The 118,184-nt window shown below is 47.5% G+C and overlaps 3 protein-coding genes, 3 long non-coding RNA genes and 6 other non-coding genes across 13 annotated transcripts; 6 read left to right on the top strand and 6 right to left on the bottom strand.

Moving 5' to 3' along the window:
* Window positions 1–8,619: 8,619 nt before the first annotated feature.
* MPZ (myelin protein zero) lies at window positions 8,620–13,704 on the bottom strand. Its single transcript, XM_008264187.4, has 6 exons — window positions 13,463–13,704; window positions 11,074–11,240; window positions 10,593–10,806; window positions 10,247–10,382; window positions 10,008–10,068; window positions 8,620–9,877 (listed from the first exon to the last, which is right to left on the bottom strand). The coding sequence occupies exons 1-6, from the start codon at window positions 13,680–13,682 to the stop codon at window positions 9,776–9,778; spliced, it is 900 nt and encodes a 299-aa protein (XP_008262409.2). The 5' UTR covers window positions 13,683–13,704; the 3' UTR covers window positions 8,620–9,775.
* A 4,247-nt stretch (window positions 13,705–17,951) lies between these two features.
* SDHC (succinate dehydrogenase complex subunit C) lies at window positions 17,952–57,799 on the top strand. Its single transcript, XM_051858445.3, has 6 exons — window positions 17,952–17,997; window positions 25,956–26,012; window positions 27,510–27,611; window positions 39,048–39,109; window positions 53,100–53,263; window positions 56,961–57,799. Exons 1-6 carry the CDS (start codon window positions 17,978–17,980, stop codon window positions 57,063–57,065), a joined length of 510 nt encoding a protein of 169 aa, XP_051714405.1. The 5' UTR covers window positions 17,952–17,977; the 3' UTR covers window positions 57,066–57,799.
* Window positions 57,800–60,012: 2,213 nt separating this feature from the next.
* Window positions 60,013–64,961, bottom strand: CFAP126 (cilia and flagella associated protein 126). The gene is made up of 5 exons (XM_002715250.6): window positions 64,670–64,961; window positions 63,167–63,229; window positions 62,949–63,029; window positions 61,689–61,865; window positions 60,013–61,332 (listed from the first exon to the last, which is right to left on the bottom strand). The coding sequence occupies exons 1-5, from the start codon at window positions 64,847–64,849 to the stop codon at window positions 61,108–61,110; spliced, it is 726 nt and encodes a 241-aa protein (XP_002715296.4). The 5' UTR covers window positions 64,850–64,961; the 3' UTR covers window positions 60,013–61,107.
* Window positions 64,962–70,658: 5,697 nt separating this feature from the next.
* LOC138850513 (uncharacterized) lies at window positions 70,659–81,138 on the bottom strand. Of its 2 annotated transcripts, none has more exons than XR_011390336.2 (3): window positions 81,012–81,138; window positions 71,957–72,023; window positions 70,659–71,319 (listed from the first exon to the last, which is right to left on the bottom strand). It is a non-coding gene; the product is annotated as an uncharacterized LOC138850513 (long non-coding RNA). The 2 variants fall into 2 exon arrangements; XR_011390335.2 differs by having other exon boundaries at window positions 80,934–81,070.
* LOC138850514 (uncharacterized) lies at window positions 73,688–74,318 on the top strand. The gene is made up of 2 exons (XR_011390337.1): window positions 73,688–73,885; window positions 74,093–74,318. It is a non-coding gene; the product is annotated as an uncharacterized LOC138850514 (long non-coding RNA).
* An 8,085-nt stretch (window positions 81,139–89,223) lies between the features above and the next one.
* On the bottom strand, window positions 89,224–89,296 carry TRNAV-CAC (transfer RNA valine (anticodon CAC)). Its single transcript has one exon. It is a non-coding gene; the product is annotated as a tRNA-Val (tRNA).
* LOC108177600 (uncharacterized) lies at window positions 89,291–99,110 on the top strand. Its single transcript, XR_001794349.3, has 3 exons — window positions 89,291–89,437; window positions 94,112–94,177; window positions 98,528–99,110. It is a non-coding gene; the product is annotated as an uncharacterized LOC108177600 (long non-coding RNA).
* Window positions 96,534–96,605, top strand: TRNAE-UUC (transfer RNA glutamic acid (anticodon UUC)). Its single transcript has one exon. It is a non-coding gene; the product is annotated as a tRNA-Glu (tRNA).
* Window positions 97,523–97,594, bottom strand: TRNAE-UUC (transfer RNA glutamic acid (anticodon UUC)). Its single transcript has one exon. It is a non-coding gene; the product is annotated as a tRNA-Glu (tRNA).
* A 4,338-nt stretch (window positions 99,111–103,448) lies between the features above and the next one.
* TRNAN-GUU (transfer RNA asparagine (anticodon GUU)) lies at window positions 103,449–103,522 on the bottom strand. Its single transcript has one exon. It is a non-coding gene; the product is annotated as a tRNA-Asn (tRNA).
* Window positions 103,523–107,119: 3,597 nt separating this feature from the next.
* TRNAG-GCC (transfer RNA glycine (anticodon GCC)) lies at window positions 107,120–107,190 on the top strand. The gene has a single exon. It is a non-coding gene; the product is annotated as a tRNA-Gly (tRNA).
* A 3,149-nt stretch (window positions 107,191–110,339) lies between these two features.
* On the top strand, window positions 110,340–110,422 carry TRNAL-CAG (transfer RNA leucine (anticodon CAG)). The gene has a single exon. It is a non-coding gene; the product is annotated as a tRNA-Leu (tRNA).
* The last annotated feature ends 7,762 nt before the right edge of the window (window positions 110,423–118,184 follow it).

The raw sequence follows: 118,184 nt of genomic DNA, 5'->3' as shown, positions 1-118,184 counted from the left end.
TCTTCATCATATACTTCCAGTGTGGTCATGCCTGAACACTACATTTTAAAATATTTACAATTTTATTATAATTTCATCTTTATTTTACCTTTATACTATCATTGGAATATTATTTTTAGGGGCCAGTGTTGTGGCGTAGCAGGCAAAGCTGCTGCCTGCAGTGCCAGCATCCTCCCATATGGGTGTCAATTCGAGTCCTGCCTGCTCCACTTCCGATCTAACTCTATGCTATGGCCTGGGAAAGCAGTAGAAGATGGCCCAAGTCCTTGGGCCCCTGCACCTGCATGGGAAACACAAAAAAAGCTCCTGGCTCCTGGCTTCGGACCAGCCCAGCTCCAGCCATTATGGCCAGTTGAGGTGCAAACCAGTGGATGGCAGACCTTTCTTGCTGCCTCTCTGTAACTCTGCCTTTCAAATAAATAAATCCTTTAAAAAAGAATATTATGTTTTCTTTTTAAAAAACTATGGGCCGGTGCTATGGCTCACTAGGCTAATCCTCCACTTGTGGCGCCGGCACTCTGGGTTCTAGTCCCGGATGGGGCACTGGATTCTGTCCCGGTTGCTCCTCTTCCAGTCCAGCTCTCTGCTGTGGCCTGGGAGGGCAGTGGAGGATGGCCCAAGTGCTTGGGCCCCTGCACCCTCATGGGAGACCAGGAGGAAGCACCTGGCTCCTGGCTTTGGGTCGGCGCAGTGCCGGCCGTAGAGGCCATTTTGGGGGTGAACCAACGGAAGGAAGACCTTATTCTCTGTCTCTCTCTCTAACTCTGTCAAAAAAATTTATGTATTTATTTGAAAGACAGAGTTACAGCAAGGGAGAGAAAGAAAGAGAGATCTTCCATCCACTGGCTCAATCTCCAAACAGCTGCAAAGGTCAGGGCTGGGCCAGGCTGAAGTCAGGAGTGTCATCAGGCTGAAGTCAGGAGTGTCCCACATGGGCAGCAAGGGCTCAAGGACTTGGGCCATCTTCTGCTGCTTTGCCAGGTGCATTAGCAGGGAGCTGGATGGGAAGTGGAGTAGCCAGGACTTGAACTAGCACCCATATGGGATCCTGGTGTCAAAGGGGGTGACTTTATCTACTGTGCCATAACACAGACCCCCCCCCCCATACTTACTTTTTGAAATTAAGTGTAAAGGTTGTATTACACACTTTAGGATAGTAAAAATGGGCACTGGATTTGAGGGGACTGGGAGTATTACCCTTGGCTTTTGGGAAGCCATGGCTAGCACTAGCCTGAAGATTCAGGAATTCTGTGTTTCTCCTGCCTCCACTTCTATTCTTTCTAAAAAAAAGTCCTCCAAATCTCATTGCCAAGCTGTAGGTCATTACCATGTGCAGGACACTCAGGAAGGGACTGAAAGGTAGACACTGGAGGTGCTGGGAGAATCACACTTAATGCCTAGAAAGGAAAGCCTTAAAACACACACACACACACACACACACACACACAGTTGATTGATTGATTGATTGATTGATCTGAAAGGTAGAAAGACTGAGATAGAGCTGTTTCATCTCCTGCTTTGTTTCTCAAGTGTCCACCACAGTCAAGGCTGAACCATGAGCCTGGGATCCAATGCAGATCTGGAAGCTGGAGTCAGAAGTGGAGGCAGGATTCAAACCCAGACTCCCCAAAATGTGATGTGGGTATTCCAAATGGGGTCTTTTAAAAAAAATTTTTTTAATAAATTTATTTATTTGAAAGGCGGAGCAGAGAGAGAGGTCTTCCATCTGTTGGTTCACTCCCCCAGATGGCCATAACAGCCAGAGCTGTGCTGATGTGAAGCCAGGAATCAGGAGCCTCTTCTGGGTCGTCTATGCAGCTGCAGGGGCCGAAGGACTTGGGCCATCTTCTACTGCTTTCCCAGGCCATAGCAGAGAGCTGGATTGGAAGTGGAGCAGCCAAGACTTGAACTGGAGCCCATATGGGATCCTGGCACTGCAAGTTTTAACACGCTGTGCCACAGTCTGGCCCCCCAAGTGTGGGGGGGATCTTAACCACTGTGCCAAATCCCATTCCCAAAGCAAAGCCTTTGCAGTACAAAGTGGTGGCAACTGAGTGGTGACGGGGTCTGAGTCATGAAGCAGTGAAGTGCTGGACCACCGGACAGTGAGCGAGGCCCTGATTCCTGAGTGTGTGTTGGGGCGGTTTCATCCTTTCCTTGAATTGAACTGAAAGAGGAAGTAGAAGATGACCAGGAATTAGCATGGGTGGTGCTCTAAGCCGAGTGCTTTCCTCAGTGACATGGTTTATACATCTTGTATTTTAGTGCATCCTCCTGTTTCTTCTTTTAAACACACCTTACAAAAAGATATCAACTTAATAAAATACAAGGTTCTGGAGAAAAGTCATTTGTCCTAGGGCATCCAGAGGAAGCTATAGCAAGAATTGAATTGTTGAAATGGGTCTGGTTTGGTCCTAGTTTTAGATCTTGCCAAAAACATGGGTGAGTCTCTAAATCATGCCTAATTTTGTCTCTTTTTAAATAAGCAGCAGGAAGATTCAAGTGAATCAGAGTCTGTTGAACTTTAACTCTACACCTCAAGCAAGCAGTATTAAACATGTATATTATGGACACTAGAATCAACCCCTCCACTGCTTCCCACCTCCCTGTGTGTGTATGTGTATATATGTGTGCATGTATGTATGTGTATATGCATGTATGTGCATATGTGAGCATGTGTGTAGTATTATGTGTATATGTATTTGTGTGTGCATGTGTGTATGTATGTATGTGCATATGTGAGCATGTGTGTAGTATTATGTGTATATGTATTTGTGTGTGCATGTGTGTATGCACGTGTGTGTGTGCGTATGTATGTGTGTGTATTTGTGTGTATATGTGTATATGTGCATGTGTATATGCATGTATGTGCATATGTGAGCATGTGTGTAGTATTATGTGTATATGTATTTGTGTGTGCATGTGTGTATGCACGTGTGTGTGTGCGTATGTATGTGTGTGTGCATTTGTGTGTATATGTGTATGAGTATGTATGTATATGTGCATTTGTGTGTATATGTGTGGGTATATGTGTGTATTGAACATCTGCTCAGTCCCAGACTCCCTGCTTTAGTGAGGGAAGATTACGCACTTGACTTTGCCCACGACCAAGTGACTACTTCCTCAGGGAAAGGTGTTTGAATCCCCTTTGTCTCCTGAGCGGGGATAACTGGGTAGGAGGAAATTTAGTGAAAACTCCGCTGTCTCAGCGGAGCCTTGCCCATTGGGTAAGGTCCTCTCTCTCTTTATCAGCAATTTCTCACCGTCACTTTGCAAGCAGTGCATGTTCTATTGATTTCAATACACAAAACTCTGTCCTGGGGAGGACTGTGTAACACAGGTTTTGGTATGGCTTCTTCTTTCAGTCATTTTTTTTTTTTTTTAGTAGAGTGATGAGGCTTTGTTAGGGACAGGGCATCCGTCAGAACGGAAGGGACAGAGAGAGCACCCAGTCACTCGGACTGGGAAGAGTGAGGTTAGTTACCTGGTTGAATGGAGAAAATACACCTGGGCGGGCCAGGAGGGCGGCTCAGCAGAGAGCAGAGGGCTGAGCTTGCCTCAGTCATGTTTTAAATTTTGTTTTTCCAGGAGAAAAATCTACTAGTCATACAGTAAGTTGCAGAAGGATTTCAGGTCTAGAAATTTAAGTATGACTGAAAATATTCTAGATGACTCCAAAGCACTTTCCGAACAAGGAAACTTTTTTTTTTTAAGATTTATTTATTTATTTGGAAGACAGAGTTACAGAGTTAGAGACAGAGACAGAGAGATCTTCCATCCGCTGGTTCACTCCCCAAATGGTCACAACATTTGGGGCTGGGCCGATCCAAATCCAGGAAGCAGGAGCTTCCTCCGGGTCTCCCACATAGGCGCAGGGACCCAAGAACTTTGTCCATCTTCCACTGCTTTCCCAGGCACATCAGCAGAGAGCTGGATCGGAAGTGGAACAGCCAGGACTCAAACTAGCACTCTGTTACAGGATACCAGCGTCAGCAGTGGGGGTTTAACCTGCTGTAACACAACTCCAGCTCCACCAATCTGATAATATGACATTCCTTGATTCTCAATGAACAATTATATGGGATCACCCTGAGTTTACAGATTCCGAGAGGTTAAATAACACCCTTAAAAGTTCAGGGCTTTTGATTTCATAATTTGTGTTTTATTCTGTCTCCTAATGCTTCCCTGTTGGCCTCCTGAATTCAGACATTAACTGGTAGGAATGTGAGTCTTTCTGGAGACCAGTGGGGCACACCCAGTGCCCTTGAGTGAGCCCGCAGGGAAAGATCGGATGACATTGGGTCACTCAGGACCTGGGTGTTGTTTAACCACAGCAGCAATTTATCCTGAAATGGAAAACGTATTACGTCATGGTTAACTTTAAGGGTCAAGGGGACTGGAGTACCAGGGGCTTCACATTATCCTGTGAGTGTTGGTGAGGGTGTTCCTGGGTGAACCAGTAGAGGTGGGTGGACCTCACCTTGTCTGTTCAAGGTCTGATGCTTTGTTTTGTTCCCACAAGCAAGAACCTAAGGCAACTAACTAGAAAGAGAAAAGGCTTGTTTAGCTCACGGTTGTGCAGGTGCAAGTTTAAGGTTGGTGGCCCTGTTGCTTTGGCCTCTAAGGAGGGCAGTGGATGGCAATGGGAGAAGATATGTGGATGAAAGGTCACATGGAAAGCCAGGAAGCAGAGGGAGAGGCTGACCCAAATGCAGGCTTTTATAACAACCCCTGGTGAGACCCACCTTCTGCGGTCATCCTCCCAATGACCTCAGGGCCTCCCACTAGACCCGCCTCGAACCACCGGACCTGCATTAAGTACCATTAGCTTCACAACTTTGGGGTTTAAAGTCCGGCATTAGGATGCCACTTGGAGTGCCACATCCCTTGTCAGAGTGCCCAGCTCTGCTCCTGATTCTAGCTTCTTCCTAATACACACTTTGGGAGGCAGCGATGATGGTTTGAGTAGTTGGGTCACTGTAACCAGTGTGGGGGACCCAGATTGATTTTTCTGGCTTCTGGCTTCAGCTTGGCCCAGTCCTAGCTGTTGTGGGCCTTTGGGAAATGAAGCAGTAGATGGGAGATCTCTCTTCTCTCTGTCTCTCTCTCTCTCTGTTTCTTTCTCAACTGAATAAGTTAAAACAATAACAACTGAAGTCCTGCATTGGTTTGGGGGGGGTCAGAAAATCTGAATATCTGGTTTCAGGAATCAGGGGGTGGCAGTGGAAGAGGCTCTTTCATCACTACACCTAACAACACACTGATAGAACGTTTGTTTCCTAGCAACGTCAAGTTCTGCTGGTCTGGGGGACTTAGTCCCAGTAGGAGACTGCTTCCACCAGTGATCTCAACAATGGTCCTGTTAATTGGAAGCTGAGTCTGCCACCTGCCCACTTGGAGTTCTGTACACCCCTGAACCAAGACCTAAATCCATAACTAAGTTTGCTGGCTGGTGTGATCGATCCTGGAGACCAGGGGATTCTCTGGAGGTGAAACCAAGCCGCTCTTACTGAGCCTTGAACACACTTGCTAGAGCCCATCCGATCCTAGTCTCTCACGGCCCCCCAGCCTCCCCGCATTACCTTGAAGTGTCCTTGCCCTGCCTTTTGATGGCCAATCAAGCACTTACTAAAATTAACTCACTGTATTGAGGGAGCAGTGCAGCTGGCCTTACAAGGTTCTAATCATGGGACTCGTGAGGTCACTTGTTTCTCCAACAGATAACATCCCCATGTTCAGTCTTGTCTCCAGGGGTTTCTTTTCCAGGAACTCCAGGCCTGGAACAAAAAGCAACTACCACCTGCATGTAGCCCCCAAATGACTGAAGCCCTCTTTGCTATTATCAAAATTTCCTAAAGGACACGATTCAGCCAACCAGTTGAAGGAGGGTCACCAATACTGCAGAACACCCAGTATTCTGGACACAAACTGAATGTGCACCTCTCAGTCCCAACCTCAATCTATAAGAACCTTCATCCCTAATCCCTTGGGGAATATTTTAAAGATACTTAATGATGGAAGACAGTTTTGTTCTACTACATCCTCTTGAGTAGAATGAAACATGTATTTAAAATTTATTCTCAGATCAGAGCCAGCATTGTGGTGCTGGTTAAAATACTGCCTGGGATACCAGCATCCTATACTGGTGCACTGGTTCGAGTCCTGGCTGCTCAATTTGCAATCTATTTCCCTGATAATGTGCCTGGGACGGCAGTGGATGATGGCCCCTGCTACCCACAGGGGAGACTTGCATGGAGTTCTTGGCTCCTGGCTCCAGCCTGGTCCAGCCCCAGCCATTGCAGCCTATGGGGAGTGAACCAGTGCATGGAAGTTCTTTTTGTGTTTCTTCTTTTCTATCTTTGTCATTTTATATTTTTCAGGGTCAGTGTTATGGTGTGGTGGGTAAAGCCACCACCTTCAATGCTGGCATCCCATATGGGTGCTGGTTCATGTCCATATCATTAATCAGATGCTGGCTTCACAGGTTGCAGTTTAACCTGCTGGGCCACAACACTGGCCTCCCAGTATCTTAACCACCAAGCCAAACTCCTGCCCCACTTAAAAAAGGAATGCATCCTTCTTTGATATAATTATTTCTTTCCCCCTAAGTTAATATAATTAATTTTGTTAGATTTCCTGATACTGACACATTCTTTCATTCCCAGTTAATTCTTCATGTTCATAATTTACTATTTTATCAACTCACTATAAGGTTCTATTTGCTAATATTTTATTTGCACTTTTGTACATATATTCATAAATTGAGTTATAAGTTTTATTTTGAGATTTTTATTAAAAGACACTTTAAATTATTCTCAAAGTATTCATATGTCTGGAGAAAACTAATATTATTAATAATGCGCTGAGTATCATAAATGACTTATTTAATAGTAGCAGTTAGATGGCATCCAAAGTATCTCATATGATAATGCCATTTCCCTATATGTAAGTCATTATTCTAGGCCTTATGTAATGCATTAGCATATAGGAGAGAAAATATGTGCTTTTCATTTGTGGAATTGTGAGAAATGGGCACAGTCTTGGGTAAAGTCATGGAAGTATGCAATACTTGTGAAAATGCATAGTGAACAGGTCGTACAGTGCAGTTCCAGGAAACCAGGAATCCAAAAGGAATAAGGAATATTAAAACAATCTAGGGTGGGCGTTTGGCATAGGGGTTAAAACACCACTTGGGATGCCTACATCCCACAACGGAGTACCCAGTTTTGAGTGCCAGTTCTGTTCACACTTACAGCTTCCTGCTAATGTGTACCCTGGCAGGCAGCAGGTGATGGCTCAAGTGTTTGTGTCCCTGCTTCCCATGTGGAAGACCCAGACTGGGTTCCCATCTCTTGGCTTTGGCCCGGCTGGCTCTGATTGTTGCAGGCATTTGGGGAGTGAACCAGCAGATGGGAGCTTGCTCTCTGTCCCTCCCTCCCTCTCTTTCACATAAATGAAATAAAAAAACAATTGGGAAACTGAGCTGATAAAATGCAGGAAGCTGAGCATTTTTAGAGTGAAAGTGTAATGCAATGAGAAGCTGTGGGCTGTGCTAAATCTCAGAAGTGACACACATCTCATCTGAGTCTCAAACAGGGATGTTTAAGTGCAGTACCCAGCTGCAGCAATCTAACCAACACTGATCCCTTTAGTATCTTAACTACTGAGCCATCTTTAGCTTAAATGTTCCCAACTTGACTGAGTTGCTGCTAAGCTCCCTCTACTACTCCCTGAAAAGCTATCTACAACCTATTAGCTTTTATCTTAATATGAATTTGGATGACTTTTTCTTCTAAAAGAAGATAACATCCTTCAGATAAATGGAAGCACTTTGTGATTTGGCAAAGCTGGTGTTAACCACATCTTTAGCTTCTTAAGAAGAAATTATCTGAGGGAGTCTTGGGACTATTTTGCCAACAGCGCTCCCCAGGGGACAACGATACTCATACTTGTCTGTTTTTATATACTATAATTTAAGGGTTCCAGGGTATTAAGGTTGTTCCTAAACCAGCATATCAACAAATCAGCTAATGAGTTATGCTAATAGTACACCTAAAACAGTATATCAACAAAACCAAGTTGTGTGTGTATTTCTGGAGAGATGAATGAGATCCGTGTTTAGAAAGTTTACTCCTTTAGGCAAGAGCTAGAAACATCTTTAAGGAACTGACCCTAATACATTAGTTGTAAATCAATTTATAGTTTACACTGTTCCCATACACAGTATCTCAGTGGATTCCTGCAAAACCCTGGGAATGAAGCAGAGTAGGTATCATTATCTCGGTTGTTTATAAATGTATAAACAAGCTTACTGAAGTCCAGTAACCATCCTGGTCACACAGCTGGTGAGTGCTGGGATACTTTGAAAATTCTGATGTTCATGAAGAGAGATGGAGCTTCCTAACTCACGTAAAAGTAGAGGCTGACACCATGCAGACACGGTGTGAGCTCACTGGACATTTGTTGAATGTATGTTGTGCCTGGCGAGCCCATTCCTGAGTTCCTTCTACTATATATTATACAAGCCCAGACCAGCAGAGGAATTGTGGGAGCTTGGGATGGGATAAGAGGCAGGGATTATTCCCATGAGAAACAGGAAATGCAAGATGGAGGCCGTGGTTTCTGGAAATGTCAGTGTTTATTAAACATTTAAGGACATTTGGAGGTTTTGAGAAGAAATATACAGAATGTAGAAAAATCCTAAGAATCTCCTATGGTGAGGAGCGCAGCCTCTTCCTCCACTCCCTGCCCCGCCCCCATCTCCTGTTTGTGTCTCCGCCTTCTGCTGGAGTGTTTCAAGGCCATCTCTTCAGGTTCATTTTCCCTTCCTCCACCCTCTGACCTAGGAGGGTGCATCCCTCTCTTTCTGTGTCTCTGTCTCTCTCTTTCTTCCTGACCTGGAGTCCCAGAACGGTGCTCCCAAGTGGCCAGGGGGTGCCAATCCCATAGCTGAGATTTGAGAATCAGGGGCCCCTCTGGTTGGGCTGGCTCTAGGTGAAGGGCTTAATGGGGGTGGGGGAATTGCAAAAGCCACATGACGTCATTGGTCCTCAGTCATGGGGGTGAGGGCTGAACGGGCATAGATAAACAAACAAATGAAGAAAAGAATGGATTAAAAAATAAAAAAAAAACATTATCAACAATCTAAATAACCCCTGAAGGAGAGTATGGTCTGGGTGATGTGGGTGTTAGCAGGAAGAAGAGAGGGTGGAACTGGACCACCTGATGGAGGGGAGGGGACTGGAGAGGAAGGAGTTGGGGGGAGTGCAGCGGATTGGGAGGTCTGGTGGCTTAGAATTGAGGCAGGGTGATCAAGGTCCCTTTCTTCTCGGTGCCGAGGGGCAGACACCAAACACACAGCCCTTGGGGCAGGTGAGGGGTAGGATCAGCCCCTAGGCTCCCAGAAAGCCCGGGGGCGGGGAGGAGGGCGTGACGGTGGGGGAGGAACGAATTCTGGAATGAAACTTACATCTCCAAGGTAGGCGAGGACAGGCCAGGGCTGGGGAGCAAGGGAGGAAAGCACCTAGACGGGTGAGGGGAGGAGCCTAGGTCCCCCTGCTCTGGCAGGGCCTGGGGGTGGAGGTCACTTGTCCGAGTCCAGGCCCATCATGTTCTTGAGGGCGTTCTTGAGGCTGGTTCTGCTGGGGGACTTGACAGCGGGCCGGAGCTCCGAGCCCGGCTCGTCCTTCCGTAGCTCCATCTCGATGACCACCACCTGAGCGCCTTTGGAGGCCTCCGGCCCTGGCCCCCGCCCCCCCGCCCGGCCCGCTAACCGCTATTTCTTATCCTTGCGAGACTCCCCCAGCCCCTTGGACTTCTTCTCACTGGCAGCTTTGGTGCTTCTGCTGTGGTCCAGCATGGCATACAGCACGGGCGTCTGCCGGGGAAGGGCGCGCGCATCAACTCTCGCACTGCTGGGCTACACCCACCCCTCCCCGCTCACCCGCGCCTCCCGGCTCCCGCCATGCTCTCCTCCCCCGCTGGTCCTGGCCCCAGGTCCCGCTCACCTGACGCCCGCGTTTCGAAGAGTCCTTCGCAGCTTTGTGCAATTTCCCCTTCTCCATGGCACTGCAGGAGAACGGGGTGCTGTGGGTTGGGCCTCGCCAGAGCCCCTTGCACCACGGTCCCTGCTTGCTCTTTCCTTTGCACCCCCCCCCCCCGCCGCCGCCTCCCTCTCTCCCCTAGGAGTTTCTGCTCTCGTGGGAGAAAATGCGCTAGGTGGAGGACGTCAGGCTCCGCCCCTTACCTGAGCCTCCTCTGCAAGGCCGCCTGCCTGCGCAGCCAGCAGTACCGAACCAGGTAGAACAGCAGCAACACCAACAGCACCACCCCGAGGACGCCCCCGATCACGGCTCCCAGCACCACCCCGTACCTAGTTGGCACTAGCAGGGGGGAGGGCAAAGAAGCAGGACAGTGAGTGGAGACCTGTCTCTGTGGTTGCCAGCCCCACACCTATTCCCTGGGGGTGGGCTACCTTCTGCCCACCCTCCCGGAGCCTGGAGGTCATTACGCCATGCGTATTGCCTCTTCCCACGGTCTACCCATCCTCCCTGGTCCCCTCCCAGACACCCTGCCCCCGTGCCCCCTCACACCTTTTTCAAAGACATAGAGCGTGACCTGAGAGGTCTTGCCCACTATGTCGGGTGGGTTTTTGACATCACAAGTGAAAGTGCCGTTGTCACTGTAATCTAGATTGTGAATGACAATGGAGCCATCCTTCCAGCGAGGGTCCCCTACCCACTGGATGCGCTCTTTGAAGGTCCCCACCTCGTCGATGTAGGGCTGTCCCTTGGCATAGTGGAAGATCTGTGTGAGAGGACCCAAGTGAGAACAGAGCAGTCAAAGCTTAGCTCCAGCCTCAGGGTGGGGAGCCCCAGGCAGGAGAGGGGGGTACTTGAGGAGGAACGACAGCGCACACAGGCCCCCATCAGGATGACAAAGACTGCCGCCTACCTCACCAAAGTTAGGGTTATGGCTCATAGAGGATGTCCTCCTCTTTAGCCCAATTTCTCATTTCTGTTTTTGAAGCACGCTTTGAGTTAGCTGACCCCAGGATTGTCCCCAGGCACTCACCGAAATGGCATCTCGGCCCCCTTCGGGCTGGTAGCGCCAGGTGAAGGAGATGTCATCTGAGACCCACTCACTGGACCAGAAGGAGCAGTGCAGGGTCACCCGGGAGCCCACAGCACCATGGACCTCCCTGTCCGTGTAAACCACAATGGCCTGCGCTGGGGATAGCACTGCAAGCACAGAGGGGGAACCAGATGCAGCTGCGGCTCTCCTCCCCCCATGAGGCATCTAGAGAAGGGGAGAGCGCTAGGCAGCCAACGCTCAGCAGCCACGGCAAAGACAGAAACAACACGTGCTGGGGCCCCAGTCCCCTGGCCTAACTGAGTCCAGGCCTGTACATGCTACGTCTGTTAAAACTCTTCATCATGTCTGCAGCAGAGACAGAATGTTCTGGAAAACTTCCGGAAGTTGGGTTGTCTCCAAGTCTCACTTTCGCTTTGGGTTAGAATGTAGGAATTTAAATGTTTTAAAATTTTTATAAATTATACAGGTCATAGATATCACATTCTTCCTATCAACTATTGTAATGCTAGAGATAAAACTAACATCTCCCTTGATACCCTCCCTATCCAGGTCCTTTCCTGTAGTCCCCACCCAGATATAACCACTGTTACCACTCTAATGGGTGTGCTTTTCCTTCTATCAACTCAATAAACTCAAAATACATGTGTATTTATAACAAATAATTTTGTTTTGCTTTCCTTTTTTACACATATTATATATATATTCATGTATATAAATATATATTTATATTTTACACATATTATATATACACATATATATTTTAAGTTAAGAATATATGTGTATATATATGTCTGTATGTGTATAGCTGAAGGAGCCTTCTATGGTGATTCATAAGCATCAGTCTTATTTTTAACAGCTGCATAGTATTTCACAGTATAATGAATTCAAATTCTTGCAGAAAAAAAAACCATGAAAATAACTAGACAATGGCAAACTGCTTCCCTAGTGTAACCATTCTCCCAGCTTGCTCTTGACTAAGGAAGTCCCACATCCCTCTCAGGGGATGCTGAATACAGAGCACGACCTTAAGGCCAATTCTCACATGACTGCATGTGAGCCTCTGTAGATTGACTGTCCTCACCCTCCTCTTGGCCATTCTGGCCCAGTGCCACCTCCAAGACTCACCCACGCAAGCCAGGCCATTCCTGGGAGACTATGTATGTGGGCTGGCCCTTGGTGGGGGCAACTGTAGTCCCTTTTGTTCTACAGGAGGGGGAGGAGGCAACCAAGCAAACAAAGTCTCATTGTCTGGCCAATGTTGGGGACTCATGCCACCCCTACCCTTGCCCCCATAGTCCTGTCTTCCATCTCAGCATGCAGTGTCATCACTCACCTCCTGGGACTTCCACCTTGGAAGCTTCTTGGGAATCCCCAGTGTTACAAGGGAAGTTGCTCATTGTTTCTAACGTCTACTCCTCCTGCTCTATGAGTCATTCCCCTCTCAGTTCTGCGCAGTGGCTTGGGACAGAACTCTCCCTCTCCATACTTCAAGATTCCTTCCTGCTCCCGTTTCCCTCATATGCCCTTTTCCAACTTCCTATCCTTAACATTTTCTCCTGGTACTTCAGAATAGTCCAGTACAGCCCGGAAGAGTCTAGGTTTGGGGCTTAGGATGCAAGGCGCTGACAGCAGAGAATCCTGGACAGTCTGATCTCCCCACCCCATTGCAGCTTGCCTGATATTCACCCACGGCACTAAGATTCAGGCCAGTTCAGAAAAGGGAAGGAGCCACTGAAGGATCCAAGCCTCCTTTGACTTTGTCTGGATCACCCAACATCTGTCAGGGGGCAAGGAAGGGGCTGATCAACTTATGAAGGGTGTTAGCTTTAATGCTGTGAGATCCTAGAGTCTCATAAACCTCCCCTTCCATTCCATTCACCCACAAGATAGACAAGGAGCCACAGAGAGAAACTGAGGCACAAAAAACAAAGGATCAGAGCAGCTGAGACCACAAACCTTGGGCTCCCTCCTCAGCTCATTGCTTTTTCTCTTTTGGGAAACTAAGCCTGAACTCCTAGGGGCCAAATGGAGACCAGACCTGATGTTCAATCCTGTTCTGTCCCACGCTCTAACACTGCTTCCTACCAGGCTCTTGGCATGGCTTTGGGGACACACGTTTCTAAGCTGGGTGGGTCCATCCATGTCCATTCAAGGAAGTTGTCTACACCCTCCTTTACCATTTGCCTTCATAGAATAACTTTACTGCCTTCCTCCAAATAACATCCCTCCCCCATCCCCCTGCCTGAGAATAATATCTTCCTGCTCCTGCTCTCTCTTTTTCAATTGCAGTGCGGAATGCCACAAAGTGGGAGGCTGTTGAGAAACAACCTGAATCCCAGGGTTCCCAGACTGGGGCGGCTCCACTTACCCACAGAAGAGAAGAGCAGTACAGCCAGGACAGGGCTGGGGCTGGATGAGGGAGCCCCAGCAGCCATAGCTGGGGCAGGGGCTAGGGCCCAGCACAGCTGCGGGGTGGGGAGAGTGGGGGACCAGGAACTGAGCGGGGGTTTCTGGAACCCGCTTAAAATCCCCCGGGGCCCCAGTATGAGGGGGCTGTCCTGAGCCAGTAACCAATGGCAGCCTGGCATGTGCAGTTGAGAGGTGGTGGGGAGGGGGGAAGAGTGCAGGAAGCAGAAGGGGCATTGTATACTCTTGGTGGAGGGGTGGGGGACACATACCACCCCATACACAGAGGGCTTTGTGTCTACTGGCCTCCCCCTACCCCATGCTGGAATGTTGGGGGGGTGGTGAGGGAGAAGGACAGAAAAAGGGACACAGACACACTTCTCTGAGAGATAGATGGGCAGGGAACCTGAAGCCAAAAGCCATGAAAACGGATTCTTTCTTGGTCTCCTTGCCTAAGAGTGCCTTCCCCAGAGACCTAGGAGCCTGAGGTGGGTTTCCCCCAGAGAACTCTGAAAATAGGCTCTCCTATGTTAACTTGGCTACCATGAACTACGTTACAGATTCTTTTTTTTTTTTTAAGTCTTTATTTATTTATTTGAAAGGTAGAGAGACAAAGACCTTCCAACTGCTGGTTCACTCCCCCAAATGCCTGCAACGGTTGGGTTGGGCCAGGCTGAAGGTGGGAAAGGAGAACTCAACACAGGGCTCACACATGGGTGTCAGGGACCCAACTGCTTGGGCCGTCACTTGCTGCTTCCCAGGTGATTCTTTCAGCTCAAAGTTTTTCTCCACTGGAACACCCCGGGCAGAAAGCCCTTGACTTTCCCCCATCAAGAAGTCCTTCAGTGTCTCATGCTGCAGTTTAAGACCATTTCAATTCAGAGCAAGGCAACAGCTAAAGGGAGAGAATGGGAATGCAGGTAACAGGAAGAAGAGGAAGAATCAAGTGCCCCTTCCAAGTTCAAAATCTCATTTGGGGAATTAGAGGAGGATCAGAAGACAACCCCATCAGTAATCAACCATAACAAACCATGACATGTGCTTTAGTAATAAGTGAAATGTACAGGATACAAAGAAAGGAACATACTGTTCAGTATCAGGAAGATTGAGTAAAAGTATGTGAGAGATAAAAGTAAAAATAGGGGCTGCTGTTGGGATGCCAGATACCATATTGGGGTGCTGGGTTTGAGACAGGGATATCTGCATTTCCTACCCAGCTTCCTGTGAATGCATCTGACAGATAGCAGATGATGACCAAAGTACACAGGGTCCCGCCATCCACATGGGAGAGACCCAGATGGAGTTCCTGGCTCCTGGCTTTGGCCTGGCCCAGCCCTCGCTGTTGTGGGCATTTGGGGAGGGAACAGAGAATGGAAGATCTCTCGATCTCTCTCTCTCTCTCAAATAAACAAACAAAACTTGAAAATAAATCTTATTTAATAAAAGAAGTTCAGAGGAAGATGTCGTCTTGTCTAGGGGGCAATGTTAGAAACCGACCAACCTGGAAGGATGAGTGCCATTTTGAAAAAGAGAGATGGGTAGGGAGGGTAACCAGACAACAGCAAAAGCAAGAACAAAGGGATGAGGTATAAACATGTGCCATTCACTGTGATTTGGTGATCTGGGGGAATCCTATGGACAGGAAAGTTGAGGCCAGTTTGTGAAAGTCCTTAAATAAGGCTGGCGCCGCGGCTCACTAGGCTAGGCTCACTAGGCTAATCCTCCACGTTGCGGTGCCAGCACACCGGGTTCTAGTCCCGGTCGGGGCGCCAGATTCTGTCTTGGTTGCCCCTCTTCCAGGCCAGCTCTCTGCTATGGCCCGGGAGTGCAGTGGAGGATAGCCCAAGTGCTTGGGCCCTGCACCTGCATGGGAGACCAGGAGAAGCACCTGGCTCCTGCCATCGGATCAGCATGGTGCGCCGGCCACAGCATGCCGGCAGCAGCGGCCATTGGAGGGTGAACCAACGGCAAAGGAAGACCTTTTTCTCTGTCTCTCTCTCTCACTGTCCACTCTGCCTGTCAAACATAAAAATAAATAAATAAATAAATAAAGTCCTTAAATGATACACTGGGAGGGGGAACTTAATTTGATACATCATCTAAGTTTCTTGAAGGTTTTAGGGTGAATTTATGGATGCAAATGTTTCCATGACCAGAGTCAAGCTTTAAGACACATCTGGCCAGAAAAGTATTTTAGACAGAGCCCTCCTGACTGTGAATCTCCTTCGTCTCCACCTTTGCAGATTTGCCGTTTCGCCGAACCTCCTATCCCTCTCAATTGGAATTCCTTTCAATTCATCCTTCTCCGTCCTTTCTCTCACCACAAGCCTTGGCTAGAGACTGCTCTTCCTCCTCCTTTCTTTTAAGATAAGTTCTGATGATATGGATTTTGACTTAATGGATGTTGGGTCTGAATTTCAACGTGATCTGTTTCCTGTGCAGGTTAATCTGAGTGGAGAGGTCACTGCTCCACCTGTGAGACTACAGCTGGCTCATCCACGGAAAGCCACAGTCACCTGGCACCTTCTTGGCATCCCAGACCACAGATCTGATAGGTCCAGTGATTAGTATTAGATTTAGGTTATAGAGCTCTAAATATTAGGTTTGATCATAAATTCCACAGGCAAAGTCAACATCCCAGCTCCTCAGTTGTAACTAACCACTTTCTCCTTTTTTGGCTACTCTCTTTATGGAGTTGCTATTTTCTTTGTTTGGTTCTTTTTTAAAAATACATTTTACTTATTTATTTGAGTGGTAGGATTACAGAGAGAGAGAGATCGTCCATCCTTTGGTTCATTCCCCAAATGGCCGCAACTGCTGGAGCTGAGCCATTCAGAAGCCAGGAGCCAGGAGCTTCTTCTGGGTCTCTTACATGGATTCAAGGCCCCAAGCACTTGGGCCATCTTCTACTGCTTTCCCAGGCAATAAGCAGAGAGCTGGATTGGAAGAGGAGCAGCTGGGACACCAACCTGTGCCCATACGGGGTGCCGGGACCATAGGCAGAGCTTAGCCTGCTTCGCCGCAGTGCCCACCCCTGTTGTGGTTCTTTGTTGACTGATCCCGCTAGGGCTACAGCCTTCTGGAAGACAATATACATGGCTGCATCTCTGAAGCCCTTACAGCACCTTTCACAGACTCTGGCAAAAAGCTAGTGGTACACATATGTTAGGTGAAATTATTTAATGAGCTAAGTGAAAGAGGCATTCATTGGATACTAATGTAAAGTTCCAAAGGTCCAAAGGAGGATGGGTGTCTGGAAGTCCAATATCAGAAAACTGTTTTTTAAGATAACAGCTTTCTAGCGATTAAGCTGTTCAGTAAATGAAACTTGTTTTGGGGGTACAGATCACAGAATGTGTTGAAGCAGAGTCTCAAAGATCAGCAGGCGTTCATACCACAGAGAAAATCCCTGCACTGGATAAAAACTTGTCCTTGAAGCCTCTAAGGTCTTTTCCCATTTCAGAATCTACGAAAGTGCTTGCTTTGTCAAGCATTACAGAAATGCAAAATAGCATTCATTCGATACAGAAATAAGTGAGCTTGTGCTATTTAAACCCGACAGCAAAAATGCAAGAGTACTAAATATAAATAGACTCTGAATGTTAATACAGCTGAATAAGTTTTATTATAGACTAGGAATTGCTAGTCTATTGGGGGCTAGCCCCTTCACCCTTCCCCACCCTACGCCCCTCAAAGGGCTAAGAACTTTTGCACTCTGTTTTGCTTTCTAACGAGCTCTCAACTGATTCCTGCGCCTGTGTGGCTCAGAACTGTTTATATACAATGTATAAATCAAAGTGGGTTCTCCCCCTCACCCCGGGATCTTCGGGCTGTGGGTGTCGCCTACACAGCCCTGAACCAAGGAACAAGGGAGCAGCTGTCTTTGGCTAGTGGGCGTGAACTCACGCGGTAGCTCTAGCCCAGGAATTCTGCGGCCCCATGAGGCGGCTCTCGTCCCTGGGGATGAGGGGAGCTCTGTGGGGTCCTCTCGCGGCCCCTCCTCACACTCAACTTGGGTCTCAACTTGTGTACCACTGCGATTTGGTGTCGGGGAGCCTTCACACCAGACCCGAACAAAGTCCAAAGTCTCTTTTTCCCCGCGTGTCTCCGCCAGCCAGCCACGACGCTCTCAGGCGGCCGTGGGAGGGAGGAGAGTGACGCCAACACTGCCAAGTCCTCAGTGAAGAATCTGGGCAAATCCGCTGCGCTGCTGTGCGGCGCAAAATGAATACACACACACACACACACAGGTGCAACGAACACGGTCAGGTGCATGCCTGCCAAAAGCCGGGATTTTTCTGGTAGAAGTCAGCAGAGGGAGGCGGGGAAAGAGAAGAAAAAAAAAAAAAACCAGCCCGGAGCTGAGCCCTTTTAACGGGCTCCGCGAGGTCACGTGACACGCCTCCTCCCGCTCCGCCGCTGCCCTGTGCAGGCTGGGACGCGCCTGGCGTAACTTCCGTCCACGCCGGAACCCAAGATGGCTGCGCTCTTGCTGAGGTGACTTTAGTATGGGGCTGGGAGTCCGTGCCCGCGGCTCTCGGGAGACCTGAACTGGCCCCTTACGTCTTACCGACTGCTGTTTACCCAGTGCTTGGGCGGGGAAAGGACCTGTGGTTGTGGGGGACACGCGCTCTGGAGTCCCAGGGACCCCCCACTTCCCATCCCCCGCGTCCAATCCGGAGGGCTTTGGGGTCACTCGGTACCGTGGAGTTGCGCGGGTTCTCGCTCCCTTTACTTCTCCCACCTCGAATACGTCTTCCCAAAATTGCACTGGGGGCCGCACCCTGAATTGAGCCCGGAGGCCATCGGTAGCTCTAACTTAATGTCAGCGGATGAGGGCCCGACAGTTTCGAGATCTCATTGAGGGGTTGCGCCTGAAGAGAGAGTTCTTGGTGTCTGCTGCCTTTGCTTCTAACACCTGTGAGCACCCGCGGCTGCTGTCCGGGTTCCTAACGGGCCCCAGCCAGAGGGTGCAGAAGGCCGGAATTCTTCCTGGCCTGGCGGTTAGCAAATGCACCCAGAATACTGCTGGGCTTCCCAGAGTAGCCCAGGGGGCTCATTTTTAGCTCATCTTTTCACTTGGGGGTGGGGGTGGGGAGGGCCCCCGTGTTTCTCTGAAAGACTTCCTTCCCTTCTGAGCTCTCCGCTGCCTTCGGCTCAGTTTCTGCTCAGAGCCTTTCTAGTACCTACCAGCGCCTTATAAGACACTTCTGGTACAAGTCCCAGCCAAGTTCTGTGCCAGCTCTATTTTTGGAAGCTATTTGTTATGGAAAGTTAGCTTCGCTAATGTTTGGATTTCAGTTTTTGATTTCCCCAAATATCTTCTCATTGCTCTTTCCACTTCAATCACTCAATATAAGAAGAGAGGGAGTTTAATTTTTCTCTGTGACAATTATTGGAGTTGAATCAGTTTTTTTTTTTTTTTTTTAAGATTTCTGTATTTATTTGAAAGGCAGTGTTACAGAGAGGCAGAGAGAGTCTTCCATCCACCTGGTTCACTCCCCAAATGGCCCCAACGGCCAGAGCTGGGCCAGACAGAAGGCAGGAGCCAGGAGCTTCTTCCAGGTCTTCCACGTGGGTGCAGTGGGCCATCTTCTACTGCTTTCCCAGGCCATAGCAGACAGCTGGATGGGAAGTGGAGCAGCCAGGACTTGAACTGGTGCCCATATGGGATGCCTGCATTACAGGCGGTGGCTTCACCTGCTATTCCACAGTGCTGGCCCAGATCAGTTATTTTAATCCTTAATTTTCTCCCTGTCTTTTCCTCTCTGCCCCTTTTTTTCCTCCCTCCCTCCCCTCCCTCCCTCCCTCCTCCCCTCCCCTCCCTCCCCTCCCTCCCTCCCTCCTCCCCTCCCCTCCCTCCCTCCCTCCCTTCCTTCCTCAGAGAGAAAGGTCTTCCTTTCAGTGGCCGCTTCGGCCGGCGCATTGCGCTGATCTGGAGCCAGGAGCCAGGTGCTTCTGCTGGTCTCCCATGCGGGTGCAGGGCCCAAGCACTTGGGCCATCCTCCACTGCACTCCCGGCCCACAGCAGAGAGCTGGCCTGGAAGAGGGGCAATGGGGACAGCATCCGGTGTGCTGGCGCCCAGGCGGAGGATTAGCCTATTGAGCTGCGGCGCTGGCCTCTGTCTCTTTTTTTCTAACATGCCAAGGCCAGTCTTGCTAGAGCTGTACTCTGTATTTCAGATGATTTGACAGTAATTGAATGCATTTGGATTCTTTGGTATATCATATTTTGTTAGCTTTTCGGGGCTTTTGATGGGATTAATATTTGGCTTGAAATGATCATACTAGTTACAAACAGTTCATTTTAACAGTTTCTGCCTGAGTATTTAGAAGTAGAGGATCCTTACACAGTCAGCTCGCTCTGTCCATAGGTTCTGCATCCTCATAGTCAACCAACTGTGTATTAAAAAGAGAAAAAAAGAAAAGGAAAAATACCAGAAAGTTCCAAAAAAGCAAAACTTAAATTTTCCAAGAGTGCTATGCTGAATGTATGTGAATGAAGTTGTGTGTAGGCACACTGCTATAGCTTCTCACCATTTCACAGGTCCTCCGTCTCTCTTTGGCACTGATTTGAACGTTGCCTACTGTCTCTGTGTACCGTGTAGTTAGGCCTGTTGTATTGATGGTTGTGTTTGTATTGCACATGTGCACACTTGTCATTCCCTAAACAATAAAGTGTTCCAACTATTAACAGGTACATTGTATTGGGTATATAAGTCATCTAGGCATGAGTTAAAGCATATAGGAGGATATGTGTGTGTTGTATGCAGGCATTGCCATTTTATATAAAGGATTTGAGCATCTTCGGATTTTGCTATCTGCTGGGAGTCCTGAAACCAATCTCCCTTGGATACCAAAGAAAGACTGTACTAATTAAGTGTATCCAAACAATGTCATTTGGAATTGTGTAGCACTGGACTAGGATTCAGTGCCAAGAAATAGACTTCTTTTTTGTTAGTTGTAATTTGAAGCTCTCATGGGAAGGGTGCCTCTTCCTCCATTTCTCAGAAGTGCTTTTTTATGAGAAATAGGGGATTAAGAACATTATGCCCCAGAAATTCCTAATCTAATTCCCTTTCACTAAAGGGATTTGGAACTGTGTAAAATGTGCTGACTTAACCTCAAAGGAAAATACCCTCTGAGACATTTGAGGAGCTGGTTTCTAGTTCCGGAAGTATCACTAATTCCATTTATTTTCGTCGAGTCGAGGTCATTGATTCCATGATTATGATTTCAACTCATTTGTGAGTTGAAAATAGTAATATCTTGGGCCCGCTTAAGAGAAACATGGGTTAAACTTTTCAAAATTTTACTTAATTTTAAGTGACAAATCTATATTTTTATGGTCTACCATATTAAATGTATTTACACTGTGGGCTGGATGGAGCTCATTAGCATATGTGTTACTTCACACACTTAGTTTTTTTTGGTGGTGAGAACACTTGAAGTCTACCCAGTGAATTTCAAGTATACAATAAATTGTTATTAACTGTAAATTTGTTGTACAGTAGGTCTCTTGAATTTATTCTTCCTGAGATTTTGTGTCCTTTGACTAGCATCTCTCCAGCCTTTCCCACCCTTGGTTAAATGTTAGCAATGCTTGGTTAGTTAAAATTTATTAGTTACCAGCCAGGTAACAGTAACTCCCCTGGCACTCAGTCCAGGACTTGCCAAAGCCAAGAAGGAGACAGAGCTAAGCTGAAGGCAGCTGGGTGTCTTACCTGATTCTTACCTAATGTTCAGCTGTGTACAAAGTCACCAAGAGTCATTCACTGGCCAGTATTATGTTAAGTGTAATGTGTGAAGGTGCTCTTAATAATATGACTTAACTCACAATTCAGGAGACTGCTTTTAAAAATAAGCATACTCATTCACAAACCTTTTTTTTTGAGCCTCTCCCGTGTGTCAGACATTATAGATGCAATAGATAAAGTATTCCAGTCTTATGCTTGAAGAGTTCAAAGTCTGCATGGGAGGTACATAAGTAGATTAATTATTAAATAACATAATAAAGGTTAACAAAGAGAGATGAACAAGTAGTGTGGTTGCATAGCAGATGCAACAAGCAAGGCTAAAGAAGTGATTTTTGCCACCTGAGAGTTGGGTTTTGAAGGATTGCTTTATCGGGGTGTGAGGACGGTTCCAGTTAGAGAATAGCATGAGCATTGGCATGTAATCCTAGGAGGGCTTGCTTTATCTGAGCATAATGTAGTGTTCAGTTTGTCGGAAGGATAGAGGACTGAAAGGGAATATGTGAAGGTTAGGTTTGGGGAGTTGGATTGGGCCCTGTCCAGAAGTGCGTTGTTTGCCCACTGTTAGGATCTTACTCTGTAGCAATGGCAAACTGTTAAAGACTTTAGGCAGAAGAGTGATGAGATCACCTTCATTTTTCAGGATGTTACCATTGATGATACTGATTGGTAGGGAACAAATTGTTACTAGGAATGTCAGTTTAGGACTTTTTGTTAGAGTCTTCGGAGAAATAGAGAGGATGTGGACTAAAGCAGTGGACTGAGGTTTCCTAGATGTCAGTGGTAACTGCATATATATGAGGGTGCTTCAAAAAGTTTATGGAAAATTGAGTTAAAAGATAAGCTTACTTGGTGCAAAAAAATTTGAAATCCATCTTTGAGAAAGTTCATGGAAATGTATAATATGAAAAAACTACATAGATCACAAAATTTTTGCACTGAAATAAACTGACTTTAATTCCATTTTCCATGAACTTTAAATAAAGTATCCTTATTTATGGGAATGAGAAAAAAAGGAGAAATCAGGGATGACTTAGGTTATAACTTGGATGGTAATAATCATTAAAACAGAACTTATTTGTGCAAATGATTGCTTTTTATTGTGTCATTCAGGTTAAATATCTGTTTTATTGTTGATGTTACCTAGACATTTTATGAAACTTTGTGGGATTCTATTAGATTGAGGTTAGATATCATGTAACAGAAACTTATATTATGGTCACATCTTGTTTTGGACTAAAAATAGTATTCAATTTCACATAGACTTGGCTTTGAATAACTTTTTTTCCCCCAGAAGTCAGATCCATTTTCAGCAGATGAATATTTTTGTCACCACTAAGGCTTTCTTTTTTGAAAAAAATCTGATGAGAATTCTAATGACCTCAGGGAGACAAATGAAGTAATAATATTTTATCTGTACAAGTGATATACTGTAGTTTAGAGAATGTTTTCCTGTGCGTTTCTCATGATATTCTCCCACCAAGCAATTAGGCAGGTATTATCAATCTCATTTATAAGTGAAAAGCCTGAAGCTTGGTGACTCCCTCAAATTGTACACTTCTTGCAGGCCTAAGACTCTAACCTGGCTTTTTTAGTTTCCAGTGTTCTTACTGTAATACTGTTGGTGCTCCTATCTGGAGGAAAGGGTGTTTTGTTTTGTTTTTTTTTAAGATTTACTTTATTAATTTGAAAGGCAGAGTTACAGAGAGGCAGAGAGAGAAGGGGGAAGGGGGGGGGGTCTTCCATCCTTGGTGCACTCTCCAGATGACTGCAATGACTGATCTGAAGCCGGGAGCTTCTTCCAGGTCTCCCACGCAGGTGCAGGGGTCCAAGGAGTTGGGCCATCTTCTACTGCTTTCCCAGGCCATAGCAGAGAGCTGGATGGGAAGTGGAGCAGCCAGGACGCAAACCGGCACCCACATGGGATGCGCAGCACTGCAGGTCGTGGCTTTACCTGCTATACCACAGAGCTGCCCCCCCCTCCTTTAAAGATTTATGTATTTATTTGACAGGCATAGTTACAGAAAGGCAAGGAGAGACAAAGAAGTGTTCCATCTGCTGGTTCACTCCCCAAATGACTGCAACAACTGGGGCTGGGCTGGGCTGGGCTGAAGCCAGGAACCTAGAACTCCATCTGGGTCTCCCACATGGGTGTAGGAGCCCAAGCTTGGGCCATCTGCTGCTGCTTTCCCAGGTATATTAGCAGGGAGCTGGATCAGAAGCAAAGCAGCTAGGATACAAACTCATGCTCTTATGGGATGTTGGCATTACAGGTGGTGGCTTCACCTGCTGTGCCACGACACTAGCCCCAAAGAAGAGTTTTTAAAATGATAGAATGATGATTATATTTTTGGAGAGACATATATAATATATTTGGAAGAGGACAGTACTAACTAGATATTATAAGTTCTGGCTTATTAATTAAAAATAAAATACTGTCACTTTCTAGTTATAATCAACTTCATTCTTAGGTTGAAAAATAACTATTTTTATTTTCTTTTTTTAAAAGCATTTTATGGAAATCCAGTACACATACCAAGAAATACACCTAAATGTAAAGATAAATGAGTTTGGAAAATAAATTTTTTCAGAGATCCTGATTTCACATGAAAAGCAAGGCTAGTTATCTACTTTTGACATATTTCACATAAGGTTATGGAGTTGGTGCAAGTAATTTCTGTAAGGGCCTTGTTGAATGTTTACATTGGTATTTGAGAAACAATAGCTCTAGACAGAGAGCACGCCATAGATTCCCACCCACATCTGCAAACTCTTGCTGGACAGCTGACGGGCTGGGCCCAGCCTGCTGTGAGGAATGTGTGCCCTGCAACTGGAGAGTGACAATTCAATTGATTTTTGAGAGATTTGTTCCCACTTCTTTCTTTCTGGGGGAGCCCTGGGTGCACAATGCCTGTATTCACCTCTTGCCTCCAAAGCTGCAAAGAGGGAAGGGCTGAAGAAGGAATTGTTGGTTGGATTTTTCCCTTCCAGTAGCGGGCCCTTCTAGTGTGCTAGTGTAAAACATACGGCTCTTGAAGTGTTTCTGCATCTAATATCAATGCTGTGAGGGCATCATGAGCTCTTTTAGAAGATCATTGGATCACATAGCTTTCACACAGTGGGGACCTAATAAGCTTTCATAGAATCAATATGCTTTTAATTTTTAATCCCAGCATTTCACTGTCATCGCCTTCATCAGTGCTTTCGGAAAGGTTTGATACAGTGATGTGACCAAAGACTATAGTGGTTGTGTGTTTTTCATAATGCTGTGCACACTTGTTCCTTAGGTAAAATGCTTGGTGACATCTTAGTTTTTGATTTGGAAAGCAATTAAAGGGGCCAGTGTCGTAGTGTAATGGAAACTGCCTGCTTCGCCGGCATCCATCTGGGTGTTGATTTGAGACCAGGCTGCTGCACTTATGATCCAATTCCCTGCTAATGTGCCTGGAAAAGCAGTGGAAGATGGCTCGAGTGCTTGGGTCCCTGTACACACATGGGAGACCTGGAAGAAACTCCTGGCTTTGGTCTGGCCCAGCCCTGGCCATCATGGCCATTTGGGGAGTGAACCAGCAGATGGAAAAATCTCTCTCTGTCTCTCTCTCTATGTATAAATGTGCCTTTCAAATAAATAACAACAAATATGAAAGCAATTATAACACTGATGTATACATTTCAAAATTAGCAGCTTTTTAGTGGTAAACTTGTGTATCCTCTTTAAGTGCTTTTCCGTGGGTTGGGAGAAAAAAATCTTTGCCTTCTCATGCTTTCTACACTGGTGTATGAGAGGCTTTTTGGCTTGAAGTTTATTCAGGTTGTCTGGAACTTACTGGTTCCTGATATGACCTCACTTAATATTTAGGACCCTTGTTCCACAAATTCCTTGTTCTGCAACTTTTTAAATTCATTCATTTGCAACATGTGTCCATTATAGCTCAACCACTGCTGTCGCCAGTGGCTTACTCTATATTTTCTTGGTTGTTGCTTGCTTATCTTAACCTGTCTTTTAATCATTACCTCCTGGAAGAGCCAATTAAAAATGAAACCACTATATTTCTCTGTTGAATATTACCAATTCTGATTATTCTTTTCCCATGTATTATTTATGTCCAATTAAAATGGTATTCTGATTTATAGGTAATATTTCTGGTTATTCACAAGGTAGAGTTGCAGCTTTTCAACTAGAAAACAGTCTCAAGGACACTGATACTATTATCGTTTACATCTTATTTTAAATCTGTCCCTCTATCCGTATTATTCTCTAATTCAGTACAAAAACAGGGAAGTGGGGCAGGCATTGCAGTGAAGCAGGTTAAGCAGCCTCTTAGGATCAATATACTTCTAATATTTTTAAAGATTTATTTAAAAGGCTGAGTTAGATTTTCTACCTGCTGGTTCACTCCCGAAATGGCCACAATGGCCAGGAATGGGCCAGGCTGGAGCCAGGAGATTCTTCCAGGTCTGCCATGTGGGTGCAGAGGCCCAAGCACTTAGGCCATCTTGCACTGCTTTCCCAGACTCATTAACAGAAAGCTGGATCAGAAGCGGAGCAGCCGGGTATCGAACCAGCACACATCGCAGGCGATGGTTTAACCTGCTATGCTACAACCTCGACCCCACTGGATAGGCTTTTTAAAAATAGATGTTAAAGTACTGAAGTTGATTTCTCAATGTGTGTTAATTCTTGATTCTCTTACCTTGCAGACACGTTGGCCGTCATTGCCTCCGAGCTCACCTTAGTCCTCAGCTCTGTATCAGAAAGTAAGTTTCTAAGTCTGTAGAGATGATTATTTAACTTTTTTTTCCCTCAGAGAAAAGCAGTCATTGTTGAGTTAGAGTTGGGGGATATGTGTGGAAGCAGGCAGGTGTAGGCAGTTGACTGAAGGTAGTAATCATGGTCACTGTTTTCCTCAGCTCACAGCAGAAGGAAGGCTATTTCTTCTAGATTTTCCTCACTTGCAGATTTTCTACTATCTTTAACTTTATGGATTTGCTCTGACTTTATTCTGTCCTTGGTATTGAATTTTCTGTTTGGTTTTCTTCCCTTGATCCTTTTTTTCTCTTGTAAACTTTGAGCAGTTTCAGAACGTGGTCTTTAAATATATTTTTTCTTGTTAAACATTCATTGCTAGTCTGTTGACCTCAACAATTATCCCTGTAATTTTTTCCGTAACTTTTTATTTTAGAAATATTTTATACTTTCGGAAAAGTTGCCAGAAAAGTACAGTGGAGTTCTATGTAGCTTTCACCTAGATTCATCAGTTGCTAACATTTTGCTGTGTTTGCTTATCTCTCTAGATATGAAAATGTTATTTTGTAGATCAAAACTGGTCAAACATTGATAATTTAATGTGGATCAGGATAATATATTTAATTATTGTTGTTTGCATTGAGTCTTTTAAGAGTAAGTTGTGAATATCATGACCCTTTACCTCTAAATACTTATCCTAAGAACAAGGAAATATGTAATGTAATTATATAAGCCTGATTAATAAATTTTGAAAATTTAAGGTTGATGAACTCTTATTTAATAAATAGGGTTTTTTAGATTTATTTATTTATTTGAAAGTCAGAGTTACAGAGAAAGAAGGAGAGGCAGAGAGAGAGAGAGAGAGAGAGGTTGTCCATCCACTGGTTCACTCCCCAGTCAGCTGCACTGGCTGGAGCTGCGCCGATCCAAAGCCAGGAGCCAAGAGCCAGGAGCTTCTTCCTGGTATCCCACGCAGGTGCAGGGGCCCAAGGACTTGGGCCATCTTCTACTGCTTTCCCAGGATATAGCAGAGAGCTGGATTGGAAGTGGAGCAGCAGGGACTCAAACTGGCACCCATATGGAATGCTGGCACTGCACGTGGTGGCTTTACTTGCTACACCACAGCACCAGCCCCTGTAGTTGGTTTTTCTATTTTCCATTTGTCCCAAATAATGTAATTTATAGAAATACAAATCCTCTTCACCCATCCAGAATCTAACTAGATGTGCATATTGTACTTGGTTTGTTTTTCTTTAATATTTTAAATATGGACTTGTTTTTTAGCATTTATCTTTTATGACATTGACATTTTTGAAGAATTCAGGCCAGTTTTGTAGTGTTCAAGTTAGGTTTGTCTGATTGTTTCCTAATGATTAGATATACGGTGAATGGAAGAACATGTTCTTCTAATACTGTGGATTTGTCTAGCCCACTTTACCTTTTTAAAAAATTTCTTGTTGTGCAGAATATTAAACCAATGCTTTCAAAACTTTCTTGTTTTGTTTTAGTGCTGTTCCTTTGGGAACCACAGCCAAAGAGGAGATGGAGCGTTTCTGGAATAAGAACACGAGTTCAAACCGTCCTTTATCGCCCCATATCACTATCTACAGGTAAGGGCTTTGGAACGGAGACTGTAGAGGTAGTGAGTGAGGGTTCTCGAGATGGGTTCTCAGTCTCCTTGTTATTGCCCTCACTTTCACTTGGTATCACTGTTGTAGGTGAGGTGAACTCCTCAGGATAGAGGGAAATAACTTAAGGGTTATCTCAGGCCTTTTTCATGTGGAAATGACTACATTTTATCTTCAAAAGGATAATCTATCCTGTAAAATTACCATTCAGAAAATTCTGGTAAGTCAAAAGGCAATTCCTATTAATTGAAAAAAACTTTTTTGAAACTATTTCAAATTCACATAAGAATTGCAGAAATAATCCAGAGTTTCCATAAAAACTTTCCCACAGATTCCCAGCTTGTTAACATGTCTGAATGATTTAAGAATAAGTTATAGCTAGAGCCGCGGCTCACTAGGCTAATCCTCCGCCTTGCGGCGCCGGGCACACCGGGTTCTAGTCCCGGTCGGGGCGCTGGATTCTGTCCTGGTTGCCCCTCTTCTAGGCCAGCTCTCTGCTATGGCCCGGGAGTGCAGTGGAGGATGGCCCAAATACTTGGGCCCCGCACCCCATGGGAAACAAGGAGAAGTACCTGGCTCCTGCCATCGGATCAGCGTGGTGCACCAGCTGTAGCGCACCGGCCGTGGCGGCCATTGGAGGGTGAACCAACGGCAAAGGAAGACCTTTCTCTCTGTCTCTTTCACTGTCCACTCTGCCTGTCAAAAAAAAAAAAAAAAAAAAACAAAAAAAACGCCGCGGCTCAATAGGCTAATCCTCTGCCTGCGGTGCTGGCACCCTGGGTTCTAGTCCTGGTCCGGGCGCTGGATTCTGTCCTGGTTGCTCCTCTTCCAGTCCAGCTCTCTGCTGTGGCCCGGGAGTGCAGTGGAGGATGGCTCAAGTCCTTGGACCCTGCGCCCTCATGGGTGACCAGGAGAAGCACCTGGCTCCTGGCTTTGGATTGGCGCAGCACGCCAGCCTCAGTGGCCATTGTGGAGTGAACCAACGGAAAAGGAAGACCTTTCTCTCTGTCTCTCTCTCTCGCTGTCCACTCTGCCTAAGAATAAGTTACAGAGATGATGCCCCATTACTCCCATATTAGTTTCCAATTGCTGCTATACCAAAGAACCTTTGTGGTTTAAAATAGTACGCTTACTATCTTCCAGTTCCATAGTTTGAAAGTGTGATGTGGATCTCATCAAGGTAGAATTAAGATGTTGGCAGGAGCTGTATTCGCTTCTGGAGGCTCTTGGGAAAACTTGGTTTCTTTGTCTTTTCCAGTTTCTAGAGGCCACCCACATTCCTCAGCTTACAGTCTTCCTGCATCTTCAAAGCAGGCAGTGGTAGAGGCTTTCTCATTTTGTATCACTCTGACCTCTTCTACCTTCCTCTTCCACTTTCGAGAACCCTGTGGTTACATTTGGACCTACCCAAACAATTTAGGACAACGCACCTATCTCAAGGTCCTTAATTTACTCATACCTACAAAGTTCCTTGTGTGATATACAAGGTAAAATATTCACAGATTCTGGGGGTTAAGACACTGAGGCCTTTGGAGGAGGGGCAGTAACATCACTCTGCCTACCTCAGTCCACCTCGTGGCCCCTCACAGGTTATGTATATACCATGTGCAAAATTAATTCACCCCATGCCATTGGCCTTTAACCCACTACAGCCTTCAGCCCATTTCAGCATCAACTCAAAAACCTTAAAATTTCATCTAAACCTTACCATCTAAATTAAGTATGGGTGATGCTCTAGATATAATCCCTTCTGGGGCACAATTCCTGTTCATTTGTGAAACTCAAGAAACAAGTTACCTGCTCCCAGGATGCAGTGGTGGGATAGACATAGGATACCGATTATAAATGTTCCCGTTCAAAGGGTGAGAAAATGGACGGAGACAAGGAGTCTGTGGTTCCAGACAACCTGGGGGTTCGGCCAGGCAAGCTCCATTTGGTTTCAGGGCCTACGAGTGATCCTTTGAGGCTCCTGGCTCTGCTCTCTGGGCTTTAGCTCCACCTTCCGTTCTCCCTTTTTCATGAAAGGTGGTACAAGTTTTTATGGTTGAGTAGTTTTATTTCTTTTTTCGTTTGTAGCTGAGTAGTTTTGTCACCTGGTTCTTGTCTGTGGAATTTTAAGAGTATAACAACCCTCTTTCATTTCATCTTCAGTCACTTTTAGTTGGTGTTGGCAGTATTTCTATTGGTATAACATTCTGAAGAACCTTGTGGGTTTCCTGTGTGTGTTGTGGGAATTCACTCCATTAGACAAGACTGCCTTGCGGGTCTTTTCTGACGAATCCCATCTGCTGAGAAGATCTGGAGAATATTTTAGTAATGTGTTCAATCATGCTATGCAGCCTTTTATGTGACTGAATATCTGATCTTGTGGTCTTTGTGAGGTATTAACAAAAAAGTATATGGCCACGTTCTTGACTTTCTCACTCAACAGTGAAGTTTTTTTTTTTTTTTCTTCTATCTGTGAAGGCTAAGAATTCCCTAAAAATCCTGTTATCTATCTGTCTGTCTATCTATCTATCAATCTATCTTATCTGGAGGGCAGAGTGACAGAGGGAGAGAAACAGAGCCATACAGAGAGAGATTGTCCATCTGCTGGTTCAGTCTTCAAATGCCTGCAGCTGCTGGAGCTGAACCAGGACAAAGCCAGAAGTCTAGAACTGCATCCAGGTCTCCCTCATGGGTGCACCTGCTGCATCCCAGGGTGCACATCAGTAGAAAGCTGGCTTGGAAGTGGAGGGAGGACTTGGGTCCAGGCACTCCAGTACAGATACAGGAGTCCCAAGCAGCAGCTCAAGTGCTATGCTGCAACACCTGTCCACCTACCACCCCCCCCCCCTTTTTTTTTTGGGAAAGCAGAGAGAGACACAGAATATACTTTCTGTTCCTTCCTCAAATACTCCCAACAACTGGAGCTGGGCTGAACTGAAGCCAGGAACCAAGAACTCAGTCCGAGTCTCCCATGTAGGTGGTAGGGACCCAACTATTTTTTTTTTTTTTTTTTTTTTTTTTTTGACAGGCAGAGTGGACAGTGAGAGAGAGAGACAGAGAGAGAAAGGTCTTCCTTTTGCCGTTGGTTCACCCTCCAATGGCCGCCGCTGCAGCCGGCGCACCGTGCTGATCCGATGGCAGGAGCCAGGATCCAGGTGCTTTTTTCCTGGTCTCCCATGGGGTGCAGGGCCCAAGCACCTGGGCCATCCTCCACTGCACTCCCTGGCCATAGCAGAGAGCTGGCCTGGAAGAGGGGCAACCGGGACAGAATCCGGCGCCCCGACCGGGACTAGAACCCGGTGTGCCGGCGCCGCAAGGTGGAGGATTAGCCTATTGAGCCATGGCGCCGGCTAGGGACCCAACTATATGAGCCATCATCTTCTACCTCCGAGGATTGGCATTAACAGGAAGCTGGAATCAGGGCCAGAGCTGGGACTCAAGCCCAGATCAAGACTCTGATGTGGGCCACAGGCATCTTAACTGCTAGGCCAAATGCCTGTCCTCTGGTTCCTTTTTGTTTATCAGTTCTCCCATCAGTCTGTGTTTTTCCTTTCACATTTTACTTTATGCAGCAGGGAACAGTCAAGCTGCAGCTTCAGGGAGTTCTGCTTCCCACTTCACTGCAGGACGTAATTCTGCTAAGCTTTCTGCCCTGTTCAAGTGTAACAAGGATTCCTTTTCCACAGTTTTTAGTAACATGTTCTTCATTTCGAATGCTCACCAGTAGTATTTTTAACATCTATATATATATTTTTAAGATGAAGTGACTTTTTAAAAAAAGGTGTATTTATTTATTTACTTTTATTTTGAAAGAGTTACAGAGAGAGGGAGAGACAGAGAGAAAGATCTTTCATCCACTGGTTCACTCCCCAAGTGGCTGCAACAGCTGGGACTGGGCTAGGCTGAAGCCAGGAGCCCAGAACTCCCTCTGGGTCTCCCACATGGGTGGCAGGGGCCCAAGTACATGGGCCATCTTCTGTTGTTTTCCCAGGCATGTTAGCAGGGAACTGGATTGGAAGTAGAGCAGCTGGGACTTGAACCTGTGCTTTTATGGGATGCCAGGTTGTGGGCGGTAGCTTAACCCACCATGTCACAATGCCGACCCCCCCAACATCCATATTTCTACCCACACTTTGTTCTTGACAATGTAGGTATTTTCCAAGACAATATGTGCTTTCTCTTCCATACTACTCATTTCATTCTGAGTCTTCACTAGCTGAATTGTTAGCATCCACATTTATTTTTTTGAACAGCTTTCTTTTGTGGTATCACTTGTATGTCGTATAATTCACATACTTAAAAGTGTAAAATTCAGTGACTTTTGATACTTGCAGAGTTGTATAACCATTACCACAATCAACTTTAGAGTATTTTCATCACCACCAAAAGGAACCCACACTTTTAGCTGTCACCAGCAATCCCTCATCTTCCTTCTAGATAACCACACAATATATGCTCCTTTGTCACTGCCTTGTTTTACTTAGCATGACATTTTCACAGCTCATCTGTGATATCAGTGCTCCATTCCTTTATGTAGGCCAAAGAATATTCCAATTTATGGACATATCCATTTTATTTACCCATTCAGTTATTGGTGCACATTTGAGTTGTTTGTGCTTTTTAGCTACAATGAATAATGCTCCTATGACCATTCATAATTAATGTTTCATTTCTTTTGATTACATATGTAAGGGTAGAATTGCTGCATCGAGTGATAATTCTGTTTGGCATTTTGAGAACATTTGCCAGACTGTGTTCCCTTTTGGCTGCATCCTTTTACATTCCCACCAGCAGAGCATGAGGGTTCCAGTTTTTCCACATCTTTAACAACACAATGTAACATCCATTTTTTAAAAAGATTTATTTTTATTTATTTGAAAGAGTTACAAAGAGAGGTAGAGACAGAGAGAGAGGTCTTCCATCCGCTGGTTCACTCCCGAGACGGCTGCAACGGCCAGAGCTGTGCTGATCCGAAGCCAGGAGCCAGGAGCTTCTTCCGGGTCTCCCATGTGGGTGCAGGGACCCAAGGGCTTGAGCCATCTTCCACTGCTTTCCCAGGCCACAGCAGAGCTGGATAGGAAAGGAGCAGCCGGGACTAGAACCGGCACCCATATGGAATGCTGGCGCTTCAGGCCAGGGCTTTAACCCACTGTGCCACAGTGCCAGCCCCAACATCCATTTTTCTGTCAGCAGTCTTTTTAGGGCAACTTAGGCCTTTTTTTTTTTTTTTAATTGTGGTCCTAAATATTCTCCCAGCATCTTGAACTGCCCAATTTTAAATTCATTCCCACATTTTGGGGTGCTTATTACAACAGCACTTCTAGGCACCACAATCTGTTATTTTCTGTTTGCTGCCTGAAGCAAGTTACAACCAGCAACCACCTTCATAGGTTCTGTATCCGTGGATTCTATGAACAGAACTGAGGAGTAAAAATATTTGGGGGAAAAATTGTGTCTCTACTGAACGTGTACACTCTCTTTTTCTTGCTCTCTTTCTTTCTTTATCCCTCTCTCCTTCCCTCCTTTCATTCCTTCCTTGCTTCAGATTTATTTATTTGAAAGGCACCATGACAGAGAGAGAGAGAATGAGATTTTCCATCTGTTCCCATCACCCCCAAATGGCCACAACAGCAGGGCTGGGCCAAGCCAAAGCCAGGAGCCAAGAACTCCATCCTGGTCTCCCACATGGGTGGCAGGAGCCAAGTACTTGGGCCATCTTCCACTGCCTGCCAAGGTGCACTTAGCTGTAAACTAGATTGGAAGCAGAGTAGTTGGGACTTAAATCAGCCTCTAATATGGGATGCTGGCTCTGCAAGCAGCGACTAACCTGCTGTGCCACAACACCGGCCCCTGGACCTGTTTATCTTTATTCCCAAAACAATACAATGTAACACCTATTTATATAGTATTTGCATTGTATTAGATATTCTGTTTTTTAAAAAGAAAATACTTATTTATTTGAAAGGCAGAGTGACAGAGAGAGAGAGAAATATCTTTCATCCCCTAGTTCACTTCCCAAAAATCACAACAGCCAGAGCTGGGCCAGGTCCAAGTCAGGAGCCCAGAACTCAATCTGGATCTCTCATGTGGGTGGCAGGGGCCTAAACACTTGACCTATTTTGTGCTGCATCCCAGAATGCATTAGCAGGAAGCTGGATACTTGACCCCACACCCTGATATGGGATGTGGGCATCACAGGCTGGCCTTAACCCACTGTACCATAGCATCTCCTCCTGTATTAGGTATTCTTGATGATGTGCGGTATGTGGGAGGATGTGTGTAGGTTTTGTATAAACACTATGCCATTTTATATCAGGGATTTGAGCACCTGGGATTTTGGTATCTATGGCATTCTTGGAACCAATGCCGTGAGAATACCAGGAAAACCTATACTGCAAACTTGGTGGCTTAAGTTTGACACAAGCCTCCCTGAGCTAAAATTAAGGTATCAGCAGAGCTGCATTTCCGTCTGGAAGCTCTGGGAAGAATCCATTTCCTGTCATTTTCCAGCTTCTTCAGGTTGCCTGAATTCCTCGGCTCAGCGCCTCCTCCTTCCACTTGCAGAACCAGCAATGGCGGGTTGAGATTTCTGGTTACTTCCTGTTGACCCAGTTCCTGTCATTGCATGTCTTTTTGGGATCTCCTTTTCTGTCAGCTTCTTCCACTTTTGAAGACCTGTGTCATGTTGATGGGCCCATCTGGATAATCTAGGAGCCAGGAGCTTCTTCCAGGTCTCCCACAGGGGCTTAGGGGCCCAAGTATTTGGGCCATCTTCTACTGCTTTCCCAGGCCTAGCAGAGAGCTGGATCAAAAGTGGAGCAGCTGGGACTTGAACCGGTGCCCATATGGGGTGCCAGCACTGCAGACAGTGGCTTTACCCACTACACCACAGCACAGGCCCCTATAACTGTTATTATTTTGATATTCAAATTATTTGATATTTGGTCAGTGGCATTCTTCAAGAAGGATCCTGTGAAATAAGTATCTGAGAAATATTTATTCCTATAAAAAATCGCTATCTATATCTATATGGTCTCAAACACTCCCCCAACATCCGTGATATATGTAAGTACATACATAAATGTGTACCTCTCTGTTTGTCTATTTTCCTCAGAAGTGGTGTGAATAACTGATTTTGCTCGTGTCTTCTAAGGAAAAAAAATCTCAATAGGTTTGTTTTTTTTTTTTTTTTTTTTTTAAGGCTAACCCAGCAAAGTGTCTTGAGCTCTCCTACCCTGTTTTCTTGGATTCCTTCCAGGGAGGCTGGCCATTTTTTAACCACCTCCACAAATACCACAACCCTTCAATTTTTTTCCAACCCAGATTCCTGGGATAATTCTGATTGCAAAAGTGAATATTCTGCTAAAACAGAAGAAAGCTGATATGTGATCTCAGTTGTTGCTTCTTCATGATGAACATTTTCTTTTTTCCCAGAGAGTAAAGATTTGGGGGAGGATTGTAATGATGAAGGATGTCCCAAATTATTCTGACTCTGTATTTAAGGCCCTGACCTTTTTTCACAGTTTTTTTTTTTTTTTTTTTTTTTTTAAGATTTATTTATTTATTTGAAAGGCAGAGTTACAGGGCGGGGGGGAGAGAATGAGAGAGAGGAAGGGACAGAGGGACAGAGATAGATCTTCCATCCACTGGTTCACTCCCCAAATGGCTGCAACGACTGGAGCTGGGCCAGTCTGAATCCAGGAGCCAGGAGCCTCTTCTGTGTCTCCCACACGGGTGCAGGGGCCCAGACACTTCGAGCCATCCTCCATTGCTTTCCCAGGTGCATTAACAAGGAATTGGATCAGAAGTGGAGCAGCCGGACCCAAATGGGATGCTGGTGCCGCAGGCGGAGGCTTTACCTATTATGCCACAGCGCCAGCCGTGGCTTCACAAGTCTTCTAAAGAATACTAGTAGCTGGATAAACTGAATCTTTTTGCTACCTTGTTTTCTTTTCCATTTTTGAAACCCCAGACACACTTGTGGAAAGAAGAAACAGCAGGGGACATGGGGTTATTTCCAGTGATATGTCAGGGAAGATGTTTGAGATATCTGCAATCACATTTTCTATTATTAACTTTTAGAGTTTTTTGCAAGAGGCATGGAAATAAATGATTAGTGATGTTGAGCATCTTTTCATTTATTTATTGGCCATTTGTATATCTTCTTTGGAGAAATGCTTTTAATTTCTTGACAGTATTATTTGCTGTTAGATCACTTGCTGAAATTCATATATCCTATGCCTCTGGCATTCCTTTGATTAATAGTCTGTTGAAGTCAAAAAAGGAGGGGCTGGCACTGTGGCATAGTGGGTAAAGCCTCCACCTGCTAGGCCAGCATCCCATATGGGTGCCGGTTCAAGTCCTGGTTGCTCCTCTTGGTTTTTTTATTTTTATTTTGCAAGATTTATTTTATTTATTTGAAAGACAGTTACAGTGAGAGGTAGAGACAGAGTGAGATCTTCCATCCTCTGTTTCACTCCCCAAATGGCTTGCAAACGGCAGGAAATGAGCCAATTTGAAGGCAGGAGCCAGTAGCTTCTTCCAGGTCTCCATGTGAGTGTAGGGGCCCAAGGACCTGGACCATTCTCCACTGCTTTCTCAGGCACATTAGCAGGGAGCTGGATTGAAGGTGGAGCAGCTGGGACTTGAACCGGCACCTGTACAGGATGTTGGTGCTGCAGGCCATCCCCCAGTTGCTCCTTTTCTGATCCACCTCCCTGCTAATGGCCTGGAAAGCAGTGGAAGATGGCCCAAGTGCTTGGCCCCTGCACCAATGTGGAAGACTCAGAAGAAGCTCGTAACTCTTTGACTTCAGCCTGGCCCCAATGCTGACAATTATGGCTATCTAGGGAGTGAACCCGTGGATGGAAAATTTCTCTTATTTGTGTCTCCCTCTCTGTAACTCTGATTTTCAAATGAATAAATAAAAAATTAACTTAAAAAAAGGAAAGAAAGGAACTAAAATTAATACAAGTTCATGTGAATAGAATTGTTTGCTCAGAGTGTGCTTGGTACTCTTTTAGGAGTTGGCACTGTAGAGCTAATTAAGAGAATCTTTGTCAAAGGATCTCAGCATTACCTGTAAAAACTGTTTATCTTAATGGAAAAAATCCTACTGACCCCCTAGGGATCACCTTTCTTTAAGTGAGTTAACGCAGTCTTGATTTTTAGATTCTTACCTGTTGTTTGCACGGGGAGTGGGGAGGATGACTTGGCTCTGTTCTAAGATATTTGGGCCCTTACCTGGAAAACAAAGACTGGGAGCTGAATTAATACAGAGATCTAGGGGCAGGTGTTTTGGCACATTGGGGTTAAGCTCTGCTTGAGATGCCCACATCCCATATTGGAGTTCCCCGTTTGAGTCTGGTGACTCTGTTTCTGATCTAACTTCCTGCTAATGTGCCTGGGAAGCAGTGGATAGTGGCCCAAGTACTTAGGTCCCTGCTACCACATGAGAGACCCGCATGGAGTTCCTGGCTCTTGTCTTTGCCTGGCCCAGCCCCAGCTGTTGGGATCATTTGGGGAGTGAACCAGTGGATGGAAGACCCCTCCCTCCCTCCCTCCCTCCCTCCCTCTCTCCCTCTCTTCACTCCTATTTCCTCCCTCCCTCCCTTCTCCTCTCTCCCCAGCCTTCTATCACTCTTAGTACCTGCTCATTACTAAGCAAACCAAATATGATATAAACCATTTTTAAAAATTGTGGTAGCATTTGAATTCAGCCAGCTCTTTCATTCACGGGATTTAGTTCATCTGTGCCAGTAGCTGTACAAGCATTTGGAATGCTAAGTGATGTCTTAAAGTTTCCTTACTTTTTAGGGTTTCGTTTGTTTCAAGTCAATATTTGTTTTTTCTCAGTCTGATAATCATTCTCCTTGACAAACAAAACGTTGAGCAATATGTTCTGCACTCTGTCATCAAGTAACATAAATTGTTTCTCTGGGTTAGGAGGCTTGCTTTTTCTGAATACAATCTTAAAAGCCCCTTTTTGTTCAGGATATTTTCGCAAGCCTCAGCTGGGTATTAGTTTCCTGATTCTTCTCACCAAGTTATGCCATTGTTTTCTGTTTGTCTTTGGTTGCATGGCTCTTCTCCCACCTTTTGAATTTATCCTGTTAAATCTGAGTTAAACGGAGTGGTATCTTTTTCTTTTTGAGTTCTTTTTCAATCTCATTAAATTTCTCCTCCTTAAGAGTGTTGAGTATATTAAGTATGTTAAGTAAGTATGTTAAGTATATTAAGAGTGTTGAGTATTCCATGTTTAAACTGACATTCAGGATGAAAGTTAACTTTCTCCAAAGACTCCTGTTCTTTCCATTTTACCAACAAGTTCTCTCTTCAGCAGGAGAACTAACAATGTTGCTTGTCCTTCTGTGGAGATACTTTGGCAAATTGATGATTCCTGGTTTAAAGAGGGGTTGATGACAAAGTAGTTCAGAACTGCTCTGGATTAAGAAATATATACTACATCTAAAATTGGGTGTAAAAATATGGACTAGATAATTTATATGGGAATAAGTGGGATGTTCAGTTTGGATAGTTGGGGGTATATATTAAGGGAGAAATCAAGGATGACTACATATTGTATGAAACCGTGGATAAACAAAATTCACTTAGGTTTTCTTCTACTGTGGTGTTATGACTAGAGAAACACAGGGACCCAGAGATTGTGTTCCAGTGATTACTTTCCAATTGTACCAACTTTAATTGGTGTCTTTGACTAATATTGCTTCTCCTAATATTGCTTCTCCGTGTACGAGTTTGTAGAATTGTTGCCTCCTCTTAGCTCTATCTGATGCAGTCTGGTAAAACACATTGCACATTCCTTTAAGTAAAAAATCTGTTTTTTTTTTTTTTATTTTCATATTAGAAAGCGGAGTCCTTGGGGCGGGCGTTGTGGCACAATGGGTTATGCCACTGTGTGATACACCTGCATCCCATATGGGACTGATGGTTGGAGTCCTAGCTACTCTGTTTCCAGTTCAGCTTCCTGCTAATGCTCCTGCTAATGCAGTAGATAATGGCCTGGTACTTGTGCTACCCACATGGAAAACCCTAGTGGAGTTCCTAGCTCCTGGCTTTGGCCTGACCCAGCCCTGGCTGTTGTGGGCATTTGGGGAGTGAACCAGCAGATGGAAGATCTGGCTCTCTTTCTGTCAGTTTACCTTTGAAATAAATAAATAAAATCTTAAAAAGTGGAAACCGACGGCAAAAAGGAAGACCTTTCTCTATGTCTCTCTCTCTCACACTGTCCACTCTGCCTGTCAAAAAAAAAAAAAAAAAAAAAGTGGAAACCCAGGAATATGAATGCTGTTTTGTTTTTCTGAAAATAGTGCTTATTTCAGACTTAGTTTATGTTCTCTTTGCCCAGATGGACTCTACTGTGGTGTCGTCTTCTCCTTTCTAAAATTGTCTTCATGTGTTTCTTTGCAGTTGGTCTCTTCCCATGGCAATGTCCATTTGCCATCGTGGAACCGGTGTTGCCTTGAGTGCAGGTACGTATGTGTCCTTTTTTTTTTTTTTTTTTTTTAAGATTTATTTATTTATTTGAAAGGCAGAGTTACAGAGAGGCAGAGTCAGAGAGACAGAGAGAGGTCTTCATTTGCTGATTCACTCCCCAGATGGCCATAATGGCTGGAGCTGTGCCTATCCAAAGCCAGGAGCCAGGAACCTCTTCATGTCTCCCACATGGGTACAGGGGCCCAAGGACCCGGGCCATCTTCCACTGCTTTCCCAGGCCATGGCAGAGAGCTGGATCGAGAATGGAACAGCTGGGACTCAAACCGGTGCTTATATGGGATGCTGGTGCTGCAAGGCGGTGGCTTTACCCGCTCGCCACAGCAGCAGCCCCTTGTATGTGTACTTTTTTTTTCTTTTCTTTTTTAAATTTTTTTAAGAGTTACACGCAGAGAGAAGGAGAGGCAGAGAGAGAGAGAGATCTTCCATCCGCTGGTTCACTCCCCAATTGGCAACAACGGCTGGAGTTGTGCCTATCCAAAGCCAGGAGCCAGGAGCTTCCTCCAGGTCCCCGACAAGGGTGCAGGGGCCCAAGGGTTGGGCCATCTTCTACTGCTTTCCCAGGCCATAGCAGAGAGCTGGATTAGAAGTAGAGTAGCCGGGACATGAACCGATGCCCATATGGAATGCTGGCACTGCAGGCGGTGGCTTAACCTGCTATGCCATAGTGCTTCTTTGAAGAATTTTGCTGTTTCTGTGACTCTTATCACAGACCGCTTTGCAATTCAACAACTTAAATTAGAGTGAATGATGGTCCTTTTATTCATTTATTCATTCACTTCCTTAATAATTGAGTTCCCACTATGTTCAGCTTCTCTTAGCAGATTTTTATTTTAAAAAATGTATTTGAGGCCGGCGCCGCGGCTCACTAGGCTAATCCTCCGCCTAGCGGCGCCGGCACACCGGGTTCTAGTCCCGGTCGGGGCGCCGGATTCTGTCCCGGTTGCCCCTCTTCCAGGCCAGCCCTCTGCTGTGGCCAGGGAGTGCAGTGGAGGATGGCCCAGGTGCTTGGGCCCTGCACCCCATGGGAGACCAGGAAAAGCACCTGACTCCTGGCTCCTGCCATCGGATCAGCGCGGTGCGCCGGCCGCAGCGCGCCGGCCGCGGCGGCCATTGGAGGGTGAACCAACGGCAAAGGAAGACCTTTCTCTCTGTCTCTCTCTCTCACTGTCCACTCTGCCTGTCAAAAAAATAAAAAAATAAAAAAAAAAAAAAATGTATTTGAGGGGCCAGCGCTGTGGTACGGTGGGTTAATGCCATGGCCTGAAGCGCCGGCATCCCATATGAGTGCCGGTTTGAGACCCAGCTGCTCCACTTCCAATCCAGCTCTCTGCTATGGCCTGGGAAAGCAGTAGAGGATGGCCCAAGTGCTTGGGCCCCTGCACCCAGGTGGGAGACCTGGAAGAAGCTCCCGGCTCCTGGCTTCGGATCGGCGCAGCGGCCGATTAGGGAGTGAACCAGTGGTTGGAGGACCTCTCTCTCTCTGCCTCTCCTCTCTGTGTGTAACTCTGACTTTCAAATAAATAAATCTTTTTTTAAAAAAAAGACGTATTTGAAAGGCAGAGAGACAGATATGGATGTCCCATCTACCAATTCACTCCCCAAATGCCCTTAACCTTAACAGCCAGGGCTGGGCCAAGAACCAAGAACTCAACTTCTGTCTTCCACGTGGGTGGCAGGCACCCAAGTACTTGAGCTATCACCGTTGCCTCCTGGAGCATGCATTTGCAGGAAGTTGGAATCAGGGACCAGAGCTGGGACTTGAACATTCTGAGCAGCATCCCAGTTGCTACACCAAGCCCCTACCCTGTCTTAGCAGATTTTTAACTCACTTCCTAGTACTTCCTGACGTTATATTTTTTGAAAGTGTAGAGAACAGAGACAGATATATAATAAAGATGGATTGGCTGGCTGCTCACTGATGAAATGCAGTCCCAGGTCAGTCATCACCCAAATTCTTCCAGAAAGTCAGTTTCAGCACCATTCTGTCACCTAGAATTGATCAGACTCCAGTAGATTTACTAACCAGTTTCTTGAAATCTTGGTTTACACAAAAGAATGCGTATTTATTCTTTTAGATAATATGAAATAGAACTGCAGAGTGAATTGGTCTTACATAATCAGTACGTCCTTTTAGGTAGGAACATTTATTCCATGAAGTGTGGATTATAAGCAGGTTTCTGGGATTTGATGTATCTTCACAGCATATACTTGAAGACAGTAGGCTAGATTCTTTAGTTTTCTCTGGCCAGTGCTAGAGACAGGCACATATTTGCTTTTTTAGCTTTCCTCTAGCCTTTATAGCATGTATTATTCCTCACTCCACCAAAAAGGGGGGAAAAAAAAACAACTAGATCAGGTTCCTTAGATACATGCTCTCAAAGCATTCTGGTTGTAATTTGTTCATTGTCATTCTACTGGATTGTGTGTTCTGTGAGGGCTTAGATTGCATCTATCAGAATTTTTATCAAATAACTCTTTTTTTCTTCAAAAGATCATGGGAAATATGTATTATGAAAAAATTGAGCGGCCGGTGCCGCGGCTCACTAGGCTAATCCTCCGCCAGCGGCACCGGTATCCCGGGTTCTAGTCCTGGTTGGGGCGCCAGATTCTGTCCCGGTTGCTCCTCTTCCAGTCCAGTTCTCTGCTGTGGCCCAGGAGTGCAGTGGAGGATGGCCCAGGTCCTTGGACCCTGCACCCCATGGGAGACCAGGAGGAAGCACCTGGCTCCAGGCTTCTTATCAGTGCGGTGCACCAGCCGCAGCGGCCACTGGGGGGTGAACCAACTGTAAAGGAAGACCTTTCTCTCTCTCACTGTCCACTCTTCCTGTCAAAAAAAAAAAAAAAAAGAAAAGAAAAAAAGAAAAAGAAAAAACTGAGCATGGGTTTCAAAAACTTGTGCACCAAAATAAATATCTTTTAATTCTATTTTACATGAACTTTTGATGTCCCTTTGTGTTTGTTTTCTAACTGGCTTTGGCCATATTATTTTGCTCCCTTGCAACTGATTATAGGCAGCTATCTAACTAGTATTCAAGTACTGCTATTTCTGTATGTATGATTACTGGTTTAGCTGAAATCTGCTCTTTTCAGTGGGAGAAGAGATTATCAGGCATTATTAGAGAGCTGCATAGGTAAATCTGAGTTTGTTCTCTGTAAGTCTCCTTGAAATGCCTGGTGAGCTTGTGTTCTCTCTTCTAGCAAATGTAATTCAGTACATGCATGGTGCTCTCACATAGAACAGATGCAAACCAAGAGTGGTGAAATGCTTGAGGGGCCAGCATTGTGGCACAGTCACTAAAGCCACTGCCTGGGACACTGGCTTCCATATGCATGCCTGTTCGAGTCCTGGCAGCTCTACTTCCCATCCAGCTCCCTGCTAATGGCCTGGGAAAGCAGCGGAAGATGGCCCAAGTGTGTAGGCCTTTGCCACCCATATGGGAGACCTAGAAGAAGCTTTTGGCTTCACCCTGGCCCAGCCCTGGTCATTATGGCCATCTGGGGAGTGAACCAGTCAATAGAAGATTTTTCTGTCTCTGTTTCTGTCTGTCTGTCTCTTTCTTTCTCTAACTCTTTCAAATAAATCTTTAGGAAAAAAAAAAAGATTTACATATAGAGAGAAGGAGAGTCAGAGAGAGAGATCTTCCATCTGCTGGTTCACCCCCCAATTTCCTGCAATGGCCGGAGCTGCACCAATCCAAAGTCAGGAGCTTCTTCCAGGTCTCCCATGTGGGTGCAGGGGCCCAAGGACTTGGGCCATCCTCTACTGCTTTCCCAGGCCATAGCAGAGAGCTGGATTGGAAGTGGAGCAGTTGAGACTCAAACCAGCAGCCATATGGGATGCTGACAATACAGACGGTGGCTTTACCTGCTATGCTACAGCACTGGCCCCTAAATAAATTAAAAAAAAAAAAAAATGCTTGAGCTGCTAGCACGCATTCTGTTCCAAGTTGATAGTACTAGATCCTTTGCTGGCAAAGAAGAATAAGCTCATGACTTTGAACACCATATAAATCCCTGCTATCCGTACAAGCTTTTCTCCTATGAATAGTCCCCTGGTTGTCTTTGACTTTGGCCTAGGGAATAATAGAAAATATCTTGCCTGTAATCGGTATGAAATCATATACTGAGAGACACAGGCCCCACCGTTTACCTGTGTAAAACTTCAAGTCCCTCTACTTCTTTCCTTTTGATACTTCAGCCTGGGAGCAAAGCCTTATTCATGTCAGGTATCATGACCAACTTGTCAGGAGGTGGCCCATTGAACAGAGTAGAGCAGATGACAGCCCTTGAGTCCCAGCATGTGGTGTGCTCGCACTTCAGAAACTTGGTGCCAGCTAGAGTTGTCGGGTAGGAAAGGGATTTCTCTTCAATTTGCTTTGGTGAAGTAGTGGTGGTATTGGACATGGACTTTGTTTTTTTTTTTAATTATCTGATTGATTTATTTGAAACCAGTTACAGCAATAGAGAGGGAGAGAGAGAGAGATCTTTTATTTGCTGATTCACTTCCCAAATGGCCGCAATGGCCACAGCTAGGCCAAGCTGGAACCAGGAGCCAGGAGCTTTTTCCAGGTCTCCCACGTGGGTGTAGAGGCCCAAGGACTTGGGCCGTCTTTTGCTGCTGTCCCAGGTGCATTAATGGGGATCTGCATAGAAGCTGGAGTTGGGGGCTGACATTGTGGCATAATGGGTTAAGTCACCATCTGCCAATGCCAGTATCCCATGTGGGTGCTTGTTTGAGTACTGGATGTTCCACTTCTGATCCAGTTCCCTGCTAATGTGCTTGGAGGATGGCCAAGTGCTTGGGCACCTGCACACAAATGGAAGATGTGAATAAAGCTCCTGGTTCCTGTCTTTGGCCTGGCCTAGCCCTGGCCATTGCAGCCATTTGGGGAGTGAACCAATGGATAGAAGATCTCTCTTTCTGTTTCTCTCTGTTACTCTGCCTTTCAAATAAATCTTTGAGAAAAAAAATGGAGCAGGGGCAGGCATTATGGAGCAGTTGATTAAGCCACCGCCAATGATCGAAGAATTCCCCTTGGCTCCAGTTACTTCTTTTTTTCTTTTGTTATTATTTGAGAGACAGACAAAAAAGAGAGAGCTCCTATTACAAATTGAACTAGATTTGCTTCCTTAAACTCATGTGGACGTTTGAACCCCAAAGTCTTAATGTTAAACAGTTCTAATAGCTGATGGATTAGGGTGGAGACTTGATTCAGTCATGGTATCTGAAGATGGGGCCCTTGAGAAGTGATTGGATTAGGCTGCTAGGGTGGAGCCCGAGACTGAATCAAGATGGCATGATAAGGAGACGCCACACTGAGGGGTAGAGGAAGAGTGTGTTTCCTTTGTCTCTGCTACCTGGCTTATGCCATCATTCCTCTGCACCTGTTTCACCATTGCCTTCCTCTACCAGATGCCAGACTACTGGGGCCACCTGGTCTTGTACTCTGATCCTCCAACTGTTAGCCAAATTAAACCTTCCTCCTAAGTTGCTCCTCTCAGATATTTTTGTTAAAGGAACAAAAAGTAAAATACGGTTCCCATCTGCTGGTTCACTACCCATATGCCTGCTGTGGCTGGACTGGATTGGGGCTGGAACCAGGAGCCAAGGGCACAAGCCAGGTCTGCCACTTGGGAGGCAGGAACCTAATTACTTGAGCCATCACCACTGCTTCCTAGGTCTGCACTGGTGGGAAGCTGAAGTCAGGAGCTAAAGCTGGGAGTGACACCCAGACACTGATGTAGGATGTGGGTATCTAACCACTAGGCTAAATGTTTTTCGTGTCTTTCAGGGCCTCTCCTACGCTTCTGGAGACTGTGTTTGTTTGTTTAAGGGTTGCTTATTTGAAAGTCAGAATTACAGAGAGAGAGACATCTTCCATCCACTCGTTCACTCCCCATATGTCCACAATGGCCAGGTCTGCGCCAGGCTGAAGCCAGGAGCAAGGAGCTGCATCTGAGTCTCCCACATGGGCGGCAGGGGTCCAAGCACTTGGGTCAGCCTCTGCTGCTTTTCCCAGGTACATTAGCAGAGAGCTGATGGGAAGTGGAGCAGCTGGGACATAAATTGTCACCCATACGGGATACTGGTATCGCAGGTGGTGGCCTTACGCCTTACCCACAGCGCCGCCAGCCTCAAGACTGTGTTTACTGAAGTGATCATCAGTTGGGCAAGTGGCTCTTGTGTAGGGATCCTACATTTAGGGAGTTGCAGCTGAGACACTGGCAGGAATTACCTGAAACTAAACCTGTGCTGTTTGCAAACAGATACATGCACGCACATACACACACAGAGTTGAAAATCATGTAAGGATAGGAATTCCTATCTAAGATCTGTTGCCACTATTCCTATGCTATCATGGGATGATGGAATCCAGGTGTAAAGATGATTGGTGTTGCCTAGGAATCCATGTGTAGTACCTGGTTTTTAACTTACTTGCTCTGAACTGATAGAGTAAATTTCAAGATTAGGCCATTCTAGGTGTAAATTCATAATTACTTTTATTTTTGCTTGCTTAAAAAGTTTTAGGTTGATGAAGAAATTTTTAGATTGATGTTTTCTGCTTGGTTTAGTGGTATTGATAAACAGATTTGAGGCTCAAAATTACTGGAATAAGAACAGTTTATCGGACTATAGTTTTCCTTATTATGTCAGTGTATTTGTCACTACTGAATAAAAAAAGGATACTGATTCTTTCATAGACTATAAAAGTATTCATTTGCTAAATATGGCTAAAGGTGAATATTTCACAGCTGTGCTTGATAGTTAACTTGCTTTTTTGTATCTGTCACCCTTTGAATGGCCTTGGTATTCATCAGCGTGTATCCTAATTTTCCCAAACCTTCTTCAGTAATTCTGTGATAGAACATAGCTGCTTTCTATAGGATGGTAGTTATCCTTTTTTCCTTCAGATGCCAAAGGTCTCTTCTTCAAAACTAGCAAAAAGCCACGTGGGTGACTTGCGCAAATAATAACTCTTTGAAATTCAGTTTATTCCTTATAAAGTAGGCATATTAATAATGCCTATGTCAGAATTGAGTTTATACCCTGAATATTGGCTTATAGAAATAGGATGGAAAAGTATGATAAATTTAATGGCAATGGACTCTTAAGAAGATGTTTTCTGAACCAAATGGTGAGAGAAACTGCATTATTTTGCCTGAAATGAAGTCCGTTTCAGCTACTGTGATCTTGGCATTCTTGTGGCCCTCTTACCTTTTCTTTTTCACATAGCAGGAGGCAGTCTCTTGAAAAATAAATGGAAGTCATGTCACTTCCTTGTGTGGAATCTTCAGTGACTAAATTAACTTAAAGTTCAGATCTCCACCACAGCCTCTGCCTTGCCAGGTCTGGCCCTTGCCTGACTCCCTTGTGCCATTCCTCCACGTGCTCACTCTGCTCCAGCTGCCTTCCTGGGGACAAGCAAAAACTTTTCCACCCCAGAGCCATTGCAGGTTTTGTCCTGTCGGTCTGAAATGCTCTTCCCGACCCTCTGCTCTACTGTTGTGATTGGTTCCTTCCCGTCCTTTAGATCTCCATCCGACTGTCAACTCAGACTACTTTGCTTTTCACCATCTCTAAAGTAGTAGCTTCTTTGTTAATTTTTTATTTCACGGGGCTATTCCATCATAAGTATTATCACACTGGTTCTTTCTTGCATAGCTTTTATTAAACTGTTTGTAATGATTTTGCATGGTAACCTTTTATAGATCTGTCTCATTACACTGTAACCTCCTCCGGGAGCGGCCACTGCATCTTTTTATTTACCATTCGTACCCTCGAGTACTCAGGAACATGTTAGTAAATCTTTACGTACTAAATGAATACACTGTGTAAATCATTTTGCTCATAATGGTCACTTCAGGAATGTTCACTCTTTTACCTTCTAATTAATCTCTTCTTATGCATTATAAATTAGGAATAATACATACATAGCCTCTACCCTCAAGGGTAGAGAAATATGACATATTTGTAATGCACTGTGATATCTTTTTAATAAGAGGTATGGAATCCCAGAGGAGAGACCAGTAAATACCCTGGAGGAGTTGGAGAGCTTGGAAGAAGGAGAATTAGGAGAATGGGTAAAGAGGAGGTGGGGAAGGAGTCCAGCAGAGAAGCTCTCTTGTACAGCGTCACAGGGATTAGAAAACACCCGGAGAAGTTGGATAATGATCACGAGGTTTGGTTGCATTGGAATTATATGTGGAGTGGGTGCTGTGACATTGCAGTGGGCTGAGCTGCTGCTTTGGACACCTGTATGCCATATCAGAGGGCCTGGATTGAAGTCCTGGTTCTGCCCCCATTCCAGCTTCCTGCTAATACTTTGGGAGCCACGTTGGTTCACCCCGCAAATAGCTGCCACAGCCAGCGTGCTGCGCTGATCCAAAGCCAGGAGCCAGGTGCTTCCTCCTGGTCTCCCATGTGGGTGCAGGGCCCAAGCACTTGGGCCATCCTCCACTGCACTCCCGGGCCACAGCAGAGAGCTGGACTGGAAGAGGAGCAACCGGGACAGAATCCGGTGCCCCGACCGGAGGATTAGCCTATTGAGCTGTGGCGCCGGCCCGTTACTGCTTCTTAAATAGGATTTTTTATTTCAGAAATCCTGGTCATTCCAGACTGAGGCGTTGGAGAGAAAGTGAGAAAAGCACAAACTTTGGAATGAGACAGAACTAAACTCAGTCCTAACTGTGTCACTAACTGGCCATAAGATCCTGGACAAGTTACTTGTCCATCCCTCACACGCAACCTCACCCTTCGCCCCCAGCCACCAGCATCAGCTTTTTTTGTCCACAAGTGTGGGTAATAACTTTTTGCCATACATGGGGGCAACAATGAAAATTTCTAGATAAATTCTAATATAAATTCTTTCACAATGTGTATGATTTGCTGTCTATTGGAATAAACCAAAAAATTTATAGATGTGTCACTGAATAATGTACAGCCAAAACATCAGTAAGAGTTCATCAAAGTGTATATATTAGGTATGTACAGCTTTTCTGTGTTTTAGTGACATAGGAACAGATTGTAATTGAAATTAAGGCAAAAATCCAGTCAGCAGAATTATATTCTATTTCAGGGCACAAACTGGCAGCCTATGGACCATATTTGGTTAACAGATGTATTTTGTTTAGTTGTACTGTGATTAAAAGAAAAATTCGGGGTCCTTTGCCCATTTTTAAATTGAATTATTTGTTTTCTTGCTGTTGAGTTGAGTTCCTTGTGTCTTCTGCATATTAACCCCTTGTCAGATACACAGTTTGCAGATATTGTCTCCCATTTCCTGAAGCTTTTTAATGTAATCCCAATGGTTTTTGCTTTGATTGTACTTTTGAGGCCTTACCTTAAAGATCCCTGCCCAGACCAGTGTCATGAAGTGTTCTCAGAAGCTTCTAGTTTAGGGTCAGCCTGCCTGTAGTTAACAGTAACGTATTGTATATTTCCAGAAAGAATACAACTTTTTAAAAAATGCAACCTGTATACCCACCCACGCATCCTCAACAATCTGCACGAACTCCATCAGTCTGTACTGCCTTAACTTCCTTGTGCCATGCTTGATTCAAACACTGAGTGGCTTCTGCAATTTGGGTTTGACCTGCCCATTGGGAGGTGCAAAGGTTGGGGAGGGAAGTGGTGACAGTGGTGGAAAGGGGGAAAAACAAAGGCCAAGGAATGAGACGTTGAGTATTTTATTCTTTAAAGAGTCTGGGGCAGAGAAACACTGAACCTGGAAGACACAAATTACTCAGTCAATGGAGAAGTCTAATCTTGTACACGTGGGTGACTCAGATTTCTCAGGCCTTATCTTGGGCCAGGTGACATTTTGTTTAAAATTGTTTCCTCCATTTGCTCTGATTTGCTGGTTTTTTTGGTTTTTATTTTTATTTTTTTTAATTTTAATTTTTATTTTTTTTAGAACTTATTTATTTGAAAAGCAGAGTGGCCGGCGCCGCTGCTCAATAGGCTAATTCTCCGCCTGCAGCGTCGGCAGCGCCGATTCTGCAGCGTCGGGGCTCCGGATTCTGTCCCGGTTGCTCTTTTTCCAGTCCAGCTCTCTGCTGTGGCCCAGGAGTGCAATGGAGGATGGCCCAAGTGCTTGGGCCCTGCACCCCATGGGAGACCAGGAGAAGCACCTAGCTCCTGGCTTTGGATCAGCACAATGCGCTGGCTGCAGCAGCCATTGGAGGGTGAACCAACGGCAAAAAGGAAGACCTTTCTTTCTGTCTCTCTCTCTCTCACTGTCCACTCTGCCTGTCAAAAAAAAAAAAAAAAAAAAAAAAAAAAAAAAAGAAAGAAAGAAAAGAAAGGAAAAAAAAAAAGGAAAGCAGAGTAACAGAGTTGGGGGTAGAGGGGAAGAAAGAGAAAGATCTTCCATCCAGGTCTCCCATGTGGGTAGTGTGTGGGTGTTAGGGGTCCACATACTTGGGCCATCTTCCACCACTTTCCTAGGCAACATTAGCAGGGAGTTGAACTTGAAGCTGAGCAGCCAGGACTTGAACTGCTTCACCTGCTCTGCCACAACGTTGGCCTCCGATTTGCTAATTTTTATTTTCACTTTCTGGGCCTTGGGTTTTTGTTGTTGTTGTTATCAGAAGAGATATCCTACAGTGTATATTAACCTATTATAGTCTATTTTATTTTATTTTATTTTATTTCAGTCTCTTGTAATTGAGATAAGACTAAAGACCAGGTAGGCTTTGAACTGTAGAAAATGCATCAAGAATTTTTGTTACCTTTGAGATCTTGAGATATCTTTTTTTTTTTTTTTGGACAGGCAGAGTGGACAGTGAGAGAGAGACAGAGAGAGAAAGGTCTTCCTTTTGCCGCTGGTTCACCCTCCAATGGCCGCCGCTGCAGCCGGCGCACCGCGCTGATCCTGGCAGGAGCCAGGAGCCAGGTGCTTTTCCTGGTCTCCCATGGGGTGCAGGGCCCAAGCACCTGGGCCATCCTCCACTGCACTCCCTGGCCATAGCAGAGAGCTGGCCTGGAAGAGGGGCAACCGGGACAGAATCCGGCGCCCCAACCGGTACTAGAACCCGGTGTGCCGGCGCCGCAAGGTGGAGGATTAGCCTATTGAGCCACGGCGCCGGCTCTTTTTTTTTTTTTTTAAGATTTTTTTTTTAAAGGCAGAGTTACAGAGAGGCAGAAGTATAGAGAGGGAGAATCTTCTATCTGTTGGTTCACTCCCCAAATGGCTGCAATGGCTGGAGCTGAGCTGATCTGAAGCCAGGAGCCAGGAGCTTCTTCTGGGTCTCCCACGTGGGTGTAGGGGCCCAAGCACTTGGACCATCCTCTGCTGCTTTCCCAGATGCATTAGCAGGGAGCTGGATTGGAAATGGAGCAGCTGGGACTCAGCCATATATGGAATGCCGGCACTGCCAGCCCCTCTTGAGATCTTGAAAGAAGTTGGAGACCTTCTCATCTGTTAGATCACCATTTCCTTTTCTATTTAGAGTAATGCCTAGTTGGGATTATAAGATTTAAATACGCTGTTGGAAGTTCCTAGCACAGGCCGGGTGCTGACATTAACTGCACTAAGAGTTGAACAGTTAATACTGTACCTCTCAGAACACGGCTGATCATTTGTGGTTAACATTCTCATTCTCAGCCCTTCCTATTTGTTTGTGACTGTCATGTCTTTGTCGATACATTACCAAGATTGGATGACTTGGGAACACTGTGTCCAGAAGAGGAAATTCTCAGAAACACTTTATCTCAGTACATGGATATTCCTGACCCAAGAGAGGTTGTAGGGAAGCAAACGGCAGCGTACTTCTTGGTGAGAGTCAAGCGTGCCACTTGAGGTGAAGGGGCAATCAGAGGCTGTCAACGAGTCTTAATCATCACCGGGGCTCTCGTTTCGGTAACTTCGCAGGGACTTACTAAGAAGTGTCTGAAAGGGCTTTGGGTGGCTTCTGGAAGTGGCAGTAGCACTTACTGAGAGTCTGCACAGTCCAGGATATAGCATTTACTTGTGGTTGGGCCAGCAGGAGCTGTTCTTGGCAACCAAGCGCAAGTACCATTTACTTTTTTCTTAGTGATTAGATGCGACAGCTTCAGTGGCTCTGTCTTCCCAATTTAAATTGTTTCGCTTTTAGAGGAATGGCCACTCTACAGTACTAACCATTAGAAGAGCAGACTCTGATATGGCTGCCTCACCCTAGGATAGCACCATCTACTCTCCACACAACCTACCAAAGTAAAGTTTTGAAATACCTCCGTTTCCTGTGAACTTCGGGAAGGTCCTTCTATGCATGAGTGTATGCATGAGAGATGCCTATTTTGATCCTTTACTCTTTTAATGTTTGTTTTTATTTATTTTGAGAGATAGAAAATTCATCCCCTTGGGGCCGGTGCTGTGGTGCAGCGGGTTAATGCCCTGGCCCGAAGTGCCAGTACCCCTTATGGGTGTTGGTTCTAGTCCCGGCTGCCCGTCTTCCAATCCAGCTCTCTGCTATGCCCTGGGAAAGCAGTAGAAGAGGGCTCAAGTATTTGGGCCCATGCACCCATGTGAGAGACCTGGAAGAAGCTCCTGGCTCCTGGCTTCGGATCGCCGTAGTTCTGGCTGTTGTGGCCAATTGGGGAGTGAACCATTGGATAAAAAAAATTCATCCTCTTTTACTTTCCAAATGTTGCAATGTTCAGGGCTGGGCTGGGGCTGGAACCAGGAACTGGGAGTGAAATCCAGGTCTCTCACAAGGGATGCAGGGATCCAGTTACTCGAGTTGTCACTGTTGCATGCAGGGTCTGCATTGGTGGTAAACAGGAGTTAGGAATAGGGCATTGGACCCAGGCACTATGATGTGGGAGATATGTGTCTTAACCTTTAGGCTAAATGCCTGCTCCCATTTTAAAATTGGGTTATTTATCCTTTTAAAGAATTTATTTCATTTTATTTGAAAGAGAGAGAGAATTCTTCTGTCTACTCCCCAAATGCGCCAGGCCAAAGCCAGGAACCCAGAACTCCATCTGGGTCTCTGCCATCGTTTGTTGCTTCCCAGGATTCATGTTAGCAGACAGCTGGCTCAGAGCAGAGCGGTCAAGACTCCAACCAGGAACTCTGAACTGTGCCCCTGGACAAACACCTGCCCCCTAGTAATCTTTTTGTTGTTGAGTTGTAAGAGTTCTTCATATATTCCCTTATCAGACATATGACTTGCAAATATTTTCTCTTGTGCTTATGGATTGTCTTTTAACCTATTGTTTGCAGCACAAAGGTTTTTAACTTAATGAAGCCCAATTTATCTCCTTTTGTCACATTTAAGAAACCACTGCCTAATCCAAGATTGTGAAGATATTTGTTCCTGTTTTTTCATCTAAGAGTTTTATCGTTTTAGCTCTAACACTTAGGTGTCTGGTCCATTTCGATTCAGATTTTTGTGTGGTAGCGTATGAATGATTTGAAATTTTTTTTCACTCTCTACACTGGACTTTTTTTTTTTTTTTCCTTCCGTTGGTTCATCCCCCAAATGGCTGCTACGGCCAGCGCTACACCAATCCGAAGTCAGGAGCCAGGTGCTTCCTCCTGATCTCCCATGCGGGTGCAGGGCCCAAGCACTTGGGCCATCCTCCACTGCCCTTCTGGGCCACAGCAGAGAACTGGACTGGAAGAGGAGCAACCGGGACTAGAACCCTGGGTGCCAGCCTGGTTTTACTTTTTCTTACTGAGATGAGGATGTAGGTGCAGCAAGTTTGTTCCAAACTGGCCAGTGAGGTTTTCATAAGGAGGGTTGTTGAAAGCAGCAGTGTGTATTGAAACATGGCAAGTTTACATTACTCTCAGATCCCAAGTAGACTCTCACCGTAAACTTGAACACGAGTTTGAATTTTCTCTGTTTTGAAAATGTTTTCGAACTGTACGAGGCGGCAGGGGGAGGGGTAAAACTGCATCCAGCATTGCGCTGGTTGTGCCTGGGTTCGGGGTGGGGATGGGGCAGCTGTGATGGGCTGCTTGGTTTTCCCCGCAGGTGTCTCTCTTTTTGGCTTGTCGGCCCTGTTGCTCCCGGGAAACTTTGAGTCCTATTTGGAGCTTGTGAAGTCCCTGAGTCTGGGGCCTGCACTGGTCCACACGGCTAAGTTTGCCCTCGTCTTCCCTCTCATGTATCACACCTGGAATGGCGTCCGGCACTTGGTGAGTCGATTGTGGATTTTCTATTTTCTAGGGGAGGGGAGAGGGGAGGTGGGAGGCTGAGAGGATTCTTTGCTGGATCGCTGGGCTTAGTGGTGTTTTTAAAGTGAGTTGTACTGGACCTTTTTACCAGATCCTCCTGGGGAAAGCTAAGCAAGACTTCCCGGGCATTGGGTGTACAGCTGAGTGGTGGGTGTGGGCCAGGCAGGTACCTGCAGGGTCTCCGTGTGAGCTCCAGTGTTAAGGGGGTGTTATTCAAACAGACCTCTGAAACCGGATCCCAGGTCTGCATGCTTATTGGAGAAATAGTGTTACCTACTAGGTGTCAAGTATTGCTCTGGGCCTGGAGGAGACAGTCTAACATTCCTGTCAAAGAAAAACTAAAGGACAGTAGCAACAACAAAAATAAATAAATAACATTCTTGTCAACTCCGTGAAAAGTTTGGCCAGGCTCCCTTTATTACCTTTTGTTATCTTGACATCAGATTGTAATTTAGCTGTTTTTGTTTGGTTTGAGTGTTTGGTTTGAACTTTAATAGAAATTGAGTGCCAAGGATCCCCGGTTTTAATCTTGTATTTAGGGGTCTTTGGGTGGATTGAAAATGGTCCATACTGCCTCCTGCCTGACCTTGCTGTCAGCTCAGCTCTAAACTGATGTCTTTCTTCCCTTTCTGAAGGAAGTAAAGCTGAACCGAGCCTGCCACAGGCCATCAGTCCCTCTTCCAGCGTTTGAAGACCTTCTGTTTTGTGATCTCCCTACCCCTAGTCTTGTGTCCTTCCTCAGGAAGACAATTAAAATTCCACTCTTTACATTACTTCTGAACCTCAGCCAACTGTCCGCTGGGTGCTTTTGCCTTAATTGAATCTTTTATAACTTCCACACAGAGCCTTCGAGACAAGCACTTTCTGAGTTTCAGTCTGCTCCAATAGACTGTTTAATGGAATACAAGACGTGAGACTCAGTGGTCTATTAAATTAAGTTGATCTGTCAGCTGTTCCCTGGGACAGTGTTCTGTGTCTTTTAAAATGACTTCACTTGGCAGAAGGGCAGGGGGTGGAGAGGGAGGGTATTTGCCGAACAAAGCTCTCTAAAGAACATCAGCTGAGCAGCTAGCTCCTGTGTCCGGAGCCTGCTGAGGCTGGCGGTGGGGAGGGACTTGCCAGATATTTGCTTTTGTCTCAAAATCGGGGGAGGGAAGGGAAAGAGGTTTTTAAACTCCCAGCACTGGGTCAGGGCCTTGCTACCCTGCTTCCTGCCGGTGTAGGTGATCTCTCTGTTGAAAGCAGTGAGGAGCCTAAAGGCTTTCCCTAATAACTTTTCTCTAAGCCCTTAAATCTGCTTATTTTTTTTTTTCTTCTAACAAGGATTGGCTCTGAGTGTGGGTCGAGGTTTCACCTGTTTCCTGTGACAGCCCATAGTTTTTGGCCTCGATGTAAAAGCAGGAGGTTCCAGCGTTTCTAGCTTTCTAGAGAGTGTCCTCCTGACACCATCACCTCGCGATGGACCCCCCCACACACACACACACACTGTGCCTGTCCTCGCATTAGCAGAACAGCTCTTGGAGTCTGCTTGACTCCTGATCTGAGCTCCACTGAAGCTGTCTGGGGTGTGAGGCAGGGGCATCTTCTCATTTTGATTTTTTTCCCTCTACAGCTCTTCTCTAGCCTCTAGTTAGTTTTATTTAGACTGTGGGCATGGGGCGGTGGTGTGTGGCAGGTGGAACCTGAAGGTGCTACTTTGGCCCTATAGACTCTGACTTAAAATATGTACTATGTCAGTGTTCCAAGGGCACAAGCAAGTCTAGTGTGTTTTTTTGTTGTTGTTTTTTTTTTTTTTGGACAGGCAGAGTGGACACAGAGAGACAGAGAGAAAGGTCTTCCTTTGCCATTGGTTCACCCTCCAATGGCCTCTGCGGCCGGCGCACCGCGCTGATCCGATGGCAGGAGCCAGGTGCTTCTCCTGGTCTCCCATGCGGGTGCAGGGCCCAAGGACTCGGGCCATCCTCCACTGCACTCCCTGGCCACAGCAGAGAGCTGGCCTGGAAGAGGGGCAACTGGGACAGAATCCGGCACCCTGACTGGGACTAGAACCCGGTGTGCTGGCACCGCAAGGTGGAGGATTAGCCTAGTGAGCCGTGGCGCCGGCCTAAGTGTAGTGTTTCTAAAAGGGGGATTTTGACCCACTGAGTAGAAAATCAATGTAGTGAGTTGCTCCTAACAATAAAATAAATTTAAATAGAATAGGAAATATAGAATGTAACACATTAGAAGCAGTAAATTTGTCTGTTTCATAAATTTTTGCTATGTTATACTTGCATATCTACTATATTCCAACTTAAAAGATGTTTCCTTTTTTAAAAAATAATTTTTTTGAGAGAAAGTGAGTTATATAGAGAGCTCTCATCTGCTGATTTGCTCCGCAAATGCCCACAATGCCTGGGACTAAGTGGGGTTGAAGCCCTGAGCCTGGGACTCAGTCTAAGTCTTGCGCATGGGTGACAGGACAGGAACCCAATTACTTGAGCCATCACCACTACCACCATGAGTCTACATGCAGAAAGCAAGAGTCAGGAGCCAGAGCTGGGCATGCGACCCAGGCTCTTTGGTATGGGACATAGATGTCTTAGCCGGCATCTTGACTGCTAGGAAAATGCCTGCCCCTAAACGATATTTCTTAGTGGGGTCATAATCAAAACAAAATTGAGAAGTATCATTCTGGATCCCAAAGAATACTCTGTATAATACTAGTCCTGAGATATACATGATCCATCTATAAACAAGGATTGGCTTTATTTAAGAAATTATCACATAGCATCTCATAACTGTGTACAATTTTTATGTCAAAAAATTTTAAATGAAAAAGCTATGCATATGATATTCCCTATTTATAGATGTACAGTGTACTTTAATAAGTTATGTAAGTGGTCTTGCAGTTAAATGTTTACCAAATTTATTTGCCACAAAACTTCTCTCATCACATAATGCCTTTCAGCACTGTGCAGAACCAGTTTTCCAAAGAATGCACTTTGGGTCACATTGATCTGGATATGTTGTCATAAGAAAATTTTTTTTTTTTTTTTTTTTTTTTTTTTTTTTTACAGGCAGAGTGGACAGAGAGAGAGAGAGACAGAGAGAAAGGTCTTCCTTTTGCCATTGGTTCACCCCCCAGTGGCCGCTGCAGCTGGTGCACTATGGCCGGCGCATCGCGCTGATCCAAAGCCAGGAGCTTCTCCTGGTCTCACATGCGGGTGCAGGGCCCAAGGACTTGGGCCATCGTCCACTGCACTCCTGGGCCACAACAGAGAGCTGGCCTAGAAGAGGGGCAACTGGGACAGAATCCGGTGCCCCCATCGGGACTAGAACCTGGTGTGCTGGTGCTGCAGGCGGAGGATTGGCCTATTGAGCCGCGCAGCCGGCCAAGAAAAAGTTTTTATCTATTCGGTGCATAGTGTCTGGCACTCTGAAGAATAGTCCCGGTACCACCCACCGCCACACAGAGGGGCTTGATCTGTCTTTGGGAGAAGTGGGTGGAGGGACATACCATAGGTTCTGAGGAGAGTCAAGGTGGAGCCTAAGGCTAGGAATGCTTTTCCCTAGAGTCTTGCTGAGAGGAGGTACCCGTTTTAGTCGGCAGGTTTACTTTCTGACAGAGAGCTGTGGGACCTGAGTCCTGATTACCGACTTCTTTCTTTTTCTGCAGATGTGGGACCTGGGAAAAGGCCTGAAGATTCCCCAGCTATACCAATCCGGAGTGGCCGTCTTGGTTCTTACTGTGTTGTCCTCTGTTGGGCTGGCCGCTATGTGAAGAGCTGAAGTTTCTAGCATGATCTTCCTACAAATTATTACACTGATTTATATTCATGTTTGCATTCTCCTCTCCAGCCAGGGCAGATCTCTCCTGACTTGCCAGATCCCCCTGTGCTTGCAGATCTCCTGGGAACCCTGTAGCGGTAGAGTAGCTTATGGAATCATAGCAGTGGGAAAGGATCCAGTTTCCCCATTTCTAAAGATGGAGTAGCTGCAAAACCTTGCTTTTCCTGCCCACAGCTTGCAGCCTACTCTGAGCCTAAGAGCCCTTATTCTCTCTCTGTGTTGGGCTTCGATATGTGCTGAGGGTCAGCTTTTGGCTCCTTCTTCCTGAGACAGTGGAAACAATGCCAGCTCTGTGGCCTCTGCTCTGCGGACTGGGGTTGAGGTTTTGGGTGCCACTGCCTGTGGGTTGCTGGCTTAAAGGACAATTCTGTTCATTAGTCAGAGCCCAGGGCCTTTTGCACCCACACAGCGTGACTGAAAGAAGAGATGGGAGGTGGAGGGGAATTAGCCCGTCCCAGCTAGAGGGCGATAAAATGTGTGAGTTGGCTCTTGGGAAGAAGATATATATCTTGATGCAAGAGGAAGACCCAGAAAACTACTGTTGAATATATTAAAGATTATTTCTTTTTCTTGTATTTCCAGAAAACCAAAACTCTTAATACCATGTTTTCAAACCCAAGTTCATGTACCATCTTTTTCTCTAGCTGAATTAAAACACTCATTTTATTTTGGACTCTCCTTGAAATCCAGAGAAACCAAGTGAATGGCTGTTGAGGAGCCAGTTTCCTCCGCTTCCCTCGGGTCTCAGGCATTTACACCCCCCAGTCTGATCTTTCCCAGGAGGGAAGCCGTTTGTCCTACAGCTGACCACTGGAAAAGTTTTCAGGGGATGAATTGCTTGTCCAACTAGCCAGAGACTTAAATATCACAGAGAAGTCTCAGAAAAAGAAGGAGAAAAGAAAGGAGTTCAGCGTGGAGAGTCCCACTGAGGACTGGTTATAAGCTTCATGGGACAGTTCCAAAAATGACCCAGTGAGGGACACCCCAACCAGTGGCGATAACAGCTAAGGCAGTGTCATGTGGGGAGAAAGGAAAGTAGAGATTAAAGGGTGTGGTGAGGGAGGGCATTATTAAACCCAATGAAAATTTAAAATCTAATGGGAAAACCTGCTGCTTTTACAGTCCATCCAGGCCAGGCCTTTGGGTCTCTGAATCCCTTGGCAGGAGTGCCGGTTGATAGTCTTTGGAAACTCTGGAGTAAGAAGAGATCCACTTTGTCACTCTGAGTTGTTGGCCAACTAGTTAAAGCCATGGGTTGAAATGAAAAGGTTCCACTTGACTAGGAAGACCTTACTAAGCTGAGACGAGGGACCTGCTGCCTGGACAGTCTTCCTCCAGCCCTCAAATAGTCTGGCCTTGGGTACGACCCCTTCTCCCTTCTTGCTACACTGGCCCTGAGAGGTCCTGGTAGCCTTCCTCCAGTTTACACCAGCTGCCCTTGTCCTTGAGTGAGGGACAAGGGTTCCTGAGGGTACACTTCGACATTGGGAGTGGGAAAGGTCTGGCAAGGGCAGTGCCAGGAAGATGTAGAATGGGGTCAACGATGCACAGACGTTGGGGGCTGAGCAAGGGAGAGGGAACTTCTTGACTTTTCTGGTGATTGACAGATGAAGGAGTATGGCACAGCATCGTGTGTTACTCTCTTAATTTCTTCTTACCATCCTCTCTTTCTTCTTTGTCTTCTACTTTTTTCCCCCCAAAAAAGCTTTATTTATTTGCAAGGCAGAGTAATAGGGAGGGAGGGAAAGAGAGAGAGAGAGAGAGAAACATCTTCCATCCCTTGGTTCACTCCTCAAATGGCTTCAGTAGCCAAGGCTGGCCCAGTTAAAGCCAGGAGCCCAAAGCTCCATCTGGGTCTCCCATGTGGGTGGCAGAGGCCCAAGTTCTTAAGCCATCTTCCTCTGCCTTCCCAGGCACATTAGCAGGGAGCTGGATCAGAAGCAGAGTTGGGGGGACTCCAAATGGCACTCTGAAATGGGATACTGGCACTGTAGGCGGCAGTTTAACTCACTGCCACGGCACTGTCCCCTTAGTCACTTCTCGATCATCAGTTTTCAAACTTTATAGGGGTACTTCAAAAGCTTATTGAAAAATAGAATAAAAGATGTTTATTTTTTGTATAAAACTTGTTTGAAATCTATATAAGAAGTCTTGTTAGTGAAAAACACATGAAGAAAAAAACTATGCATGGGGCAGGCATTCAGTACAGCAGTTAAGATGCTACTGGGGGTGGGGCAGTGGCAGTGGCACCATGGCGCAGTGGGTAAAGTCACAGCCTGCAGCACCAGCATCCCATAATGGCACCAGTTCGAATCCCAGCTGCTCCACTTCTAATCCAGCTCCCTGCTAATGTGCCTGGGAAAGCAGCAGCAGATGGCCCAAGTACCTGGACCCAAGCACTCATGTAGGAGACCCAGAGGAAGCTCCTGGCTCCCGGCACAGCCCTGGCCACTGCAGCCATTTGAGGACCGAACCAGCAGATGAAAGATTCTCTCTCTCCCTCTGTAACTCTGCCTTTCAAATAAATAAAATAAAGATGCTGCTTGGGACACCTGCACCTGCCTCCCATTTTCCCATCAGCTCTGCTTCTGACCCCGCTTCCCGCGGATGTGCATCCTAGGAGGCAGCAAGTGAAGACTCAACTACCTGCCACCCCTGGGCGACCCAGAGCAGTTCCAGACTTCTGGCTTCCACTGGCCCTGCCCCAATACTGACCCCATTGCTCGCCTTTAAATTGCTTTTTTCCATAAACTTTCTGAGGTGCTCTTTGTAATGTACTTTTTTTTTTTTTTTTTTCTGGACAGGCAGAGTTAGACAGTGAGAGAGAAAGGTCTTCCTTTTCCATCGGTTCAGCCCCTGAATGGCCGCAAGGCCAGCGAGCTGCGCCAATCCAAAGCCCCAGGTGCTTCCTCCTAGTCTCCCATGTGGGTGCAGGGCCCAAGGACCTGGGCCATCCTCCACTGCCTTCCCAGGCCACAGCAGAGCTGGACTGGAAGAGGAGCAACCTGGACAGAACCGGTGCCCCAACTGGGACTAGAACCCCGGGGTGCCGGCGCCACAGGCAGAGGATTAGCCTAGTGAGCTGTGGTGCCGGCCCTGTAATGTACTTTTATTTATATATAAAGTCAAACAAGAACAGCGTCTTCTACTTTGGCTTTCGTGGCTTTTCTTTCCCATCTTTGGGAAGCATACATGCACATACAATACTAAATACTGCTAGTTTTAAAACCATCACACTGGGGCCGGTGCTGTAGTGTAGCAGGTAAAGCCGCTGCCTGCATGCTGGCATCCTATATGGGCACCAGTTTGAGTCCCAGCTGTTCTACTTCCAATCCAGCTCTCTGCTATGGCCTGGGAAAGCAGTAGAGGATGGCCCAAGTCCTTGGGCCCCTGTACCACATGGGAAGACCTGGAGGAAGCTCCTGGCTTCGGATCGGTGCAGCTCCGTCCATTGTGGCCAACTGGGGAGTGAATCATCGGATGGAAGACCTCTCTCTCTCTCTGCCTCTCCTTCCCTCTCTGTGTAACTCTGACTTTCAAATAAATAAATAAATCTTAAAAAAAAAAAAAAAACAAAAAAACTCACATGTGCATGTTCCAAATGAAAACTGCAGGGGTAGAGGTGAGGGCCTGGCTCTGTGACAGTCTGCCTTTTTGCTCATTCAGATTTGTTTTCGTCATTTTGGGGTATAACTGAAATGTCCACGCTGCCCCCCTGCGTGTTCTTTTCCCTACTCCGTTCCCCTCCTTTCCTTCTTAAGGGTTACGAGGCAGACATAACCAGCACAGAAAGCATGGATCGGTAAAGGATTCAGCAAACGTTTATTTTCCAAATTTGCCTCTCTTTCCCCATGATTTCTCTGTTCCACATTTGTGCCTGGAAGTCTGACTTCCCTCGGTCTCCAGACAGCTTATTCAGTGTGGCCCCTTGGTCTCTGGAAGTTCCAAGCTTGCATTTCCGGATCTCGGCGAGATCAGTGTTCTAGCAGACATGGGCTTCCAGGTGGGCTCTTGGGTGAGCTGGCCTGGCTTTGGGGCCCTGGTGTGTGACCTGCGGAGGGGTGTGAGCTTTGGGGTTGATCCGGGGACCTGAGGTTGCCAGCTGGAGAGCTGGGAATCACAGTTGCACTTGGCGCTTGCTGTACAGTCTTTGGGACACACTTCTTCCTGCGTTTCTTCTCACTGTCTGGATCATGGGGCTGGCAGGGGCAGAGTGAAAGAGAATCAGGTTCCTGGCCAGGCCCAGGTTATTTCCAGTCTACCCCAGAATTCTCTGACTCCCTTTCTCTCCCATACATGGACAGAAAATCAGGTTTCCAGTGAGAGTAGTTAAATCTGATTCCCCTAAACTCCTCTTGGGATTAGGTTATTTTCTACTAGAAGGGGAAGATGTCCTTAGTTCACTGGTTCAGGCCTCAGAGGGCGGAGACTCGGCTGGGTAAGAACTGGCTAGAGGTTCCCTCTGCTGGGGTAGTGGTGGTGTAGCAATAGACAGTTTTTTGAGGTTGTAAAGAAATGCAGCCAACGGGGCTTGGGGTTAAATGGGAAGAGGTACCTTGCCAAAGATTTCAGGACGCAGCCCATTAGATGCCTTGAGTAAATCGGGGTTTTTCTGTATCCATGTGGTGAGTGAGGCGGCGGCGGCCGCTGTCCGGGAGGTCAGGGTCACCCGAGCAGGGGGTATCTTCAGAGGCATTTGCCAGGTGCCCAGGAAGGAACCCCAGGGATTTGCCTAAAAGGAAAAGGGATTCTCAAACAGGGATTCCCACTCCCAATAGCTGACCTATTGGCAGAACCCGTGTTTGCCCTACTTCGGTTGTTTACCTTTGGGAATGTGTGATAATGACAGTGGACTGAAAGCGCAGTCTCCCCGTTCATCCTCCCCTCCCCTGTTTAGGTTACCTCTTGTTCTGCCCCTCCCCTCTGTCAAATCCTACATTGTAGGACCCCAGGTTAAGCCGTTGCCTGCAGCGCCAGTATCCCACATTGGAGCACTGCTTCCAGTCCTGGACACTCTGCTTCTGATCCCGCTCCCTGCTGACAGCCTGGGGAAGCAGCAGATGAGGGCCTAAGTGCTTGGGCCCTTAGCACCCATATGGGAGACCCAAATGGAGTTCGGGGCTCCTGGCTTTGGCCTAGCCTCGTCCATTGCAGCCATTTAGGGGAGTGAACCAGCAGGTGGAAGGTCTCTCTCTAAGATTTATTTATTTCAAAGGCAGAGCTACAGAGTGGCAGTGGTGGAGAGAGGTCTCCCATCTCTAGATGGCTGTACTGGCCAGAGCTATGCCAATACGAAACCAAGAACCAGGAGCTTCTTCCAGTCTCCCATGTGGGTGCAAGAGCCCAAGGACTTGGGCCATCTTCTACTGCTTTCCCAGGCCACAGCAGAGAGCTGGATCGGAAGTGGAACAGCCAGGACTCAAACTGGCACTCATATAGGATGCCAGGACTGCAGCTTTACCTGCTATGCCACAGTGCTGGCCCCGGAAGTTCTCTTTTTCTCTGTGTCCACTCTCTATGTTGCTCTTTTGAATAAATTTTAAAAACTAATTCTGTATTCTTAGGCGAAACGAGGCAAGAGCGCACCCACAGTAAGCACCAGTACCCAAGGACTTACATACGGATCATTCGTCAGTGTAAGCGTTTCTGAGTGCTGAACACAACTCCATCTGTTTTGGGAGCTGGCTAGACATTTGGGGGCATTCACAGTAAAACAAGAAGGAGACTGAACTTCCGTTTTCCAGAGAGTGGCGCAGTCTCCCAGTCCCGTGTCTCAGTTTACCTCTCTTGGTGGGGATGCCCACGGGTATCTCACCTTGGAACGGGGCACTGAGGGCAACAGATGACCACGATCGTTGGCGATGATCTGGGTGTAGCCTTCATGGGAAGAGATTCTCTGAGATGGAGGGGGGAGGGAGAAGTGCTCATGAGTGAGAGGACGTCTAAGGGGTGGGGAGAGGAGGGTGTAGAAGTTTAGAGAAAGCTAGCAGGAGTTGGGTGATGAACAGAACTAGAAACCACATATGGAGATACCTCTTTTGTTGGCTTGGCAGGAGACCAGTTCTGCAGATACTTGGGTGAGAAAGCTTTTTCGTACTGTGGAGAGAAAGGTGAGGATCCCTGTGAGGCTCGGAGGCCCCGTACCCCGGAAATGAGGACTCGCATAATTCTTTAGATTTGAAAACCCAACACCTGAACGATCACATAGGTCCTAACTCACTGTAACGAGGGTGGCACTTAATGGACTGCGTGTGTGCGGTCCGACGGGAGCCAGTCACCACACAGAGCTCTTGAGCTCCTGGAGTGTAACCAGTCCACACCAATGTGCTTGGCACTGGACTGGGTGGGCGTTTGGCACAGCAGTTAGGACCCCATTGTGACTTCTGCATCCCACATCAGAGTGCCTGGGTCAAGTCCCAGCTTCTCCACTTGCCATCCAGCTTTCTGGCACCCTGTGAGGCAGTGGATGATGGTTCAAGCACATGAAAGACCTACATTGAGTTCCGGGCTCTTGGCTTTGGCCTGGCCCAACCCTGGCTGTTGTGGGTGTTTGGGGAATGAACCAGAGGTGGAAGATCTCTCTCTCTCTGCCTTTCAAATAAAATTAAAATAAATAATTTTAAATGCACTGGATTTTGAAGATAGTACAAAAAAAGAATGTAAAACATCTGATTATAATTTAAAATGCTAAGACCCTTCTCTCTCTCTCTCTCACTCTGTCAAATAAAAAATTTTTTTTTAAACTTTAAATGCTAATTAAATGTTGAAATTATAATTTGAGTTTCTTGGGTTAACATTAACAATTTTTTTACATAACAACTAGAAAATTTTAAGTTACAGTTGTAGCTCATACTGTTTTTATTGGGACTGGTAAATTGTGACTCGGGGCTAAATTCATATTGATGCCCATTTTTAAATGGCCTGAGAGCTTAGGATGGTTTTCATAGCTGAGCACCTGCAATTGATTTGACGAAAGGGAACACTAACTTGAAATTCCAATTAAGCAAAATGTTTTACCCCCAAAAAGAATTCAATTGTTTTCGTTGTATCACAATTATCATCCTCAATAATGCATTATTTTGAACGTGGTCAAAAATTTTACGGAAAAATGTTTTCTCTCACTATTTAAGTACCTATGTGGTATCTGTGTCTTCACCACTCGGCCCACAAAGCCTAAAACAGGAAGGTACTTCAAAAAGTTTTGTGGATTAAAGGAATTAAAAGAGAAGTTTATTTTGGTACAAAACATTTTAAAATCCATACACAGGTTGTTCATCACACACAGTTTCCATGAACTTTTTGAAGACCCCACCTATTTACTCTGGCCAGTTACAGAGAAATGGTGCTGACTTTTGGTTTACACCCTGTTCCTTTAATCCAAAGACATCCATTGCTATCTCTACGTCCTCCTGACTCTCAGGAGGTGAAAGATTATCTCAGCTCCTCAAAGATCAGAACCCTATGGTGGGGGTCGATTCAAAGGTAGAGATTGAAAGACAAAATTACAAGTTAAAGAAGTAGAAAAAAAGAATTTACCTGGTTAGCACTGTAGTTAGTGGCCATGATCCTGCTGTGTTTACACTGGTTGCCTGGCAACTGCAGAAGCCAGGCTGTCTGGGTGGACCTCCCAGGCTGCCCATTGTTCACTGCCTTGGCCCATGAGACACACACACACACACACACACACACATACCCCGCTTTTTGGTCCATTTTCATTTTAGAGGTGTGAAAGCCCTAGTAAATATGAAAAACGGAGTAGCAGCTCTTTTTTTCTAGCATAATTACTCCTGCTCAAGAACTTTCAGGTTGTCTCTAACTGGCATTTTTAACCAATTTATTCAAAAGGCAGCACTTAGAGGTGGGGAGAGACAGAGCGAGAGAGAGAGAGCTTCCATCTGCTGGTTCATCCCTGATGGATGCAACCAGCAGGGCTGGGCCAGTCAGAAGCCAGGAGCCAGGGGTTTCTTCTTTGTCTCCCACGTGGGTGCAGGGGCCCAAGCACTGGGGCCATCTTCCACTGCTTTCTCTGGTGATTAGCAGGGAGCTGGATCGGAAGAGGAACAGATAGGACTAAACCAGCGTCTACATGGGCTGCGGGCAGAGCAGGTAGCAGCTTGACTTGCTACCTCTTTGCCTTTCCTTTTCAATTTTTACTTATTTGACAGGCAGAGTTACCGGCAAAGAGGGAGTGACTGAGAGAGAGATCCAAATTTGCATTTCTTTTTTTTTTTAAAGTTTTATTTATATTTTATTTGAAAGTCAGAGTTACACAGAGAGGAGAGGCAGAGAGAGGTCTTCTATCCGCTGGTTCGCTCCCCAAATGACCACAACGGACGGAGCTGAGCTGATCCAAAGCCTGGAGCCAGGAGCTTCTTCTGGGTCTCCCATGTGGGTGCAGGGTGGGCCATCTTCTACTGCTTTCCCAGGCCATAGCAGAAGGCTGGATCAGAAATGGAGCAGCCAGGTCTCGAACCAGCACCCATATGGGATGCCGGCACTGCAGACGGTGGCTTTACCCATTATGCCACAGCGCCAGCCCCATATGAGCCTTTTTTATTACTTTTATTTTTTTACCCTTAAAAATGACTTTTTTTTTTTTTTTGACAGGCAGAGTGGACAGTGAGAGAGACAAAAAGGTCTTCCTTTGCCGTTGGTTCACTCCAATGGCCGCTGCGGCCGGCGCACTGCGCTGATCCGATGGCAGGAGCCAGGTACTTCTCCTGGTCTCCCATGGGGTGCAGGGCCCAAGGACTCGGGCCATCCTCCACTGCACTCCCTGGCCACAGCAGAGAGCTGGCCTGGAAGAGGGGCTACCAGGACAGAATCCGGCCCCCCGACTGGGACTAGAACCTGGTGTGCTGGCGCCGCAAGGCGGAGGATTAGCCTAGTGAGCTGCGGCGCCAGCCAAAAATGACCTTTTATGTCTTTACCGTTCACTGTTGGACTATTGATCACTTTTATTAATCTGTTTCAACCCTTTATATATTAAGAAAATTAGCCTTTGTCCAAATATGTTGTACACATTGTCGTAGTTTTTTGTTTGTGGCTTTTTTTTTTTTTTTGCCATTGTCAAGTTTCTAGCATTTTTGTAGTCAAATTTGTTATTTTTTTCTTTCTGCTTCTGTGTGCTTTGAGTGGCTTTTTGTAAATTTTAATATTTAAAAAATAATTCACCGAGTTTTTGTTTCGGCTGACGTTTAGGGAACAGATTGAGGTCAGGTTGCAGATGCCTAACTAGTTGCCTTGGCATTATTTATTAAATGAGCTGGTTTCCCCCTACTGGTTTCAAATGCCACATTTATTGTATTCCCTAATATATTTGGATCTATTTTTGGATCCCATTGTTCTGGGAAGAATGGTAGCCATTTTAGGTTATTTGTCTCTCTTCAATCTAAAATCCCAGGTGCAATCCTGGCTTGTCTTGTGTGAATTCTTCTAGTTAAAATTCCACAGACCCTAGGAAATGATAATAGAAACAGGAGCAGTAATGTGCAGTTTCAAGCTTCTAACTTTGTGTTGAATTTTAACTTCTCTGTAGATGAACTGATTGACTTCGGGTATAGCTGGTAGTCTTTTACTAGGTCCCAGTTTAACTCTTGCAAAGTTGGAAGGGCTCAGAAAGCCTCCAGAATATGCCTTGAAGATATTTTTATCATTCACTTAAATTAGGCCATTAGGACATCTTTTGTTTGGATTGAAATTACCTGCTATTGGGGTGAAGGTTTTTTTGTTTTGTTTTGTTTTGTTTTTCATTGTATTAGAGAGAGAGTGAGAGAGAGAGAGGATTTTTCCATTTACAGTTTCGCTCTTCAAATGCCCACCAGCCAGGGCTGGGCCAGGCCAGAGCCAGGAGCCCAGAGCTCAAGTCAGGTCTTCCACGTGCACAGAGACCCAAATACTACAGCAATCATCCCCTGCCTCCCAGGGAGCAGAGGAGCAGAGGGCTGGCTTGGAAGCAGGGGACCTGGGACCGAAGCCCGGCACTCTGATAGCCAGGCAGCAACTTAACCCCGAGCCAGACGCTTGCCCCCAGTGCACGTTTCCTTAGTCTATGCGTAATGCACGCAGTTGTTCAAGCTGGACCTCAGTGAGGGAAACTGCCCGCATGGGGACTGCAGCCAAATTGCCTGGATTAAATTCTGACTCTGCTGAATGTGAGGCCTTAGAAATCGCATCTCTCTGATACACAATCCTTGTATATGCACTGAGGATAACCTTTGTTGTGAGCATTAAGTAAATGTAACATGCCTACGTTGAGCGGCTGATGCACAGTGAGTGCTCAATAAGTTTTTAGAAGTATTTAGGTATTTGCTTGTTGAATTATTTGTTTGAAAGGCAAAGTTACAGAGAGACAAGGAGCTCTTCCATCTGCTGGTACACTCCCCAAATGGCCTCAATGGCCAGGGCTGGACCAGGCTGAAGCCAGGAGCTGTATCTGTGTCTCCCACATGAGTGGCGGGGCCCAAGTACTTGGAACATCTTCCGCTGCTTTGCCAGGCTCATTAGCTGAGCTGGATCAGAAATGGAGCAGCTGGGACTCAAACAGATGCCCATATGGGCACCCAGATGGGGCAGGTGGTGGCTTAATCCCCTTGCACCACAACATCAGCCATGAGTGCTCAATTTTAGCATTATCACTGGTTTAAGACAGCCCCGTAGAGGGGAAGGAGGGAGGAAGGAAGGGATTATCATTATGTTCTTAGAACTGAATCTACAAATCACATTGAATGTTAAAAACTAAGTAAAAATTAAAGTTAAAAAGAACAAAAATATATTAATTAATTTAAAAACAAAATACTGCCCAGTAGGAAGTTCCTATTCAGGGTACCTTACAGAGAAAAGGGAGGACTTTATTATAAATCCACAAGAGAATTTAATAGATTCTAAAGGTAGGAAGTATCCTTTGGGCCTTGAGGGCCAGGCCGCTGGAAGGCACAATGTAATCAGAGTGACTTTTTTTCCTCTCCCATTGTTTATGTTTCTCATTGCAGTGTTTTATTTTGATTTCTCTTCAAGGCGGCCACCAGGATTTGCTCCCTAGCTGAGAACCACTGTCTTAAGACCATCTGGTTTGTAGCTTTCCTACACCTAGGAGAGTCTTGCTAACGTAACAGGAGAGGATGAAGAGAACACAGAGAATGTTGGTCAGTGTAAGTGGGGAGACCACAGAAGATGAGGTTCTCCTACTTCTGCTTTCACCTAGTGGCTGTTAAAAAAAAAAGTGACAACTCTCTCAGCTATCCATTTTTGTGTAGTTTTCAAAGATTTTGTGTATTACAAAAGATAAAATAGAAATACATTATACATTACCTATTACAGAAATTATAGCAACCATACCATTTACTTTTTTAAAAAAGAATCATTTTATTTATTTGAAAGATAAGAGTTAAAGGCAGAGGTAAAGCCAGAGAGAAAGAGAGAGATCGATCCTCCATCTGCTGGTTCACCCCCTCAAATGACCAAAATGGCCAGAGCTGGGCTGATCCGAAGCCAGGAGCCAGGTGCTTCTTCTGGGTCTCCCACGCGAGTGCAGGGGCCCAAGCACTTGGGCCATCTTCTACGGCTTTCCCAGGCCACAGCTGAGAGCTGGATCGGAAGAGCAGCAACTGGGAACTGGCACTCATATGGGATGCCAGTGCCACAGGCTAGGGCTTTAACCCACTGCGCCACAGCACCGGCCCTATTATTTACCTTTTTTTTTTTTTTTTTTTTGATAGAGTGGACAGTGAGAGAGAGAGACAGAGAGAGAAAGGTCTTCCTTTGCCGTTGGTTCACCCTCCAATGGCCGCCGCTGCAGCCGGCGCACTGCGCTGATCCGATGGCAGGAGCCAGGATCCAGGTGCTTTTCCTGGTCTCCCATGGGGTGCAGGGCCCAAGCACCTGGGCCATCCTCCACTGCACTCCCTGGCCACAGCAGAGAGCTGGCCTGGAAGAGGGGCAACCGGGACAGAATCCGGCGCCCCGACCGGGACTAGAACCTGGTGTGCCAGCGCCGCAAGGTGGAGGATTAGCCTATTGAGCCACGGCGCCGGCTTATTATTTACCTTTTAAAAATTAAAATTTATATTCTAGGTATCACTATATCTTAATGCATATAGAGCTTCCTTATTTTCTATAGCTACACAGTACTACATTGATATTGTATTATGATTATTCAGTTTCTCCTTGTTGAACTGTTAGGCTGTTTGAAGTATTTGCTATTACAACAATGTGGCAATGTGTAATTATTCATGTGTCATTTTGCATATGTTTGAGTATATTTGTAGCATAAATTTATAGAAATGAAATTATGAAGTCCAAGGGTATCTGTATTCTGATAGATAGTGCCCCATTGCCTTCCACAGAGGTTATACCTCCACCTTTTTTTTTTAAGGTTTATTTTGTTTATTTGAAAGAGTTACGTGACAGCAAAAATATGTTGAGCATGAAGATAATAAAAAAAAAAAAAAAAGAAAGAGTTACAAAGAGACAGGGGGGTGGGGAGAGACAGAGGTCTTCCATCTGCTGGTTCATTCCCCAAACAGCCTCAACAGCCAGCGCTGGGCCAATCTGAAGCCAGGAGCCTCCTCTGGGTCTCCCACATGGGTGCAGGGACCCAAGCACTTGGGCCATCTTCCATTGCTTTCCCAGGCCATAGCAGAGAGCTGGATGGTAAGTGAAGAAGCTGGGACTTGAACCAGAGCCCATAAGGGATGCTGGTGTCACAGGCGCAGGTGACGGCTCAACCTCCTATGCTACACTGCCAGCCCCAGGATTTTTGCTTTCATCCCATATCACTTCCTAGATATTAATAGGATTCCCAGCAACTTTTCCCTCAAAAATTTGCATTGTTAGATAAACTATCTCATTTAATGCTTTCTAATTTATCACTGCTAAATGTTAGCAACTTGATGTATCTTCATCCCATGGCAACTTTAAAAACCATAAAAATGATTAGCACCCAACATTTAGTAAACACTGGGGCATCTCTCTCATCTGTTACACAGTGTCACCAGCCATATGATCAGCTCTCCAAATTTCATTCCCCGGATGCAACTCCGAGGGGCCCCCAACACGACCTCACTCAGGCAGATGCTGAGGGGTACTGGATTGGTAATACGGCTTTTGCCTGTTTTCCTAGGTTAACAGGATTTTACCCCACCAAGCTACTGGGCCAATTTTGAACTATTCAAACCCCTTGCTTGTGTGTACTTTCTGTATTTTTTCTATGGGAACTGAAAACAGTTCTGTAATACAGTAAGCTCTGAAGAGCTGCATGCCTACCAACTTCTCTGTGGAGCGCAAATTAGCTGATTAAATTTTCTTTTCTGAAACTCTGGCTCCCTCTATTGGAGACTGCTGTTATATCTCCCCACAAATCCCATAGAAAATCCCCAAAGAATACTAAGAATCCTTCCCGATGTGGCTTTAATAACCAAAATGATCTGAGATATCAGATCTGAGACATCTATTACTATGGTGAGCATTAAATAAATGCTTGCTTGAATAACCAAGAATAAATAAAGGCTATCATGGAAGCAGTATAGTTTGTGATAGCTGTGTGTGTGTGTGTGTTTTAAGGATTTATTTGAAAGTCAGAGTTACACAGAAATGTAGAAAATAACAGAAAATCAAATAAGCAAAATTGGCTCATATGGTGTCGCTTCCCGTCTTCGTGGAGGAACGACACAGGACCCTGCGCTGTTCTTTTGTCTGCTCGGCCCTCCCCGGGTTTGCTGCTGGTTCTTCCTGGGTTGGCTACCGTCCCTTCCACCTCCGTGGAAGGGCGGTTCCCCCTGCCACTTTCCCCACTTCCACGGGGGAGCGGCACACCGCCGGCCGGCTCTCTCGGGGGCTGCACAGGTGTTCCTTCAGATAGATGTTCCTCTTAGATGTTCCCGGTGCATGTTGTCTCTCTCCTCCTTTATAGTCCTCTTCCACCAATCCCAACTCTGCTACCCACACGCCGAGTACGCTGCTCTCCTCCAATCAGGAGCAGGTCCTACAGTTTATTGGTTGAACTGGAGGCAGCTGTGCAGAAGCTGTTTGCTCCTCTCCCAGCGCCATATTGTGGGAGAGCAGATGCATAGAATAAGTCTTAATTCCAGTAACTTACTCTAGTCCGAGTTGCTCCCAGTTGCTCCCCACAATATGGAAACAAGTCTAAACAGACCAATCAACATAAAATTCCAGAAATCAGAATTTTCCTATAAAACAAAAAAGGCCCAGTTAATTTCATAGAGAATGCTACCAAACCTTAAAAGCTAAATCTTTCACCTCTTAAACTATTCTGGAGCATGGTGAAAGAAGGAAAACTCCTTTAATGATTTTATAAAGGGAAGGTGACACTGATTCTCAAACTTGAATTTTGGAGACATGACACAGATCTCAACAGCAAAGACTACTATGGATTGATTTCGCTTATTAATACTGATGCAAAAATCTTATATACAACATCAGCAAGCAGCGTGTTAAAAGAATACTGATTGGCCGGCGCCGTGGCTCACTAGGCTAATCCTCCGCCTTGCGGCGCCAGCACACCAGGTTCTAGTCCTGGTCGGGGCGCCGGATTCTGTCCCGGTTGCCCCTCTTCCAGGCCAGCTCTCTGCTGTGGCCAGGGAGTGCAGTGGAGGATGGCCCAAGTGCTTGGGCCCTGCACCCCATGGGAGACCAGGAGAAGCACCTGGCTCCTGCCATCGGATCAGTGTGATGCACCTGCCGGCCATTGGGGGGTGAACCAACAGCAAAAGGAAGACCTTTTTCTCTGTCTCTCTCTCTCTCTCACTGTCCACTCTGCTTGTCAAAAAAAAAAAAATACTGATTAAGACAAAATGGATAATATACCTTAAATGCAAGCACAAAGAGTCCATCAGTCAGAAGCCCATAAATATAATCAATCATCGTAAGTGATCTAAAAGAAAAAATGTACACTCATCTCCATAGGTGCAGATTGCTAAGTTTTATTACATAATAACAATAAAATCTAAGTAAAAAGACAGCTTGGAAAAATCACGTATACATTACATTATATAAAGATTAATGTCTTTTACTTAAAACTAGAGAAGACAAATTCTAATAGGCCTATTGAAAACTGGGCTGGAGAACTACACAGACATTCCACAAGAGAAAGAAGTATATCTGCTGTTAACCATGTGAAAAGTATTCAACATTGCTCCAGATTTTAAAAAAATCTGGAGATACCATATGTCACCCATGAGATTGGCATAAATCCAAAACTTTGAGAACACCGTCAGTCGGGTAGTAAGGAAGAAGTACCCTAATATGGACAACCTCTGTGATGGGGAATTTGGCAATATCTAGCTAGCACAGTTAGTGATGCCTGTTGATTAAGTGATTTTATTTTCATGAATCTATGTTAAAGATACTCTCACGAAAATATGAAATGAAGTTTGCACAAGGCTCCTTGGCTGCTCTGTTTGTGGTGCAGCTCCCTGCTAACGTGCCTGGGGGCAGTGGAGGATGGCCCAAGTGCTTAGGACCCGCCACACATGTGGGAGACCCGGCTAGTTGCGGACATTTGGGGAGTAAATCAGTGGATGGAAGATCTTCTCTCTCCCTTTCTCTCTGTCACTCTTCCTTTCAAATAAATAAATCAATCTTGGAAAAAAAACGAGGAAAATCATTATATGCTGCTAGGGAATGATGAACAAAAAATACTTTTAAGTGATAAAGTATAGAACATCTGACTAGTGTACTGTTTATCTTTAAAAAGGGAGATATAGATATATAAGCTTCCTATGTAAAAATGAAAAAAATATACACTGTATGATTAAAAAGTGCATGACTTTAGGGAGAGAAGAAATGAGGCAGAAGGGCCAGAGGTAGAAGATAAACTTCTTTCAACATGTTTTGCTCTTCCGAGTTGATTGTGCAATTATGTAGTTATCTTACACAATTATAAAACAAAGTGAAGTCAAAAAAGCAACCCCTAAAATTTAAAAAAGATGAATGCTCTATATTTCCACAATAAAAAGACTTTTTAAGAGATAGTGGGCTTCAATACAAAAGCTCTATAAACAAGTTAGCACCTCTACTTTCAACCTGACAAATTTCACAGCCAGTTGTTTTTCGGGGTATTTTTCCTTGAGGTTCAGCGGAGACTGGTTTCCTATCCCACAAAGGCAGAACCCCTTTGCCATGTCCCCTAAATGACACAGAGAGTAGTCAGGAGAAGGATGTGGTGAGAGACCCCAGCACTGGGAGAGCCCAGTGAGGGCGTTACGTTTTAGAAGTGGAGGGGGAGGGGCGCTCTAAGAGCCAAGAGGATTTGAGTCATTCAACTCAGAATGGAGAAAGACCTTCAGCTTCATGTTGATTTAAAAAAAAAAAAAACCAGCACCTCTGCCCAGAAGGTGACTAACGTGCTGGCGTCACCGTGCCCTGGGCGGGGCTCGCTGCCCATGAGGCACTAGCTTAGGGAGAAAGTGAGGAGCGGGGGCGGCGGGGGTTCAGAGGGCTGTCCCGTGTCGGGCCCGCCTCCGCCTTCAGTGAGGGCAGACGCGGGAAAGCTCAGCCTTCTCTGGCGGCCGGCGGCGGGGAAGGACAGAGGGACGGCACAGCCACGCCACTTCCCAGTAGGGACGGGCACGGCCCAGCCCACAAAGTGGTTTTTGAGGCAGAAGGGGAGGCTCCTGGAGTCCCGGGCTACCCCAAGTCTCTCATGACCTCAGTGTGGAAATTACTCAGTGGAGAACCCCTGAGCAGGGAGTGTTCAGAGTGGACTCTTTCCCAACATCGGTCTGGTTTCTAAAGGTACGCCCCGTTCTTCCCCATTCCCTGTCTCACTAAGCATGACCTCCCATCACAACTGCATTGTCTTGCCTTCACTTCCTCCCTTTAAGAGGTGGATTTCTGGGGCTGAGGCTGAGGCTGTGACATAGAGGCTGCCTGCAAGCCAACCCATAGAGACGTTGGCTCAAGTCCCAGCTGCTCCACCTTTGATCCTGCTCTCTGCTTAAGGCCTGGGAAAGCAGCAGAAGATGGCCCAAGGTGGGAGACCCGGAATAACATCCTGGTTTCTGGCTCCTGGGGAGTGAACCAGCAGATAGAAGGACAGAAGAAAACTCCAAGGAGTGAACCTGGAAAAGCTCTCTCCCTGTCTCTGTAACTCTACCTTTCAAATAAAATTTTTAAAAATACGAATTTCTAGACAGATTGAAAAACTGCAAGAAAAAAAAAATAGAGCTGATAAAGTACAGGAAAATCTTTCCCCAGATATGCTGGCTGCAAGAATTCCGAAAGTAACAAGTAATGTGTGGGGCGAGCGTTTAGTGCAGGTGAGACTCTGCTTGGGCCGGCCACATCCCCTATCTGAGTGCCTGGTTCAAGCCCTGGCCCCTCCACTTTGATTCAGCTTTCTGCTTGTGTAAACCCGGACAGGCAGGGCATCATGGCTCCAAGTACTTGGGTCCCGGCCACCCCCGTGGGAGGCCCCGATAGAGATCCAGTTTCAGCCTTATCCAGACCTGCCTGTTGTGGCCATTTGGGGAGTGAACCAGCCGACGGGAGTTCTGTCTGTCTGACCTTCAAACAAATAATACATACAATTTTGTCACTACCATCTCTTCAAACTGGCTGAAGCCTTGCCTGTTGCCATACCCCTCACCAGAGTGGATTCAGTGCCTTCGCTGCTTACTCCCCTGGCCTGCTGCCAGTTCCAGCTACAAGAGCTGGAGAGAGAATCTGGGAGTTTATAGGGGAAAGCTCTTACATGACAGAGGGAGACCCTCCAAACACTGGCAGTAGGTTCAGAGACTCGATTGTCAAAAGGAATCAGAAATATTCAAATAGAACCACACAAGTGTACATGACTCTCATTCTTTTAAATAGCTGCCTAGGATTCCAGAGTACAGCTGGACCACAATTGTGGACACTCACATTTCCCTTTTGCCAGCACAGTGTTGTAATAAACATCTCTGTACACTTTATTTCCTCTAGGCTAGATTCTTTTTTTTTTTTTTTTTTTTTTTTTACAGGCAGAGTGGACAGTGAGAGAGACAGAAAGGTCTTCCTTTTGCCGTTGGTTCACCCTCCAATGGCCGCCGCAGCCAGCGCACCGTGCTGATCTGAAGGCAGGAGCCAGGTGCTTATCCTGGTCTCCCATGGGGTCCAGGGCCCAAGCACATGGGCCATCCTCCACTGCACTCCTGGCCCACAGCAGAGAGCTGGCCTGGAAGAGGGGTAACTGGGACAGAATCTGGCGCCCCGACCGGGACTAGAACCCGGTGTGCTGGCGCCGCAAGGCGGAGGATTAGCCTAGTGAGCTGGCGCCAGCCTAGGCTAGATTCTTAAAGTGCAGTTATTTAGCAAAAGAGAATGGGTATTTCTATTTGCAGGATATAGTGCCAGATTACTTGAAAAAATTACAGTAATTTATGTTCCAACCAGAAAAATACAAATGTACCTTTTTCTTTCATCTTTTCAGTCCCTGAATATTGTAACTTTTACCAATCTTATGTGTGAAAAAAATGATGTATCATTATGAATTTCTAGTTTCTTGACTACTAGCACCTTTTTGCATGTTTTTGAATACATGGTATTTCTCTTTTATGAAGTTTGCCTATTTCCTATTGGTCTGCTTCTTTTTCTTGGAGATGTTCTTTATCGGTTATATGTGTTGGAATCACATCTCTGTGCATTCATTTAGTTTTTAAACTTCACTTATGGTATCTTAAGTTTTTAAAAAATATTTCTTTATCTGAAAGATGCCAGCACTGTCGGCAACAGCTTTACCTGCTATGGCACAGTGTCAGCTTGGTATCCGAACTTATTTTAAGTAATTATCTCTTTTCCCTTATAGTGCCTCCATTTCCCACTGTCTTTCTTGTTTAATAAGGTGTTGGCCCCTCCAGAGCCTGCTGTGATCCTACAAGGCCTGAGAAGAGTTTTTGATGTCTCCTGTGTGGCTGGAGTGTCGTCCAATGCTCTTCTTTTTTTAAGTAGCAACCAGGGAACCAGCAGGCTCTGTGGTTCAGGACTCCAGACTGGACAAGGTATTTTTTTGCCCTGCAGAAAATAATGTTTTCCTCTACTCAAGCCATTACAAGTGCATTTTTGAACTGTACCCATCAGGATGGCCGTTGGAGAAAGACATTCTCAGAGTTTAAAGAAACTTCACAGCTTTTTTTTTTATATAGTTATTTATTTGAGAGGCAAGGACAGAGAGCAAGTGAGCGTCTATCTGCTGATTCACTCCGCAGATGCCTGTAATGGCTGGGGCTGGGCTTTGGAGCCAGGAACTCAATCTAGTTCTCCTATGCGGGTGGCAGGAAACCAATTACTTGAACTATGACCACTGCCTCCAATGCGTCTGCATTGTCAGGAAGCTGGAGTCAGAAACCAGATGTAGGCTGGTGCTGCGGCTCAATAGGCTAATCCTCTGCCTGTGGCGCCGGCACACCAGGTTCTAGTCCCGGTCGGGGTGCTGGATTCTGTCCCAGTTGCTCCTCTTCCTGTCCAGCTCTCTGCTGTGGCCTGGGAAGGCAGTAGAGGATGGCCCAAGTGCTTGGGCCCTACACCTGCATTGGAGACCAGGAGGAAGCACCTGGCTCCTGGCTTCAGATCAGCATGGTGCGCCGGCTGCAGCACGCTGGTCGCAGCGGCCACTGGGGGGTGAACCAACGGTAAAGGAAGACCTTTCTCTCTCTCTACTCTGCCTGTCAAAAAAAAAAAAAAAAAAAAAAGAAAAAAGAAAGAAACCAGATGTAGACCACAGGTGTCTTAGCCAGCAACTTAACCTGGAGGCTAAGTATTCAATACTCCCTTGTTTTGAAGTAATTTTTTTAAAGATTTATTTTATTTATTTGAGAGGCAGAGTTCTAGGAACAGACAGGGAGAGAGTGAGAACAAGAGATCTTCCTTCCATTGGTTCAGTCTCTAAATAGCTGCAATGGCCAGGGCTGGGCCTGGCTGAAGCCAGGAGCCAGGAGTTTCATCGAGGTCTCCCATGTGGGTGCAGGGGTCCAAAGACTTGGGCTTTCTTCCACTCCTTTCCCACACACATTAGTGAGGAGCTGGATCAGAAGAGGAGCAGCTGGGACTGGAACCAACACCCATATGGTATGCTGATGTTGCAAGTGGAGGCTTAACCCATTATATCACAATGCTGGCCCCTAAAATAATTTTTAAAAATTTGTTTAAGGGAGACAGAGAATGAATGAGACAGAGAAAGAAAGTTTTATTATATACTAATACATGACAATGACATTGGGCAAATAAAAAACAAAAAACAATGCCGAGGCAGCTCAGGAAACCAGCAGTCAGAGGATGTGTTGGGGTGTGTACACACTTCTGCTTCCACACTTAGTTTCGTGGGAACCCTTCGATATAAAGAGCTTTGAGGAACATCTTAATCAGCCACTGCACATCTGGTAACAGTGTCTACCTTGTCTTTACTGCATTGATTCCTAAGCCTTTCCTCCACTCATATCATGTGCATGTAGTGCGTGTTAAATAAAAGTGATACTGAGAAAAAAAGTTTTTGTTTTATATTTCTTTGGTAAGAGAACAAAAAATTTACAGTAAAACGAACAAACAAAAAGGCCCTGAAGGGGAAGCCTGAAGACCATTTTCTTAGGTCCAGTCATACTGCTAACCACTTACAGCCTTGGACAAGTGACCAAGCCTCTCGGTCTCACAGGATAACCATCTCCCCCTGCCTACTTCACAGGGTTGTAGTATGGATAAAAGCAGGTTTTAAATAAGCGAAGCTTTTTGAAAAATATAAATACAGGTTAGAAAATTACAAGCTATTATTATTATAATGTTTTCCCTAGTGAATGGTGACGTGACGAGTAAGGAGATCACCAGATCTAGTAGTCCTGTCTTTCTTACGCCGCTTACTGATCTGAATGCCCTTAAGCAACTTTCTGAGCTTCCAAGAGGTTTTTTTCCCTCACACTTGAAATCAAAGAGTTGGTTTCTAAGTTTTCTTTCAGCTTTAAGGATCTTAATATGTTATACTGAAGTCACTAATAAGAAAGTTACATACTTTTTTATATTAAAGGCCTATTCTTAGGATTAGGTGTTTAAATTACATATGATAAAAAGACACATAGGTGGAGAATGTATTGAAAGATGGATTCACAGAAGCTGATTACAGGGGCAGCTGTGGCACAAGGAGCTTAGCCGCTGCTTGGGATTTCCACATCCATATTTGATGTGCTAGCTTGAGTCCTGCTAGTTTGAGTCCTGGTTCCTCCACTTCTGATCTGGCTTCCTGCTAATGTGCCTGGGAAAGCAGTGGAAGATGCCTCAAGTCCTTGGGTCTCTGCCACCCATGTGGGAGACCTAGATTGAGTTCCAGGATCTTGGCTTCAGCTTGGCCCACCCCTGGCTGTTGAGGGTGTTTGGGGAGTGAACCAACAGATCTGCCACCCTTTCAAATAAATAAAAAATAAATAAACATTAAAAAAAAAAACTGGAGCTGGCATCGTGGCATAGCAGATTAAGTTACTGCTTTCAATACCAGCATCCCATATGAACATCCTGTTCTCAGGTGTACTGGCCTGGCCTTGTCCCTCGGTACCTCGTGCTGAATAAAGTGCAGATTTTTCTGTTTGGACTTCTGCAGTATCATTCTGACATTCCTTGCTCAAGTCCATAAACCCAACCCATTCATTTATCTTGTGAAAGTTTTTAATCAAAATGGAGTTGCTAGCCAGCGCCGCGGCTCAACAGGCTAATCCTCCGCCTAGCGGCGCCGGCACACTGGGTTCTAGTCCCGGTCGGGGCACTGGATTCTGTCCCCGTTGCCCCTCTTCCAGGCCAGCTCTCTGCTGTGGGCCGGGAGTGCAGTGGAGGATGGCTCAAGTCCTTGGGCCCTGCACCCCATGGGAGACCAGGAGGAAACACCTGGCTCCTGCCTTCAGATCAGCGTGGTGCGCCAGCCGCAGCAGCCATTGGAGGGTGAACCAACGGCAAAGGAAGACCTTTCTGTCTCTCTCACTGTCCACTCTGTCTGTCAAAAAAAAAAAGGAGTTGCTATGTCAAGTCCAGGACAAACATTAAGTAAGTTAGGAGATTATGAAAAAGGGGATCTCCTGCATATAATGGTACTTCAAAAGATTTGTGGAAAATGGAATTAAAAGTTGATTTTGGCACCAAAAATGTTTGAAATCCATATTTATGAAGATTCTTCAAGCAGTATATGAGAGATGCATGTTATGAAAAAACTATGCATGGATTTCAAGGTTTTCAAACCAACATGAACTTATTCCACTTTTTTCCATGGACATTTTGAAATACTCTCAAATGCCTGGTAACAAGAACTATTAATCAAAAATTCTCCCAGAACCACAACCTTGCACAAAAAGTGCTGCAACCACACTTCCACAGGGTTTCTGCTGAACAACTGCCCAACCAACCTCAGGCTGACAGTACCTTGTTGTTAATCTTCTGGTCAAGGATCACAGTTTCCAAATCACTTATGCAATCCTTATTTTGTCTTTAAGCTTCCCTGTACCCTGTTCCCGTTGAATATAACGACATCTATTCCCACTGTCATGTCTATCCCCAAATAAGCATCACTGGAGTGTTGCTTAAACCCTGACAGGCCGTAGCCACAAGGTTTCTCCCCGATGGACTTCTCTTATTCCCAGACTTCTACAAAGACACTTGGGTGCAGGGGCCGAGGGACTTGGGCCATCTTCTACCACTTTCCCAGGACATTAGCAGAGAGTGGAAGTAGAGCAGCCAGGACTCGAACCAGCACCCATACGAGATGCTGGCACTGCAGACAGTGGCTCTACCTGCTACCACACAGCGCCAGCCCCATTTATTCTTGTCTAGGTGTCTTCCCTTGGAATTAGACAAGAATTTACTAGGTTCAGAATCCATTCCTCTCCCTTCCTCCCAACTTCCAATGAGACTGGGTGAGGTTCTCACCACCTACTTCTAAGGGGATTTTTATTCATTTCTCAGACGCAGGAGGGTGACATTCTTTCCATTATTGGTTGCACTGGAGTATCTGGAAGCATCCTGCAAGGGGTGTGGAAGTGAGCAGCTGTGTCTGTTGAGGAGCAAGAATGACTGCTTGCACCCCAACCTCAAACCTCCTGCAGCTTTCTCATTGCCTCACTTCGTGGTCAGAAGCCAGGCAATTCACTCCCTCCATGGCAGGGCTGGGGCTCATGTTCCCAGCTTGGCCTGGGCGTCACCGCTGTCCCCTCCCAGGCCTCAAAAGTGCATTCTTTGTAGGACAGGTTTCGAGTGCTGCTCCAATTCTAAAGGGATTTCAGCATCGATGACCAGGGTTTGGATCTAGCTCCATCATGGAACGGGACCTCAAGCATATCTCTTTATAATGTTATTCCTTCATTTCGAACATTCGGAAGATAATGGTTATTTCACAAGATTACAAGGATTAAATGACACTGTAAATTATTTAGTCCTACACAAAGTAACGTAAAACAACTTCAGTTATGATTAGAAAGCTCCTACTAGCAAATTAAAGGCTCTGAACGCTGTTTTTAATTAAGAACTCCTTCACTCTGTGGAACTGAGAATTTCCCTGGTTGATAAGTTCACAGAACCCTTTTACATAACACACCTATAATTGGGCTAAAGGACGATTAGGGTGGAGAGAGAGGAGCTGGAGGGAACAGGACTCGGCTGGAACACGCCCACGCACCAGTAGGAGCTGTGCGGGGAAAAACGCGGCGGGTTCTTCCCGCCCTCCTGGGGCAAAGCCGCGAAGGCTACGCGAGGCTGCCGGGCCAGCACGCTGGGAATCTACCTCCTCCCGGCCCCTCGCCACACCCGGGGCTCGGCTTGCTCCCTCCGGCGGGCGCGCGGCCAGTACCTTCAGTCCGGTCCCCACTATCGGGAACTGTGGATCAGCGCTTCCAGGACTTCCGGCCCTGACGCCAGCGGCACTTACCGGAAGGCTCCCGACTTCCGCAGGGCGGGGCGTGACTGGGCGGGGCCGTCCGCGAGCGACAGGTCGGGGGTACCAGAGAGGGCGAGAGATGGGGCCGGGCCGGGCGGGGCCGGGAGAGGCGGAAGGCGGGGGGCGGGGCCTGACGGGCGGGGCGCGTGGGAGGTGGAGGGCTGGAGGGGCGGGAGCGTCAGCGAGTCCGAGAGGGAGGGCGGGACCCCGGGAGAGGAGGGGCGGGGCGGGGCGGTCCGCAGGAGGGAAGCTGGGCCTGGCGGTGCGGGCAGGGCGCGGTGGGGCTCCCTCAGAGCTCCGGGAAACCCTGGACCTGGCGTCTCCAGGCGTCAGACGTTTCGCAGAGGATTTGGCGCCCCCTAGCGCCCTCAGGAGTAGGAAGGCGAATTTACCGCGTGACAAATTAATTTGGGGAAAATGCGCGTTTTTGCATTTTAAAAAAATGTACCCATGTTTTATCTTTGTAATACGGAGTTTGAAAGATACAGTCTCGAGATGCCTCTCTCTTTTTTTTAACCTTAAACGAAGTCGCCTGCCCACTCCAGTTTGCGTTGCGCTGGTATTTTTCACTTAAAGGTAGATCACATACCCTTCCCATGTTTCTATTTAACCTTAATGTTTTTTTTTTTTTTAACATAAATATCCTTAACAGGTAATATATAGATGTAAGAAAAACAAATTCGCATTAGAAAGCTTACGTTGGTCCCCCTTATCTTGGACTGGGGGTGGGATGGGGAGCTTCATTCCGAAACCCTCCGTAGGTGCTTGAAGGCTGGATCGTACTGGATTTTATATTTTATATATGTGTGTGTGTATATATATATATATATAGTTTTCTCCTATGTATACCTATGATAAAGCTTAACTGATGAATTAGGCGCAGTGAGGGATTAATGCCAATAACGAATAATAAAATAGAGCAATGTACAATATACTCTGTTATTTAAAGCTCGGGAGTTGTTTATCTCTGGAATTTTCTGTGTAACTGAAGAACCAAAGTGACTCCATTTTTAAACAATAAAAAAAGCAGCCTCTGTTTCCCATAGCAGACCCGGGTCCTTGTAAAAGCAGGCATTCAGGCATTCTGGAGATATCAAAGCTTACCAGGGACAGCTAGCTCGGTAGCCCAAGGACAGCACAGTAGAGATTGCTAAACAAAGTAACTCCCTGTGCCCAAAGCTCCCCTGCTGTAAGCCCCCGCTGTAACCCCCTGTGCCGGAAGCTTCCATAGTGTATGTAACTCTTTTCCTGCTGATGTAGCCCCTTTTTTCCTTTAAAAACTCTCCCAAACAAAGACCGGGGCCTCACTCCTTCCTCCGCTGTGCCGGTTGGTTGGATGGGGTCCCTGTCGCAGCTTGTACTCCCGAATAAACCTTGCTTTTGCAGTTCGGTGTGATCGACTCTCTGGGGGGTCTCTGCAGGGATCTAACGATCTGGGCACAACATATTTTTTGGTGCCCAACATAACATTTTCAGACCTCTGTTGACAAAGCTGCAGAAAGCAAAACTGTGGAGCAGGGAGGACTACTGTGCACCAGGGAAAGTCTCTTCACCCGACCCTGAGCTCCCCATTCCCCTACCGGAAGTAACCACTGTTGGGAGTTTCTTGTATGACTTTCATAAATCTGATCACCTATACATACATGTATGTATGTGCCTAAATGTTTCTCCTCCACTTTTCCTTGCCCAAATAACACATCCTGTGCACACTGTTCTGCACCTGAGTCTTTTCAGTTAACAGTGTATTTTGTTGAATCAATTCCAGACCAGGATGAGGGGCTGGCACTTAGCCCCTAAGGTAACAGGCTGACTAAGATCCCTGCATCCCACGTGCGAGTACCTGAATTGGATTCCTGGCTTTGCCTACTGACTCAGCTTCCTGCTAACCCAGACTCTGGTAGGCAGCAGGTGATGGTTCAAGTGGTTGGGTCTCTGCCACCGTTATGGGAAACATGGTTTGAGTTCCTGGTACCCCTTGCAGGCATCAGGGAGTGAAACCGTGAACAGGAGCTCATTCTGTGTCTCAACAGCAAAAAGACCAGAATGAGATGCAAATGCAGAGTGACTTAAAACGGGGCTTTAAATCACTTCAGTTTTGTCAGTGTAGGCAGAGGATCTAACTATGAGAATTAAAGATACAGTTCTGGCTTTTGCCATGCATTGATTGTTTCCAAAAAGGGGAAGTGTTTCTGGTAGTCTTACTGCAGTTGGGCGGGATGGTGATGCCTGAGTTTCCTGACAGCCAGATGGAGTTGGTATCCCTAACAGCCCATACTCTTGCCTGAAGGATCCAAACCCCCGTCAGATAACTGACTTGGGCACTGGCTTCCCTAAAAGTTCAGGCTGCTTTTCTAACAGTAAGAGATCCTTAGGTCTCCCTCAGTAGGAAGCAGCTGTGTGGACCAGTCCTTTCAGGACCATAGCGTGTATAACCAATCTATTAACTGAAAAAGCAGAGGCTGGTTGGAAAGAGAAGTGAAGTTGAAGTTTACTCAGCAAATCTAACTGAGGATTTCAACCTGGAAACAACAGGCTGTTCCACGAGCCCCAGCTCCAGATTTCATATTTTTTCTTACAGGGTGAGTCCATGTACTGAATCAGGGGTAAACAAATGGATTTATCATGCACGGCTAGCGATCACATTGAAAGTCAAAGAATACTTTATTAAAAATGGAAGTACATCAGGTAATAGTCAATAGGTTTGATTATGGACTCCCAGAAGGAGTACATTCCATTCCCATATGTGATGCTATCTACATTCAGGAAGAGGCAACCAATGGGGTCATTAGTCATTTTTCCTGTACTGGCCCTAAGATGTAAAGCTCACCGTCTTCCACCATGCAGATTTTCCTATGCCCATGGCTGAGGTTTCCTTGTTCCCACGTGGTTGTGGGTCAGTGACAAGGTCATGTTGCCTGGGAACCAGCTGCACGGAATCTTCACAGCACACACAGCATCCTGGCTGACTTAGGCATCCGCGGGTTTAGGTCCACAGATCCAAATATTTTCCTATTTCTTCCCTCCCCTCCTCTCTCCTCCCCCCCCCCTTCTTCTTCCTTTCATTCTTTCTTTGAAAGGCTGAGATACAGAGACAGAGAGAGAGCTTTGTCTGCTGGTCTATTCCCCAAATGACCACAACAGCCCAGGCTGGGCCAGGGCGAAGCCATGAGCCTAGAACTCCGTCTGGATCTCCTACTTGGGTGTCAGAGGCCCAAGGACTTGTTTCCCTGCTTTCCCAGGTACATTGACAGGGAGCTGGGTCAGAAGTGGAGCAGCCAGAACTCGAACCAGCACTCATATGGGCTGCCATTTTCCTTTTTCTTAGGAACTCCTTGTTGATTCTACCTTGACCACATCAAAGGCTCATTATATGAAGGTACTTCAAAAATTTTACTTAAAAAATGGAATTAAAATATAAGTTTGGGGTGGGTGCTGTGGCACAGAGGATTAAGCTGCTGCTTTGGGGTGCCAGCATCCCATATTGGAGTGCCTGGGATCCAATTCAGCCACTTCACTTCCAATCCAGCTTCCTGCTGATGTACCTGGGAGGCAGCAGACAACGGCCCAAGTACTTGGGTTCCTGGCACCCACATGGAAGGCCCAGATGGAATTCCTGTTTCCTGGCCTTGGCCAGCCCCAACCCCAGCTGTTGTGTGCATTTTGGGGAGTGAACTAATAGATTCTCTCTCTCTCTACTGATTTATCAGAAGGCCAGATAAAGAACTTTGGTGACACTGAAGTTTAGCATGAGTGACTGGTTTGCTGAGGTCTAGTTACAGGATGCCAGTCTAAAACAATGGTTCCTGATAAATTTTAATGAACACAGTACTAACTGATATTTGTCTTACAACTTTCATGGGAAGCCATAGTCTCATTTCCTCTCACAAACAAGGCCTGTCCCCTTGTCCCTGGCTTTCTCTCTTGTGTCCTACCAAAGATCAGACTTTGGGAAATTCTGGCCTGCCTGGGTGGTACAGTTCCATCACCCTGCTATTTCTTTGTACTCACCATGAGCTCCTGACACATTCTGACCAACAAGGATGGACAACTCTTCAGGGTCGTTCAAGAGCTCCGAGAAGTTGCCCCCTGCTTTTCCTCTCCCGCCACCCATGTTACTGGTGTCTGCTTAGAAAAGAGCTAGTGGTGTAGATAACCCAGGGGTGTGCAAGTGGTTTGTGTGAGTCAAGGGGGAGGGACAGGAATCAGCCACTTTGGGCTCAGGATGGAGCAGGAAGCAGGACTACTGGGGAAGCACGGATTCATTTTTCTCTCGTTCTGTGTCCTTCCTGAATCCTCAGAGGTTAGAACAATGCTTGGCCCCCAGTACACACTCAATCTATGATTAATAAAGAATGCTTGATGGCATTGTCAGAGCAGGGAGGGGGAGAAAGAAAAGCAAAATGGTTGAGTACCCACGATGGAATCATTTACAGCAGTTATAAACAAAGGACCAAGTGTGCACACAGCAACATGGTTGGACCTTTTGTGAGGACAAAGCAAATGAAAAAAATTACATGCAACATTAAGGAACCACTACACAGAAAAAAAAGAAACTATGCATTTTACAAGGTACACATACATTCAGGATAAATATGGAACACATTGGACAGGAGGCCGCCAGAATAGGGATAAAAGGAAACAATTAAGACCAAAACAAAGCAAGAGAGAGGACTTGCACCCACTCAAATGGACAGAAGGCTATGACTTGAGATTAACACCTAAAGATTATTTAACATAGAGAATATGATTTTGTTTCATGCAAAATGTTTTGAGGGGCCAGTGTTATGGCACAGTGGGTTAAGCTGCATCCTGCAACACTAATATCTATATGTGCGCAGGTTCACGTCCCAGCTGTTCCACTTCTGATCCAGCTCCCTGCTAATGCAATTGGGAAAGCCACAGAAGACGGTTCAAGTCCTTAGGCCCCTGGAAGAAGCTCCTGGCTCCTGGCTTTGGCCTGGCCCAGCCCAGGCTGTTGCAGCCATCTGGGGAGTGAACGAGTGGATGGAAAATGTCTTTCTGTCTCTCGCTCTCTGTAACTCTTTCAAATAAAACAAAATAAATCTTTAAAAAAATGAGTACCCAGAACAGGTTTCAAATATGTATTTTTTTTCTGAGAAGCAGAAAATTTTTCCACAGTTATTTTAAGGCATAAGTGACATAGGATGAACTGGATATCTTTAAAATGTACTAGTTTTGAAACTGAACCCCTTCCCTAAAGCCTTGGAGGTAGAGTTTGTCAGGTCACAGTCTCTCTTCTTCAATATGCAGTTCCCCTGTCTCTGCTACAGTGGTTATAATTCAACTCATTACTAAGGATTAACTCACTACAATAAGGGAGCAGGACAAGGGGCCTGCTGGCCCCACAAGACTCCAAATTGCAACTCAGAATCCCTGTATCGCCTCTGTGGCTAACATCCTATTTTGAGATGTTCTGCAGGAACCTCAGGCCCCAATCTAACCAAGTAGTAACCAATCCACTTGTTGGACTCAGACAGGTGGGCGCCCCCTTTGCCAACACAGTGATTTCAGAACACACTGGCCTGCTGTTACTGACTGATCCAAGGCACTGGGAACCAACAAGAGATCTGCACACCAGTTGCTCATGCACTGTTCAACCCAGCTCTAATCTGTAAGAGTTGCCACCTTTAACCCTTTGGAGAATCTGGGAATTAGTCCATCGTGGCCTGACAACTCCCTGCTCCACATTTTGCAAAATACACACTGCTTCCCCAGAGCCAGTGCCTGGCTTGCTGCACATCCAGTGGGCAGACCCAGTTTGGGCGGTTTTGTAACGATTCCTCTACAGGTTTGAGGGGTGTTCTTTAATAGTTGTGGGGGGATGTTTGGCCTAGTGGTTAAGATGCCTATGTCCCACATCAGTGGGCCTGGGTTCAATTTCCAGCTCCAGTTCCTGACCTTGGAAGGCATCAGTGAATGTTCAAGTGATTGAGTATCCACCAGCTGTGGGAACCCTAGGTTGAGTTCTTGGGTTCGACTTGTTCCAGCCCTGGCTGTTGTGAGCATTTAGAGAGTGAATCAGTGGACGGGAGTTTGGAGTTCTCCTTCTCTCTGTCTCTCAAGTGAATGAAAAAAAAAAATCTTTTAAATAAACGTACAGGTTTTGGCACCTGTGAAACCATCCCCACAGTCCAGTGCTGTCTGACTCACTAGGCATAGTAGGCATTGTTCATAGGGTTCCTAAGAATGTTTTATTTCAGGGGCCGGTGCTGTGGCGTGGTGGGTTAAGCTCTGCCTGCAGTGCTGGCATCCCATAAGGGCATCACTTTGAGTCCCGGCTGCTCCATTTCCGATCCAACTCTCTGTTATGACCTGGGAAAGCAGCAGACAACGGTCCAAGTGCTTGGGCCCCTTCATCCATGTGGGAGACCTGGAAGAAGCTCCTGGCTCTTGGCTTTGGATAGGCCCAGCTCCAGTCATTGCGAGCATTTGGGGAGTGAACGAGTGGATGGAAGACCTCTCTCTTCTTTCTCTCTCTGTAACTTTGTCCCTCAAATAAATAAATCTTTAAAAAGTGTTTTAATGTATTTTAAATTCCAAAGAAGTAAATGAAATTTTATATCAAATATTTTATATAATGAGATTTCTTTACACTATGCAGCTATAAAATACTTTTTATATTAATATGTTAAATATTTTAATATTAAGATTTTTACAAAGGAAGCGGTCCACAAAAGTAAAAGTGTTCAGGGCCAATGAAAGTCATCACACAGCCCTGCCATAATTAAGATAATGAACATATCCATTGCCATTTTCCTCATTTCTTTGTGTGTCTGTCTAACCACTACCCCTTGCCCAGCCTCCTCCCCCATTCTCAGGCAAGCATCGATCTTTCTTCTGTCACTGTAAACTGGTGGTCATTTTCTAGCATTTATACTAAGGTACTTCAAAAAGTTCATGGAAAATGAAATTAAGAGATATTTACTTTGGTGCAAAAATTTTTCAGATTGGGAGATTTTCAAAAAGCTCATGGAACATGGATATTATGAAAAAAATGCATTGTTTTCAAAAGTTTTTGCACCAGAATAAGCTTATCAGCGCAGGTGCGGCACAGTGGGTTGGGATGCCCCCAGCCCAGTTTGGAGCACCTGGAATTGAGTCCCACCTCTGCTTCCAATCCAGCTTCCTGTTCATGTGCATCCCGTGAGGTAAGCAGATAGTGACTCAAGCTTTCCTAACGGGAAGCTCCGATGGAGTCCTGGCTCCTGGCTTTGGCCTGGACCTACCCTGGCTATTGCTGGCCTTTGGAGAGTGAACTAGTAGTTGGAATATCTCTCTTGTAATTCCGTCTTCCACAAAGCCTTTGAAGTATATTGGTATAAATGGAGTCATCCAGCACTATCCTAATTGAGCTTCTTTTACTTGGCATAATTACTTTGAGATTTGTATTACTCTATCAGTGTTTCCTTCCTTTCATTCTTGTATTTGCTGAGTAATAGTCCATTGTGTGACTTTATCTTGCACCTGTTTGTTGACATTTGCGTTGTTTCCAGTTCTTGGCTATTACATATAGCGCTGCTATGAGTATCTCGTGAACCGCCTTTGAGTGGGCATACGCTCTGGTTTCTCTGGTTCATACACAGGAATGGAATGACCGGGTCATATTGCAGTAGTTTAGCTTTTTAAACAGACTGCTGAACTGTTCCAAAGTGGATGTACCATTTTCCGTTCCTACCAGCAGAAGTGCTTGAGTGTTCTAGTCCCTCCACATCCTTGCCAATTTGGAATGGTCAGTCTTGAAGTTTTAGACTTTCTAATATGGGCATAGTACTCTCACTGCATTGTTAATTCGTATTTCCCATCGCAGTCCCAGAAGAAACCGGAGCCTGGGCAGCATCTGAAAAAGGGACTGGTCGTTCAGGACTCGGCTCTGAACCGGAACTTGGTCCTCAGGGGCCTGAGTGGGAACCGTAGCTCAGGTACCTACTGATCACCTCTCACTGCTCCGGAGGAACCAAGTGACCTAGGGTCATCTCCGTCGCCGCTAGGGGGCGCACTGACCAGTCGCTTGCCCTGAGCCCGCTGGCCAGGACCGGCCGGTCAGCTCCAGGTGCGCCTATCCCCTTCCACTACTTCTAGGACCCGGATGCCCAGGATCTCACTGCAATCTAAGTGAATTCTAAAGGGATTATTCTAGCGGAACCAGAAGGAAACAAGAAAAATGAAAAAGTGATACCTTAGCTGTTTCCGCCCGGTTTCGAACCGGGGACCTTTCGCGTGTGAGGCGAACGTGATAACCACTACACTACGGAAACCCGCTGGAGGACAGCCCTTCGCGAACAACCCTTGAAGCATAGCGGTTCCTCACCGTGTTCCCTGATCTGGAAGAAAGTCCCCGCTGGGCTTGCCACAGCTCTAGTCTCACCATCGCCCCGGGAAGCAGCCAGCAAGCCCAGGTCAGGCCGGGGGTGCTGCGCGCGCACACCTGGTGATTCCGATGGTGCCCCTTCAGGAACCTTCCACATGTACGGCTCTAGCGCGACCCCGAGGCCGTGGGCCAGGGCCCAGGCTTCCGTGGAGCCCTTGGTGACGTTTTCGGGACCCTCTGGTTCCCGAAGGAACGCTCGGCCGGCCGGGCTCAGCCCCTGGCGGGCACTTGAGCGCCTGCGCCCCGCCGCGGGGACTGCGGGTGGGAAGGGACCTCGGAGCCCGCCGTGGGCGGAAGGGGAGCCGGCTCGTATTTAGACAGAATAAAAGCATTCTGGTTTGTCCAGCCCTTCACTTAGAAGGCACGCACACTCTCGCGGTTCGTTTTTGTAACTCTGCTGCGAGGAAAGCATTCAAGCCTGTTGTAAAGAGGCTGAAACGGAAGTGACTCGCCTAGGACGCAACAGCCGCGTTTACCCTGGAAGCGGCTGCGCCCTCAGCTCAGGTCTCTGGATTGCACCTTACTGTCCCAGGAGGCCAGTGAAGAGCAGAGGACGGAGAGTTGGACTGGAGCGATTGGGGCTGTCTCTGTAGAGGGGAGGCAGAACCCCCAAATATGTTGTGTGATATTTGAGGGCAAACGGTGTCATCTTCTCCACCTGTTGGGGATGCAATGTGAGGCGGTAGGGGGTGCAGGCAGTCGGGGTGGGGGGCGTGTGAGAAAGGCATTAGGAAGTCAAGAAGAGAGGGGTGCGGGACTCGCGGGCTGTTCAGCGAACGGATGTCGGGGTGTGGGGGATGGCAGACTGCTCTAGGCGCGCTCAGCTGGCAAGAGCCGAGAGGAGGAAGCTGGGTGTGGGATGTACAAACAAAGGCCCGTGGATGTGATAGTGTAAAGAACTTCAGGGAGTAGCTGACCGTGGGCTGATCCTGTGTAGAACGTGAAGAGACGCAGGCAGGTCTAACGGACTGAAAGCTAGGCAATAGCAGAGATGTCATAGGTTTGAGGAGACAAGGATCAGAAAAAGAGATGGAGGAACTATGTTACCAGTCCCTCTCTTAGGGTTGCCTCTACGATGCCTCCCATGGCCACACCTGAAATCAATATTTTGGCAAAGCCAGCAGGAAGATATCCAACAAGGCTGAGGCCCACTGTGTCCCCAGGACGACCTGTAGCGTATTATAATAAAATCACCATGGCTGACGTGCCTACTTCCATCATGCACCTGATGCCGTGACACTGCAATGACTTTTGCCTTAAAAGGGCAGTCATCAAATTCCTGGAAACTCTGCTCTTATTTGGAAAACTAAACCCAAAGCACCAGTTCACATTTAAAACGATGACCCTGAACTCCACGGGTTCGGTTCCTTCTAGAGTGTGCCAGCACGCCCTCTGAGTTACTTTCACTTTGCTAATAAATCTTAACTCCTCTTGCTAACCCTTAGCTGTGTCTTGTTCTCTGCTTCTTTCATGCATCAGAGCCAGGAACCTGGATCCCTTGACCCCCACAACAGAGAGCTTATCTATTTAAGGCACTATAAGAGGAAATTCATTTTAATTGGCTAAATAATAAAGAGAAAAGGTTACCTCACAGTCCTGGGTAGATCTGGCCTTCAAACAAGTCGTTACACAGGCTTAGCACCTTTTTGGTGTTTCTTGGTCCTTCCTTGATGTGGATGCCATTCTCAAGCAGACTATCCACTCGTGTTCTCAAAATGCCTGCCTTGAGTCACTTGGGCTACAAGTGTGCTCTGTTCCCATCTTGCAGGAAAAGTGTTTATCTCTTGCAGAACTCATTATTGGCCAGCGATTGTGCTATGTATGAAAAAGGATGAAATAGGCTTCGTTTAAGCCAGTTACTCCTGAAGTTTGGGATAAGATTAACCCAACTTGAACTCTTTGGCTAACAAATTCCCTAAGAAGGGAAAAGGAAGTGGGGATGCTTTGTGACAACCAGCCAACCTTCTTTCCAGAGGTGAGACCACAGTGAAACAGAGGATGAGGAAGAATTGCATGTGCTTTTAGAAACTGGGATAGATTTCTTTCTTTTTTTTTTTTTTAAGTTTTTTTATTTAGTTATTTGAGAGGAAGAGTTACAGACAGTGAGAGGTAGAGACAGAGAGAGATCTTCCATCCGTTGGTTTACTCCCCAGATGGCCACAATGTCCGGAGCTGTGCTTATCTGAAGCCAGGAGCCAGGTGCTTCTTCCCGGTCTCCCATGTGGGTGCAGGGGCCCCAGGAGTTGGGTCATCCTCTACTGCCATAGCAGAGAGCTTCTACTGCCATAGCAGAGAGCTGGATTGGAAATGGAGCAGCCGGGACTTGAACTGGCATCCATATGGCCCCTATCTTCCTTTTTTTTTAAAAAAAAAAAAAAAAAAAAAAAAAAAGGATTTATTTATTTACTTATTTGAAAGTCAGAGTTACACAGAGAGAGAATAAGAGGCAGAGAGAGAGAGAGAGGTCTTCCATCTGCTGGTTCACTCCCTAATTGGCCACAACAGCTGGAACTGCGCCGATCTGAAGCCAGGAGCCAGGAGCCAGGAGCTTCTTCCAGGTCTCCCATCTTCTACTGCTTTCCCAGGCCATAGCAGAGAGCTGGATGGGAAGTGGAGCAGCCGGGACTTGAACCGGTGTCCATATGGAATGCCGGCACTTCCAGAGGAAGGTAGGGGGGCTGGCACTGTGGCGCAGCGGGTTAATGCCGACCCCTCTACCTTCCGTTCTGAAATTAACTTTTATTCTTCTAGATTTCACTCCCTTAATTTGGTACCATCCAGCCTTTCAAAGCAACACATTGTTTTGGTTAGCTGCATAGAATATGAAGCAGAATCAATAAATTATTAGCACCAATAAGAGTTCAACAAAGTTATTGGCTACAATATCAACATATAAAAATTAATGGTTTTCTATCTCATCACCAGTAAGCACCTAGAAAATATAAAAGGAAACATCATTCACAGAATCATTAAGTACCATAGAACAAACCACACAACAAATGCACCTTATTTTTGTATGGAGCGCAATTTTAGATTATCGAAAAATAAAAAGAACTAGCTCAGTGAAGAGATTTACCTTATTCATAACTGAGGTGACAGTATTGTGAAGATGCTAATTTCTTCCAAATTACCTACACAATCCATGAAATAGCAGCGCTCCAACAGGGCGGCTGTGTCCCTGAACTGTAAACTTTACGTGAATGCATCAGTCCATGGAAAATCAAGGAAATGTTGCCACAGGAAAATAAGAGATATTAAAATATATGAAAATACAACAGAGGGTGGGCACTGTGGCACAGTGGGTTAAGCAGCCAGGATGTTTTTGGGATCACTTTGCTTCCTTAAATCTTCAGTTTGATTATACAGGAGTTAGCATGATTTGCTCTATTTTGATTTGGTTTGGTCTCTTGGGGCCTAGTGCAGCAGCTCAGTCCCAAACAATGGTCTCCCATGATTTTTGGTTAACAAATCCTTACCAACAAAGGGCAAGGGACAAGTGAACTCTTCAGAAGCTAAGTGCTAAAAGAGGTAGTGGTGGCTGTGAACCAGGATACTGTACACCTTGCTGAAAAACGACTAGGAAAATGTAATTGGAAACTCCCAAATTCATTAAAATTAAGGGACTTTTAGGCTTTTCTGTCCTATTGGCCCTCTCCACTACTGTGGTCTCTGACCCCTGTTTTGTGAAGCCACAAATTTTGCTGTGTGTCCATGACCCTTTGAGGTGTTGTCTGGGGGCAGTCTTGCTACATAACAGTCAATCTCCGAAACCAGGATGCATCAGCTACAGCTGTTTGGACAACTGCTAAAAGGTCTGTCAACTTCATTTCCTTCTAATAGGAGGATTGTATTCAAGCCACTTGAAAGATTTGTTTCAGGGGCATGTGTTTGGCCTGGCAGTTAAGATGCCTGCGTCCCATGTCCGAGTGCCTGCTTCATCAGCTACCTCTGCCTCCTAACTGTAGCTTCCTGTTAATGCAGACCCTGGGAAGCACTGGTGAGGGCCCAAATAACTAGGCTTCTGCCACCTATGTTAGAGACCTGGATTGAGCTCTGAAGGCTGAAAATGTCCAGAGTAATTCTAAAGCACCCCTCAAGGGGCTGGGCTCACCTCCATTGAGAATCCTCGATTGGCCCTTTTGTTTAAATTTCCCCCTGATTGATGCAAGTGTTAAGCCATATGTCAGGGATCTTCTAAATCTAGAAAGGGTAGAACAGTGGAGGTGCAGTAATAGTGATGAAACTTGCCCCACTTTGATATCAGTAAACTGGTTGAAATTATGGAGTTGTAGGCAGTTTGTAGGAGATTTACCTTTCCACTTGTGACTGTCACCAGGTCTTTAAGATGCCTCATTAGGGAAGTCTGGGGCCCTTGAATATCCTTGCTGGGCTCACAAAATCAGGGATGTCCTACTTACTCCCTTTGGATTTTTTTCTAAAGTAGTGATAAGAACACTTATCCAGATGGTAACAGATTGGTTAACTTTATTTGTAGTCTAGGAAATAAAATGAATAAACAAAAATGATGTGGATAAGGAATGAAATCCAATCTCTCCGGACAGATGGGAACATTCACCACCATGCTAAAAAGAAAGGAGATGGGGCTTTAAATCTCAAATAGGCACCTCCTTCAATGGCCTACTTCTACCCTGGGCCCAGCTAGGCACAAGGCATTGACTACTTTTATCCCATTTGCTCCCAGGCTACACCACGTGCTCCTGGCCTCCTGCAGCAGTATGAGAGTGGAAAACCAGCCTAGGAGTGGCAGGTAGGCTGCAGAAATGTTGGAAACATTGTTGACTGTCCACTCCCACCTTCTGCCCTACAAAACCACCTGTGCCCCACACCAAGGTTCTGGCGGGTGGGATTCTAGCCACAGTTTCCCCCTCCTCCCACCAGTGGGAGGAAGTTGGGTGGCAGCAGCTGAGACGTGTTAGGCTGTGACCCCCAGGAGTGGGGGCAGCCAGAGCCCAGGAGGATTATTAGCCTTTCATGTTCTAGCCAGGTGCCTTCTCTGCTCTGACGCCAGTGTGCGGAAGGCAGGGAGTAAGATGCAAAGAATTGACAGGCACAAATAAAAACGCAGCCAGTGGGATACAGGGCCCAGCTTAACTCCAGGCTGCAAGGCGGGGCCTGGTGCTGTTTGAGCCCCAGCACCATGGACGGTATTGAGGGCCACAACATCAAGAGCTTAGTGCTGGGAAGGAAGAAGAATATACAGTAAAAGCAAGACACGAGCTTTGGCTGGGAAGTTTGAGAAAGAAACCTTAACCTCATGGTTCTCATGTATACCAGCAAATTCATCTTCTGGCACCGAGATCACCTGTATCATTGTGGGACCCGATGGAAAATGAAGATGTAGTCACTTTGATACAAACAAGAGAAGTGTTGTTAAAGCAGAGAAGGTTTTTCCTTCCTTCCTTCCTTCCTTCCTTCCTTCCTTCCTTCCTTCCTTCCTTCCTTCCTTCCTTCCTAGTTGTCTCTCAATTTGCTGCTTAATGTCATTCAATGAAAAGAAAAATTAAGAATCTAAATATTAGCATAGTTTTTACCCATTGTTTCTATTGTATGCATTATTCTGCTTTTTATTACTATGAAGAAATACCCAAGGCAGCCTAACTTCATAAAGAAAATAAACTTGTTTGTTTCATGGTTCTCGAGGTGCAAAGGCTAGGCGCCTCATCTGACAATGGCCTGCTTGCTGTAGTGTGTAGTGCCACAAGGCAAGAGAAATGGAGTGTGCGTATCTCTCTGTGGTGTCTCTCCTTGTAAAGCTACCAGGACCCAAGGCCCTAATCCAACCTCAATCACTTTCCCAAGACCTGGTCTCTAAACACCATGGGCAGATTAATTTCCTCTTACTACAAATTACAAAGGCTTTGGGGAATAAACTCCCCATGAGTTTGGGGAAGGGGTGTGGATGGGTGAGGGGTGCAAATCCTATTCAAACTATAGCATTGTGCAATTCCTGTTTCAGATGCTGATCAAGTGCTCACTATTGCCCATTTCTTCTCCTGTGCCTTGTCTTGGTCTAACTTGGGCTTCTCTTGCCCAGGCCTGTGAACTTTGAACTTTGCCCAGGCCTTTGAACTTGGACCTGCCTCTGTGCCTGCACCAAGAGCTAAAATGCAGAACATGCACCCCTTACCAGTGTATCACGAGAACTTGCTGAGCAGATGAAACACATTTCCTGGGAAACTGCCCCAACCATGCTCTCTGTTCCTTCCAAGTGGCTTGCCCCACTTCTCCTTAAAAGTGTCTGCTAAGCCCTGCTGATCCTCCCCTCCCCCCCATCACAGAAATGTTCTTTTCTATTTGATGCTGAGACTCTTGGTGGATTTCTGAGATCAGAGCATTCCACCGACTCGAAACAGTCTTTTTGAAAAGTCCCTGCTGACTTAAGTCCGGATTTGCGTAAGTCCGTCTCAGCTGTAACTCATGTACAGAATCATCAAAAGTGCGCCATTCCTGTTTCGTGGCGCTCTCTGCCCTTGGCAGAACAGTGGAAACGCGGCACAAGCTGAGCTCAGCTGTTTGTATGTCCCTTCTCGATACACACATTCTGTCGTGCCCTTCTACCTCGGCCTGCTGATGCGTGGGGAAGAAGGACAAGGAACCATGGTTGCTCTGTCTCCCTTCCTTGACTGGCACCATTCGCATCACAAATAGAGGCTAACAGAGAAAGTACTAAGACAAAGGCCATGATAGGATTCTTCGGTCCCTCGTGTTTCTTAGAACACTTGCTCGCTTCTTGCCTTTGAAGCAAACTCTGGTTTCTGTTCAGCTTATTCAGCCACAGAAGCCGGTGCTCACCCTCCAGTCACTGTGACTCTCTCTTAAGTCCCATTGCACGGCGCATCTGCCCTGAGTTCTGGGCTCATCAGGCATCACACACGCATTACATACAGGTGGATGACAAGGACAGCAGACAAGAATATTGCTTCTCTGATCACGCACAGGCATCAGACTGTGCTGACAAAGCATACACTCAAAGATAAACATTTAAACTGGTAAGAACATTTTTCAGAGCCTCTAAAGAGATTCTAACATATGCTTGGAGTGGTTAAAGCAACTGTTGTAAGATCATTTTCCAGAATATGCTGTCTATGGCACTCAGACGTGTCTCCCTGGTGGTCTAGTGGCTAGGATTCGGCGCTTTCACCGCCGCGGCCCGGGTTCGATTCCCGGTCAGGGAAGCTGCCTTACTCATTTTCCACAGTGGCTGCAGCTCTTCAGTTTTGGCCAAGGCTCAGCCGTATGCACTCCACAAGTCACCACTGAGGTCCCCCGCTGAACTACAGCAGATTCCAGGGAACGGGAAACCTGTATGGAATTAAAGATTTCTCCATGCAGTTTCATACTCTCTTGCTCACTCTGAAGAGAATTACTGATTTTTTAAAAATAAATTATTACAAGTAATTATTGCATGAAACAAATGAATTATTTCAAATGACTTCTACCTGTAGAAAGGTTTGATTGGCATAGGCCCACTTTTAACTCACGTCATTTTCGCCCACTCTTTGCAACACTAAGATCATTACAGTAATTGAAGAGATGTAGACTGGTAATTTGACCAGACCCATAGCTGTTTTCACTGGTAGTTGCAGCCAGTTGTCCCAAATGTCCTGATTATGGAGTCCAATCGATCCATTATATTTACTTACACGTTTCAAGCATGGAAAACCACTCTGAATCCATTTGGTCTTTTGTAAAAATGGGAACTCACTTCAATACAATAATGAACCAATTCCCTTTATCTGTAAGATGAACTATAAAATAGATTAAGTGATCTTCTTACAAGGACAAACATTCCATGGCCCCCTGTGACCTTTCCCTGGGATTCCCCAAACCGACCTCAGGATCACCTGGCTCAAGTCTGAAATGCGTGTGGACTTTGCTGCCCTGAACTGAAGCTCAGGGAGCCTTCACTCAGGCAGCCTCACAGTGAGAAACAGGTAACGCCTTGGCGAGAAAACGGTGCCTTCTCTGAACTCGTCAGTAGGGGGCGTCAGAGGTAGAGTAGAATCTTGGCTAAAACTGAAGTGCCTCCAGGCACTGCAGGAAAAAAAAAAAAAAAAAAAAAAAAAAAAAAAAAAAACCCTCTAAAAATAACTTCCCTGACCGGGAATCGAACCCGGGCCGCGGCGGTGAAAGCGCCGAATCCTAGCCACTAGACCACCAGGGAATGGTAGGTAACAGATGTAGGCAACATGTTCTGGAAAAGATGATGGGGATGGTTCAAGCCTGTTTTAGAAACTTCCGGCCTGGCCGAGGAGTACTTTGAATTGGTACAGGTGGTGCTAGGTGGTGCAGGTGGTGCAGGACTGTGCCACGGGTAGGGGTGGCAGGAAGCCTTAGTGGCAGAAAAGTTGGAGGGAGCCAATGAAGCCAGATGTGAAGACAATCTGTCCTGCACCAGTTTTGTTACTGATCTCCTCTGACCCCTGGCATTTCTCAAACTTGCCCTCCCTCCCTCCCTCCCTTTTCTCTCTCCTGTTCTTCATTCCTGGAATCTGTGTGCCGCTACCACTTCCACCGTGTCCCTAGAGTTGACTGAAGACAATGGGTCCCTCCTTTGCCCCCTTCCCACCCCCAGCAGTTCTAAGTATGCCCCTCCCTAGTGTAGAGGCACGAGCATCAGGGCCCAGAGGACATGCAACCTGGAGCTGCAGCCCTCTTCCAAGCCATGCTCTGTTCTGGGGGCCCTGAGCAGGACCTGCCCAGATGCCTGCAGCCTGCAGATGGCTCTCCCCAGCATCACTATTGCTGGAGGTGGAGCCGGCCTCCAGTGTGTGCAGGGGAGCATGGCTGTTGGCAAGGGTTTGGACAGAACTTCGACCAAGCGGGTGCCCATCCACCTGCACAAGACCCTTCTTGGTGCGGGAGGGAGCCAGAGTGGAGTGAAGAGACTCGCTCTGTACCACCATGCTCGGGCACAGAGTGTGAGGAGTCTTATAATTCTACACGCACACCTGGCCTCACGAGTCCTTACGAGGGTATTTTCATCAAGGTGGGAGGAAAGATATGATTTTTGTTGACTGTTTTTGCTGAAATGCTAAGTTTAAAATATATTCAGACGTCTTATATGTGGGCCTCCATCTGTGTTCTTCCCACAAAGACCAGTGCACACCTCCTCGGACCTGCGGGCCCAGCCTTGGATCTGACTTGGAGAATCCTCACGACTATTAGATCCGAGGTCACTGTCTCCCACACTAGGATCTTCTCCACTCCTCAGCCAGGAACCTTCCCAGGAGTTCCAGCCCTGGTGAGTCACAGCACCCTTGGAAGAATATGCTCATAACCTTTCCCTACCCATGACACCTGTTAAATCTGCAGTCTTTTTGTTGTGCCTGAGTGAGTGCAAACACAGGAGCACCACACACTGGTAAAATCTGACAATCCTTTATGGCTGGAGGGGAGAGCGACCCCAAAGCTCAAAGCAACAGGGTTTATAACCACTAAGAGGGGAGGGTATACACGATTGCTAGGGTCAAGCTGACCTAAAGTGTATGCAAAACTACTTCCAATTACAATCTTGACATTAGTCCAGGTACTGACCCAAATCATATGTGGGAGGGACATAGGCCAATTACAATCTTGACATTACTCCAGTGCAGCCTGTTTTAAGCTTGAGCAATCATGTTAGGGGATTTTTATGTTTTGCCAAGCAGAATTGGTATTGTCCTAGTTTTAGACCATAGTTAATTTCAGACCATAGTCTCACAGTGGGGGTTGTGCTTTCTCAAGTTGGAGTCTTGAGTGCTCTAAAATGGAGTCCCTCTTGTCAATCAGAGTCACTTCACCTTGTGTTTTGACCTTGACAGCTTCCCCTCCGTGAGCCACTGCCAAATCCCGAGAGGAGGATTCTGCAGTTCAAGTACCCCATGAGGTTTGAAGGGGTGTGCATTTTCCCAATTAGAAAATACCATAAAACTACTTTGGTTTCCTTTAATCCCAAGAACCCTCAGATTCCCTGAAAGAAAGAACTTGTAAAGTTTTGCACTGGGTGAATGTTCTAATAGAGTTCTCCAGAGAAACAACCAATACATGGATGGAGCTGATAGATAGATATAGAAAGGTGGATGGATAGATATACAGATAGATGCATGGATAGGTACATAGACAGATAGTTGATAAGATATCAGCTCCCAGGATTATGGAGGCCAACAGTCCCAAGATCACAGGGTGAGTTCACAAACTGCCTCTACTCTGTTAGAGTTTGGACAGGATTTGGTTCCTCAAACTCAGGTTTAACCCCCCAAAATCTAATGTTAACAGTTAATGGGTTAATGTTAATTGTTGATGGATTAGAGTAGAGGCTTGATCCAGTTATGATGTCTGAAAGGGGGGAAGCAGTTGGGAAGCAGTTGGATTGCACTGGAGTGCTAGGGTGGGCCCTGTGGTCGAATCACGATGGAATGTTATGGAGACTACATAGAATCATAGAAGGTAAATAAACAGCATGCTCCTATATCTCTCTGCTTCCTGACTCGCCTCTGACCGTTCATCTGCCATCCTCCAGCTTCGCCAGATGTCCACACCAATGGGGGTCCCCAATCTTGAACTATGAAAATCCAAAGCAGGGTGAGAGTTTGGCACAGTGGTTAAGACACTGCTTGGGACGCCCACATCCCACTTGGAGTGCCTGAATTTGAGTTACAACTCTATTTCCAATCAAGAATTCCTGCTAATGTGAACCTTGGGAGGCAGCAGGTGATGGCCTTAGTACTTGGGTCCTTGCCATTCACACGGGAGACCTGGATTGGATTCTGGATTCTTGACTTCAGCCTGACCCAGCCCTAATTATTGTGGGAGTGAACCAGTGGATGGAAAATCTCCTCTGTCTTTTTGCCTTTCAAATAAAAGTGAATAAATAATTAAAAGTTTTTAAGAAGGAATAAAACTGTAGGATGAAATAAACATTCTTCCCTCCTAATGTGCTCCTGTGAGATATTTTAGTTAAAGTAACAAAAAGCTGACTAATACACACCCCAGTAGAGCCCCTTCACTATTCTAGACACACATATTTTCCCATTATCAGTATCTAAATTGTAATGGCCTTGGCTATAAACAGCATAAGTAAACTCTATCAAATGAGCAGAAAAGGAACTAATCAAGAGGTTATTGGGTAAGTCACAGATTACTGAGCACTAGATGCAGATAAAAGGATTATCAAGGGGGAAGTGTCAGGGCTCAGAACATGGTATCCCCAAATATGGTACTTTGCATAGTGAATATTTTAAGCTGCAGGAATTTGATGCTGCTTGTGACCTAGCGCCCTGTATTGGAGTGTTGGCTTGAGTCCTGGCTGCTCTGCTTCCAATCCAGCTCCCTGTTAATGTGCCTGGGAAAGCAGCAGAGGATGGTCCAAGTACTTGGGCCCCTGCCGCCCATGAGGGAGAATTGGATAGAGTCTCAGGTTCCTGGCTTTGGCCTGGCCTAGCGGCCATTTGGAGAATGAACCATCAGATGGAAGACCTCTCTCTCTCTCTCTCTCTCTCTCTCTCTCTCTCTGTCTCTCCACCCTGTCTCCTGTAACTCTCTACCTTTCAAATAAAGAAATAAATCTTAAAAAAAAATAAAAATAAAGAGGATTTCCCTGATCAACCTTCCTGAAAAGTGGGCCACGTGGGCCTCATTCCACAGTGGTCCAGCCCTATACTCACAGGCCAAGAAGAATCTGAACAAACAGATCTTGCTTTATCATCACTGACTGAGACCCTCTGTCCCCCAGCCACACTGCTGTGTGACAGTCCACACAAACGAAGTTTTCCCGGGGTCTTTGGGTCTTCAATTCTGATGGTACCAGTGCCATATGAAACTTGGGTTGAACAATTTGTTATGCTTCTCTCCCATTAAATTCTGTTACAGGTGTCTCAGTCATGAGCCTTACCGAAGGAAATACTTTATTTTTTCTTGCCCACAGGAGCCAAGAGGCCAGAAATACATAAGTCAAACTTATGCCAAGGAAGTGTTTGGTTAGGAGCCTACAGAAACTGTCCAAGATGGATATTGGTTTTGGTTTTCTGGATAAATTAAAGCTAAGTTGACTGATTCATTGGCTCTTGACTCAGAGTGTAGTTTACAACTGGCTGAGCTAAAAACACATATTAATGTAGAAAATATGTCTTCTTTAGAGGAAAGTGGTTCCTGAGCCTCATCCAAGCTTGTGTTTGTATTTCTCAAGCTTGGAGGACCACAAGAATGAGAAAAATCTAGTGCCACTGGTTTTGATTTTGGGATCAAAGAATTTTTACTTCCCTTGGTAGGTAACTCAATCCATTTTTAGATGCGTGGTCTTGCGGATATTTTAGCTTATTTTATTTCAGTGTAGGATGTGGGGGACACAAATTTGAGAACTGCCTGTATCACTGCAGACACAGGAGCAGTGAGATCGCAAAACAGCACAACATCAAACAGGAGTCGATTGTCCCAGACGGTGATTTCTGGGCCCTTACTGTAGCTCTGTGTGTAAGAGCAGTGTCCAGCTACAAGTGAGGAGCTGGATTTAAATTAGGACACAGTAATGCATGGAATACTGGCCTTTGGAGGAGTTAAAAATATACCACTCTGGCACACTGACTATTTAAGTTAAAGGGCACTTGAAAAAAGGGTACAAAAAAGCTCACTCTGAACTCCCTACTATTTCTTAAAAGCAGGGGTTGAGATGCCTATGTGAAAGGTCCAACATCCCTATCCTCAAGGGGCAGTCAAGAGAATTCTGTGTCAACCTTGTTACAATGACTCTCCTTTTAAATATTTAAATATCTATTTATTTTATTTTGAAAGCTAGGTTTGAGGAGAGAAGAGACAGAGCAACAGAGAGACAGAGCTCTCCCAACTGGTGGTTCACTCCCTAAATGCCGGCAATACCTGAGGCTGGGCCACTTTGAAACCAGGAGGCTGGAACTTAATGCAGGTCTCCCACGGGTGTTGTAGGGTCCCAGCTACTTGAGCCATCACCTGCTGCCTCCCAGGGTGAGCAGGACCAGGAAGCTGGAATCAGGGCTGGGCTGAGACTTGAGCCCAGGCACTCTAATATGGGATGAAGGCATCCCAAGTATCATCTTAACCATCGCACCAAACCCCTGCCCCTTGTCAAAATAACTTATCCTGGGGCCGGTGCCGTGGCTTGCTTGGTTAATCCTCCACCTGAGGTGCCGGCATCCCATATGGGCGCCGGTTCCAGTACAGCTCTCTGCTGTGGCCCGGGAGTGCAGTGGAGGATGGCCCAAGTGCTTGGGCCCTGCACCCGCATGGGAGACCAGGAGAAGTACCTGGCTCCTGGCTTTGGACTGGCGCAGCTCCAGCTGTAGCGGCCATTTGGGGAGTGAACCAAAGGAAGGAAGACCTTTCTCTCTGTCTCTCATTGTCTATAACTTTACCTGTCAACTAAATAAAAAATTAATTAAAAAAAAAGAAATAACTCATCTTTTAAGCAGAACACATCGCTTCTTCACAGCTGTCTACTCTGTTCAGTTCAGCACGGAAGTTAGCGGTAGCTGCTTTGTGTCTTCATTTCCCTAAGAAAGCTTCTGTGCCACATACAACTTGCATGGAAAACTTGTGAACGCTTTTTTCCTATTAACTTATTTTACATTGATTTAATTCTCCAGCCCATGCAAGAACCTAAGAGGATAGAGGTGGAGTTTACTGTCCTTAACACCCTTGAAAATCGGGCAGAGGTGCTGGGTTGCTGCAGCTGTTTGGTATGTTATGAGATTTGATTGAGGGGGGAAAACACACACAGTTGTTTTCTGCAATTCCAGCGCCACCTGCTAAGACTCACCGGCCGTGAGCTTCTCAGGGAAAGACGCAGAGGCTTGCTTTAGAGGGGAAAAGTGCACGCGCCTCTATTCCAGCCCCTGATAGCTGCTAATAAAATGTATAGAGAGTAGTCGGGGCTGGGGAACTTGTTATATCAGATAACCAACCTGTAGGCTTTGGTTAGAAGTGGAACTTGCATTTGAGAAGAAAATTTGACAAAAGTAAGACACACAGAACATCCTCAGCTGAGGATGTGAACCAGGAGTTCCAGCCGTCCCTGGGTGGGCTCGAACCACCAACCTTTCGGTTAACAGCCGAATGCACTAACCGATTGCGCCACAGAGACCTGCCCTATGGCCTCATGCCTTGCAGATTGTACTTACAGGTCTTTAGTGACACCAACATTCTTGCTGCCTGGATTTCCTCACTCCGCGATTGCAACTTTAGGTGTGAGTTGGGTAATTCTAAGCCCCAGAACTTCAAACCACCCTCACTGCATGATCTTGAAGTCCTGCCTGCTTTCTCTTCCCAGTTCCTCAGCGACAGCAGAAAATGATGCTGCTTTCTCCAAAGCTGAGACTCAGATCCAGAGAAGAACCAAGTTCACCACCAGCTTGAGGAGCTTGGAAAATGGAGCGAGGGTGGGGTGGCGTGGGTGAGTGTGGGGAAAAGAGCTTGCTGCTGATTTGAACCAGGGATTTCTGCTTGCCAGGTCAGCCTGGTGTCTTTAGTCCTGCCCAGTTACATTGTTTATTTCTATAGTCTAAGCCCAGATGTTGATGGTTCAGCGTATGTCTGCCACCTGCTGATGGCCCGGGACAGGTCTCCAGCATTAGGCCAGACCGTACAGGCTCCTGCCATCATGCAGCTTAGAAGACACTGATTTCCTACTTAAGGACCGGTGGCCTCAAATCACTGCCGTAGGTGTAGTCACGGATGCCAAACTTTCCATTTGCAGTCCCAAGAGCAAGATCCTGTCCACCCCTACATCCCATAGTGGGAGCGGCCAAGCTGCCGTGGAATCAGAAGCCTTCTGCCAATATTTAGACCCCAGATCTACTCGTCTGCCTGAGTGCGCGGGCAGAACACTGAGTGCCTCACTGCCTGCATGAGACCTGTGGCTACCCCTGAGGACCCCTCTGTTGCTGAGTCCCAAGCTTTTGGGTGGCTCCTGGACTGGCCGTGAACAGTATCAGAAGATTAGTACTGTGCTCATCATCAAAGGATTCAACTACGGGGTTATCTCAGGCCATGAGTGTAACTCAGAGGGCGGCGACTTCGGTTTCCAGGCTGTGAATGGTATCTTTCTTTGCCTTCTGATTTTCTCTCTCTTCCTCCAGGGTGCACTGTAAGTCATGTTCTCCGGCCTCTGTAAATAACTTAGTAGTGGTCTCCGTTGCAAGGCAGTGAGAAAGACCCACCTGCCTCTTCCCCTGGCGCCTTCCTTCTCTAACATCTCCCCCAGCACGTGCAATGTTTTTTCTATATGAATGAGCAAGCCATCCACTTCAGTCCATTCCTGCGAGGGGAAGGGGGCCCCAGGCACACAAGGCTATAACCAGATACTCGGGGCTGGGCACCCCCAGTTCCTGCCTTGGGGTGGGGGTGGGGGTGGGGGTGGGGGTGGAGGGTGAGGGCTCCATCTTGGCCTAAGACAAATCCTGCGGACTACACCAAGTGTAACACAGAAGCTCAGCTCCAGGAAGATGAGGGCCAGATTCAGACAGGCCAAAGAACAACCGAGGCACCGATCACAGATTCATACCTCTTTATTTTCCCAGCTGCGGGCAAGCAAACAAAAGGGATCCTGGCTCAGCTATGCACACAGCATCTTATATAAACTTACAGACAATAGTACCAGGTAGACAAGCGGTTACCCAATGGATGAGGGCTTATTGCATAGCTATGATGAAATAATAATAATAAAATGACCTGCAGGTCAGCTTCTGGGCCTGGCTAGGGACAGCTGGGGAACCTGGCTGACTCTGCGCTCCTAACGGTGAGTTTCTGTGTGTTTACCTGCATGGAATGCCCCTGGGGAGGAGAAAGGCTGCCCAGCAGGGCCCATGAGGCAGAGAAACGGCACAGAAGAGGGAGAAGCCGAGGACTTGAAGGTGGGATGGATGAGATAGGTGGAGGCAGAGGCAGAGGGGCAGGACTCGGGCTGGGCCTAGGGGCCAGCGTGGGAGTCGTTGGGCGTGGGAGAAGCTAGTCAGCCATGGTGTTGTGCAAAGGCGGGAGGAGGGTGTGGCAGGCACCGGCGGGCTGGTGGATAGGCCCAGAGGAAGACGACTTCCCTGACCACACCGGGAACAGAACCCTGGTCCCAGAGGTGCAGAATCCTAACCACTAGACCACCAAGGGGTGTCGGGCTGCGCCCTGGCTTGTGCCTGCTGCAGCCAGCGTGTAGGTGCCAGAACCTCAGAGCTCGTTTGCTACGGAGCGCCCGACCCTGTTTCTACCACCATGGCTAACCAAGTTCTTGCTCCTTGCTGAGGCCCAGGCTTCCCGCGTGCCCTAGCAGATCTGCTCCCACTGAGGGCCTCCGTTCTCGGCACACACACAGGCCCGAAGCCCACGAAGCCAAGTTTGCTGCAGGGCTCTCCCTCTCTGCAAAAGGTCTGCGGGGGTTATAGACCGGAATCGGACGCGGGTCAACGGCTTGGAAGGCAGCTACGCTCACCACCACACGCCCATCCTCTCACAGCCCTGCCCCAACTACGCGTTCCCCCGCAGCTCCGCTCTGCCCCAGCCCCACCATAGGTCTCACGGCGCCCCACTTGCCAACTCCAGCACGGCTGTGGGTTCTGCGCACACCCGTGCGCACTGAGGCTCGCCTCCAAGCCCGACAGATTTGCGCTGTGCCCGCGCGCCCAACTTCGGAGACCCTCTGGCTGTCTTGCTGCTTCTGGGCCGTGCGTGCGCTCCGGACACCGCGTGGCTCCGAGGCACGCGCCCTCCGTCACCTGACTCGCCGAAGCCCCTCTCCATAAGGGGCCCGGCCAGGCGCAGCCGCATCCACAGGGTCCCTCAGTCCTGCCCGTCTCGGGACCTGTGGGTCGTACAGAGGCCATGCCCACCACCACTCGTGGGCCGGCCGCCTGTCGGACGCCATTGGTGTCCTGCGTCTGGGGCAGAGATCTAGAGGCAGCAGCTAAAAACAGCTGCCGTCTTCCCGTTGGGGAACCCACCCACGCTTTCCCTCGTGGGATACTCAGCTGCTGCCCCGGGGCGCCACGCGGCATCCAAACCCGGGCTGTAGGGGTGTCCAAGTCCCAGCTACCAGTTTCTGTTCACTGGGATTGCATGAGACCAGCGCGACTGTGGTTTCTGCGTCGGGACCACAGCCCGCTTGCCGCCCGCCAGGCTTCCTGTGGGCCCGGGGACACCGGCCTCAGCTCGGATCCCCAGCCAGGCAAATGACACCACGCTGTCGCCGGTTGTCAGGATGGCTGAGTGCGTTGCGTTCAGGTCGCAGTCTCCCCTTCTCCTGACAAGTTCACATTTTGGCCCGCTCCAGCCCGGCCCGAAACGCGCCAGTCTCCGCCCTCCGCCACCCGCCCACTCCGCAAACGCCAGGTCCCTCGCGCGTGTACGCCACGACTTTTCTGGAACATCGTTTTGCTTTTCTTTTGTTCTCCTCCCGACTCCTTCTCCCCTCCACGCCCGACACAGCGACGACCCTCCCCATCCCAACATCAGCCTCCGTGGCTACCCAACCCCATCACGCTGCAGCGCCAGCCGGTCTGTTGTGTGGGGCGGATGGGTCCCACAAGCGTCGACGCAGGTAGCTTGCAGTCGTTGGGAGTTCGGACAGGGGCCAGTTCCCATCCAACCTACCCCCACCCAAGCGCCAGCCCGAGAGCCCTGTGTACAGCTGTCTACGGCAGGCAGTAGCCAGCAGTCTGGCCCTTTAACAAGCCTAGTAGTTCCAGATTCCAGTGCATGGGTGGTTCAGTGGTAGAATTCTCGCCTGCCACGCGGGAGGCCCGGGTTCGATTCCCGGCCCATGCAGCTTGTGGTTTTGGCTACAGCCAATGCCCCTCGCCAAGCTTGGCTCTGCATTTTTATTTCCTCCTCCTCCCACCTTCCGGCAGGTGGCCCCCGTTGTCCCCTTTTTGGGGGCTCCTGCCCTGGGCCCTAGGTGGCACAGGATGTCTACCCCAAAACAGAGGCTTTCCTCCAGCAGTGGCATGCTCCCATCACACACTTAGCGGAATCACGGTGGTCAGGGCACCTGCCAGCCCCCCACATCCCCACCGGGGTGTCACTGAGCACCGGAGTGTCTCCAGGCCCTGTTGCTGTGTGCATGAGGAACCTTGGCAGGGGGAGCAGACTGAGCTCTGCACTTCACTTTGGTGGAGCAGAGTAGGACACTGACTGGGATGGATCGAGGGACCAACAGTGGCCTAGAGAGGTACGTGTTTAGGTGGGAAATGGAAAAGCTACAGATTGGATGGAGGCGCTGGCCAGGAACAGTAACCTCGTGGGTTGGTTGCCTTTTCAAGAGCAACGGGAGTGGAATTCGAATCCACCGTCATCTACCTGTGAATCGACTCTGCTCCTTGTGCTGTTTCCCACACTTGCTGTGGTCGTTGGTCATTGGCTGTTTGGTGTTTCTCCCTTCTCCAGAGATGGGTCCAGGTGGTCCAGCTCACTGGACCTCTCAAGCTTCAAGGCCATACTTCTGCCTTCCCAGTGCCACAAGCTGAGCCCATCCCAGGCTGCTCTCGGCTCTCATAGACTCCCGCTCCCTTCTGCCCTCCCACCCCCCACTGCAGCTGGCCAAAGTCAAGGACACAGATGCAGTTGAATCCCAGACAGGAGCTCTCAGAGATTGGCTTAAGGTGGAAAAGGCCACTTGCCAACTCGAGCTGCAAAGTACAGTCCACAATGCCCCGTCAGGTGGACCGACAGATAAATGCAGACTCCTAAATGAGGGAGAGAAGTGTGGCCTATCTGTGGCTTGGGGTTTGCACTCATTGCTGCTGCAACAGAATCCCAGCCCATTCGCTGGCCAGAGGAGCGTGTGCTAGGGAAGGGAGCGTGAAGACACATGTTGGTGGCCTGGGGTGTGGATGGGCAGGGGTGTTTGCGACAGGGAGGGGGTGGTGGCAGCACTTCTTCTGAAAACCCCGGATGTGGTGATGGTGGTGGTGGTGAACTAGTGTATGAGGACATGTGCCTGAGTGTGTGTGTGTGTGTGTGTGTGTGCATGTGCACTGGTCTGTGTGTATTGGGCGTGTGTCAGCAGGCTGTCACAGATGTGTGTAGTCGTGGTGTCCTACGTGTGCATGCTAGTATGTGTGTGGGCACGCGCAAAACCTTTGTGGATGTGTTTGCTGCCAGCCACTGGAAGAGAAAAGATGCTCCTAGCAGTACGGAAGAGGCTGAGGATGAATAGGAGCTGGGACAGGAGGAGAGGCACTGGCAGAGAGAAGAGAGAAAGGACCAAAGGTGATGAGCCAGGCAAAAAGGACAGGACAGATGGAGGCGGGGACAGATGGGCAGGGCTTGGGCTGCGCCAAAGGGAAGTGAGTCTGCTGTGGGAAATGGAGAGAAAATGTGGCAGGTATGCAGGAAGAAAAGAGTCTTCCCTGACCGGGAATCGAACCCGGGCCGCGGCGGTGAGAGCGCCGAATCCTAACCACTAGACCACCAGGGAGAACTGAACTATACCTTGACATGTGCCTGGATCCAGCTACAAGCCTGCTACAGCCAGCGCTGAGTGCCAAAAGCTCTACAGTCCCTTGAAGAATGGGGCCTGGCTCCTGCTGCTGCTCCCATGGAAAACCAACTCGGGCTTCCTCTGCAAAAACGAGAGCTGTTGCGTTGGCCGGGAATCGAACCCGGGTCAACTGCTTGGAAGGCAGCTATGCTCACCACTATACCACCAACGCCTGCCGCAGTGGCTGGTCTCCCTGAGTAACCTGAGTTTCCAGAAGCGCGACGCTACTGCGGCTTCGTAGAGCCTTGCCCGGACCAGGCGCCCATCCGCAGTGCCTGGCTTCCACAGCACCACGAAACGCCCTAGAGCGCCCCATTGGCTCACGCCAGGACGCAACCACGCCCGCCCGCCCGCCCGCCCGTCCGATTCTTCGTCAGCCCGCGTCCTCCCCCGGGGGCTGCTCTACTGCTCGCTGCTCTTGGGTAGTGCGCTGTGGATACGGCATACCCGAGGCAGGCGTCCACCCTCACCTGGCTAGCCGAGCCCTTCACAAGGGGTCCGCCTAGGCGACAGTTCGTACCCACAGAGTCCCCTATTCATCCAACTCCCTCCTGTCTCAACGGCGGGCACCGTTGGGGAAGACCAAGCCCCTAGCAACTGGGAAGATCGGTTGAAGCCTGGCAGGCCCGACGTCCCTTGGCGTTGAGTCGTTGTCACGGCAAAGGAGAAGGAAAAAAAAGAAACGAAATAAAAAGCACTACGGCCTCCCCGTCGGGGAATCGAACCCCGGTCTCCCGCGTGACAGGCGGGGATACTCACCACTATACTAACGAGGATGGCGGTAGGCTTGTTGCTATCGCCTTGACCCCTGTTACCCGCCGAGGTCTGGCTGCGTCCTCTCCCGCAACCTGACTGCTCCCTGTTGGAATTTCCAACCACAGCCAGCCGGTTCCACTGACACTCATTCGTCCCATGGAGCGGACCACCATCAATCCTATCTGGACCCCGACCCACCACTGCATCCCCGTGGAGTGACACCAACCACCCAAGCACCCCGGGGAGGAGGAGAGGGAGGAGGAAGGGAGACGGGGAGCAGGGGGAGAAGTGGCGGGAGGTGGGGATCAGGAGGTGGGAGTGAAGCGGGAGGGGGAAAACCAGGGTGAATCAGGAAGAGGACGAGGAGCCGGAGGATCTGAGCAAGGACCACGAGGCGGGTAAAATGAGGAGGTGGTAGGGGGCAACAACAATACGAAGAGGCGCAGCTGGGGTCCGGCCACAGGGCCTGTCAAACGTCTCCGGCGGCAACCAGACCTGCGATCCGGGGGCCTCCAAACCCTTGCCAGCCAGATCCGTTCGCTGGGATTCCCCGAGAACGGCATGTCCTGAGGTTTGCGTTCTTGGCCGCTGCTAGCCAGCCAGGCGCCCGTTCCCACAAAGCCCGCTGGCTTTCACACATGGTGCTAGTCAGGCGAGTGACCAACAACTCTGGTCCACTGTCAGGATGGCCGAGCGGTCTAAGGCGCTGCGTTCAGGTCGCAGTCTCCCCTGGAGGCGTGGGTTCGAATCCCACTCCTGACAAGCACGCCTTTTAGCCCATTCCAACGCACCAGCTCCGCATGCAACCCCACCTTTGCTGCCCACCTGCAGGCCTAGCACCAGAGACCCCACTACCACGTGCCAGCAGCGCCTCTCACCCTCTCAGCGCTGCCATGCGCCTACCCACACACCTTCCCTGACCTCACCCCATGCCACCACTTTTCTGGACTTGGCTCCTTGGCTCCTGGCCTCCCCTGACCTTCCTGTCCCCCTACGTTCAACACCACCACGACCCTCCGCCTCCCAACCTCAACCCCCAGACTTCATACCCCGCCTGCATGCTTGGGATATTGCGGTGTCCAGCCCGCTACACCGCGGTGCCAGGGTTTCTTCTGCTTGGAGCCCTTTGCTTTAGGTGGCACGGAGGTCCATCAGGGGCAGGTCAGCAGCGGGAGGTGCCCGTCACCCACTCGTGGACTTCCTTCTCCCTCGGGACCGCCTGTGCAACACACTGCATGCCCACGCGCCAGGGACTATCATGACAAGCAGCATGGCCAGCGAGGCCCATGTTCGAGTTCTCGTCCATGCAGCTCATCACTGGCTTTCGGTCCTTCAGCTCCAGCCCCTAGAGGCTCTCCGATCTGCCGCCAAATGACCAAGGCACACGCAACACTGGGCCCTGATGCTCACCTTACCCTTGCAACTGGAAACCAGCACCCCTCCAGCGAGGCCTTCTGTGCTACACCTTTCTCATCGCTACACCTTCCTCGCCCCTTTTCTCTGCCACCCCTACGATCACACGTGCTGCACTTCAAATCTCTCGGCTTCACCACCGGCTGCCTGACCTCGGCATTGCATCAGGTCGCCTGGCCTGCTGGGCTGGCCCTAAGTGGGTCTCAGCTTTGCTTGGGCAAGGAGACTATGCTCTGCACCTCACCTCCGGGAAGCAGTCATAGAGTAGGACAATGACAGGGATGGATGGAGGGACCCACAGCCACTCCACAGATGTATATACTAAGATAGGAAAGAGGAAATCCATACACGTGCGTTTCCTGGTGAAATCTGACTGTATCCGGCTCCCCTCATTGCAACTTCTGCCCACACATGCTGCTGTCATCTTGGCTGTTGGGTGTCTCCCCAAGCCCACCCTGTCCCCTCCTAGATAAGGCTCTTTTATTTCCTGGGCTCTGCCTGTGCTGCCCAGTGGTCCAGCTCCCCTACCCTCTCAAGCCTCATGGTCACACTCTGCCTCCCCAGTGCCAGGAGCAGGGCCCCTCCAGGGCAGGTCTCCACTCCCACGTGTGTGCCACCTCCAAGCTGGCCAAAGTCACAGACACGGGTGCAGCCCAGTCTCCAATGGGAACTCTCTGAACCTGGCTCTTGGTGGCAAAACCAGAGTGCCTGCCAGTTTGAATGGTGACTTCATGGACCACAGCCCCGGCAGGTGGCCCAACTGGTAGGTGTGGACCCTGCCACGAGGCAGAGAAATAGCCTTTTCGGGCATCTTGAGGCTTGTCCTGGCACAGCACCACTGCTGGCCCATTCACTGGCTCCAGTAGTGGAGAGGGAAGGGAATGTGAGAACAGGTGTTGGTGTTCTGGGGGTCTGTGCACTCTGGTGTGTGTATGTTGGGTGTGGACTGGTGGTAGTCTGCCGACAGTCACAGGTGTGTGTCTGGTGGCAGTAGTGGATGTGGTGTTGATCCTGCATGTGAAGACATGTGCCCCCGGGTACGTGTGTGCATCCTGGTCTGTGTGTTGAGCGAATGTCCACTGGGAAGTTATGGGTTTGTGTGATGGTGGTGTCCTGCATATGTGTGCTACCGTGTGTGTGTGTGTGTGTGTGTGTGAGAGAGAGAGAGAGAGAGAGAGAGAGAGACCTACAGTGGGGTCAGGCAGTAGGAGAAAGGAAGCTCTGAGCAATGTGGATGGAATGGAGGTAGAGCAGCGGGAGGTGGGTGAGAGTCGGGAGCACTGAACAGTGGAGAAGCCCAAAGGCCTGAAGGCAGCAAGGCACAGGGGACCTCAGCCACTAGTGCAAAAGGCTACAGAGGGAAAATAGAAACTTCCCTGAACAGGAATCGAACCCGGGCCGCAGTGGTGAGAGCACCGAATCCTAACCACCAGACCACCAGGGAGCATTAGGCTGTAACTGGCATGTGTCGCAGCCAGGCATAGGTGCCAAGGGCTTGGAGCCCCCTGGATGCTGAGCACTTGCGCAAGTGGTGCCTAGCCACAACCCAGGCCTCCTGCTGGGTGCCCCAGTGACTGTACTCCTCTGTCCACGGTGACCTCAAAACACTGCACTTGACCTTTCTTGCACCATGCAGGCAACCTTGAGCCAAGTTCGTCCCCCGAGACCTAGCCTTCTGTAAAAGGTCGTCCACTGGGGGAATCAAACCCAGTCACAGCTTGGGAAGCAGCCATACTCACCACTATACCACCAACCCCATGCAATGGGTGGGCCCACCAGGCATGGCCAGGGTTGCCAAGAGCGCACTGCCGCAGCCCCACACAGCTGTGCATCAAAGACATGCCCACCGGCACTTCCCCGAGGCCACCAAAGTCCTCCTGGCACCCCCTCACCAAACCCAGCACGACTGCCCGATCCACGCACGCCTGCACACACCCACATTCCCGCCGACTCTCTGTCTGCCCCCGGGGACTCTCGCTGTGTTGCTGCTCGAGTTGTGCACTTGGAACACGGAGTGCCCCTGGGACACGTGTCCTCCCTCACGTAGCTCACCAAAGCCCTCCTCCCCAAGAGTCCTGGCCAGGCGGCAGCTCATACCCAAGGGTTCGGTCCCCCACTCATCTGCCTCCCACCTGTGCCAGACCCTGTGGGACTCGTGGAAGCCATGCCATACACACCTGGGGCAGGCATCCTGTCATTCCTGGGTGAAAATGTCTGGATCAGAGACTCAGAGTGCACTACGTCTGGCAGTCTCCATAAAAAAGGGTTGCCAGCCTCCCCGTCGGGGAATCAAACCCCGGTCTCCTGCGTGATAGGCGGGGATACTCACCACTATACTAACGAGGATAACATGAGAAGCTCTTGGGGACCTAGATTCTGTTCTGCCTGCCCACCCCTGAAATCTGCCATCCAAAGCCATAGATTGGTCTTTGTCTCAACCCCCTACCACTGCCAGCCCTCTCCATCGCTACCCACAGCCACCTGTCAGCCTCAGGCAGCCAAGAACCCCAACCCCACACAGACTCCTGACCCATGGCCACATCACAGCTCTACCCGGTGACATGGAACCAACCAACCAGTGTGCCCTGAGGAAGAGAGGTAGGGGTCAGAAAACGACAAGAACAAGGAGGATGAAGAGAAGGAGAAGGTATGGAAGAGAAGAGGAGGAAAGTGAGGAGGACCAGGAAGACAACAGAGATTGACCAGGAGGAGGGTGACCTGGAGGACAGTGCCAAGGAGGAGGTGGTAGGGGATTGGGGAGTGGGCTGCCAGGCCACAGCAACCGGAGAGGTGCGGCTGGGAATGGCCACAGGTGCTGTCAAGTGCACCTCTGATAATCCAGACCTGGGTAGTGGGGGCGTCCAAGCTCCGACCAGCCAGATCTGCTCGCTGGGATGCCTTGAGAATGGCTCGCCCCAGGACTGGTGCCCCAACACCGAGGCACAACACGAGGGGCTGAATGAGTCCAGGTGTGTGGATGGCCGGCCGAGCGGTCTAAGATGCTGCGTTCTGGTCATAGTCTTCCCTGGAGGTGTGGGTTCTGATCCCACTCCAGTGCTCAAGCCCAGTCTCAGAGTTGGCCTGGAACACGTCCATCACCATGCTGCGCTACCTACCACTCTCTTGCCAATGCTCTCCCTGGCTCACTCCGCAAACCTCAGGTCCCTGCAACTCATACACTCCAATGCAACTGTCTCCACACAAAATCCCACCTTTGCTGCCCACTCGCTGCCCATTCGTATCAGGGTCCAGTATGTAGGGAAACTGTGCTTATCTTCCCCCACCTCTGAAACCTTTTATTTAAGGAATACAAACTTCATGCATGTCATAAATACAACTTTAGGAACATGGTGATTCTTCCCACCCACACTCCACCCCTCTTCCTCCTCCCTCTCCTATTCTTATTTTTACTCTAATCTATTTTCAATTAACTTTATACATACACGATTGACTCTATACTATACAGAGTAAAGAGTTCAACAAATAGTATGAAAAAAAAAAACCTGTTCCTCAATAGTCAAGACATGGGCTATTCGGCTGGCACCATGGCTCACTAGGGCTAATTCTCCACCTGCGGCACCAGCACTCTGGATTCTGGTCCCAGTTGGGGTGCCGGTTCTGTCCCGGTTGCTCCTCTTCCAGTCCAGCTCTCTGCTGTGGCCTGGGAAGGCAATGGAGGATGGCCCAGGTCCTTGGGCCCTGCACCCGCATGGGAGACCAGGAGGAAGCATTTGGCTCCTGGCTTCAGATCGGTGCAGTGCACCGGCCGTGGTGGCCATTTGGGGGGTGAACCAACAGAAGGAAGACCTTTCTCTCTGTCTCTCTCTCACTGTCTAACTCTGCCTGTCAAAAAAAAAAAAAAAAAAAAAAGAAAGAAAGAAATAGAAAAAAGAAAAAAGACATGGACTATTCAAAGTCATTGCATCTCAAAGTGTCAATTTCACTTCTATAGATTACCTTTTAGGTGCTCTATTAGTTATCACAGATCAGTGAGAACATATAGTATGTGTCCTTTTGGGACTGGCTTATTTCACTACATATGATGTTTTCCAGTTTCACCCATTTTGTTGCAAATGACAGAATTTTATTTATTTTTAGTGCTGTGTAGTATTCCATGGTGTGCATATCCCATAATTTCTTTATCCAGCCTTCAGTTGATGGACATTTGGGTTGATTCCATATCTTAGCTATTGTGAATTGAGCTGCAGCTCTTTCTTTTTCTCTTTCTCTTTCACTACCCCTCCCCCAAGTTCTACCTATTCCTTGCCAACGATCCTGGGCCCTGCAAGTGATGGTAGCTTCTCCTTCTGCTTGCATGTCTGTTCCCTGCTCTATGGGACCAGCACTGTAAGTGGACAGGGAGCAGCTGTCCATGGCAGGCGTGGTGCTCAGGGCCCGAGTATGTGGCTGTGTGCACTGATGACCACCATGGGTGGTTCAGTAGCAGAACTTTTGCCTGCCACACGGGAGACCTGAGTTCAATTTCTGGCTCATGCAGCTCCTTGTTGTCTTTTGGTCCCCCAGCTCCTGGAGGTGCTGGCATGTGCCTTCTTGCCACTAGGACAGGTTCACTGCTGGCCACGCTCCTGGAAAGCCTGACTGGCCCCCTCCTCCTGCCCTATCTGCATAACTCCACCCTTGGAGCCCAGCGCAAAATGCCTCTGATACCTTCCCCGCTCAGCCATCCTCCTGCCCAACGCCTTCCTCCTTCCTTCCTCAGCCTCATCTGTCACCACGTCAGTCACACACTTGCACTTCAACCTCACTGCTCTGCCAGCCACCCCATCTCTTCCCACTATACCACATCACCTCACAGGCTCACCTCCCCACACCCTGCTCTCACAATTACTGCCAACACACAGGTGCCCCAATGCCCCCCTTGACACGACTGGCCCTAGCGTCCTGGACTCCTCCTTCTGCCTTCCAGCAGGTAGACAGGTGCTGGTACCCTTTTGGGCTCATGCCCTGGGCCCTAGGATGCTTGGGATGTCAGCCAACAGATACCGGCTCCATCCCTGGCTTGCGCACTGCACACCTACCCCAAGCGCAGCCACCAGTGAAACTCCCTCAGCCCGCACCCCTCAACCCCACTGTGGGCATGGCTCCATGGCTGAGATGGCACCCTCAGTGTCCCACTGACCTGTTGCCCCCCAGCCATGCCTTAAACGGGTGGTCAGCTTTGCTCAAGAAGGACCTTTGCATGCACACAGAGACTGAGTGAGCTCTGCACTTGACTTTGGCAGAACAGGCAGGGATTAGGACGGAGACCCAGAGTGACCGAGGGACTAACAACGACACACACACACACACACACACACACACAGAGATGTACTTATGCAGGAAAAGGAAACTACTACAAATCCAATGGCGCCTGGAACCTTGTAGATTGATTCCTTGCCCTTTTGAAAATTTGGTAGTAAAATTTGGGTGCACCCCATTCCCCTCCATGCAACATCTCCCCACACATTCGGTCTTCTGGGCTGCTGGGTATCGCCCCAACCCCTCCCCCACCTCATCCCGTTTTAGGCTCCCTTATCTTCTGGCTGGCTGCAGGCATTGCCCAGTACTCCAGCTCACCAGCCCTCTCCAGCCTCATGGTCACATCTCTGTGTGTCCAGTGTCAGAAGCAGGAACTGTCCAGTGTGGGTCTCTGCTCCCATGGGCACCACCCACAAGCTGATCTAACCATAGACACAGCGCAGGAGCACTTTGCATCCCCAACAGGAACTCTAGGAGCCTGGCTCAGCTCAGCTGGCAGTGGGAAAACTGGAGCATGTGCCCCCTGGAATGAGGCCTTCATGGACCGCAGGCCTAGGCAGGTGCTCCAAGTTGTAGGTGTAGACTCTACCAGGAACAGAGTTGAAGGAGTCTACCAGTGGTTGTTGGTCCTGGCATAGCATTGCTGCTACGACAGAATCCCAGGCTAGTTGCTAGCCACAGGGTTGGGGCTAAGAGCAGGCAGTGTGAGAATGCATGTGTTGGTGTGTGTGTGCGTGTGTGTGTGTGCAGGTGTGTGATGGGTAGGGTAGGAGGATGCTACATCTGCAAACAGCCCCAGGTGTGTGTGGCGCTGGTACTGGTGGTGAGTTCCTGGGTAAGGACATGTATCTGATTGCATGCATGTCCTGGCCGGTGTGGGTTGGGGCCTGTGTCTCACGGCTGTCACAGATGTGTGTTCTGGTGGTTTCCTGCACGTGCGAGCTACTGTTTGTGTATGCGTGCCTGTGTGCACCCAGACTCAGTGGGGTTGGAGGTGTGTTGGCTGCACCTTGCAGTGTGGATGGAGAGAGGACCAACACAGTGGGACAGGAGAAGCTGAGGAGCCCAGAAAAGGGGAAATGTTGAAGGCCTCAAGGTGACAGGGAGGCAAAAAGGATGTGATGATGCAGACGGAGGCAGCAGTGCAGGGCTTGGACTGGATGTAGGACGGATGGGAGGTGGACCCAGCCACTGTTGGAGAAGGGAGCATCATGTGACAGGCAAGTACAAAGAACTGGAATCCAACCCAGGCCTCCCTGGCGAAAGTCGAATTCCAACCACTAGACTGTCAAAGAGCATAGGGCCACACATCTGGCCTATGCAGCCGGTGCCCTGTACTGCAGCCAGTGCCTGGGTTCCAATGACCACCGCCTGGCCCATGCTGCTTCCAAGGCAAACCACGGCGCCACGATGACCTTCTGCCAAAAGATGGGCTCCCGCGTTGGCCGGAAATCGAACCCAGGTCAACTGCTTAGAAAGCAGTGGATTGCCTCCCCGTCGGGGAATCGAACCCCGGTCTCCCGCGTGACAGGCGGGGATACTCACCACTATACTAACGAGGACGGCGGCGGCCACCCTCGGGTCCCCTCGACCCCTCTGCGTCCGCCCGCCCGCCCGCACCCGACCCCTGCCCTCCACCGCCCACACACCGGCTCCAGGGCCAACCGCCACCCGTCCCCAGTCCCCAATCCCCGGTCCCCGCAACCTAGTGCCTTCGCCCCACGTGGACTCCCCGGCCCGGGACCACAACATGCTAGCTTCCAGGAGCATAGAGCCAACCAACCGGAGGACCCAGGGGAAGCCAGGGAGGAGGATGAAGATGAGGAAGAGCAGCAGCAGCAGCAGCAGCAGC

This window comes from Oryctolagus cuniculus, chromosome 7, assembly GCF_051225735.1.
Source record: "Oryctolagus cuniculus isolate XC-2025 breed Fujian yellow rabbit chromosome 7, ASM5122573v1, whole genome shotgun sequence".
Classification (NCBI taxonomy): Eukaryota; Metazoa; Chordata; class Mammalia; order Lagomorpha; family Leporidae; genus Oryctolagus; species Oryctolagus cuniculus.
Note: the sequence above shows the minus strand (reverse complement) of the source record. Positions and strands in the feature narration are given on the sequence as shown.

Bases quoted from the DNA above. Each gene is read 5' to 3' on its own strand.
- MPZ (XM_008264187.4), bottom strand. From the start codon at position 13,682: ATGCCAGGCTGCCATTGGTTACTGGCTCAGGACAGCCCCCTCATACTG. The intron at 11,241-13,462 runs GTAAGTGGAGCC...CTGTGCTTGCAG, and splicing joins ACTGCTCTTCTCTTCTGTGG to TGCTATCCCCAGCGCAGGCC. The intron at 10,383-10,592 runs GTGTGAGGGGGC...CCCCCCTGCTAG, and splicing joins GCTCTATGTCTTTGAAAAAG to TGCCAACTAGGTACGGGGTG.
- SDHC (XM_051858445.3), top strand. From the start codon at position 17,978: ATGGCTGCGCTCTTGCTGAG. The intron at 26,013-27,509 runs GTAAGTTTCTAA...GTTTTGTTTTAG, and splicing joins CCTCAGCTCTGTATCAGAAA to TGCTGTTCCTTTGGGAACCA. The intron at 53,264-56,960 runs GTGAGTCGATTG...CTTTTTCTGCAG, and splicing joins GGAATGGCGTCCGGCACTTG to ATGTGGGACCTGGGAAAAGG.
- CFAP126 (XM_002715250.6), bottom strand. From the start codon at position 64,849: ATGAAAATGGACCAAAAAGCGGGGTATGTGTGTGTGTGTGTGTGTGTG. The intron at 63,230-64,669 runs GTAAATTCTTTT...TTCTCTCCACAG, and splicing joins CTAACTACAGTGCTAACCAG to TACGAAAAAGCTTTCTCACC. The intron at 63,030-63,166 runs GTATCTCCATAT...CCTCCATCTCAG, and splicing joins CTGCCAAGCCAACAAAAGAG to AGAATCTCTTCCCATGAAGG.